Here is a 118,686-nt window from a genome sequence, read left to right as displayed (position 1 = left end):
CACAGGACTCCTGTGGGGTCATGAGTTTGAGTTACACACTGGGTGCAGAGATCACTTAAAAATAAAATGTATTTTTTAGTTTTATTTATTTGGGGCATCTGGTAGCTCAGTTGGCTAAGCGGCCAACTTCGGTTCAGGTCATGATCTCACGGTTCGTGAGTTCAAGCCCCGTGTTGGGCTCTGTGCTTTTAGCACATAAATAATAAACATAAATAAGTGTTTATTTATTTTTGAGAGAGACAGACAGAGAGAGAGCGCGCAAGCCGGGGGAGGGCAAAGAGAGGGGAACAGAGGATCCGAAGCCAGCTCCGTGCTAACAGCAGCAAGTCCCACGTGGGGCTCGAACTCACAAACCGTGAGATCATGACCTGAGCCGAAGTCGGATGCTTAACCGACTGAGCCACTCAGATGCCCCAAAAGTGTAATTTAAAAACACACACACACACACACACACAAAACAGGGGCGCCTGAGTGGCTCAGTCATTAAAGCATCCGACTTCAGCTCAGGTCATGATGTCACGGTTCGTGAGTTCAAGCCCCACATCAGGCTCTGTGCTGACAGCTCAGAGCCTGGAGCCTGCTTCAGATTCTCTCTCTCTGCCCCTCCCCTGCTCACACTCTGTCTCTCTCTCTCTCTCTCTCAAAAATAAATAAACATTAAGAAAATTAAACCAAAACAAAAAACAGAGGTGCTACTGGATACCCTCAAATGGGGACAGGAATGTTTCCCTTTGCAGACCTGTTGGGGACGGAGGCACTGAAAGGGTACCCCCCAGAGCCTGGCCCATAGTTAGTGACCACCAAGTAGCAATGGCTATTCTCCCATCACCCTTGCCTGGTCTCTGGAGATCTCGGTCCACACGGTCACAGCCCTCACTGGCCCAGAGACCTTGGGATGTCAGGACTCAGCAATTCCTGCAAAATGCACAAGTTGGGGTTGGAGGTCTCAGGTAGCTGCATATACAAATCACATGTGAAGCAGTGTAGTGATGGGTAGTAAGCAGTTAGGAGCTTGGGCTTTGGAATCAGACCTATCTGAATTTGGATCTTGGCTCTCCCGCTTCTTAGCTCTGTGATCTTGAGCAAGTCACGTAATCTTTCTGTACCTTGGGTTTTCTCCTGAGGAGACAGAGAAAACCATTCCTTCCAGGTGGTTCTGAAAGCTGGGCGGCGGTGGGGGGCGGGCAGATAATGCATGAAAAATGCATAACACAGGGTTACAATTCCTCAGTAGAGAATCAGCGTATTAACAGCTGTATTAACAGCTCGTGGCAAGTGAAATGCACATATGCTCATCTTCCTGTACCCGGAAGCAGTCCCCTGGACAAGACGGGGGAAGTGGGCCTCTTCATTCCCTTCCTCCCCTGAGATGGGCTTCTGCGGTTCCTGCTTCGGCTGCCTGAATCGGGGCCTGCCTCTCCATCTCCTTACTCAGATGTGTTCACTGATCCTTCACACCAGAAGGGCACGACTGAGACTCAGTTATAGTCCCTTGGCTGGGTGGGGCGGGGTGGACTAGAGGCCACGGTCAGCCTCTGGGCTATGTGCCTCACCTCCATCATCTGTTCAGTCCACTCGACAAATGGACTTCATTTGAACCCAGGTAACCTGGCTCCAGGCAGCTTTACTGACCGGGCCCAGTGTGTAGGGAAAACGTTTGAAAACCAAGGGAGGGGAGAGGGGCACCCGGCGGGGGAGGGGGCTCAGTCAGGGTAAGCATCTGACTCTTGATTTCAGCTCAGGTCATGATCTCATGGCGTATGGGTTCGAGCTCCACATCGGGCTCCACGCTGACCGTGTGGAGCCTGCTTGGGATTCTCTCTCTCCCTCTCTCTCTCTCTCTCTGCCCCTCCCCAGCTTGCTCTCTCTCAAAAACAAACTTAAAAAACCAAAGAGGAGCAAACCGGGCCACATTATAGCCACATAAATTCCCCTCCTCTCAGGCCCCAAGCCTATGTCCACTTGGGCCATGCAGGGCCCAGCTTCCCAGAGCTGGCTGTGATAACATCGTCTGGGTCTTAATCCCCTCCTGGTCTGGGGGCCTGGGCTGGCACTGTCTGGGCTGGTTGGTTCCCACGGTCCGACCATTGCTTAGCAAATCAGCACGGGCTCCATGGAGGGGGCCAGAGGCTCAGCAGGCTGGGAAGGCCCCTCTTTGGCCCTGGCCTTGAAGGTCAGAGCCCCTTCTGTGGGCAGAGAGGAGGAAATCCTGGTGTCCGTCCCTTTGGGGGTCCCCGAGGTTGCCCCAGGCCCTTGGCTGCTTGCCAAGGCTGAGCCCCTATTCAAACACCTCACTGATCCCATCCCCCTGCTTGAGCCCGCACCCCCACTGGGAGCCCCCACCCTTGGCTTCATCTTTCTTAGCACCCCCAGTTCCTGAGACCCCTTCTTCCCCCCAGCTGGCCTCCCTACTTCTCTCTTAGCCAAGGTGGGTTTACTGTGAGTGTAGGCCTCTCCGTGGTAGGAGCCCCTGTGAGGGTTGCTGGGAGTTACAGAGTGTTCTAGGAAGGGAGGTAGCCAGGTCACACTCAGGAAGCATTTTCCATTCAGTGCCCTTGGCACACCGCCCAGGGAGATGTCAGAAGAAGGCACCCAAGTCTCCAGGCCTCCAGCAATTTGTTATGCTTTCTCTTTATCATTCTGTCACTACCCACTTCAATGCAAATTTTGTATTCTTTTTCCTAAAGGGGGCCCTTAACATTGGACTGGCCCTGCCTTACTCCTTACAACCCATCTCCACCCTGATGGCCAGACCATCTCGCTAGAGCAGGATGTGATCCTCACGAGCCCCCCCTCGCTGCTCCCCACCCAGCCCCTCCGGGGCTCCTGCTGCTTCCAGGGAGGAAAATGCCAAGCCCTCCCGTGACCCTGGGCCATCTGGCCACAGCCAGCCTCGGCGACCCACCGCATCTCCCACTGCTGTGCCCCTCGCGCCCTCTGCTCAGCCATGGGGGGGGGCGGGGAACCTTTCTTTAGTCCCTCAGGCATCTCAGGACATGGGCTGCCGGACCACGCCCCCCCCCCCCCCCCCCCCATTCAGGACTCAGTGTCAACAGCTCCTTGTCGGTTAGGCCTCCCTGAGCCCACATCACACACATCATAACACCTGGCCTTCCCGTCAACGCCAACCGCACCTGCGTGAAGGGCCCTGCTCTGCCCCAGATGCCTCCCATCTCACTCACCCAGTTCTTCAGGCCGAGAAGCCGAGAGCCCTGGATTCTTCTCATTCTATCAAACCCACGTCTAATTGATCAGGAAGTCCTATGGACTCTTCGAAATACATCCATGTGCAACCACTTCTGACTACCTCCACGGCTACCATTTTGGTTCAAGCCCTGGGTTCTTGCCAGGGTTAGTATCATCTCACCTGGGTAATTTCACATGCTTCCAAACTGGCTTGTTTCTGTGCTATTCTACAAACAGCAAGGGGAGGAGTCCTTTAAAAATGTCAGTCACGTGGGGCCCCCCCCGGGTGGCTCAGTCGGTTGAGTGGCCAACTTGGGCTCAGGTCGTGATCTCACAGTCCGTGAGTTCGAGCCCCGCGTCAAGCTCTGTGCTGACAGCTCGGAGCCTGGATCCTGCTTTGGATTCTGTGTTTCCCTCTCTCTCTGCCCCTCCCCTGCCTGTGCTCTGTCTCTCTCTCTCAAAAAATTTAAAAATTTTTAAATAAATTTAAATAAATAAATTTTAAAAAATTAAATAAATCTAAATAAATTAAAAAAAAATTTTTAAACCCAAAACACTGGGCTACAAAAAGACTGTGACTTCTGTCCTGCATGTCTTTTTTCTCTCTCTCTCTGTCCCTTACTGGCTTGCTCTGAGGGACACCAGCTCCCCTGTTGGGAGCTGTCTATGGGGAGGCCCGCATGGCGAGGAACGAAGGGAGACCCCTGGCCAACAGCCAGAGAGGAGCTGAGACTCTCAGCCCGGTAGCCTGTGAGAAACTGAATCCTGTCAACAGCCACGTGAGTGGGCTTGGAAGTGGACCCTACCCCGGTCAAGCCTCACGATGTCACCGGAGCCTCGGCCCACGTCTTGACTGCGGTCTGTGAGGAGACCCTGAGCCAGAGGCCCCAGCCAGCCTGTGGGACCCAACCCACAAAAAAGCGCGAGACAGTGAGTGTCTATTGTTTTAAGCTGCTAACTTTTGGGGCCGCTTGTAACACAGCTGTGGATCACAAATACACTCACCTTCGCTTGTCCCAGTCTCCCGCCGACAGAGTGACTTACCCAGCTGTACTTTTCCTTGTGGCACAGGTACTACAGGCCAGAGCCTGGCCCCATGCAGATGTTCAATAATTCCTTGTGAATGAGTGACTAGGGTAAGGCATGCAGGATGCCCAAAGGGACAATGCCACAGCTCAGAAGGGGCAAAGTGGGAGTTCAGGAGGGGGGAGGCCGGTTCACCCCAATCCAAGCGGCCCTGGAGGCTACTACCCCCTTCTAGCAGAGACTGGGGGCCCCGGTCTCCCTCCTCTTCGGAAGGATGCTGGTCGGAGCCCAGGATTCGAACTCTCATGGTCTCGGAGAGAAGTCCCAGCTTCATACCCCATTCCAGACCATACCTTCTGGATTTCCTCTGCTCTTTGGACTTCAGGCCTCTTTTCCTTTGTTTGGGATGGAGATTTGCTAAACGCCTCACTTGGAGTGATCTAATTTTTATACCCTTGTCAGACTTTTTCATAAAAATAATTTAATAGATAAGAAAAGAATCCTAGTCCAACCCACGTGGCCCATTTTTTTTGTTTGGAAATGGTCCCTGTGTCCATAAAAAGGAAAGGACTGCCAAATCCAATCCCCTCCCAGCCCTGTCCCCACCGGGTCCCAGGCTGTGCTAGGGGCCAAGAGGCCAGAGAACCTTCCAGCAAAAACATCAGGCCCGAGTTGGAACCTGGTGCCCATTCTGGGTCTGGCAAGGGCTGGCTGGGTGCCCAACTAACTGAGCCATTTCCTCCCAGACTGGGACAAGTTTCCTGCCCAGAGGGAACTGAACGCACTCCCAGGCAGAGGGGGGCTGGGTCCTGGATTGGGGGAGGGGCAGCCACCAGCATTTCCCCCACCTCAGCTACTTTGGGGCTGAGAGGCCCATCTGGGGGTAAGGTGGCAGAGAGCAAAGGGTCAGGGATTAGGCTTGGACTGTCAGTTGGGTGGCCATTTCTGGAGGAATGAGCTGAAACCACCCTGTCCAGGCTTGGGGCCAGCCTGCCCCATGTCCCAGGTGTGTCCCAGGGTGGGGAGCGGAGAATCCTACGCCAGACTCTGTCCTGAGGCAGTAGCCTTTGGGTGACCATGGTGGCCTTTGCTGAGAAGCAGGGCTTGCCAGAACCTGGAATCCTCCAAGAATCTTCTCCCCTCACCTCCTCCCTGACGTCTCCTCCACCCCTCCTAGACAATCTGACCCTCACAACCCCCAGGAGGCCTGGAAGCTGGGAGTCTCCTTTGCCCTGTGGGGCCCCTCCTGGGAAAGGGCCCTGAGCTGGGCCTTCAGTCCCTGTGGAAACTGCCCTGTGGGCTGGATGCTCGGGCCAGGGTAACATGGCTGTGATGGAGCATCAGATTACCCTGCTCACAAGGTGGCTGCAACCATATTCCAGAACCTTCCAGGAATGGGGCTGCCATATTTTATGTGCACCTCGGTTGGTTTCCATGGCCCCAGTTCTTCCAACAAGAGGGGGGTAGCAGGAGGCATGCAAAGCACTTGAGCTCTGGGAGTCAGGCCACCTGGATTCAAATCCTGACTTAGCCACCAACTAGCTCAGTGACCTTGAGCAAGTTACATAACCTCTCTGAGCCTGTTTCTGAATCTGTAAAAAGGGATAACAGCACCTGCCTCTTGAGGCTGATGTCAGAACCAAACGAGATCATAAAAGTGCTTGGCATAGTGCTTGGCACATGGTCAGCACCCCACACGTGGCAATTTTTCTTCTGACGGGCTCAGAGAGTGGCAGTGAAGCCCCCAAGGACACACAGCAAGTAAGCAGAGGAGCTGGTACCCAACCTTTTCCCAGATAGTCTGTTGCCTCCCCGGGCTGGGCCCTGCAGGGAATACGAGGCTGAACGAAGCTGAAATGTCAAGGATCGTCACGGTCTTAGCCGAGCCTCCCTTTAGCTGGTTCTCAGCCTAGGATGGGACGGAAGGTGGGCACCATCCACCCGCGACCGCAGGTGGGTGCTTGACCACGCGTCCAGGCTAGACCACATCCCCATGGCTTCCTCAGCCACCTCAGTACTGAACTCCCCAACACCAGGGGACCCAGCCGGCATGTATCCCTGGGGCCCGCCCCAGCCAGAGGAGCTGTGTGGCCTCAGAAAAGCCTCTTTCCCTCTCTGTGTGTTCATGATTCTTTAATTTTTTTTTTTTAACGTTTTATTTATTTTTGAGACAGAGAGAGACAGAGCATGAACGGGGGAGGGGTAAAGAGAGAGGGAGACACAGAATCGGAAGCAGGCTCCAGGCTCCGAGCCATCAGCCCAGAGCCCGACGCGGGGCTCGAACTCACGGACCGCGAGATCGTGACCTGAGCTGAAGTCGGCCGCTTAACCGACTGAGCCACCCAGGTGCCCCTGTGTGTTCATGATTCTAACGCAGGTTGAGAAAATCATCTTTATTGTTGTTCGTGGAGAGGGCGAGGGAGGCCAGTAAAGGAGAAGCCATTCTGAGAACGCAATTCTCCCCCATTCCCCCAACCCCCCCCCCACCGGGAAGGCAGGTTTGAGGGCGCTGCATCCGTTCTCTGTCCTGAGAAAAATAGGGGTTCGCTCAGTGGCCTCCAAGTGCCCCCTTCTGAGAGCTCTAGCCCCGAGCCCTCTTCTCCCTCCCAAGAGCCCCAGTGCCCACCTTGAACTCCAAGTGGGGGGCAGGGCTGGCAGTCCTGGGGTCAAGACCTCCAGATGAGCCTGGGTGGGCCCGAGACAGACTCCCAAGTCCTTGCTAAGGCAGGTCAGGAGGGGGCTGTCCCCTGGGGCTGGCCAGGTGCTGAGGGCTGGGGCGGGGGCTGCCTTGGAGCTGACACTGAAGGCCTCTGGGATGGAAACTCCTGGGGGAAGGTGGGGAGGAAAGGAAGGACACAACTCAGCTCCCCCATCCTCTGGTGGGGGAGCTTCAGGCCCTGCTTCCCACGCAGGGGTCAAAGCTAACACCAGGGGAAAGAGGGGATTTCAGCTCCTTCTGCCCCCACCCCGAGAGAGGTCACCCCAGCCCTTCTTGAACTCGGGCCTGTGGAGGCTCCTCGGGCTGTCTGGAGCGGGGCTTCCGTGTCTGGGGGACCCACGCGGTGAAGCGCCCACCTGTATCTGGCAAAGGTCCAGCAGGGTACGGACGCTCGTCAGGCACCAGAGCTCGCCCAGCAGGGACATAAGGACACCCAGGAGGTCCAGCCAGCTGCCCACGGTCAGCAGCAGCACGAAGAGGCCGCCCATGCGCACCAGCACCGTCTGGACCTGGCTCTGCAGGCCGGGGTTCTGCCGCTGCTCCTCTGGGGGGGCAGGGCACCTGTCACCACCTGCCCGCCCTACCTGAGGTCCGGCCTGGGACGGGGCCTGGACTCCCGGCTGCCCCCGACCTTCCTCAGTGTGAGCCTTCCCCTCCCCTTGCAGCCCCCTGCCTCCCTCCTCCCTCACCCCCACTCTCTGAGCACCTGGCTGGCACCAGGCACTTCTTCCTAACCAGGCCTCGCTGTCTACCCCCGAGCCTGCCCGCTGCTGCGCTCTGCCTGCAGTCAGGGGAGGGAGGGGGGGCACGCCAGCTCCAAGCTGCAGGCGCCGTCCTGCCTCCACTGCCACCTCTAATCGGTCGGGAAGCCCCGGGGACTCTTTCTGCTAAGTAGAGCCCCACCCGAACCCACCTCCCCACTCCCACTGCCCCACCCAGTCCCAGCTCCCGGCTTCTGTTCTTGACCTTGTGGGTCAAGCGTCTACTCCATGTCCACTCGGCAGCTAGTGACCTTCTAAACACAGGAACGGGACGTCCTGCCTGATCTGAGCCGTGTCCTCGTTTCTTACTACTCCCCAGCATGCCAGACTCACTCCCACCTCAGGGCCTTTGCACCCGCTGCTCTCTGCCTGACTGCCCTTCCCTGTCCCGCCACCTCGACCCCGTCTCCGCCCTGCAGCCAGGCGGTTCTTCCCATAGCCCACATCTGGCCAGGTCGCTCTCCCCTGCTGAAAGCCGTGCAGGGGCTTCTCCTCAGACCGCCTGCACTGGGTTGATGAGGGCTCTCCGTCAGGCCCCCCCATCAGCCTGGCCAGTCTCAACCCCTCCCCATTCCCTTGCCCCGGTCGGACAGTGGGACGTGAACGCCCAGTGAATCAGCGGCCGCCCAGGACCCCGCCTGTGGCCCTTACCCTGCATGTAGATGACGAGCAGCGTGTAGCAGATGACGAGCGGCGTCCAGAAACGCACGGCGTCTGACGTGGTCAGGAAGTCCCGGTTGATAAGGGCCACGGCTGCCAGGTCACCCACGGCAAAGGCCACGGCCAGGGCGCGGGCCAGCAGCCGGGGGAGGGCATGAGCGCCGGCCAGCAGCCCCAGGCAGACCCCGCAGTACTGCTGGCTGCTGTGCAGCTCGTAGAGCTGGTAGATGTGGCGGCAGAGGCGCCTGGCGCCCGTGCGAAGCAGCGTGGCCAGCCAGAGGCCCAGCAGCAGGTTCAGGGTGCGGTGCGGGGCGTCCTCCTGCAGGAAGCTCAGGCCGCAGGTCAGCCCGCAGCCCAGCGCGTACTGGCACAGCAGGTGCAGCCGCAGCCTCTCGGTGCCCTGGGAGCCCTGGGCGGGGGAGGGGGGGGGGAGAAAGGGGGCCGCGATGCTGGGGGCTCAGGCTGCCTCTCACCTGAGGTGGGGGGGCCAAGGGGCTGTGAAGGTGCAGAGGCTCCATTCTGTAGGAATCTGGAGCCGGAAGGAACCTTGGGGATCATTCCCAAAGAAGGAATATTCCCTGGGGTGCCCGGGTGGCTCCGTCAGTTAAGCGTCTGACTCTTGATTTTGGCTGTCATGATCTCATGGTTCGTGAGATTGAGGCCCGCATTGGGATCTGCGCTGACAGCATGGAGCCTGCTTGGGATTCTCTCTCTCTCTCTCTCTCTCTCTCTCTCTCTCTCCTCTCTCTCTCTCAAAATAAATAAATAAACTTAAAAAAAAAAAAAGCAGGGATATTGCCTTCAAGGTCAAGCCCTACCTACTGGGATCATTTCTTGCTGCTTAATTTCAGTCACGATTGTCCCTTGGGCCCCATGTGCTTGCTGAAGGTTTGTGGCTCAGAGCCTTGAAGACCTGGGTTCAGAGCCTGACTCCGCTTCTTGCTGGTTGTTGACCTGCGACAAGTCAGTTACCCTCTCTGAGCCTTAGTTTCCCCGTCCGTGAAATGGAGATCACAGCGAAGCTCTACCCGCCTCTGACTGTGTGGATACGTGAGATGATACGCACTCAGAGGATCCGGCACGGGGCCTGGCACACGGGGAGCTCGGTGTCCAGGAGCTCGCTAGGAGCAGGGACTGCACTGGCGATCACAACCCCAGGGGGCAATCTGCACCCTCCGGTCTCGGTCTTACAGAAAGGAGGTGGTGAGGAGACAGGGGGGTCTGGGGTGAAAATCAGGGCCCGGGTTCGGGTAATGACACCCCCCCCCTCCCACCTCAGGGAGCCTTACCTTGCCCAGGGAGAGCAGTGTGGAGATAGCCCGGAGGGAGAACTCAAGCACCACCAGGGCGGCCACCCGGGCCCCCACGACGGTCAGGATCAGGGCCAGCCCTGCCAGGTGCACGGTCTCCAGCGAGGCCCACGGGGCCTGCAGCTGGTGCTTTTCCAGCCGCCGCTCAGGGTTGCTGTGGGGCAGAATGGACGTGGGCAGGGCCAGAACCACCAGCCTCGGCCTGGGCAGTGGTCCCCGTGCCCCCAGACGTGCTCACTGGGGATAGGGTTCCCTTCCCTCCGGCCCTGCCCTCACAGGCCGGAGACAGCTCGGGGTGGGGGGGGCCCAGGAGTGGGCTGGGTCGGCAGGCACTCACTTGGCGCAGTTCACAAAGAAGTAGACCTTCAGGAGGCTGTTCAGGACGGAGACTCCGCTGGCCCCGATGAGGCCTGAGGGGCAGGAGGGAGGGCAGGCGGTTTGGAGGGTTAGAGGTGGTGGGAGACCCACGTGGTGGGGGGTGGGGGCGGGGGGGGGTCCACCCTGCAGCTGCCCAGAGCTGCCGGAGGGGGCGGGGCTGCACGGGACAGGGAGGTGGTGCTCACCTTGCAGGACAGAGTCTAGGAGGCTGGAGCCCCACTGGAGGGAGGGGAGGCCGGGGAGCCAGGAGGGCAGGGAGAACATGGCCGCTGCCGGGATCAGCCCCCGCCTCTGGCCAGGTCTGCTCCAGAGAGACCAAAGTCACGGGGCAAAGGTGTCAGTGGAGGGAGGGGAGGGGCAGGGAGGGATCAGAAGCTCAAGGGAGGGAAGGGGAGGGGAGGGGAGGCAGGGATACCTTCAGGGCCCCAGGGTTACTGGCCTCGGGAGCCTACTGCTGTCCAGGGGCTCCGCCTTTGGGCGGCATGAAACCAGCACTGATCTCTGGCCTCTGTCTCTGCTCAAGGTGGGTGCCCGTTTTTCTCACCCTACCTTAGGCCTTGCCCCACAGGGCCTTCCTGAAGCCCCAGGCCTTATCTGTTGCCCCCCATAGCTTTGCATCTGGGCTCTGCCCCCTCAGCCCCAGTTCTGGAAGGTGGTCCGTACCCCCCACAACCTGAGGTTGAGATACAGTTCTGGGCCCCCCCTCTCCTTCCGCCACTGGGCAGCCTGCCTCGACGATCCTCCCCGTGTCCACTAGGTGGCAGGCCTCAGTTGGGTTGGAAGCTGCCGAGGGTGCGGCAAATCCGGATCCTCCTTCCCCAGACCGAGGAGGGAGCCAAGGGGTGGGGGGTGGTGTCACGGGTGGGGGAGACCGAGGCTTCAGCAGAAGAGAGTCGTGGAAGTAAACAAAATAGAAAACTTTATTGGTTTGGAGTGTGTGGTGGGGTACCCCCGGGGAACAGCAGACATGGGGGACGGCAGGGTAGGTGGTTTAGGCTCTGCTTGGGCTGGGGCCAGTCCTATCCCTTCCAGGGACTCGGTGTCATTCTCTGAAGCACAAAGGTCAGCGTGGGCCTTAGGAACACACACACTGGGAGGAGTGTGGCTGCAGCCTGGGGAAAGGGCCCAGGGTGAGGACACCTAGCTCTGCTACTCACGTTGAGCCAGTCCCCTCCCCGCCCTGGGCCTTAGCCTCCTCATCTGAAGAATGGGCATGTCCAGAGACCCCTTTCAGAACGGTCATGAGGATTTGTCTGGACGCCCACAGTGCCGGGCACCTAGGAAGCCCTCAGTAAAAGCTTCTAGTTGGTGTTATAGGCTGCATTATGTCCCCCCCACCCACATTCATATATTGAAGTTCTAACCCCCTATATGTGACTAATTGGAGATGGGGTCTCTAAAGAGGTAATTAAGTTAAAATGAGGACATTAGGGTCGGTGCTAATCCAACACGACTGGGGGCCTTATAAGAAGAGATTAGGACACAGACACAGAAGGAAGACCATGTGAGGACCCGGGGGGAAGATGGCCGTCCACATGCCAGGGGGGAGAGAGAGGGGGGAGAGAGAGAGAGAGAGAGAGAGGCCTCAGAAGAAACCAACCCCGCTGATGCCTGGATGTCTGACTTCCAGCCTCCAAGCTGTGAGACAATATCTGTTGTTTAAACCATCTTGTCGGAGGTCCACTATGGCCTCATGGTGCCTCACAGTGACTGTCGGGGGCCCTCCAGCCCTCACGGTCCTGGCTCTTGCCAGGGACACCAGCCTGCGTCGTAACTTCCAGTCCTCTTTCTGCCACTTCAGAGCTGTGTGGCTTTGGTCAAAGCACTTCCCTTTTCTGAGTTCTCAGCTTCCTCTTGGTAAAAGAGGGTTTTACCGTCTCACGCTGTTTGAGGACTAAGCAAGCTGATGCATGTAAGCGACCCAGCTCAAGGTGATGGCCATGCCCCGGAGCAGCGATTATCATAATGAGTAAGGCTCTGGGATAAGGTAACCCAGTACAGAGGGGGAAGAGAATTTGCTGGAGAACAAAGTGGCTGGCCATCCAGAACAAATGCTCTGGCCTGAGGGGGGCCGTGGGTCTGGGGGGGACCAGCGCTGTCCACACTCTCCTCCGACCTGTGGCAGGGTCTAGGCCAGTGGTCTGCTCTGAGCCGGCCATTCCCAGCTGGAGCGGGCCATTGCTTCCTGCCGAGCGCCAGGCTGTGTCGGGAAATGGGGGTGAGGGGTGCCCCCTAGGTGCCCTGGTGCAGGCCCCGCCCAGCCAGTTTCCGGAGCTCATCCCAGAAGAGCATGCTGAGGATTGTGTGGGGGCCCAGGCGCAGGTAGGCTGGGCCCAGACCCTTGTAGAGTGCCAGGGGGCCCTCCTGCCGCCAGATCTTCACCAGGCAGTCGGCGAGGCCACCATACAGCTGGCCCTGGAGACAGACACGGGGCAGATGTCACTACAGGGAACGTGGCGCCCTGGCTGGCACAACCAGGGGTGTCTGTGTGTAGGGGCTACTGTGGCACATCAGTAGAGAGACTCTCCCCAAGCTGGGCAAATTCTAGAAAGGTGGCCCTGTAGGCTGTGAAATGTAAGAAGCCTCTTCGTCCAGGCAGCCACAGCCCCATGCCTGGGGGCTGAACTTTGGCTAATGGCACACAGGTGGATTTCAGCGGCCTGTGGAGGGCACCTCTGTGCTGAGCGCAGCCTGCACCGGTGTATGCGAGGGCCCGTGTGCGTGAGGCCATGGGGTCAGGCCTGGATTCTGATTCGGGCTCCTCCACGTATCAGCCGGGCGACCGCACACACAAGTCATCAGATCTCTCTGAGCGTCAGTTTCCTCATCAGGAAGATGGAGGTGATTGTGAGGATGGAATAAAACCCAGAGGTGAAAATGCTTAGCCCATGCCTGGGACATAGGTGCTCAGCAAACAAGGCAAATTGATGCGTCTTCATGCATGTCACGTGTCTGCGTGTCTCTGGCTGTGTGTGTGTGTGTGTGTTGGAGGGTGCTCTCCAGCTTCCCACTGGCCCCCCACCCCCCCGCACCAGCCCCTGCTCACTTTGCCAGTTCCGTCCACGGGCTGATTGTATAGCCGCGTGCTGACCACGTCGAAGGGGGTCATGACTGCGGCCACGGCGACGCTACTGATCATGCCTCCAGCCAAAGCCACCAGCCAGCTGTCCTCCGGGAGCCACTGTGGGGTGGTACAGGTTCTGACGCCTGCAGGTGCCCTCCCCCCACCCGCAGGGTACCCACCCTCCCCTCCCAGCGTGTGGGCGCTGGGAGACCTAGGGGAAGGGGAACAGACCGGGCGCCTCCAGCCACCTCCCACCCCAGCTCCGTCACAGCTACAGGGCTCACTGCTGGCCCCCACTCCTGCTGGGCACAAGGGCCGGGACATGACCCTAAGGGCAGAGCCAGGGTCCTCAGCTGTCTTCAGGGGCCCTGTCTGTCACCTCCCCGTTGGCTTCCCTAGGTGGGGGTCCAGCTGGAGATGTTAGGGAGTGATGAGGGCCCAGAGGGGGAGAAAGGAGGCAGGCAGCCCTTACTTTGGGGTGTCTGTGGGTGGGCACAGGTGTCCCTGGCTCCTCACCTGTTGTTTCTGCACCCAGGCCTTGGCAGAGGCAAAGGTGGCCAGCTGGGCTGCGGAGCCGACCATGACCCTGGGCACGGCCCCACCCACGCCCCGCCATAGTCCTGCCAGGCCTTGCTGCCGCCAGATGGTCTCCAAGGCCCCCAGAACACTCTGCGGGGAGAAGACGCCACATCATGGGCAGCCTGCCGGCCCAGGAGCCCATCCGGCCCAGGGAGCTCTGGGGAGTGACGGTTCCTACCTGGTGATGGTGCTGGTGCCCCACAGCCATCGCGGCCACCGTCTGGGCCTGCAGCTGTGTTTTGACCTGTGACAGCAGACGTGAGAGAGGGCCTGGACGAGCGCGCCCCGACATCCAGAGCGCCACGAGCCCACCCCCACAGCTGAGGGGGCGTGTGGGATAGGGTCGGGGGCGAGGCTCTGAAGTTAGCCTGAGTTTGCATCCTGGTGTGACCGGAGCAAGTTACTTAACCCCCTCCACTCACGCCTGACAAGCTGTTCTGAGGACTAAGCGGAAGACGACGGTACAACATCCAGCCGGGGACGCGGGGGCCTCGCTTATTTTTCACTCGCACGGGCTGCACGGGAAGATGGGTGGCCACACCGGGGTGGAGCCAGCACACGTCCTGCCACCCTCTGCCCCCTCCTCTGGCTCAGGCCTGGTGGGGCAGGGACCCCAGGAGGATGAGGATCAGGACCAGGCTCTGGGGCTTTGAGCCAAGGGGCAGATTCCAATCCCAGGCAGGGATGTTCCCCGCCCAGCAGGCCCCACCCGGCCGTCCAGGTCGGTCCCGCGGGGCCAGCCTGGGAGGCTACAGAGTCCCCGGGCGAGCTGGGTCACGGGGTGATGGAGGATGGAGAAAAGGCACTCACCAAGTAAGCAGGGCTCCCCACGAAGGCTCCCAGTGCCCCAGCCACGGCGCCTGCGACCACGGTGCCACCAGGCTGCTGGGTGAGGCCAGCCTGGCACGCCAGGCTGTAGCAGTAGAAGCGGACGCCATTCATGAGGCCCTGGTAAAGGAGGCCGGCGGCCAGCCCCTTCTGCAGGCCACACATCCCATCTGCACGGATCACCGCCGCCACCGAGGCAAAAAAGCCCCTGTAGGGCCGCGGGTAGGTGCCCCGGGCCCGCAGCTCCCCCTGCAGCTGCAGCCGCGTCTTCACCACCTCTAGGGGGTTAGTGAAGACACAGGCCAGGCAACAGGCCGAGGCGCCTAGCACCAGGTCCACAGCGGGGGCAACCGTCTCCCTGGCCTCTGTTCCTGAGGCCCGTTGCGCCCCGGGCAGGGACATGGGCACAGGCCCTGGGGTGGCGGAGCTTACGCTGTCTGCACCCCCGCAGGGCCTCCCGGCTGGGGATCAAGGGGGTCTGGGGCCATGTCTGGAGGGCAGACGTCCAGGTCAGACAGGCCCGGTGGCCCCTGGTCTATCCTGGGAGTCCACCTGCTCTGCTGAGCCGCTGGGGCTGTTGGAGCCCGGGACACGCCCCTGCTGGCTCTGACCAATCCCAGCTGTCTCTGTTCTCCACACCTCCCGGCAGGGGTGGGCCTGGACCCTGGGATCTGGGGAAAAGGTCACCTGGGGCAGGAGGGAGATTGGGGGCGGGGAGAAGGTGTCAATCAGCTGAGACACCTCCTCCTGTTTTTCTTACCCTCCTGCCCTCCCTGTGGCGCTGGGGCGAAGGGCTGGTGCCCCTGCCCCGCCTCTGGTTTAGCCAGTCCTGCTGCAGCTCGGAGCCCTGGGCATAGAGCAACTGCCCCGGGGAGGCTCCTGAAACCGTGCCCAGGCAACGCACTGACTGCCCACAACCACCCTGCCACCGTCCTTGTGGCTTCTCCGTTCCCGGCCTCAGTCTTCCAGTCTGGTTCCCACAGTCTATGGTCCCACTGAGAGCAGAGGTGGAGAAGGGCTTCTCGAACCCTGTGGAACTGTTTTTGAACCCCGGGCTCTGCTACCATGTGTGACTCTGGGCAAGTCACTTTCTTTCTCTTAGCGACGGTCTGTTTCTAAAACGGGGATATCAGCACCTACTTCAGAGGTGTGTGGAGAACATGCCTGGTGCAGGGCTCCACCCAGAAGATGCACACACCCCCCCCTCCACTGCCCCGTCCCCCGCTCTGGCTCCTTCCTCCCCATCCTTTGCCTCCCAAGATTCCAGGGCCCTGGGGCCGCTTTGTCTCAAGGAGTGGCCTGTGGCTTCGGTCATTCACCCTATGAAGACTTGCCCCCTAGTCCTGTCCCTCCTCCTGGTGGGAACCTCTTCTGGACTTATAGGTTTCTGGAGAGGCCCTGGTATAGAAATGGCCCTTTGTCTTTGTTTTTTGGGTTTTTTTTGCTTTTTTTCAGAGAGAGAGAATGAATCTTAGGCAGGCTCCACGCCTAGCCCACTACTGTACCTTGAGATCGTGACCTGAGCCAAAATCAAGAGTCGGCTGCTTAACTGACTGAGCCACCCGGGCGCCCATACGTGGCCCTTTGTGAGAAGGGACTTCACACCCCTGGGAATGGCTGTCAGGCGCTAGGTTGCTCGGTCTGGCCTCCACCTTGGCCTCTGCCCCCGGGCAGTTCTCTCCCGCCACGGCCACCCCACATCAGCCAAGTTCCAAACAGAACCAGAGGCCGAGCCACCCTGCCTGCAAGCCCACCTCTAGGCCTCCACGCCCACCTTTCCCAGCTGCCGCTCCTTTCCCCCCAGGTACGAAGCCCTGGAAGAGGCAGCGCTGAGGGCTTTGGGGCCCCAGATCACTTCCCCCCAACCCCCGGCCTGGGCCTGGCAGGCTTGGCACCCTCTGGCCTGCGCCCAGCGGTCTGGGGACAGCTTGGACACTCTCGGGTTTATCCCATATGGCCGGCACTCGCCCCCAGAGCTGGGGAGGCTGGGAAGGCTGGCCCCAGAGACAAGTCCCGGGACTGGAGGGGTAGCTGCCGCTCCCCTGGCCACTGCAGGAAATACAACAGAGAGCAAAGGTCAGGCCAAGAAACCCTCAGGGCCTAAGCTCCAGAGAGCTCCATGGGGGGGCAGGGGGCGACTGGGTTCTCGGTGTCAGCACAGAGCAGCTGATGGCAGAGAATTATGGAATGAATGAAGAATGAATGGCCAAGGGGCTTCAGAGGGGGGCTGGAGATGCCCCTCCTCCATCCTGGTCATAAAGGGCCAGTGACAAGTCTTGGCAATATAACGTGTCTATTTTATTTAAAAAAAAAAAAAAAAAAAAAAAGAAAAGAAACAACAAACAAAACCCAGACCATCTGACCCCTTCCCCCGGCGGGCCCTTGATAAAACTCTCCAGAAGGGCCCGGATCCAGCCAAGCAGGGGATGGTCAGGAGGCACCCACGGGGACGCCAGGCTGGTGGGCTCCATTCCTCTCGGAGCCCTCCTCCCTCCCCTTTGCTCCCTGCAAATGGAAACAGCCTGCCTCCTGGGTCCTCCTGGGTCCTCCCGGGTCCTCCCGGGTCCTCCGGCCGCTGCGGTTTGGGGAGAGACAGGGGCAGGGGGCCGTGGACATGCGGGGCCGCTGGGCAGCCAGGGAGGGCCGGCCCGGCCCCTGCCCCCCGCTGTGGGCCCTGGCGAGGCAGGCAGCAGTGTGCCGGGGGCCAGAGATAGCGAGGAGGAAACATGCACCGAGACCTTAGTGCCCGGCCTCCCTGCACAGCCGGCTGAACGTTCAAAAATGAACAAGGATGGCCGGGTTTCTGCCCAGACCTCTCACTCGGGAGAGGAAGAGGGGACTGCTGCCTTCTCGGTCCTTCTGCTCCCCTCAAAGCGGATACTATTCTCACTGCCGTCCTGAAGAGACGCAGATACATCCGGATGTGCCACGTACACAGAGCCCATAGGGCTCAGACCCTCCGCCCCAGCAGCACTCTCCGGGCACCACTGGCCAGGCAGGATGCCCAGGGGTGTGCGGAGCACCCATTCTGGATCCCTGGGAGGGGAGAGACCCCGTCTCAGGCCCCGGTCGGTGGTTCTGTCCCCCAGGGTGGGAGTGGGCTGTGGAACAGGGGTGGAAGCCAGGCCCCAAGCGGCATGATGCCCCAGCGGGCCACTGCGTGTGCTGCTCTGCTCGCCTTTCTTGGCCCGCGGGGGGTGGGGGTGGGGGGGCCGGCCAGCTCCGCCTCAGCACCAGGGGTCCCGGGAGGCTCTGCCCCGGCACAGGCTGTCGCTCCGCTGCCAGGCGCTGTGGATGAGGCTCAGGGCATCCTCGAACTTCTTGCTGGAGGCTTCCTGGGTGGCCTTGTGGGGGAGGTCCACCTGTGCAGGGGCAGAGAGGGGGTCTGTGAGGGCTTCGGCCCAGGACCCCGCTCTCCTGGGGCTCCACGGGAGCCCTGGAGACCCTCGGCACCACGGGACCAAGAAGGGGCAGCATGTCCCAGGTTCTGCTTCTGGCTGTGGCCTCGGATGCGCTGGAGGGCGGAGTCTTGCCCTTTTGGTCCTAAATGTTCCGGGCTGTCCCAGAGCTGCTGGTACAGCGCCGTCCCCGGGCCCCTGCCTCCTGCCTCTGTGCCACACAGGAAGGACTCCTCTCCCCGGGGCAGCGGCTCCACTCCTCGGGGCCCCGGGTGGCTCGGTACCTGGTAGATGGTTTTCCACCCGGAGCTCAGCGCAGACAGGAATCGGTCCAGTTCAGATGTGCAGCTCAAGTAGATGACCCAGGGGGGCAGAGCCTGCTGGCTGTCCTGGGAAAACTCCTGGGGAGGGCGGGTCCCCAGGTGAGCAGAAGCGGCCCTCCTTCCGCAGGGCCTGCCTCCACTGCCCCCGGGCGCAGCTCACCAGGACACAGTACTCCTTGCCGGGTTCCGTGGAGACGGCACTGATGTCGGCCAGCCTGGCTGTGCCCAGGGAGCGGAAGAAGCTGGTCTGGCAGTCCTCGTGGCAGGTGAAGAGGCGGTCATCGGTAATCACCAGGCAGCAGGGGATGCAGGGGCTGGGGGTCACCCCCTGGGGGATGACCTGAAGGGCATCGGCAGAGGGGAGAGGCAAGCTGGAGCTCTCCGGGGGTCGATGGCACCAGACCTGCCCCCTCCAGGGGCCCAGCCAGCCCTTGGGCTCCCCCTGCGCCAGAGGTCAGGCGGGTTCCACCCAAGTCGGAAGTGGAGGTGGGGACAGGGGTGACAGTGGGAGCGTCCGGCCCACAGGCGGCCCTGAGCCCGAGGACCCGCTCCCGGGCTGTCCCCTGGAGGTCCCCGTCTTCGTCCTCATGGGCCTCTCTGTGAGTGCGTGTGGGTCTGGGGAAGGGACACCGGAGGGGGCTGGACGGGGTCGGGAGGCCAGACGAGCGGCGCAGGCCGGAGGCGCTCACCCCTTTGGACACGGCCTGGCAGAGCTGCTGCATCCAGCCGGCCATCTCGGCCTCGCTGTCCGCGCTCAGCTCCAGGCAGGGCCGGTCGGCGAGGATGACCTGGAAGGCGTGGGGCCGATCCGTGGTGTTGGCTCTCCGACAGCCACCGCACTGCTCCCCCCTGGGCCAGAGGAGGAGGGGTGAAAGGGGAGCAAGGAGGCAGGGGTGGCGTCGGACACGGGTGCGCCTGCACCCACGGTCCCGGGGGCTGGAGGCCACCGGAAGGTGCTATGGACCCCTTCGGCTCTCAGGAGAGACTTAAAGCTGCCAGGCGGGCCCGGCCCTTTCCGAGTGACAACTTCTGCAAGGGGAACTGCCAGAATTGCCAAGATCCTTCTAGATATTTCAACCTGGCCAGGCAAGGGGTGAGAATCCGCTCTTAGCTCTGGCCCTCTTGGCATCAGGGCACATTCATTCCCGTTGCCTCTGTGGGCCCCAGGTTTTCTCCAAGCACCTGTGCGTCCATCTTCCATCAGGTCAGGAGCTTCCCGGGAGAGGGACCGCCTCCCCTGCCCGGACAGACCCTCCTGGCAAGGAGTTCCTCTTGCTCCCCTGACAGGACGATGCCCAGCCTCCCCTTGCTTGGGGTCCTATAGCCTCAGGGCTCAGCAGACCCCAGGGCAGCGGTCAGGGCTGCTGGATGGGGTGGGGCTGAGTGGGGGCAGGCCGAACTGATTGACACAAGGGGGTGGGGTGTCAGCTCGAGCCAGGGAGAACAGGAGCCCCGGGGTCCCAGGCTCGGCCAGAGCCGCCACCTGCGGGCAGCACCGCCAGGCCTCACGCCTGCCCAGCCCCCCATCGCTAGGACACTCACCCCATGTTCACAGAGAGCAGAGGGGTGACATCTGTGCGGTCGGGATACTGGTAGAGGATCCCGTTGCTGCAGGGGCACAACATGGCAGGGGTGAGGCCCGTCCCAAGAACCGAAGGCCAGGTGGGGCCCAGATCCCGGGGGGGCCTGCAACTGGGGCCTTAAGCCCCAGAGGCCAAGGGGCCTGCCCTCTGCGGAAGGGAAGGTGAAGAGAGAACTGCAGAGGCTCGGGAGGGCGTGCTGTCCCTTCAGCAGACCTGGGGATGGCGAAAACCTTGGCAGCAGCCCTGCCCGGACCCCCACCTGATGTGCCCCAGGATCCTCGGGCCCCAGAGACGGCCGCTTTACACAGAAGCTCTCGCAGCCCGGAGGGGGTCTGCTCCAAAACCCTTGTGGGGGTGGAAAGAGGCCCCCGTGGGCTTCTCTCCCCAGTGGCCGGCCCAAGGGAGACCCCTACTGAGGGCCCAACAAGCCCCAGGTCGAGCCCGGGGCCAGAGCTGTGGGAGCCCCCACCTGAGGACCACGAAGCAAGTCTTCCAGTGCTCTTTGCCCAAGTAGGAGGTGCCCGCCTTGTAATGCAGCATGCCTTCTTTGGTGATGGCGCCCTCAGGGGGTGAGCAGTGGCAGGGCACTGGACCCAGGGACTCATCCAGGGGGTCCTCCCAGTGCACAAGCCCGTAGAAGCGCACGGTGACAGCGGTGGCCTGCGTGGGGGGAGGGGGCAGCAGACAGAGTGGTGAGGTCTGGGTCGGGCTCACCAGCGGCCCAGCACCAGGAATGGCGGCTGAGAAAGCAAAGCCGTGCCCCAAGTGGGGTGGGGGACAGGACCCGAGGGTAGGAGAGCCCCTCCCAGGTGGGTGATGGAGAGGTCCTAAAGATGTCCTTTTGCGTCGCCTGGCCCCTAACACCACAATACCTCCCCTGCACTCCCGGCTCTACCTCACACTTAGATTCCTGGGCCACGAATTTGGCCAGTGCCAGCTTCTCCATGGTGGCATCAGTCAGGATGCTGGGATAAGGTGGCTCCCGGCAGCCTTTGATCATGGCGGACTTCAAAGAAGCCAAGAAGAACCTATACAAGGGAGTGGGGTTTGCTGTCAGAGGCCTGGGGCACCTCCACCCTTCAACTGGACGGGATCCTGGCCTGGAGGGGTCCCAGGAACTTTGGGGAGGGACCCGGCCGGAAGCAGAGCTCAGGGCAGCAGGTGGGGCGATGATGCACTGGTCGGTTGCCATCAGCTGTGACCTGGAAGAGGCCTAACCGTTCCCCGTGGCCGAGGTGCCTGGGGTCTGACGGTGAGGCAGGACCAGATGAAGGGATGCTGCAGAACGGGTGGGACCCGGGTGCCCGTCACTATCCGATCTTATCATGTGTACTTTCTGTATGAAAGCACAAGGGCCAGCAGTGGGGCTCGGGTGTCCTTCCTGGTGGGTGACTCATACCAGCCCCCTTCCTCTCCGCAGGCCACGCAGGGTCTGAGGTCACTTGAACTGACGACGGAGCCAGTCAGTGTGTGTACCTTTCCCTGCAGGTGCCGGAGGGAACACATCTGCTCCGCACTGGTTTGTGTCCCACTTCTCCCCCTCCTGCCCCAAGGGTGGGGAGACCAGGCCAGGACCTCCAGTCCTGCAGGAACGGGGAGGTGGGGGATTGGCCGGGGGGGGGGGGGAGCGTCACTCACTCAGCCAGGGCCACGTCAGCCGTGTCCAGCAGAAACTGCTTCCTGCGGTTGGTGCACACCAGCTTCACCGTCTGCTGGTCGAGGCCCACCTGCCAGAAACGATACCTTCACATGCACAAGGGGCTTGGCTGCTGCCCGGCGGAAGAGGCAGCCACGGCCAGACAGAGGGCCGGCTGGGGAGGGAGGAGGCAGACCCTGGCATCGCCACAAGGTAAAGCCCCAGAGGCCTGGGACCCAGGGCGTGAGTCAGGGAGGGGAGGGATGGTCAGAAATACGGTGGACAAAGAGGCGTCCTCAGACTCGGTTCTCATCCCCAGCATCATGTGGTGAAGCCCCCGGGAGAGGAGCTGACGCCCAGCCCTGGGGGCGGAGGGGTCGAGGCAGGGACGTGCCTCGCTCTGAGCTCCCAAGGTGGGTGGCCAGAGGAGCCCCGTCCTATGCAGTTGGCCTACGCCAACTGCAGATCCCGCACTCACCGACACATAGTCAAGTTCATTGTAAGAAACGGCCTCTTCCACCAGGTATGGCTTCTCCGCGGCCCCTGAGAGAGGAGACCCCAATGCCTGTAACTCTCAGTGGCCTCTTTTCCCTCCCTCTGCCCCCTTTTCTAAGACTGGCCCCTCTCTCAGCAAGGACCCGTCCTTGTCCTGCGACCTGAGATGACAGAGTAGGACAGTGACACGGGGTGCTCGTGGCGGGCAGGCCCCCGGGCTCGTCTTGGGGCGGAGTGGAGTGTTTTCGCCACCACACACCAGGCAGCCGAGAGCCAGGGGCGGGGGGCACAGAGGGAGGGAGGGTGGTCAGTGTCGTCCTCGACCCGCTCTCAGCAGCTGCCCTGGCCTAGCCCGGGGACGGCGGGCACCTTTCCGGAGCAGGTAGACATAGCAGTCTGTGAGCAGCACGTACAGCAGCTGCAGGGTGCCCTCCATGTGCCCGGTGCTCATCCGGATCATCTGAGGGGCCGAGACAGGGGACGGTCAGGCACCCTGGCTCCCGCCCCCGGCCCGGGCCAGCGCGCTTTTGCCCCTGGCCCCTGAGCTCCTGGGACTTACTTTGAAGAGCTGCTCTTCGTTTTCTCGAAACACGTGGATCATCAGCAGGAGTAAGTGATTGTTATCTACCCTGTGAGAGGGACAAGCGTGGGGAGGGTGAAGGCCAGGAGGGGGGGTGGGAGGGAGACACAGGCACGCGGCGGCACCGTTGTCGCGGCTCTGCTCCTGACCAAGAGCCAGAGCGAGGGAGGGGAGACGTGCGCCCCGTCCCAGCCCCCAGCCCAGGCTAGTTCCTCCGGGGGTTCTGCTTGGTTCATTGGGAGGACGACGCCCACTGTCCCCTGCTTTGCAGGCCGGGGGCGTCTCACGGCAGCCGCGCCGAGAGCCTTGCTCACCTGAACTCTGCCGAGTGGGTCATCTCAGAAGGGCTCCCCTGCCCCTCATCCACCCCCGAGTCCTCAGCGCTGCTCAGACACGGGCTGGGCTGGTCTCGCTTGAGCTGGCAGAGAGCCTCGTGGGTCCCGGGCTCTGCTTCGGGCACAGGTCCGTCACCCGCAGGGGGCAACTGCGTCTCCAGTCCCCGGGTCTCTGGCTCCCGGGCCTCCCCCGGGGTGTCCTCTAGGGGCCCAGGTGCCTGTCCCTCTCTTCTTCCTCCTCCCTCTTCTTGGCCAGCAGCCGCAGGGCCACCAGGAACATGCAGCGGTTGGCCAGGCCCTGCAGGGTCATGGTTGCTGCCACTTGATGTAAGAGCGCTTGGACTCTCGACGGTAAAGCGGTAGAAGTCCATTGGGGCTGGAAGCCCCTCACTAAAGTCGCAAAATGGCGGCTTCTCCGGGGCATCCCCGGGAGAGCCGGTCCGAAAGGACTGGTCTGGGGACCGGACGTGGGAGCGCCAGGCGCTGGGGTCCAGCTGCCCGTTGAGCTGGTCAATGACCTTACTCAGGGGCTGCCCCAAGCGCTCCATGGAGGTGTCCTTCATTTCGGGGATGAGCAGACCCATCTGGCCCGGCTCCGGGAGCTCGCTGCTCTCGGCTGTGCCGCTGGGCCCCTCTCCCTCCCCCTGGGGGGAAGTGAAGGTAGCGTCCGGTGAGGCCCGCCCAAGGCCTGGGCTGCTGACGAGGCTGTCACCATCGCCCCGCCTGGCACAGCTGTCCTGGCTGGAGGAGGGGTGAAGCGGACTAGCTTCCTCATCCGATCTGGTCTTCTTCTTCTTGCCGGTTTTCTTCTTCTTGGTGACCCTGGGACGGTAGCGATGGGGAGAGATTTACCATCTGGGTGCCACTGAGCTGGGGAATTAGGTGGGCTGGGTCAAAAGAGGTGATTCTGGGCGTGTGACCTCTGAGGGCACCGCCAAGCTTCCATGGTCCTGGGCAGTGCTGGCTGGGAGGCCCTAGGCCAGGGGCACAGAGCAGCTCAGGCCCTGAGGGACGCCCTGCTGTTGGCAGAGACAGGGACCAGAGGAACCCCTGGGCAGGTCCCACGAATTCTAGCCGATGACACAAATGAGCTAGCTGTGTTCTGGGGGGACAAAACAGGCCACGGTCGGTCAGAGCGATGGCGCCTCCCTTCAGCCCTCCCCTTAGGATGTGGCCGGTGGACCCTGGACGGACCTCACTTCCCATTAGGTGTCACTGTGGATAATTCAACCAAAAGTGGACTTAAAGTCTTTTGGGCTCAAACCCCTTGGTTGCAAATTGGCTGGGACGGGCGTGGCAAGGCGACCCCAGGTCTGAACCCATGAAGCCAGTCAGGACTCGAACCACCCTGCAGAGGGGGACCCCTGACTCCAGTCACTGGGGAGCAAGGCCGGCAAGCCCCGGGGGTAGGACACGCACATCTTCTCACCCAGGGCTGAGAGCCTCAGGGCGGGAGCCAGGGGCAGTCGGGAGCCCAATCCGTCAGCACTTCCTCCCTTCTAGGTAGGCCCCTGGCGATGGATGGAGACCCTTTTCTTTCAAGGAGCCATGCTGAACTACAATCGGTACAGACCTCAGAAACTGTACAGCGACACCCAAGGACCCCCTGGGGAAGAATTCCAGTCTGAAGGGACTTTGTGGCCCTGGATGAACCTGACAAATGCCCCCCAGCCAGGCGTGGCCCCAGGTGCCAGCCACGGTCATGGCCTGTGCCACACTGTCTTCCGGGCTCGGGCCCTCTGTTTCTTCTTGCTCACAGAACTGCGGGAGAACCGCTCAGTCTCCAGGCAGATGCCCATGTGCCCCCCCAGGGGGCGAGCGTGGTCCAGTCTAGGAGGATGGACGTCAGGATCATCCAACTGCTCTCGGGGCCCCTCCCCACCGACCTGATGACCTCCAGCTCCGTGCAGGCGTCTGGCAGGTCAAGAGTGCGGGGCTCCCCCTTCTCCTGGGACGTGGTGTGCACGGGGGTGGTGTCGGAGGAGGACACGGTCTCTGCCTGGTCCTCACTGAAAGGGTTGTGGCGCTGGGTGGGACTCTTGGCGGAGGCCTTGCTGCTGGTCGGGTCTGAAGCGGTAGAGCGGGGCCCGCTGACAGTGTCTGTGAGGTCTCCATCTGGGAGAACGGGGAACAGGAGACAGCCCGTCAGACAGCATCTGGGGCCCCCGGGCCCCCAAGGCATGCCTTATCCCATGAGGGAGGTGGGTGAGTTCCTCCCAGGGAAATCTGACCGGGGTGGCCCTGCTTTAAGATTTGAAGCCCCAGAGCAACAGGACCAGGGATCTGGGCTTGAAGAGCGACTTGGAGGGACACCACCACCACCTGCACTGGGAACCCTCAAGAGCTCGTAGCAATCTGGCCGAGTGCGAGTTAAGAGCCCCGAGGTTAAACAGCCTCCAGGCTGAAGCCCCTTAGGACAGTGACCTCGATGCCTCAAGAGGAAATGAGCCACAGACCTCTCAGGTTAACCTCAGAGCCTTCCGACGGAGAGTGCCAGAGGGGCACTGGGGAGCCCCTTCAGCACCAAACGCCACCGGCAGGGCTGAGATACCCAAAGTCCTCTGAAGGGTGCCCACCCCGGAGGCAGATAAAACGCAACAATGGCAGAGAGAATAGAGGGAGAGACTGGGAATCAGAGAAAATGAGGGGTGCAGAGTGGGGGCAGGGGCTGAGGGCAGGACAGGGAGCCCAGAGAGTGAGGAGCGTGGGGGAAGGGCAGAAGACGGACCCAGAGCACAGGAGGCAGGACGAGAGACCAGATCAGGGCGACGAGAAGATGCCAAGGGGAGAAGAAAGGTGTGCCGAGTGGCTGCCCCCCAAGAGCTGCCTCATGGGCTCTTCGGTGGCCGCTTCTCTCCCTGGCATCCTATCTGCTCACTCCTGGAGCGGGGGGTGAGGGGAAGGGGGGGCAGGACCAGGCGCCCCTTGAAGGTGAGAGCTGGGAACTCAGTTTCACTCAGCTTGCCTACTGGTCCTTTCTGGGTGGGTCACCCTGACCCTTGGCTCCACCCTGGGGAGAAGGCGGGGAGGGGAGGGAGGCTGACTCTCCAGAGAGGGGCTGGTTTAACGGCTCCCCCTGCCCCCAACCATCCACCCCAGGTACTGGAACGGGCGTGCCTAAAGCACACGGGGCACTTATCTGGTGTGAGATGGGAGCTGCCCCAGCAGAGGACTGAGGCCCTACTGGCGGAAGAGCCTGGGTGACAGCTAATGGCACGGGACAGGGGACGTTCACGCCCCATTTGCCAGCTTACACACGTCTCGTTGGCCATTATCTGTCCAGAAGAGACACAGTAAACACGCTTCCCGTCCTCAGCCTCATCTGGAAGGGCCCGACCTGCTGTCGGCTGCCTAGTGGGTCTTGGAAACTGCTGGGCAGCTGTCTGCTGATGTAGTACATCAGCCAGTTTTTTAAAAAGTACAGCGTCTCTTCATGGGAGGACAAAAGCGGGGCCGAAAGCAATCGCCAGCCCTGCCAGAAAAACACTAGCAACACACGAGATTTGCTGCTCACGTCCCGGGACCCCAGAGCCTTCGTTCTCAGGTGCAGCAAACCTCGCCCTTTGGTCTCAAAGAAGGATCCCGCAAGGCCAGACATTCTTGCTCCAGCCCCCAGAGACCTGCGGCTGTCTGTGGGAGCAGCTGAGGGGCGAGTGAGCAGGCCACGGGACGTGCTGGGTGTCAAGGCTGGACGCTGGGGGGGCCCACCAGTTCTGGAAGTGAGCTGAGGACCATGGAAGGCCGCCCCAACCCCCACTCCAGGGCCCAGAGTTTGGAGCCGCCCCCGAATCCTGCTCCCCTCCACGTGGAAGGAGGCAAAGCTTCCCAGGTGAGCTACCAGAGGAGCCTCAGGAACTCAGGAGGTCACGGGGTGGGGTGGGGGGTGGATTAAGGTCACCCGGCCCCCCGAGCCCAGCCCGGCCCCGCCCGAGCAAGCAGTGCCACCGGGGCTGTTAGCTCTCAGGCCACAGGGAGCTCTCCAGGGCTGCGGAGGAAGGTCAGGCCCTGCTTGTCAAGTGACTGCAACAGGCAGCAAGGAGCTGGGTCGGGAGGGGGTTAGTGGTTAGAATCAGAGGGAGAGAGAAAAAAAAAAAAAAAAAAACCAATGCCCAGCATGTGCACTGCAAGAAGAGAGGTTGAGAGGGTAAATGATGTTACGATGGAATTCTGGATTTCGGGCTGATCTTAACTAACTACCCCGTGGCACTCTTCAGTGCTACACTCACAGCCAGATGACCTAATTAATTTTCCCTCATGCCGTGTCTTATTTCCCTCAAACTAAGCTATTTCATGCTCACGTTACTTGGGAAAAGATCATCCGTCATGGGTTACTCAGAGATCACGGCACTAATAGCAAAGGGGCCGGCTCTGGAGCAGCGGAGAGAGACGCACATCTCTGCCTCCTGCCCAGGATGAGCAGTCAACACCCCCGCCTGGGCCAGCCCCTGGCGGAAGGGGCCCACAGGGTGAGTGGTTCTTTAACAAGGAGGGAGCGGGGGTAGCTATGGCCTCAGATCTAGAGGAAGCATTAACCCTCTCAGAAACGTGCCTTGAGTAATCGTGAGAACGTGGGGTGGAGCTCTATGGACTTTCGGAAGCCCAGAAAGCTTCCGAGTCACGGGCAGGAGAATGCCCAAGTGTCGTTGCCGCTTAGTGGACAGGTGGGAGGGCGGGCACATTCTCTCTTAACCTGCCTTAAAACTTCAGAGAGAATCTCCCTGTGGGAAGTTTCGGCAGTGCCTGGGCAATTTCGCTCATTCGGTCCTCAGTCTCTTTCCACCGTGCCAGAGAGGAGGCCGTCAAGAACGGACTGGAGGAACCGAGTCCTCTGCCTTTCCTGCTCGATGCTTCTGACCCAGGAGCACATCTGACCTGAAGGAGCTTACGGTCCACAGGTTCAACCCACGCTTTCCAGAACAAGTCCCCGCGCGCTGGGTCGGGCCACTGGCACCCCCGCGAGGTGGCAGTCCCCTGCGCACGTCCGGCGCTTCGACCGGCAAGGGAATCGGGACGGGAGATCGCTTGGCGACCCCACGCGGCCACCGCGTGAAGGCGGGAGTCCTGCGCTGGGAGATGGGATTTGCCTAGGTCAAGTTCTCCTCCTGCAGAATTCCATCTATCAGAAGACCAAACTTGGCTTTATTATGATCACTGACATTATTACAAATAATGAGCTGATTTCGAATCATGCAGCAAGCTTGGCATGGAAACGTAGCGAAACGGGAAAAGAGGGTGACAGCGGACTCTGTCCCACCTTCCCAGTCTGTGCTGGGTACAGACGGCACTGCTGGAAACACATCTCCAAAATCATAATCTATAAAAACGAGGGACAAAACCGAAGATTAGAAACGGGCAGTGGCAGGACAGGGAGGGCAGGGGCAACGGGGCGGGCGACACGGGGAGAAAACGAGAGAGGAAAAAGCTACACTTTCTACCTTTCATCGAACAGCTTTGGGGAACTCTTATATGCTTCTCAGCTCGGACACTGGCCCAGAAGCTCTGAGCAGCTAGAAAGACCTCTGGGGACAATCCTTTCCAACCCCAGCACCTGGTTCTGGGACGTGGGCTCCCCCGTACCTAACCTTCTTTTCTATCCCCTGCCTTTCTTCCCTCTGAACCGAGCAGCGGGTGGCAGGTGGGCTCGAGGGGACGCGTCCGCCGTGGACGGCCCAGCTGCTCCCTCGGGGCCTGGCCCCTGGCTTCTCCGAGACAGCCCGTGAGCGCAACCCAAGGACACTGCGCTGCGGCCTTCCGCTTGTACAAGGAGTCGTGCTGACGACAAGTCTGAAAGTATTGCCCTCATGGGCCCTCGGCTCATTGCACAAGCAGACACGGAGGAAGAGGGCCAGGACCTCAATGCTAATGCAGTTCTAGGGGCTGAACTTGTGCTCGGGGTCCCCTTCCCTGGAGCTGAGGCAGGTGCAGCCAAGGAAGAGCTCTGGTTTCCCACACAGGACGAAGGTGGGAGGAACGGCCAGTTTTACAAACGAACACAGGGGGTCTGAGGTTTGAAAGAAAGTGGGCTGTTCCAGTAAGTTGTTGGATCAAGAAAACAAAGCAACCTACAGACGTGACGACAGTCTTTTCCAGTCTCGGGTGCAGTGGGGGCCATCAGCCCTAACATGCTAGCAAGTGCGGGAGGGGCTCCTGAGAAACGGGGGTCAAGTTTCCCTGAACTTCGGACCCGTCTGGCTCTCTCGTCTCCATCCAGGGGTTGCTCCGCCTCTGTCTGCCTAGAACCAGGGCAGCGCGACCTCCCCAGGCAGGCGGCCCTCGCCCCTGCAATGGCAGGGAGAGTTTCCGGGTCACGCAGCTAATCCCTCCTCACGTAGAAAACCGCCCCAGGCGTGTGGCACTGGCCTTCTGGAAAAGAGTCTGACATTCCCATGATCTCACGCTGGCTTTTTGTGCCCACAATCAGTGTTTCAGCCGCCGCGGAGACACTGAGAAAACGAAGATCTGGGAAATGGTGGGCCCTGTCGAACTTCAAATCTCCCCCATCGGACCGCGAGGAGCCCGGAAAGACGCCAGCCAGCCAGGCACCAGCAGTGTCAGCGCAGAGGCCTGGCTCCCGGCCGCCCGGGGCGCTTACCCTCGCTGGATGGGGCAATGGCGCTGTCATCCCACTCCAGGTTGGTGGAGGTGACGGAGTTGAAGGAGTTGAGGGACAGGCTGTCCGAACCTTGCACGGAGCTGGGGAGGCGGTCTTCGAAGTCCAGCAGGTACTGAGGTTTGTAGTAGTCAGGCATGTAGGGGGCCAAGTCCAAGTAAGGGGCGTCCTGAGACGAGAGTGCAGAGGGCAGGCTCGGCTGCGGGAGGCCTTGGGCGGCCGTGCGCAGACCTGCCCCCGCCAGGCCTCCGCTGCTGGTTTCCCTTTGGGAGAGCAGTGGGCCTAAGGCTCTAAATTCAGAAATTAGCCGCTAAAAGGAGCGATGTGAATGGCTGTGGCTCATACAGCGATGGACTCGAGGCCAACGGAGATGACAGAACCCTACTCTGCCTGTCGACCCCTCCTTGACCTCTGCGACCATGAGAGTCGCTCCCGTTTCCTCCAGTTTCGCCTACTTTTCAGTAGGCAGCCTGTGCTGCTGGTGCGGGGGCCTGGCGGGGTGACTGGACTGGGACAGGGCAGCTGCCCGCTGATGAGCCAAGTCCAGAGCCGCTTTGGGCCCTCCTCAGCCCCTCCTGGGCCAGCGTCCTGTTTCTCCAGTGGGTGACCGTGAGGGAGGCTGGGAAGCAAGGAGCCGAGGACCCTTCTAGGATCCCAAGAGGCACAGGGGTGAACGTGCCTGGTCTTTCTCAAACACGCTGTAAACATGACAGAGGGTATTTTAGCACTAAATACTCCAGGCGATGTGGGGACAGACAGGCAGGAAGGGGTCACCTGAACGAGGAGTTCTGGCTTAGATAGGCCAAGATAGAATCACCTACTCGGTTCCACTGTTCTGACCCTGAACCCTCCCGTCCCTGAACACCAAACATGTGGCTCAGGCTCAGTCACACCCCACAGGTCCCCTGAGAGGAAACCAGAAAAGCAAAACGGTATGCCCACCCTGCCCACCCCGCTGCCCCCACAGGCAGCAAGAGCCAAGGGGTCTCACCAGATCCAAGTCGAATCGAATGAACTCCAGCCCAGACACCAAGGTCAGGAAGAGAGTCAGGTGATCGTGGCTGCAGACCAGGGCATTCCTGTGAGACACGAGGAGGGACGATGGTTACCAGCTTGGCCGTATCTCCCCGGCAAGCCGGCTGTGTTGAAATTTGACATGTGACATCCCCAATCCCTGGAGGGCACCCAGCTTGGGGCAGCCTTCACCCGCCCCTTTCCAGCATATTCTCCTACTGGGTTTAGAGCCACACAGCACTTTCCTGCCAGTGTCTTCAGCTATGGGGCCTGCGGCACACGGCTCCTCTAGCTCTCTGCAGCTGCTCTATGTGGTTAAGCATTCTAGTAAGGTCTGAGGCCGGGGTGGAGGATCGGGCAGAGGCAGAGCACCACATTGCTACACAGGAGCCCGGGGGGGACGCCCGCCCAGACTCCCGGCAAAGGCATCACAGGCAAGGCGCTGAGGCCTCTTCGGCCACCGTTGACGTGGCCCCAGCACGCAATGCCAGGCTAGGCCTCTGACGTGGCACGCCATGGTGTCTGCGTGTGACACGAGTCTTTGGGACAAGGTTCAAGGGGAGCTCCGGGGCCACGGGAGACAGACTGTTCCGGACACTCACTTGACGTAGTATTTGTGCAGCAGACCCAGGTTCTCCTGGAACAGCCGCAGGTAGCTCTCCAGAGAGTTCTCGTTGAGCGCCAGGTACAGCCAGGCCCTGCCTGCAAACACACGGCAGGAGTAACCAGAAGGAAGGTCTGTCAGGGTGCTGGCTCTTCTGGCCCAGGGCGGGAGGGAAGGAAAGGAAGAGTAGCTGAGGGCACCCAGCACTCAGAGAGCCTCCTGTCTTGCTGCAGGGCCGTGACCCCTGACACGGGCCGGCTCCTGGTCAGACCCTAGCTGGCGGCGGGGCAGGGAGACCTGAGAAAGAGCGCAGGTCACACGGTCCAGACGGGTTGAGAAGTATCAGCACTGTGCACCAGCCCTGGCGGCTAACGCCAGCTCAGGGAGAGAAGCGAGGCTCCCCGTTCCGGGCTGGGGCTCCAGAGGAGTCCGGTTGTCCTCAGCACCTCACTGTCCTTCCCCCCAGTCCGTGACGCCCCCAACTAACTGTCGCACGCAGGGCGCCAGCAGCGGAACGCCCCTCTGCCCCTGGGCGCCACGGGGGAATCAGCCTCCCGGGGCTGACCCTGAGGCCACACCTTCGCCCCGGGCCACCCACCACGGGGAGGACGGGCGGTGGGCCCTTCCCAGCATCCCCCTGGGCCTACTCACTGCGCCCCAGGTTGGTGGCCACGTGCTGCAGCACCTCGATCTGTTTGATGGCCTCTCTCCGGGTGAAATGCACCACGAGCACCCAGTAGCCAGATGAGAGGTCTTGCAGTCTGAGAAAACAGGACAGGAGCTGCCATGACCCGAATGAGCTGGGGGCCGAAAGCAACAGGGTCCCGGCTCCCGGCTCCCAGCTCCCAGCGGGGGCCCAGGGCAACCACCACGCCTTCACGCAGGGTCTCATTTGCTGCTAATTCTTTCCACAACCATTCACGCCCGCAAGGAGGTGATTTACGGGGGCAATTACAGACAGCCTGCGGCCCGAGGCAAATCTCTTTCTGCCAAGAGAGGGAAGAAATACAGGGCAGAGGAGGGGAAGGACTTCTCTCTGGAGGCTCCCGGGTGCCCTGCGGTCCGTCTCCTCCGGAAAGGACCCCCAGCTCACCCATACAGCAGGGCGTGGTCCAAGTGCTCGCACAGGCGCTGCAGGACCTTGTCGTGGTTCCGGATGGCAGGCGTCTCGTCCTCGCAGGCGGCAAAGTAGCTCTGCAACTGACAGGTGAACAGAGCGGCCCGGAGTGAGAAACAGATAAAGAGGGGGCTGCAGCAGAGGGCAAAGGGAACCAGTCCCAGGGCACCTGGCTGGCTCGGTGGGTAGAGCGAGCGATGCGTGATCTCGGCGTTGTGGGTTCGAGCCCCACGTTGGGTTTGCAGACCACTTAAAACTAAAATCTTAAAAGAGGGGCGCCTGGGTGGCTCAGTCGGTGGAGCGTCCGACTCTTGATTTCGGCTCAGGTCCTGATCTCAGGGTTTGTGAGCTCGAGCCCTGAGTGGGCTCTGTGCTGATTCTGTCTCTCTGTGCCCCTCCCCGACTCACGCTCACTCTCTCTCTCGCAAGATAAATATTTTTAAAAAATAACAAAAGAAAAAAACAAGTCCAGTGATGTATCCGTGGTGACCAAGAGACAAGTCTACCTCGAACCGCCTGCACCGGCTGCTTACCCGGCATCCAGAGGGCAAAGGCTGTAATCCTCGGGGCCCAGTCCCAAGAGGTCCTCAGCTAGTGCTTTGCACAATGCCAGCTGGATGCTGGGAGGGGTCCACAGCCTGGGTGTAGGTCTCACGTGGTACCAGGCTTCGAGTCAGGGCCACAGCGCCACACCACTCCAGGGGCCCTATGTGCAGCCTTATCTATATAAACGCCACCCACTCCCGGAGTTGTGTGACACGGTGGCCCTTCTCTGGTGGCCTCCTTGCTGGAGGCTGACCTGGGACACAGATTTGCCCGAGGAGACAGACTAGGTTGGATACGGGTCGGGGTATCATGTCAAGCCCTGCTCCAAGAAGGACACCTGTTTCCGGGCTGGCGGGTGGGGGCAGGCGGGGAGACGAACCACAGCAGTAACCAAAGGCCAACGAAGGGGAGGGAGGCTCTCTCGGCCAAGAAAGCCCCGATCCTTGAACTGGATCCTCTGAAACCACCGTGAGGAGGCAAGGAAAGCCCTAGGAGACAGGGCTTTCCACCAACTTTGTTCTAGCCATAGAACATACTCTGGTCTGCTGTTGCCCTTCTGATGGCCAGACAGGGGGGCGGGGGGTGGGGGTGCAGACACACAAAAAGAACACTCATCTCAGGTTTGGGCCCTTGGCACTGGACAAACGTGTTCTCAAGTGTTTTCTGGACGCAGTGGTAGAGACAGCAGCAGCAGCAGCAAGAGACATCAACCACACCAAGGAGCACGCGCTCTTGGCGAGAAGCCAACCATTCAGCACCCACAACAAAAATAGCCTCTCTTTCCTGTGGCCCAGCGTGAGTCCAGCGGCCCTGCTGGCCCGGGATAGACCCCAGTCCTGTGGGGCCACCCTCTCTCCTGAGAGACAGGCACCACAGTCCCGGGAGGAAGGTTTCCAGAACTGAACGGAAAAGGGCGGTGAGCTTGTGCAAGCTGCCCAGTTCCCTCCCAGCAACGGCTGGGGCTTGCCTTGCTCACTTCAGGACAGGGAACCGTACCGGACTCCAGACTTTCCTTTTTCTTTCTTTTTTTCAACACCCGAGCAAATCTGAGATCAGAGAGTCTTTGACAGATGTTAGAGCTGGCAGGATCTTTCGAGATCTAGTGAACTCCCTTACCGAGGACGCAAAATGAACGTTTATTCATTTTCTTGATTATAAGAGTAGCCACACTGGGGCGCCTGGGTGGCTTAGTGGGTTGAGCATCCGACTTCGGCTCAGGTCATGATCTTATGGTTCGTAAGGTCGAGCCCGGCGTCAGGCTCTGTGCTGACAGCTCAGATCCCAGAGCTTGCTTCAGATTCTGTCTCCCTCTCTCTCTGCTCCTCCCTTCCTTGTGCTGTCTCCTCCGTCTCAAAACTAAATAAACATTAAAAAAAAAAAAAAAAACTAAAAAAAGAAAAGTAGCCACACCTACCATAACACTCAAGAGACGTGGAAAAGCTTTAACATTTTTTGTTTATTTTTATCTCTTTATTTATTTTTAATGTTTTATTTATTTTTGAGAGAGACAGACAGAGCGTGAGAGGGGTTGGGGCAGAGAGAGAGGGAGACACAGAATCCGAAGCAGGCTCCAGGCTCCGAGATGTCAGCACAGAGCCTGACGAGGGGCTCGAACTCACCAACCGTGAGATCATGACCTGGGCCGAAGTCGGATGCTTAACCGACTGAGCCACCCAGGCGTCCCTGTTTTGTTTATTTTTAAACAGAGAAGGTGGTTGAAACCAGCGGAGGTTAAGACCCTCACTGTGATTTTTAGCTAAGGGAGGGAGCCAGAGCTGGAACGCAGACTCCCTTTTCAGGTCAAGAGACTTTTGAAACAATTATTCCGAAAACAACACTGGCTCACCATAAAAATCCCAGCAACACGGAGTGTGTATGAAGTATAAAGACCACCTGGGCCCCCGTTCCCCACTGTCAACAGCTTGCGCGTGTGTCCTCCCAGCATGCCGCCTGCATACACAGACTTGAGAATTAAGAGAGCGAAAGAGGGTCATGCTACACTCATTGTTCCGAAACGTGCTTTTTCTCAACAATGTACGAAGCATCTATCTGCGCATCATTCCATATAGAGCGGCTGCGTTTTTCCAGAGCCACCCTGCATTCTGAAAGAGGACGCTGTTAGCTAAATGGCTGCTGTCTCCCGTTCTCTGATGCCACATGTGACGTGCATCTGTGGATCCCTGGATCCGTGCATGTGAGCACCCGTGGATCTCTGTGTGGCTATTTCTGTGCGGTGTGTGCTCACAGCCGAACTGCAGACCTTTTAAAACGCTCGACTGGGGGCACCTGGGTGGCTCAGTCAGTTAAGCTGCCGACTTCAGCTCAGGTCATGATCTCACAGTCTGTGAGTTCGAGCCCCGCGTCGGGCTCTGTGCTGTCTCTGTGCATGTCTCTCTCCCCCGTTCATGCTCTGTCTCTCTCTGTCTCAAAAATAAACGTTAAAAAAAAAAAAATTAAAAAAAATAAAACGCTCGACTGATGTGTGCTCTCACCGTGCGGGCTAACCCTGGATACAATTAGTCTAATTCTTGCCAGTCCAACTGCTGAAAGACAGTACCTAATTGTTGTTTTGGGTTTTTTTTTTTTTTGAAGTTTTTTTTTAAGCAATCTCTATGCCCAACGTGGGGCTGGAATTCACAAGCCCGAGGTCAAGAGTCGTGCACTCCTCCGACTGAGCCGGCCAGCCGCCCGGGTACCTGGCTTGCTCTAAATTGGATTTCTTCCCACACTAGTGCAGCTGACCACCCTTATTAGCCGTTCCCCATCCGCATTTCTTCTCCTATTTGAGCCACCTATTTGAACCGCTGCTCAATCTTGTCTGCTTCTCTTTTTCCTGCTGGTCTGTTGCAGTTCTCTGCCGGTGAACGATTTAGTCCTGTGTGTTGCTTTGAATTATTATTTTTGCCCAGGGTCAAATGACCTTTAAATTTTGCTTATGGTGGGTTTTTTTATCCTATTGAGAAACTTTTATATTTTACGGAGCCAACTCGGTCAATCTTTTTCTTGACCGTCTCCCGTTTTTCCCAGTCTAGTATTACAAAAGTATTTTTATCCTTTTATAGTTTTGGTTTCTTCTTCTTCTTTCTTTTCTTTTCTTTTTATTATTATTTTTTTAATGTTTAAACCTTTACTTTATACGTGGCATGAGGTAAGAACTGAGCCTTATTACTTTCTGGATGGAAAACTCATTTTCCACATTATTAGTGGTCCCATCCTGATTTGGGCTTTCATATGCCACCTTTCTAGATTATTTTAACTGGGCCATTGCCTGCCCCTGGGCCAGTCTCCGATTTCAGTTTATTTATTTTGAGGGAGAAAGAGAGTAAGGGAGGGACAGAGAGCCAGGGAGAGAGAGAATCCCAAGCGGACTCTGCACTGTCAGTGCAGAGCCCAAAGCGGGGCTTGAACTCACAAACTGTGAGATCGTGACCTGAGCCGAAATCCAGACTCGGACGCTTAACCAGCCACTCAGGCGCCCCCAGTCTCTGATTTTTAGTTATTTTCACTTTGTTTGTCATTTTGATATGGGCAGAACAAATCCACCCCAGCCCCTGACTATTCTTTTCCAAAACTGTTTTGACTATTCTGGCACATTCGTTTAGATTCAAATTTCAACTCAACGACCTTTGGGGCTTGGAGTAGAATTATACTGAATCTTGGGATTATCGGGGGGGGCGGGGGGGAGACGGTATCTTTGCGACACTAAGTCTTGCCATCTGGGGCCGTGGAACTTTCCCCCAGTCATTCAGGTCTCCTCCTACACCCTCTGGTAAGTGTCAGAGCTTTGGTTAGGTGAGTCTCGCACATTTACTGCCAAGTGGGTTACACACACACACATATATTATGAGTTAGGCAACATTCTGCCAACCGGGAAACAACTTCTACAGGAAGTACAACAGAAAGGGCGCGTAACGCGGCGCTGAAGGGTGGGCGCTCTGGGCAGGAAGCAGGGGTCCGAAGCTTGGCTCTGCTGCTATGGAGCGGCAAACTGCTTGGCAAACTGCTCGACCGTCTAAACTCTCATTTTTTTCCTCTGGGTGGCTCAGTGGGTTAAGCGTCCGACTTCGGCTCAGGTCATGATCTCACCGCTCGTGGGTTCGAGCCCCGCCTCAGGCTCTATGCTGACAGCCCGGAGCCTGGAGCCTCCCTCGGATTCTGGGTCTCCCCCTCTCTCTGCTCCTCCCCTGCTCGTGCTCTCTCTCTCTCTCTCTCAAAAATAAACGTTAAAAAAAATTTTTTTAAACTCTCTTTTTCTCATCTGTAAAATGGGAGAGAGCTGAGCTGTTCCCTATAGCAGCTGCTAGCTCCATGGGACTACATTGAATTAGTTAAAATTAGACACAAGTAACAATTCAGTTCTTCAGTGACACTGGCCACATTTCACACGCTCAACAGCCCGTGCGCGCGGTCAGGGGTTACTGACAGTGCAGGTACAGAACATTTGCCTCCTTGCAAAAGTTCCATCGGGGACGGTGCTAGTTTGGAGGATTGAATGATACAAAGCATGCAAAGAGCTTACCATCCACAGATCCTGGTAAGTAGCAACTGCTCGGTAAACATGAGCCACTCTTATTAAGAGCAATGAACCCGTATTCTTAAACCCGTAACAAACCGCTCAGCTAAACCTAACAGCAGGTACAAATGAGACACAATGAAGCGCTCTGCGCTCCAGAACTACCATTTCCTTCACTGGTTCACCAGCAGGGGGTTCCGAAGCCTACCCTTTAACCACTCTTTTTGTTCTTGTCTTGTTAACGTTTTATTTATTTTTGAGCGAGAGGGCACAAGGTGGGGAGGGGCAGAGAGAGACGGAGACGGAGGGTCCAAAGAGGGCTCCGCGCTGATAGCCGTGAGCCCGACGTGGGGCTCGGACTCAACGAACCGCGAGATCGTGACCTGAGCCGAAGTCGGGCACTCAACCGACTGAGCCACCCAGGTGTCCCTTAACCGCTCTTTTCACAGCATCTTTTGCAGCAGGTTAATAAAGATGTCCCGTGATCTCAGGGGACAAGGTGTTCTCGAATCGACGCTGCAGCCCAGCATGGTTCCTGAGAGGAGCAGGAAGAAAGGGAGAGTCTATGAACCAGTGACGGGAGGACTTTAGGAGCTGTGCCCACAGCTTGACCTCATGCTTTGGGAGTTGGTCAGCAAAGCACGACGCGAAGGTAAACGGCGGAGGTGTTCTCCCTTCACCGTGGAGAGGTCGCAGCCGGTAGCCGCTCACTACGCCGGTAACATCAGCAGGCTCTGGAAGAGCTGGGGAGTGGGAGGGGAGCAAACATCACACAAACAAGGGCGCTAGGGCAACAGAATTTAGGGAATGAGGATAAGGAACACAAGTCAGCCTGGAAGCACAGTCACCAACTGTGTTCCAAACTACTCTTCGGTTCCATGCAATACACCTGCTGCTGGGACTGATGCGGCTCTGTTCAGAGCCACCGTTTACTGAGCGTGCTTATTACGTGCACTAGGAAGGGGAGGGGGTGGATGTCCAGGGGCAGACAACTGGGATTGGAATGTGGGTTCTGCTACTCACTCACTGTGTGACCTTGGGCAAGTGACTTCCCCTCTCTAAAACTCAGTGTCCTCCAGAGCAGATGAACATAAGGGAAGCAAAAATAATCCAAAAACAGGGAGGGGGACAAAACAGAAGAGACTCATAAATACGGAGAACAAACAGAGGGTTCCTGGAGGGCTTGTGGGAGGAGGGATGGGCTAAATGGGGAAGGGGCACTAAGGAATCTACTCCTGAAATCACTGTTGCACTATATGCGAACTAATTTGGATGTAAATTGAACAAATAAATTTTTTTTTTCAAATTAAAAACTCAGTGTCCTCATCTGTGAAATGGACTTAGTGATCCTCCCTATAGGTTGCTGTAGGGGTTTAGATAATATGGACGCTGTCTTTATCAAAGTGACGATGACATACTTTACAAACACTATTTAATTTAGTCATTACAGCGGCTCCATAAAGTAGGTCACAGAGCTAGTCAGTGGCAGAGCCAGACTCTCGATCCAGGTCTTTCCATCTACCCTGGGCTCAAGATCCCTGAATGAATAATGTATATAAAATGTTATGCTCTGATCTAATATGCTGCAGGAGAATGCAAGAAAGAGAAACGCGGTCTCTCGTTTTCAAGCCACAGAACTAAAAAGCCACAGAACTAAAAAGCAATTCTTCTTGGAAGATGAACCACGGAGAAAAGGCAGGGCAGCATGTTTAAGAAGAAAGCTTGCCTATTCTTCTCGCCATCGTTTTGCCCCACACCGGCATCTCCCCAGGAGTGAGGAAGTGTATCATTTGGCTAACCCGCCACCGTTGCCCCGGGTGGAAATGAGAAAGGGTCGGGTTCGAGATCTATTGTGAAGGCGGTGCCCCAAGGATTTACTGATGGATTAGATACGGGGTATGAGAGAAAGGAAGGTGCCAGGATGATTCTAAGGGTTTTGGTCTGAGCAACTGAATGGCGACGCCGTTTCCAGGTCAGGTGGAACAGTGCTGTGGACATGGTAAGCTCGAAGCACCTATCAGATATCTAGGTGGTGATGTCAAGGAGACAGGTGTATAAATGGGTCTGGAGCTCAGGGAGTGGTATTTCAAGCCGTGGGATGGACGAGGTCACCCTGGGAGTGCAGGAGGACCAGCACTGAGCACTGAGCCCGGGCCCTCCAATGGGAGACCAGGGGTTCTCGCCCAACCTGCACAACAAAACCACTAGGGGAAGGCAGGTGAATCCTAATGTCCAGGCGCCTTCCCAGATCAATTAAAGCAGAAACTCTGGAGGTGGAGCCCAGGAACCAGTATTTTTAAAACGCTCCCCAGGTTATTCTAATGCCCAGCCCGGGCTGAGGGGCACTGCTTTAGACTGAGAAGGTACAGCCAATGAGGCAGGTCGAAAATCTGGACAGTGTGCGCTCCAGAAGCCAAGCGAAGAAAGTTTCCAAAGGGAGGGAATGATCCCTTCATCAGGGTCATAGTCCCACAAAAAGGGAGGTGCTGGGAAACCCAGCGAAGGCAATATGAGAGAAGGGATGGGGACAAAAGCCCGAGAGAAGTCGTCCAGGAGAGGTCAAGTTTATTTGGATCCCGTTTCCGGCAAAGGAGGCATTTTTAAAATGACATTGATGAGGCAATTAGAGCTTAAAAACTTCATAGTTATTTGATGATATTATGGAAAAATTATTAAAACTTTTAAGGTGTGATAGCGGTATCAGGTTATGTGAGAAAAGAATCCTTACCTTTGAGCAATGTTTACTGAAAAATTTACGGATGTCTGGATCAGGCAGGGCGCCTGGGTGGCTCAGTAAGTTGAGTGTCTGACTCTCGGCTTTGGCTCAGGTCATGATCTCACCATTCGTGAGATCGAGCCCCACGCCGGGCTTTGCACTGAGAGTGCGGAGCCTGCGTGGGATTCTCTCTCTCTGCCCCTCCTCTGCTCGTCGCGTGCTCTCTCTCAAAGTAAATAAAAATAAACAAAAATAACAGAGGAGTACGCTGTCACAAAATAGCCCATGGGATGGTAAGCGCTTTCCATGGACTTCAGTATACCATACTGCCTAGTCTGGGTTCGAAGAAAGAGAGAGGGGAAGAGAAAGGAGGAAGGGAGGGAGGAGAGGAGACAATAATACAGAAAACTCCTTTGACCGGTTTTGCCGAAAGAGTGGCAAAGAAATGGAGGTGGAGTAAAGGAGTCGAGGCCTTGAACAGGAAAGACAGGATGGCACCCACCACCCCAGGGGAGGGTGGTGCTGATGGGAAGCCAGACGCAGTGGGCAGGTGTGCTTGAAGGTGGCAGGACCAACCGTTCCCATCAAAGGGGAACATCAAAACTAAGCAAGGTCAGCTGAGAACGAAGAGAGGGACTAAGATTTAAAGTAATTTTTTTAAAGCCACGGTCTCCCTAAAGTCCTTTAAGTCAGGCATGTTCCCAGACCACGCCCTGGATTCCCTGCTTCTGATTCTGGAGGTGTGCGCAGGCCCGGGGAGCGCTGGGCTCAGCCCAGCCACTCTCTCAAAGCCAGGATACGGTGCTCCCTGCGGAGCACCCTGGGAAGACCGGCCATCACGAGACCGTGCCAGACCCCGTGGCTGCTGGGAAATGTGGGTGGCACACTCCAGCAGGCCGAGAAATGCCTGACTCGGGGCATTTTAATTCGGGTTAGTCCCACTCCCTGCTCTGCGTGGCAGCCGGCTTTCTTTGTCTCCTCGCTCTCTTATAGACACACAACTGAGAAACAATTTCTAGTTCTGTGGTTGGCACCAAGAAACCCTTCCAGAACTGGTTCCTAATAGGTTAACTCAAAGGTAGCCATGAAAGATTACAAATGACCAAAGGAAAATAAGACGGTTACAGGTGCCTTTCTCTCTCTGTCAGTCCGCACCAAGGTGGCCGAGATGCCCCGGAGCAAACAGATGGGAGGTCTGGAATCTAACTGCTACCTACTCACAGGCTGTACGGGGCAGGGCAGCGGGAGGGCTGGGGGAGGGTCCCCCATCCCCTATTTACAGAGCTGGATAAGAATCCCTGCCCCAACAAGGGTAGGAGAGTCCACAAGGTGGGACAGACACAGGGCTGTGAACGTGTCTTTGGGAACTGCCTGACCATGCGGGGCTCCCTGCCGGGCCTGCTCCCTCCCTGCTTAGCACACAGAGCACAGGAGAATCTGGTTCCTCTGCTCCCCAGGCAACAGCAGCCGCCCTGTGGGCTCCATGGAGACCAGGTATATTTAGACCACAGAATGTTTAGAACAGCCTCGGCAGTCCAGGAGGTGGAGATCCAAAAGCAGGAAAATCCCACGGAGCGAAGCGTGGACGGATACCTGACTTCAACTCACCTCTTTTATAAATGAAATCCATGATGGCCCTGGTTACATGAGCTCGACTCAAACTCTGAGCCCCCTGAGCTGCAGGGCCACCTGATCCCCGAGCTGCCTCTCACCTGATGCTGTTGCGGGTGCGCTTTGGGCGAGGGACGAGTCTTAAGGAAAACGAGAGGGCACTGCCTGCCTCGCCTTTGGAATTCTATTTACAGTGTGACCACTGCCGGGTCAAAGTGGCCCTGTGGCCCTCTCAGACACCGGCTCTTCTTTCCAAGGCAGAAACTCAGAGGAAAGGCCGAGGTCAAGCCATGTGCTACCGCTTATTACCCACCTTTGGTGTTGGGGTGCCCCTAAGCCTTGATGCCTGAACTCCCCCGGGAGAGGGACCCCACGAGGGTTCATCCCCAGCAGAGACCACTGAAGAAGAGGTGGTGGGGTTAGAACCACCCAATGCCCCCCCCGGGGAGTCCCACGCTGGTCTCGCATGAGCATTTTGCACTGGCTGCAGGCACAGACTCATGGATTTGAAGAGAAGGCTCATCCTGCATTCCCTCAAAAATAAACCAGCAAACACGCAAACAAGGCAGGCAAACTGGAGTCTTGTAAGTCTCAGCAAAACTTCTTAAGAATAATAATGCCCGATCCAAGGAATGGAAGGCCAGGGCCGACAGCTTCTCTGTGCGGAATCTCCACTGGAGTCTAAGGCAAGGCTGGTCCTGGCCAGGCTGAAGAATTTTGGAACCCAAGGGTGCAAGCACCCGTAGAAATCACCTGGTTACACGGCAGAGTTTCCTGGGGGCTTCCATGGTTGGGGGGGGGGGGGTGCTGGTCCGAGGGAGGCTGTCAGTGAATCAAAGTTTGACTACCATACACGCGGAAGATCAGAAGAATCGTCTCTCAGCCAGAATCCTCATTCTGTCGGCAGGGAGATCGGGGCCCAGGGAGGCGAAGACACTTCCTGCCCCTCCAGGCCAGGTGAGCTCAGACATCCCGCTAGTAGCTGTTCCTGGAGCCCCTTCTGCTTCCCTCCCACCTGAGGATAAAGCGACTCTCGGGAGTACCTGCCCTAACCGTCTGGAAGCGCTCATCCCAATGTCCTACTGAGGAAGGCAGGGCAGTAAGGGGCCCGGGGCCATTCCCAGGGCTCTGCAGAATGGGAGTTAGGGGTCTGGGGACAACGTCAGGAAGGTCTTAAGTGCCTCCCTCCTAGACAACATGAGTGTGTGAACAGAGGCTCTGGCCCTCCGCGTGTTGAACACTCCACCAACCCCAGGCAACCGCAGAGCTTCTGATTCACTCTCCTGATTTGAAAATCCCTAACCTGAGATCCCACCCCACCTTAGCCTGAAAACTACTTCATTCCCAATGACCGTCAGTTACAATTAGATTATAGAACCAGAGAACCGGCAAATGCTACGTAAGGAGCCAGAGATCCTGCAGTTCAGAAATGATCAGCCTGATTTCTTGGGGGGCATGAGAAACACTGTCCTTCTGCCAATGCCCCTGCCCAGGAAGAGCTTGTGCCCGGGCTGGGTGCCATCCTAGGACTGACTGGCCCCACACGGAGGGTCACCACGAAGGGTGTGCTGTTTGTTTGCCGCAAGCGTGCACTGTTTCTTGAGCAAGATGAGTGAAATCAATGCTTCTTAACCATTTATTTGCTACTAAATACGCCCAATTATACCGCTTCCTTTCCCACTACCCAAGTCGCTGCTCATTAGCCCCTTTGCTGGAGAGTTGGCGAGCTCTCTGCTTTATTGGCAGCTCATGGAAAGATATGCAGGGGGGAAAAGCTAAAAAAAGCAGGTACTTGAATTCTGCGGATTCCTTTTTTTTTTTTTACTGCTTTCTTTGGGGTGTTGAAACAGTGAACAGAAGGCGACTGGCCTTGTTAGGCACAGATCTTTTGGGTAATTTGATGAAATATGGTTTCCAAAAGAAGGTAAATGCTTCTCTTTCCTAGGGGAGGAGTGTCCGAGCCCCCAGGTACTATAATTGTTCTGCCTCTCAACACCGCACCGGGCGCGACTGCTTGTGGCGGGTGGGACTGAGGACTCCTTTCAAAGTAGGGACCGAAATGGGAGGAGTCTCTGCTAAGAGGTCGCTAGGCAAACACCACTAGAAGCCAACCAATGGCCAGAAAGATCACGCGGCACACACTTTGACCACTGGGATGGAGCTGGGGACCTGTGTTCTCAGGGCTCCACGGTCGGGCCAGGGTCGTCAGGACACTGACGTGTGGCACACTGGCAGGAAGAAGGGAGTTTCTCAAAGCCTCCGTTCAGTTAGTCTTTCAAAGCCTGGGGGCGCCCCCTGGCCCTGCATTCATCTTTCACTTCCCCTTTCCTCTGCTGTACCTGCAACACGACCTCACGAACGCGTCCCTCACCCGACAGCCATTTTGTGGCTACGGAAAATGGCACCAAGTCACTGTCGAAATCAAAACACGAGGTTTTGAGGACACTGGGGGGACCTGTGCCTCCATCCCATGGTCCGTGCAATACAGTCAGAGACGAGGGGCTGGAAACGTCAATACAGGGTCAAGAGGGATGACAACAACTCCATGGACGACAAATCTGTAATGACTATTAAAGGGCAGCCATTGTGATTTGTTGACTGGCTGTCTTCTCTTCTACAGTGGCAGCCCCAGGGAGCAGGGGTTTGGTGGGTTCTCGTCACTGCCGGATCCTAGTGACTGGAAGAGCACCCAGCACGTCACGGTCACTCAGCAATTATTTGTTCAACGGACACGTGCTCTTAAGGAGGACTGAGAGGGTGGCTTGATCATCTGTTATAGTTTCAAGACAGACATCATGGGGATGGAAAAGGCCCAGAGAAACGAAAAGAGCAACAGCCAGAAACATGGTTCGAACCCAGCTCTGCTCTTTATGAGCCTCACAAGCCTGGCAAGTTCCTTCTCTACGCCTCATCTCCCACAGGTATGAGATAGGGCCCGTGGCCTATCCTGCAAGTTTGTCGTCAGCCTGACTGAGGAAATGCGTGTAATGGGCAGGTGCTGAAGAAACTCAATGGAGGGACTCCTCTGGGATCATTACCCCGCTGCCTCCTATACACTTGGGCATTTCGTGCCTCGGCAGTCTGTGACACCCAAAATAAAGAACCCGGGGAGAAAGCGTGAACAGAGGTTGACTACTTACTTAAGTCTGGAGATTTTTGTGGATTTCAAGTCTACGTTAGTCCCTTTCTCGTTCTCATAGGTTACCAGGTTTCTCAGAATCTGTGAGTCCCAACTCTTTAAGACAGCGAATCATGGGAGAGAAGTGTTTCTAGGAAACTAATACTTCCTTATGTATTTCTTTTTTTTTTTAATTTTTTTTAACATTTATTTTTGAGAGAAAGAGACAGAGCATGAGGGGGAGAGGGACAGAGAGAGAGGGAGACACAGAATCTGAAGCAGGCTCCAGGTTCTGAGCTGTCAGCACAGAGCCCGACGCGGGGCTCAAACTCACAAACCGTGAGGTCATGACCTGAGCTGAAGTCAGACGCTCAACCGACTGAGCCCCTCAGGCACCCCACCTTATGTATTTCTATAATGCTTGTAAAGCATTCAAGAAAAGGGGGGAAAGATACATTACAAACACACAAAATAGGGAAGAATGGGTACGTGTCAGGGCCAGCTGCTCTGCTAGCAAGACAGAGCGGGCATCCTCGGGACCCTGGATAACCACAATAACCAATAGACCAACGACATGAGCTTTCAGACAGGGGACTGAGCTCCAGACAAAGGGACTCTCCCACAAATGGTCCTTGTCCTCCTGCCTCCAGGGGAAGTTCTAGGATGTTCACACCTTAAGCGCGCAGCAGTAAGCTACAGGGCTGGAAAGGAAAGTTCCCCCAAACCAACCGGCCCCGCTGCCTCGTTCAGACTCCCACGGAGGAGAGCCAGGGGCCCGGACACGGCTGCTCTACACTGCTAGGTACTTCCAGGTCCCAACCTCAGACACCTGCTTCGTGGTTTCTCAGCAAGCCCTCCCCCACCACCCCGGAGAAGAGCCCCATTGCTTTCCTCGGACCTAAGAGCACCGCCAGCTTCAGTGGCATCATCCTCCTGCCATGGTGGCGAATCCTGATGCTCGAGGTGAGCACCAAGGACTCGAGGGGGAGATCGACCCACCCCAGAGCCCCACGGTACCTACAAGTGGCAGCCTTTTTCCTGCAGCATCCATGCTCCAAATACTGCCCCTTGCCTTCCACGTTCAAACCTGTCTTGACCGCTCCACGTTGGTTTTCAGACCAAACGTTTCTGCTGGCTAGCAGCAGATTTTCAGTTTTGCTGGCAATTTCTCGTCACACTGGGCTCCAGCTGGATGAGCTCCGAGGGGGACCCGCAGGAGTCACCACCCCTCCAGCTGAACTCCAGAGTGTTAGCCGTACCACAGAGTGACAACACAGCCACTGCTGTAGCCCCCAACTCAACAGGGGGCCGGCTGCTGCCACATGGCCACCTGGCTTCTGTCCAACCCCGGGTGCAGGTGAGTTTCTGCCCGGCCTCCAATCATCCAACGGGGCTTTCAGTCTGGATGGGCCTCACGCTAGAGCCAAGAGCTAAGAGCCAAGAGCCAAAAGCCACGGAGAAAGAGAGGGCCCGGGGTGTTCTTTGATGGGATGGAGAGACCCACAATGTCACAAGACTTCAAACAGAAACCTAATGTTAGAGACGCATTTTGTAGAAGGAAAACCATATCTTAAAACTGAAAAGACAAAAAAAAACAATTAAAAGAAAGGGGCAAGGGGGCGCCTGGCTGGCTCAGTCAAAAGACCATGCAACTCTTGATCTTGGGGTGGTGAGTTCGAGCCCCGTGTTGGGTGTAGAGATTACTCAAATAAAAAAAAAATAAAAAACACTGGATGGGCAGGGCTCAGAAAAGGCCGTCCCAGCATCTAGTGCTGGGTGTGGGTGGGGTCACTCAAAGGGTCGGGAGCATGCTTCTGTGGTTCCTGCTTGGGGGCCTGCGGGTCCCTCCCTGGATAGCCTCCGTCCTGGGAGAGAGGAAAGGAGCCCAGAACAGCTACTGCCAACATCAGGACACACGCAGGGGAAGAGGCAGGAGAAGCAGCCCGACCCCGAGCACTTCAGTTTATAAAATGTGTGTGTGGATACTATTTTATTTGGATCTCTGCCCCAGCGACTCGGGTCACTGGGGATTTTCAGAACGCTTCAGATTTTTTTTTTTTAATTTTTTTTTTTTCAACATTTATTTATTTTTGGGACAGAGAGAGACAGAGCATGAACGGGGGTGGGGCAGAGAGAGAGGGAGACACAGAATCGGAAACAGGCTCCAGGCTCTGAGCCATCAGCCCAGAGCCTGACGCGGGGCTCGAACTCCTGGACCGCGAGACCGTGACCTGGCTGAAGTCGGATGCTCAACCGACTGCGCCACCCAGGCGCCCCAGAACGCTTCAGATTTTTAAACTCTTAAGAGTTTTTCCACGAAGCCTGAGAGAACAAAACTATTGATTGAAACCCAATGGTCAGTATACCTCCCACATGTATCTACACACAAGGACCTCTCTAGAAATCAGCTGCCCTAGCTAATTTTTAACGTGCTGGCACATCTAACCCATTTGAAGGGTGGGGAAACTGGGGAGAAAAAGCCCACCACCCTCACCAGCCTTTCAGCTGCACCCGGGCTAGGCCCCGGGCTGGGAGACCCCTGCTCGCGGTGCCTGGCCAGAAACACAACCTCACTCGGGACCTAAACCGGAGGGACAGCGTGTGTGCCCAAACTGAGGTGGGCGGGAGACCTATGTTGTCCCAGATGAGGGAAAGTTGGGATGACCCAGGAGTGTTCATTCCCTGGAAGGTTACTTTATTAAAGTCCATTTATTCACCCTGTTTAAGGAAAGCAGAATTGAGGCTGAGGAGACAGAGAACGGGGGGCACTTACTTTTTATTTTACATATTTCTGAGCTCTTTGTGTGTTTTAAAAGTTTATTTAGTTTGAGAGAGAGTGCAAGCAGGGGAAGCGCAGAGAGAGCGAGAGAATCCCAAGCAGGCTCTGTGCTCTCAGTGCAGGGCCCCACATGGGGCTCGATCCCACGAACCGTTAAGATCATGACCTGAGCTGAAATCCAGATGCTTAACCAACTGAGCCACCCAGGGACCCCTCTTTTTGTGCTTATTAAAAACAACTGTTCGGGGCGCCTGGGTGGCGCAGTCGGTTAGGCGTCCGACTTCAGCCAGGTCACGGTCTCGCGGTCTGGGAGTTCGAGCCCCGCGTCGGGCTCTGGGCTGATGGCTCGGAGCCTGGAGCCTGTTTCCGATTCTGTGTCTCCCTCTCTCTCTGCCCCTCCCCCGTTCATGCTCTGTCTCTCTCTGTCCCAAAAATAAAAAACGTTGAAAAAAAATTAAAAAAAAAACAACTGTTCATTTTCTTAGAATGCTCTCTCATTCTCTAACCCTAGTCAGTGTCCCTTATTGGATGCGACATCACCTCCTTAGGTCAGTCTTCTCCGGTCACCTCCTCTATGGCAAATTCCACTGCCAATTCTGTATCCTGCCTAATGCCTTCAGACCACTAATCACGACCTGGAATCCTCTTTGCAATGGTTTGTCTATTGAACCATCAACTTGCCTCTCTCCCAGAAGTATCCACTCCATGGATCTTATCTGCCTTGCTCCCTGCTACCCTCCTAGGGCCTGGGACCCTGGGGACTTCTGGGGGACACCCAGTAAATATTTTTGAAAAACCAAATACATGGACACATGTTGGGATCTACGAATGTCCATACTGATTCCACGGGCCTGGTGTAACACACAGAAACACAGTTATAATCGAGATTTGATTAACTGTAGGACCGGTCCCACCGATTTCTCCAAAAGCGACCCCTAGCCTACCCTGAGGAAGGCTTTCTACGTGCGCACGCACGCACGCAGCCTGCTTTGGCAAATAAAGGTTTATCGAGTTACTCTCATATACGGACGGATTGTCTGTGGTTGCTCTTGAGCTACAAGGGCAGCGCTGAGTAGTTGCAACAAAGACCACGTGGGCTGAAAATATTTACTACCTGGCATTTTATGAAAAAGTTTGACACACCCCGGGCGGGAAGAAACAGAGAAGCGTAGTCCGAGACACTGGCTGCAAATCCCACGGGAGCGAACTGCAGCGTTCACATAGACACCTGCTAGTGGTAAGGGTAGCTAGTATTTTAGGGAGGCCTTGTCATGAGCCACGTATTGTGCTCAGTGATTGAAGTGTATTATCTCCTGTGATTCAATTCTCACGACAACACTCTGGGGGAGTCCTGACTGCTGAGGCTCCTGGAGGTCTGATAATTTGCCAGGGTCAAGGAGGTCAGTGCCAAAGCCAGAACTCAAACCCAGACCAACCAACGCACAGACTGTTGGGGGACAGAGGCTGCTTCTTACTCACGCTGCACATGTATGCATCAGACACTCAGGCTTCTCAAAAACAAAAAACTCTCATGGAAACCACTGCCTTCCCTCCCCTGGAGTAGATGCTATCTAGTAGAACCACATGCCAATTCAAAATGCCAACTCTGTCTTTGACTCGGACATCTCTCCATTAACGAATCAGCAACTGCAGGCTTTATTATCTGCACCGGGGATGTTTCTGCCTTCTCTCCCTTTCCAGAACACGTGGAGCTTGCTTTTCATTGTTACTATTTTCCTTTAACTGCGCCGTTAAACTCTGGAATTCTCTCTAACCCCCAGAAACCCTGCCTTCATATCAAAACACAGGTTCGCCTGGATCCAGGCGGGATAACAGCTATGTCACTGTCAGTATGACAGTGCATATTCTTGACCACGAAACCTAGGTGTCAGAAGAACTGAGCTCAACAACACTGCTTGGGGCCAGTGGCTACACCTGGAGGTGTAGTTTCTGGGAGAGGAACAAGGGCGGGGGGGGGGGGGGCTTCTGGATGATGGTTATGCTCTGTTTCTCAATCTAGGTGTTGGATATGTGGATATGTTCATGTTGTGTGAACTCATTCAGCTGCACCCTTAGGAGTGTAAGTATATGCTATTTTCTGTAGCTATGCTCTATTTTGATAAAAAGTTCTACAATGCCCTCTGCAAACATAATAATACACAACGGATCTTTTTTGCAGAAATACACATCTCATTTGCTTCATGCAACATCCTTATAAAAGGATCAGCAAGCCCATTTTGCGGGACCTTTGGGAGGTGCTGAGGTCACGAGCCCTCACGCAGGGGATTAATGCCCTAATAACAGAGACCCAGCTCCCTTCGGCTTCCCCCACGTGGGGACACAGGGAGAAGTGAGCACCCCGCAATCGGAAGGGGGCCCTCACCAGAACGCAGCCACGTTTTCAGGCTTCCAGCATCCGGAACTGTGACAAAGAAATGTCTGTCGTTTATAAGCCACCCAGTCTATGGTAATTTGCTATGGCAGCCCAAACAGGCTAAGACAGCTTACTAAGACTGGCTTGAGCGCCCTGCTAACCACTCTGTAGATACGCTCTCATTCTATAGATATTCTCTTCACAACAACCCTAACTTTATCCCTGCTTTATAGATGAGAAAAATGAGGCATGGAGAGGTCAAGGAACGTACCTAAGGTTAGACGGTTACTCATAGGCAGGCCAGGGGTTCAGCCCAGACAGCCCCACTCCAGAACCCACGTTCTTAACTGTGATGCTAGTCACGCCTTTGGTTGGCTTTCCAGTTTCTAGTGTGGGTCTTCCACCTTCGGGCATGCGTCGCGGCTCAATAAAACGCTCTTGTCCAACGCGTACAGGAACAAGAATCTCAACAAGTGCACCCACCTCCTTCATGGACGGCAGCCTGATTCACAGAGTGAATCTCCATGCCACACACATGACAGGGTCCATGCCGGCCCCCTTTCTACCCAGGACTTCCCCATTCGTTTGTTGGAAATCCAGAGACCGAGCGCTTGGCCCACCAGAAGCCACAGAGGCCCAGATTAGGTTAGAAACCCCAAAGGTCGGGGCGCCGGGTGGCCCAGTTGGTTGAGCTTCCGGCTTCCGCTCAGGTCACGATCTCCCGGTCTGTGAGTCGGAGCCCCGTGTCGGGGCTCTGTGCTGACAGCTCGGAGCCTGGAGCCTGCTTTGGATTCTGTATCACCCTCTCTCTCTGACCCTCCCCCGTTCATGCTCTGTCTCTCAAATAAATAAACATTAAAAAAAAAAAAAAAAAAAAGAAACCCCAAAGGTCTTCCTTTGTCTTCCATGACGAAAGATCTATCGCTTTTTAATAAAGTATTTGCTTACCCCGCACTCTTTGAGTAAGCGAAAACTATACCCCGACTGCATTAGCAAAGCTCGGGCAAAGTAAATATAACTCCTGTTGGATGTCTGCAATGTTCCTTTCAGTTGTGCTTTTAGAGGAACATTTCAGGGAGAGCACTTTGAATTCACTTTTCTTTTAAGCCACATCGATCTCCATGAAAGGTAAAATTGCTTACCTATGTTACTTTTGAGGAATTTAAGTGTCCTGTAATGGGGGGGGCTATTTAAATACAATCGTTGATTTCATCAATTGTCTTCATTTTGGTTTGTTGAACTAAAATAATCTGATGAACGAACCTTTCCTCCCTCCAACCCCCCAAATCATTCCTCGTTTCCGAGACTATCAGGTGAGCCAGGAACTCAAATTAGGGGGGAAAAAAATCCAACCACCTTCTTCGAATGACTGTCAATTCAGGTTTGGTGTTAAGAGGACAGGACCCTGCTGACTTCCTCACACAGGCAGTGACATAGGCTTCCTAAGTAGTATTTTTTCCTACGGGCAGCCTGGGCAGCGATGTCTACCGCACGGAGCCCCCACGCAGCAGGGTGCCCGTGCGTGCCACCAAGTTCCGCGGGTCACCCTCCAAACCGCAATCCCCTGGCACTTGGGGTCCTCGGGCCCAACCCTGAAACGAGCCTCTTCGCACTGCCATCCTTGAGCAAGACGAGGCAAGGAACTTCCCAGGACCGGAGGCAACGTCGCCCTGAACCCAGAACCGGGAGGAGGGGAGGCTGCTTATGCCCGGCCGCCGCGCCCCGAGGTGCCAGCCCCGGGAGGCCCCGCAGACCTGCGCTGCGGGGCGGCGTGGGGGGGTGGGGGAGGAGGGGGACCGGCGTGTCGCGGCCCCGCGGAGTGACGCAGGGAGGGCCCCCTCGGCCGGTGGCAGCTCTGGGGGATGCTGACCTCAACTTTGTTCTTTAAAAATAGCTGGGAGGCCGCGGCGCTCACGTGAGCGGCCCCCGCTTCCCCGGCACCCGCCCGGGGCTCCCGGCGGCTCCCGGGGTCGCACAGGGGGCAGGGCGGTGTCCCCGAGCCCCCGGGGACAGGACGGACACCCCCCCCCGGCCCCGCGGAGGGGGGAGGGGAGCAGGGGGCGCCGGGTGGGGTCGGGGCGTGGGGCTGGGGGTGGCGGCGGGGGGTCGGCCGGGCCGCGGGGAGCGGGCCGCGCTCACCTTCTTCACCGACAGCGAGATGTTCTCCAGGATCCGGTCCTTCACCTCCCGCGGCTCCATGGCGCCGCCGCCCCCGCCGCCGCCGCCGCCCCGCCGCCGCCGCTTCCCGCGCCGGGGGCCCGGGGCCGCCGCCAACCGCTGCCGCCGGCCGTGCGGGGGCTCCGTCGTGCCGGCCGCGGGGCCCGGCGCCCGCCGCCCGGCCCTCGCCTCGCCCGGCCCCTCGCTCCGCCGCGGCCAGGCGGCTCCGGAGCGCGGCCGGCGGGGAAGAGGCCGCGGGCTGTGCGCGGCGGCGGCGGCGGCGACGGCGGCGGCGGCGGCAGGAACTGATGTCAGGCGGGGCGGCGCCAAGGCCGGCGGCCGGGCTGGGGCGCCCGCGCCCGGAGACCCGCCGGACCCCGCGTCCGCGTCCCCGGGCCCGCAGCCCCTCCGGCCGGGGTCGCCCGGGACCCCCGCAGACCCCGGGCCCCCGCGCCCCGGCCCTTGTCGGCTCACAGCCCCTCGGGCCAGGGTCCGCGGGAGCCCCTTAACCCCGGGGACCCCCGGGTCCCCGCAGACCTTGGGCCCCCCGCCCTGCCCTTGCCGGCCCACGGACCCAGGTCTCCCGGCCCTCCCCAGCGACCCCGAGCCCCTCCACCCCCTCCGGCCGGGGCCCGCGGAGCCCCCCACAGATCTCGGGGATCCGGACAAGCCGCCCCCGCCGGCCAGCGACATCCCTCAGCCCACAGACCCCACCTGGACCCTCTCTTTCCTCGGCCCAGAGGCCCCTGCCATGCCTGGGGTCGTGAGACCCCCTCCCCCTCGCCCCCCCCTCACTCCAGAGACCCAGGGCCCCTGGCTTCCGGCAGCCTGGAGACCCGGGCACCCCCACCTCGACCTACCCAGAGATCCCCCCCACCCACCCTCTGGCCCTCTCTGGCTGCCCTGGCCCTCACCCGCCCCTAGAAGCCAGTCCGTCTCCTCAGTTCCCCACCCTCACGCCCAGTCCTAAATTTTAAGGCCATTTCAGGTCCCGGGTGCTCCTCCCCACCAACAAAACACACCCTCCGCACTTCCCCTTCTGTCCCAACACCCACTCTGATTCTTACCCACAGCCCATTGATTGCTACCCATATCCCAGCTCTCCTTCGGTGGGGTCACATACCCTGGGGGCCCCAACTGCCTCCGCCCTGAAACCCACCCTAACAATTCCCCTCATCCCCCCAATTCCCCATCTCTTAAAGCCACCCACACTTAGAGTTCTCAGTCTCCTACCTGGCTCACTTAGCTCATTTGGTCTCCAAATAAACATACCCTGATGCATCCATTAGTCCCGCCTTTTCATTCTTTTCATTTCTTTTTTTTTTAAGTCAACATATTGGGGCACCTGGTTGACGTTCCACTCTTGATTTCCGCTCGGGTCACGATCCCAGGCTCGTGGATCATGCCCGGTGTCCGGCTCCATGCTGAGCTTGCAGCCTGCTTGGGATTGTCTGTCTTCCTCTCCCTCTGCCCCTCTTCCCTGCTTGTGCTCGCTCGCTCTCTCTCTTTCTCTCGAACAAAAAAAGTCAATCTATATCCTTTTTTGTCTCACTTTATGAAACTGAGATATAATTGACAAATAACATTAGTTTCAGGTCTACAACATAATGATTTGATATTTGTATGTTGTGGAATGATCAGCACCCTCTTTATTTGAAGACACCCCAATTCTCAACTTCAGCTCCCTATATTTTCCCTCTTTGTCCGGGCATACCTTTCTCAGCCTCCCAAACCTGGTCTCCCCAGCACAGATGCAAAGCACTGATTCTACAGCTTATCCTAAATGGACCCCTCCCCATACACAACCAAAAGTTCCCTCTCCATCCCTCAGTTTCCCCAGGAGAGATCCAAGATGGTGGTAGTTATGTTTTTGTTGTTGCCTTTTTGTTTTTTGTTTTAGTATTTCATTCTTTTTTCCATTTTTTAACGTTTTTATTTATTTTTGAGAGACAGAGACAGAGAACGAGCAGGGGAGGGACAGAGAGAGAGGGAGACACAGAATCTGAAGCAGGCTCCAGGTTCTACGCTATCAGCACAGAACCCGACACGGGGCTCGAGCTCACGAACTGTGAGATCATGACCCGAGCCATAGCCAGTCACCTAACCGACTGAGCCACCCAGGCACCCCTTTAATGTTTTATTTTTAAGTCATCTCTACCCCCAACGTGGTGCTTGAACTTACAACCCCAAGATCAACAGTCTCATGGTCCACCAACCTAGCCAGCCAGGAGCCCATTGATTTTTCTGTCACTGAATAAGGGGACATAATTACATGTCAAGAAAATGAAAGAGAACTACTTGAGAAACTGCATTCTATTACCACTTCAGGATCTAGGTCAAGAGTTCTTCATACTAATGACGATGATGACGATGAGTAATGAGTACTGACTACGTGCCATGCGCTGAACTAAGTGCTTTACCTACATTCGTCTCCTGTATTCTCACACAACAACCCCTGTACAGATGATGGGAACCGTTCGCATCCTGAGTCAAAGTGCCCTTTACATTTCTTCGTACTGTTCTAGCAGGTGGTCCTGTAGGGGCTTGGTCTACCCCTTTAGGAAAAGAAGTCAATCTCTCGGCTGAAGGCATTTCTTATTAGCCCTGAGCTCAGAAAAACAGGCGAGAACAGTCTCCGTGGAGCTGAGCTCAGATAGAATGTCAGGTGGAGAAGACGTTACAGTTGCTGGGCAGGTAGAGAAAAGGCTGAGAACAGAGGACTCATTACTTTGAATGAAGAAAGAAACAGTCATGTGTCCAAATGTGTTGGTGGCAAGTAGGAGGGAAACTGCTTGAATGACCAGGCTAATAACCTTGGGGTGAGCTCCCGACCAGATCCAACTCTGGCTCATGAGAATCCACTGAGCCCAGAGTGGAACCAGTTAACTTTGTGATTCTCCCCTGCTGTTAAATAATAAGACGTCTTCTGGGCAGCAGCATCTGCTGGACGCCACCTTCCTATAAATGGCTACTCGCAGCTTGGGCATGGCTGCGTGATGGCTTCCACGGATGTGTTTATTGCTTGGCTATATACCTGTGATGGCATTTCTGCCATGTTGTTTACATCTTCATACTTTGGGGGATGGTCACATTCAACTTCTTACAACATTCGTTAGAAACTTACCGAAGGTCTGCATGGGTAAGCGGGTGGGAGAAGAGAGGCACATTTCAGTCTTACAAGACTTCTTGCAGGAACAGGAAGGGGCCGAGGGCGTGTTCACGCGCAGATAATTGCCCCAGGCCCAGAACTCGAATATGGAATTCACCCTTGCCTGTCAAAAACAAGGCAACTCAGGGGCGCCTGGGTGGCTCAGTCGGTTAAGCGTCCGACTTCGGCTCAGGTCATGATCTCACGGTTCGTGGGTTCGAGCCCCGCATCGGGCTCTGGGCTGACTGCTCGGAGCCTGGAGCCTGTTTCGGATTCTGTATCTCCCTCTCTCTCTGCCCCTCCCCCTCTCTGTCTCAAAAATAAATAAACATTAAAAAAATTTAAAAAAAACAACAACAAGGCAACTCAGGGGGCACCTGGCTTGCTCAAAAGGTACAGCATGTGACTCTTGATCTTGAGGTTGTGAGTTCGAGCCCCCTGTTGGGTGTAGAGATTATCTAAAGAAAAAACCAGGAGCGCCTGGGTGGCTCAGTTGGTTAAGCATCTGACTTCAGCTCAGGTGATGATCTTGTGGTTCGTGAGTTCGAGCCCCAGCTCAGGCTCTCTGCTGTCAGCACGGAGCCCATTTGGGATCCTCTGTCTCCCTCTCTCTCTCTTCCCCTCCCTACCCCTCACTACCTCTCTAAAAAAGAACTAAACATTAAAAAAAAAAACTCAGAAAAAAAAATTAAATACCCCAGGATGCCTATCAATCTTGTTATAGGGAGTCATTGAAGCTCCTTCATTTATTGCACAAGACTGCTGATCATGTGGAAAGTGCATGAGACTCTGAGGCATGAGGAGTTGAGACGCTCAGTTGACTCATGCTAAGGCCTCGGGCAAATCACTCCGTCTTAGTTTCCAAATCAGTGTCACAGGAAAGATGACTTTCTTCTTCTTCTTCTTTTAAATATCGTCCTGACCTCCCAACTGCACAATCCATCAGGCGAGGGATGAAGTTGGGAAAGAAGGCACATCACAGAAAGCCCACAGACTTGGCCACCAGCTCGTCTTTACTCTTCTTTCCAAAGATGTGCGCTGCCTCAGAGAGGAAAAAGATAGGAAAAAAGTCTGGCAGCTTTATCCTGCCACATCCTTGAAAGGTCATTGGACTGGATCATTTACAAAAGGTTTTTTTTTAATGTTTATTTATTTTTGAGAGACAGAGAGCGTGAGGGGGGTTGGGGCAGAGAGAGAGAGAGGGACACAGAATCCGAAGCAGGCTCCAGGCTCTGAGCTGTCAGCACAGAGCCCAACACGGGGCTCAAACTCACGGACCACACCACGAGATCATCACCCGAGCTGAAGTCAGAAGCTTAACCAACAGAGCCACCCAGGTGCCCCATTGGACTGGCTCATTTAAAACAAACAAACAGGGACACGTGGGTGGCTCAGTTAAGTGTCTAACTTTGATTTCAGCTCAGGTCAAGATCTCACAGTTCATGCCCTGGAACCCCGCCTCAGGCTCTGGGCTGACAACACGGAGCCTGCTAGGTATTCTGTCTCCCTCTCTCTCTGCCCCTCCCCTGCTTGCTCTCTCTAAGAATTTTTTTTTTTTTTAAAGCAGGGGTGGGCAGGGGGATGGATGGGTTAAATGGGTGATGGGTATTAAGGAGGGCATTTGTGATGAACACTGGGTGTTGTTTGGAAGCGCTGAATCATCAAACTCTACACCTGAAATAAATATTACACTGGAATGTGAACTAACTGGAATGTGTTTTATTTATTTATTTATTTATTTATTTATTTATTTATTGAGAGAGAGAGAGAGAGAGAGAGAGAGAGAGAGCCAGAGCGTGAGCAGGGGAGGGGCAGAGAGAGAGGGAGACACAGAATCCAAAGCAGACTCCAGGCTCCGAGCTGTCAGCCCAGAGCCCGAGGTGGGGCTCGAACTCACGAACCATGAGATCATGACCTGAGCCAAAGCTGGACGCTAAGCCGACAGAACCACCCAGGAGCCCCCAAACTAAGTGGAATTTAGATAAAAACTTGGTGGGGGGGAAGATGGAGGGTGGTTTAAGTGACTATTTCCTCCCTGGCTCCTCAACTCAAGGCAAATATATTCGTGTTTCTAGAGGAGGGAGTAAATATTTCCTTGGTCATCAGGCTTGTGAAGCTGAGTCCCTGAGAGGGGAGATTGGAGGGGCTGGGGGTACATCACAGCAAGCCTCAGGTTCCTATGCTTTAACTCTGGCACCCACAAGTGCAGACGATCTAGAGATCTAGGACTGGGTAAAAAAGCAGGGGAGGGGCAGAGAGAGAGGGAAAGAGAGAATTCCAAGCAGGCTCCAAGCTGTCAGTGCAGAGCCTGAAGTGGGACTCAGTTTCACAAACCATGAAATCATGACCCGAGCCAAAATAAAGAGTTGGATGCTCACCCCCAGGTGCCCCTAAAGATTTCATTTTTAAGTCATTTCCACATCCATGTGGGGCTCAAATTCACAACCCTAAGATCAAGAGTTGCAGGTCCCACCAACTGAGCCAGCCAGGTGTGCCCAGGTGATTTTATTTGAAAATGTTGAACATCCAGGGGACCTGGCTGGCTCAGTTGTGAGAGCGTGTGACTCTTGATTTGGAGGCTGTGTGTTTGAGCTCCATGTTGGGTGTGGAGATTGCTAAAAATAATAATAATCTATTTTTTTTTAATGTCGAGGGGCACCTGGGTGGCTCAGTCGGTTGAGTGACCAACTCTCAATTTCGGCTCAGGTCATGGTCCCAGGGGCGTGGGCTTGAACCCTGTGTCGGACTCTATGCTGAGCAGGGAGCCTGCCTGAGATTCTCTTGCTCCTTCAGCCCTACTCCCCTACTTACCCTCTCTCTCTAAAATAAATTTTTTTTAATTAAAAAATTTTAGGGGCGCCTGGGTGGCTCAGTCGGTTAAGCGTCCGACTTCAGCTAGGTCACGATCTCGCGGTCCGTGAGTTCGAGCCCCGCGTCAGGCTCTGGGCTGATGACTCGGAGCCTGGAGCCTGTTTCCGATTCTGTGTCTCCCTCTCTCTCTGCCCCTCCCCCGTTCATGCTCTGTCTCTCTCTGTCCCAAAAATAAATAAAAACGTTGAAAAAAAAATTAAAAAAAAAAATTTTTTTAAATGTTGAACATCCAGTTCCTTCCTCATCACTGTCCAGTCAGCAAGACAGTTTGGTGAAAATTGGGAAGTCATTCCACCTCCTAGTTTATTTTTTTTTAAGTTTGTTTATTTTTGAGAGAGAGAGAGAGAGAGAGAGAGAGCGAGCAGGGGAGGGGCAGAAAGAGGGGAAGAGAGAGGATCCCTGACGGTGCAGAGCCCCATGTGGGGCTTGATCTCCCGAATCTTGAGATCGTGACGTGAGCCGAAATCAACAATTGGACGCTTAACCAGCTGAGTCGCCCGGCCGCCCCAACTTCCCAACTTCAACGCCTCCATATCTTCATGTCACGGCATCTGGAAGGACATCCGGACTCTTCTCTGGCCTCCAAGGTCACAGCTGATTGGTCCAGCCTCTCTCCCTGACTCATCTCCCAAGCCCTCGGCTGGTGCGCGCCGGGACCTGTGCCAGCCCTTGTGCCGTCCTAGTGCGTTCACACCTGAGGACCTGTGCAGGGATGCTCTTCCCCAGTGTGGCAGAGGCCGCCCAGCTATTCGCCAAAATCCGCTCTCTCCACAGTGACAGCGTCGTAGCCAGGCCCAGGGCCAGATTACGTCCTCCTCTGTAGTGGGCACAGCTATCCCATCAAGTTCTCTCTAACGGAACATGAATAGAAATAAAGTGATCGACTTCTCGGCTGGGCTTCTGAGCAAGGAGTACTCCTTCTCCGTGCTGTTTCTTCTTCCACCAGGTAAGATGAAGCACAGAGGAGGTCACACTTATGAGATGTAAAGAGCATGGTTCCGGGGTGCCTGGGTGGTTCAGTCGGTTAAGAGTCCGACTTCGGCTCGGGTCATGATCTCGCGGTTCGTGGGTTAGAGCCCCGCGTCGGGCTCTGGACTGACAGCTCAGGGCCTGGAGCCCGCTTCGGATCCTGTGTCTCCCTCTCTCTCTGCCCCTCCCCTGCTCATGCTCTGTCTCTCTCTGTGTGTCAAAAATGAGTAAACATTAAAAATAATTTAAAAAAAAATAAAAATAATTTTTTTAATAAAAAAATTTTTTTTACAGTTCATTTATTTTTGATACAGTCAGAGCGCAAGTCAGGGAGGGGCAGAGAGAGAGGGAGACACAGGATCCGAAGCGGGCTCCAGGCTCTGAGCCGTCAGCACAGAGCCCGACGCGGGGCTCGAACCCACGAGCCGAGAGATCATGACCCGAGCCGAAGTCGGACGCTCAACCAAATGAGCCACCCAGGCGCCCCTAAATTTTTTTTTTTTACATATAATAAATGTTAGCTTCTCAGAAGACCTTTCTCCTTGATTATTCAACACTAAGGAGTCTCTAGTCCCTTCCAACATAGAAATCTACTCAATTTTTGTTGTAGGGTTTATTACTACCTGTCATGTTCTTATTGGCGTCACTCCTCAAAGACACTGCTATGGTATAAGCTCCCTGGGACTCTATGTCTTTGCTCAGTTCATGCGATGATGTATTCACAGCATCAACTCTGTGTCTGGCACATGATACTCAATGTTTGTTGAATTAATGTCTTCTGCTTAATTTTTTAAAGTTATTTATTTTATTGTGACAGAGATTGAGCACGAGTGAGTGAGGGGCAGAGAGAGAAAGGGAGAGAGAGAATCCGGGCTTAAGCTCACCCAACGCGGGGCTCAACCTCACGAACCGCGAGATCGTGACCCGAGCCAAAGCCAGATGCTTAACTGACTGAGCCACCCAGGCGCCCCACCTTCTGCTTAATTTTTAATCCAATAGGGATGCAAAAAACGTTTGTAGCTGGCCGTAGGAATAAAAGGATGGAAGAGAAGTGGGACCCAACATAAAGTCACTTCTCTTTACACCTGATTTGGGCTTTTCCATTCTAGGAAGGTAAAGGATGGGACAGTATAGTCAAAGCCTACACAACCATCAGCTGAGGGGTGCTGTTTGCCTATGTCCCAGATTAGTTGTCTATGTGGGTATGATAAAAAGTACTGCTTCAGGGCATCTGGCCGGCCCAGTCTGAAAAGCATTCGATTCTTGATCTCGGGATCATGAGTTCAAGCCCCACACTGGGTGTAGAGATTACTTAAAAAAAAAAAAAAAAAAAAAAAAAAAGTCCTCTTTCAAAATCTGTGCTAAACTCAAACTCAGCAGTCATCCTAGGCTAGAATTCCTAAGCCTGCAAACTGACCTCGGTGGCCTGGCCCAGTTTCAGGCCCAGTTCTGCTATGTCACTCCACTTACGGGACAGCCCCTCGGGGCCTTTGAGATGAGAAATCGCAGCAGCATGATGGCGCCCATGGACTTACTATCCGCTCTGCATCAGGCACCGCTCTAGGCACTGGGGATACAGCGGTGAGAAGGACAGGCATCAATCCCTACCCTCCCGCAGTTTCTTTCTGACGGAGAGAAAGGAAGTAGACAAGAAGCGAAATGCAAGGATGTTAGGCTGTGGTTAGTGCCTCGGAGAAGAAAGGGAAATGACACGGAAGGGGGTGGGTGGGTGGCTTCAATTTCAGATCAGGTAGCCAGAGAAGGCCTTTGCGGAGGTGAGAGTTGCGGAAAGACCTGAAGGAAGTGAGAGAAAAAGCCACGAAGGTGTCGGAGGAAAGAGCATTCCAGACTGAGACAGCAAATCCAAAGGCTCGAGGGCGAGAAAGAGCTCAAGGAATAGGGAGGTCAGGGTGGCTCAGAAGACGAGTGAGGAGGGGAAGGAGGCAGGAGAGGAGGGTGGAGAGGTGGGTAGGAGGCCTTGGAGACATCGTAAGGACTTTCAGCTTTTATCCGAGTGGGAAGGGGCCCCACTGAAGGGTTTTAAGGAGAGGTGCGGGCTGGCTGTTGTGTTAAGGAAGAACAGAATGCAGGTGGACAGGAAGACCCACTGGGGTAACCCAGGCGAGAGGTGAGGGGTCCTGGGACCGGGGTTCTAGAAACGATGGGATTTTGAATATGTTTTTTTCGGATGGATTGGATGTAGGTTGAGAAAGAAGAGCCAAGGTTTTGGAGTGAGCAACCGGAAGGATGATGTTGCCATTGACTTCTCGGGGAAAACGGAGAGGAGCAGGTGTGGGGTGTGGGTGGAGTATTTCCAGCACAGGGCTCTGTGATTTCAGATACCTGGAGTCTAAAAGGGAAAATGTCGGCTTTTAGTAACTCCCTAGGAGGAACCAAACCACTCTCTCTTTTTTTTTTTAATTTTTAAAAAATGTTTTCTTTATTTTTGAGACAGAGACAGAGTGTGAGCGGGTGAGGGGCAGAGAGAGAGGGAGACACAGAATCAGAAGCAGGCTCCAGGCTCCGAGCTGTCAGCACAGACCCCGATGCGGGGCTCGAACTCCCCAACTGTGAGATCACGACCTGAGCTGAAGTCAGACACCCAACCGACCGAGCCACCCAACTACCCCGTTTTTTGTTTTCATAAAGATGTAGTGAATTCCCCTTTCTCTGTGCCAAGGACCCATAATTCTTTCTGCTAGTAACTAATTATGTCTCACATTTTGTATCACTCTATAACCATTTTCAAATGGTTATCAAAAGATTGAGATCTGAAGAATGGCAACATAATTCTTACCTCCAACTAGAAGTAGCCTTTGCTGTCATCATTCTTATTAGACAGGCAAGGATGGTCACAGGATAAGGGAGGGGATTTGTCTAAGCTCCTCCCTATATATACCAGCTGGTCCAGGTCCATTGAAATCTTCTCAAGACCCCACAATACAAACCATAGACAAAGCAATGACTCCACATTGGCCAACCCCTCAAAGGTGTTTCCAAGTTACTCACTAATCTCAAAATCATTAATCTTATGTTACTTTAACATTTTTTTGTAAAAAATTAAACATACGGCATTTACAAGCTTTAGGATAGAAAAGAGATCGTCCTGCAACCCTCAACAAGTAATTGACTCTCAGTAGTTCAGAATGAGGGGTCTCAATTTGTGAATATGTAATTGGGAGTCAAGGCGAGACTCTGTCCCCTGAGCAGACATTAGAAGGTGGATATTCTTTCCGAGACAAAAACTGGGCTAGTTAATCTCTTATCGCGCACAGAGCTAGTCTAGGTTTCCGTCTCTTTCAGCTAGGTGTGGCCAGTTACGTGGTTTTCATCGATTGTGTGTAGGGAGGGACAGGTACCATTTCCAGGTCTGGCCTGTAAAAACCACTTGAGCTCGACTCTCTCTTCTATCATCTTCCAATTGAATGTAGACCAGGGCAACCTTGGAAGCAGGGCGAAAATGGCAGAGATGCTGAAAGCCTGTTTCCTGAATGACAGTGTGAAGAGCCCTCCTGCCTCCACTGACTTGGATGTTAGTTAAGGAGAAACAAGGTTCTATTGTGTTAAGCTACTTACATTTGGGTTATGTTACAGCGGTTAGCCTATCCTGATACAGAAATTGGTACTGAAATGGGATAGTCACCATAAAAACCCAAAAGACCCTGTCTTGGTGGTCAGGAAGCAAACTGATGTAGGGAGGCTAGAAAAATAGGAGACCTTTAAAATTCAGTGGCAAAACATCTACTGAAACTCTCCTGTGGCAGCTTGGATGGGTGACTACATTAACTACATAGCCCGAAGTTCAGGTCTACGAGGAAGGGTTGAAAACTCATGTTTGTGTGTTGATTTTTACACTATGAGAAAGACCAAAGTTTCGGAAAGAACTGGCTTGTCGCAAGCCGAACTGGAAAGGAATAGAGCTAAGAACTTTGGGGCCTTGAATGCAAGGTTGTATAAGGAAATGAAGTCATGCTTGAGGACTGTGTACACGAAAGAACTCTTGAGTGTGGTTACTGGTAACGGAGGATTGACTGGAGCAGATAATCAGAAGGCCACTGTGACGGAGGACATTGTTTTGCCAAAGAAACCACAAATCCGGAGTTCAAAAGCCACAGCCTCTCTTCCAAGCCTTCAGACCAACCCCCAGTGCTCTAGACTTTTGCCAACAGTAAGCTAAGAGAGCTGTGTAGCTCCCAAGGAAGGTAGAGACCTAGCACCTGCTTCCGATGGGACCCTGGACAACGGATACGGGAGTTCCTTGGAGTTTTAAGCAGAGGAGTTTCCCCAACCCCTTCACAAGGGTTGCACTTCCTGTTCTCTGTTCTGTTAAGGGATTTGCTAATGCGGTTTATTCTGTCCCTGCACCCCAAGGTGCAGGAGCAAGATAACTTATCTCAAGTTCAGTTTGCTAAACAATAAAAAGCCACAATCAAGACCTGAAGGAGGGCAGGGGATCACAGGGGATTCTGGACTGAAGTCAGCTGAGTACCTGGATAGTATATGGAGCCATCTCCTTGGGGGGTGTTAGGTAGTGGTTGAAACACTGCTAGATGACCCTAACTGTACTCGTCGCGTTGGGCACGTAAGTAGATTGTATTTCACAGCCTCCCTTGCGCTTTGGTATGGCCGTCTGGACACCAAGCCAGGGAAACGGATACAGGAGTGATTGCACCACTTCCAGGCCTGGTAGAGAAACTTCCACGAACAACCCTCATTCTCTTCTCCCGTCAGTGGATGCTGATATCCAAGGTAATCTTGGAAGTCATATGTTGAAGAGGTCAGAACCCTGGCAGCCTAGGACCCTGCATGACGGATTGCGTGGGGCAGAGCCACATCTGGCTCTTGGAACCGCCCAACTTCTGGTAACTGCATTTCGCATTCTCAAATTCCTTACGTGACACAATGAATAATACTAGCTAACACCTAATGAGCACTTAGTAGGTGCCAGGTACTGTTCTGAAAAGTATTAACTCATTTAATCCCGACAACCACCCAGAAGGTCCCCATTTTACAGATGAGGAAACAGAGGCACAGAAAGGTTAGGAAACTTACCGGAAGTCACATAGCCAGTAAGTGCCAGAGCAGCCTGGCTCTAGAGGCTAATCTAACCACGACACCCTACCACAGCGTTATGTCTGTTCCAGTGCATCAGCTGCCCACACAGGCACAAATGCACGGTCTCTGACATGCGCAGATAGCCGTGCCCCTGTAGTGGTCATCTGGAAGTTAACTTTAATGGCTTGGGCATAACCCATTTCTTCTGAGGTACAGGCAGCTGGCTCACAAATCACGGTGCCCGGGTACAAGTTGTTCAAAGGGGCAGGGAGACAGATCAGGACTCAAGTAACCATCTCAACTTAAAAGAAACTGATCAAACAAGAGTCTTATGATAAAAACTTTATTGTCTTATTAAATATCAAATGTTTTACACATCACTTTTTCTTCAGAAAGTTCCTATTAAAAAAAGAAAAATAAAGTGTTTTGATTATTCAGGGCTGACTTAACATTTCAGTATGTGACAAAAACTCAAACCCAAATGCATCTAGTTCACTCAGCTGCAGACAGGTCCTATGTCCAGCCCCGAAACCAAGGGCACAGTGCAGCCAACTGTGGGATTCCTGAGTTTGGTTCCCTTAAGTTCTGAGTTTCCCAACTCTCAAAACCAAAGCGCTATGGAGTGACTAAGCTATTGGCAAGCCTATTTTGCCAATCTGCCTAGCTTTTTAAAGATGCAGTAGTCTCAAAGCTTAAAGAAAAGTCAGAAAAGCAATACGTGAGCAATTGCAAGAACAAATAAAAGGGTTAGAGAAGGGTTTCTATTTGCTAAGATTTGCCAAGTGTGGCTACAAAACTGGTAAACAAAGCTTCCTTGAGAGCAAAGGCCATTAGCTCAACTTGCCATGAAGACGGGACTTTGAGTAACAATGAGCATAATCAATTTTCGCTGTACGTGCACGGTGAGAAAAGCAAGTATGACCAGTATGTTGAACTGCTCTGAGTGCATCACCAGAACTATCTGAAAAGGGTGACGGAGAGAACAGAGAATGGGATATAATCCTTCAGAGAGAAAGGTCCCAGATAGGGGGCATAAACTCAGAAAGCTGTGGGGCCTGCAGGGAAAGAAAACTGTCTGGTCAGCATCAGGTCATCTCAGGCTGAAGGAATCTGGAAGCCAAATGGCTCATCTGACTGCCTCTGGTAGGAGATTAGGAGAGGTCTACCTTCCTCTAAACCACAGACGCACTCAGTCAACGTTGCATATAGAGCAAACTCCTGGTAAACAAAATCATTTCCCACCAGACACGGATTTTCCCAGGGAAAAATAAGCCAGCATGCCCCTTCCCCAAGTCGGCTAATGAGAACCTTCGTATGGTACATATTTAGAGAAATATAGTTCTGTAAAAATTCTAATTTTGTATTCTACACCCCCACCCCACGTCTTCGATAATCTGCCTAACTTTTTAAGGTAAAAGAAACATTCTCTAACTCCTACACCCTTGAGCCATTTTTTCTGTAGAGTTTGTTCCTTAACATTGTGCCCTGAAACTTACCAGCTACATCCCCCTCACCTTTTACAGCCCCCCAGAGGATCTAAATTACCAATCACCAATAAATATCCGATGAACTTGGGAGTTTTCTAATTGTAAGCCTCAGAAGTCACTAGCAGTCAGGCTGTATGCCTCGGGACTACAACATACGTGGTGACATTTTAAAGAATGGGTTAAAGAATTTTCTTTCGATGGAGCGATCCTGCTGAGAGATTTGGTAGAGCCTCGAATCCTCTTGTGAGTAATTCTGCCCACCACCCAGTCCCAGAACTATCGCTTGCTACATTTTCTGCTCTAGGTTCTCATTTCCACATTTTGCACTCAGCTGTTTTAAAGCAGCAAATGCCACAGAATCCTCTAGGTCCCGTGGGACCAGATGGTCAGTATTCCAGAGCAGCCATGCTCAAGGTGGGGGGCGGGCAGGGAGAGGATACCCCGGCACACTCCACATTTGTACCCTGCGTGGAAGGATGCCCTGATGGGAGGGAAAGCTCACGGTCACGGCTACATATTTGGGATCTCTCCCGTTTACTTGGACTTCTACCCTGCCCACCCCACCCCAGCAGCATAAATTACTTGCAAATAATTTATACTGATTTCTTCAAGTATTCCTATAAATATTTGAACATTTTTTGTGGGTTTCTGATTCCATAAAAAAAAATTAAAAAAAAAAAACATTTTAGAGCAGTTTTAAGCTCTAAATAAGCATCGAATTCCATTTTGAGCCTTATTTTCCCACTCTCTGAATTTGAACCAAATCATTCTAGTATGACTTTTATTTATTTATTTATTTATTTCAACGTTTGTTTATTTTTGGGACAGAGAGAGACAGAGCATGAACGGGGGAGGGGCAGAGAGAGAGGGAGACACAGAATCGGAAACAGGCTCCAGGCTCTGAGCCATCAGCCCAGAGCCTGACGTGGGGCTCGAACTCCCGGACCGCGAGATCGTGACCTGGCTGAAGTCAGACGCTTAACCGACTGCACCACCCAGGCGCCCCCTAGTATGACTTTTAAAATAAAACCATGCTAATAGGCAAAAGCAGATCCTTCTCCTAAAGCTAAAATTTGCTTCATGTCTCCTTACTAGACAAAGCTTCATGAGGACAGGCTTCTAATCTGATTTAGTCACCCCTGTGTTCTCAGTACTCACCAGTACCCGGCACACAGGCACTTAATGTTTGAATCAATCGATTTTTTTTTTTTTAAGTAAACTCTACCCCAACATGGGGCTGGAACTCACGACCCCGAGATCAAGAGTCACATTGCCCCACCGACTGAATCAGATAGGTGCCCCATGAATCAATGAATTCTTAATCAAAGACTCATACTGTATAGCCCTCAAGAGTACCAGATTTTCTCAAACTTTTTCTGTGTCTTAACCACCACAATACTGATAGTGCAATGAAGAAAAATCTAATAAACATCTGGAAACCATTTTCTGGTACTCCCAATGCAAAAAAGCCCTATTGGAATTTTTCCGTCTAGGGAAATCTAATGATTTTGGTGCAGGATAATTCTGAATCGAAGGTGAGTCTTAGGACCACTCCATGCACGCCCTCTATTTCTAGGAAGGCCATTTTCAAACTTTCTCCCTGGTATTTCCACTTTCACTCCCCACCAAAATGTGATGCCTCTGCTACTTGGAGAAACTAAGGCACAAGAGAAAATCAAGTACTTCAAAGGTTTACCCCTAAAATCTTAACTCAATGAACTCCTAGGAACACCTCACTAACACTGAGGGACCTCTAAATACAGAGCTTGAGCCATGAACTTTCATTTCCACAGTTCTTAAGGACACGCTTTAAATTTACTTGGTCTTTGAGGAATTGGCGTTTTTAATTCTTCCAGGAAAAAAGCTATTTTATGGAACTCCTAAAATGTTAACATTCATCTTCTAGGAAGGGAAACTCTTGATAACGGTTTCTTTCTGACTCAGCCACAGACTATACTAAGTAACCAAATTCAAAGGAGAAATTTGGCTTTTTGGTATTTGTGCTAGAGATCGGAAGAATGCATAATCTAGTTAGCTTCTCTTAGGATATGTTACCGGTGATAACAAGTTTGAAATACACAGCAGTTCAATTATGCTGCCTGCTCTCACTGCAGGTGGCAAACAGGTAGGAAAAGGAAATCAGACGCACTGCAACTTTCCTGGCTGGTTACCGGCAAGGCTGTTTTTATATACATGGTGGGATAAAAGCCACCGTATGTGGAGGATATATCTGTAAATAGAAAAATTGCTTGCTTTTCATTCTATGTAAAATTAACTGTAGGCTATTTGTCAATCACACATGTATATATACATATGAGCTGATGGTTACACCAATGAAGTTTTTATGGCTTTTACTAGAGAGAGAAAGCTGTGCTAAGGGAAGAACAGGCAGATTCCAGTTTTAACTGGTTATCAAAATTGGTGACACAAAGTCTCATGTGTCTTTCCATTTTTATGCAACCCTCTTGCTAGAGAAATGCTTTGGACAAAAAAAAAAAAAAAAAAACCACACGGGCTGTGTCTTCCTTTAGTACATATGGAGACAAGGAACGCTGGGAGGTTTCACAGGCTCCAAGGCAGACCAGTTTTAACACCCACCCACCATCTATCCCATTCTCTTTGCCAAGCCACTGGTAATCTTTAGATGTTAATGCCTAAAGCCCAAACTGAGGGATGAAGGCTGCCGGCTGGGGCCCGGGGGGCCTACACAGGTACAAGTGGAAATCCTTCTTCCCAGCTTCAGTGGGCAAAATCTACAGCTGTGTTAGGCACAGCTGTCTGGTCACCAAGCACATTCCTACCCATGGAAATCAACTGAAGGTAAACCGCAGAAGTCCTCCAGGAAGGACAACCTTCTCCTCTCTCTGGTGAGTAAACAGAGACCACCCTTGGAGGGGAGCACGGACCACAGAACCGTCCGTTACCGGTTACGGCAAAGAAGCTATCCAGTAAGGTGGCCCGTTACTGTTGATGGCTGGCCAGGATCAGTTCTGTTGGCAACCAGAGGAGTTCACAATGATTTTACCTCATTTTTAGAGAAGTTAATCTCGAGTCTCTGCACTTTTAGTAAAACTGACAAAATTCACTAGTGTCGTGTTCCTTAATTCCCTTTGTGTTTTAAGAACTGCGTGATTTAAGATTATTCAAAATCCTAATAATGTCAGCGACTTTACGTTCATACGAATGACGGGACAGGAAAATAAAGTTTTAAAGATCCAAAGCAATTATACACTGAAAAATAAATGATGGAAGAGGACAAGGCTATCTGGCAAGAGGGTTCAGCTCATTCATTCAAGGTACTCCTAAGGAGAATACATGTACAACTACAGGCCTATTCGATTTTCTCCTAAAAATAAATATACATAACGTAAAAAGCTATTGTAATCAAACCTTTTCCACGCTGATATTCTGTATTCTACCTAGGATGGATTCCCAGATCTCCGCACTGTGAAAATTCAGTGGCCAGGCCGCTGAGCAGTGCGCCACTGCTCAGAAAGACTAGGAGGCCCGTCTTCACCCAGAAGGCCTCTTGGGAGGAGTCTGTTGTCACTGATAACTTCCCCCACCTCACACCCACCCCACTTTATAACCCTAAAGATTTATTAGCTTAGAATAAATTCCCAGTTACCACCCGTAAAGCAAATACGGGGGCCACTGCATTGCTACTGGATTTTGCTTCCCTCATAGCACCAACTACTTAATTATGGTCGCAGCTCTAAGAGTCGGTTGACAGAAATCCTACACGCAGTCTCCTAGTGCATCTTACGTCTTTGGTGTGGGGCAGGCAAAAGGGTCTGCAGCATGTGATTGTCTCAAAGAACATCTTAAAGACAACCTGGCTGACCTGCTGTTCGGAGCGCCCTCGTGAAAACGGTAAACCGCAACTCCTTCTGCCAACCATCTCCCAACTTCGGAGGATCATGATGAATCTATGTGACTTTCCGCCACATCACTGAAGACTCACAACATACATACAAACGTCACAGCAAAAAGAAAAGACGACGGAATAGGACAGAAGAGAAAGGTCTCTAAGTGCCCCCAAATGAAAATGTCAAAAACTCCTGAGAGATGAGCCTCCGTTTTGATTGTGCTCAATGACTTGAATTTTGAAAGAAAGAATAAGCTTGCAAAGAGAGTAAGACTTCACACAAAATCATTTAACACTAAGTTCACGAATCACCCTTTCGAAGCATCTGTTTCAAACACATTGCAAACTCTAGCTTGGAATCAGGAGTCATTCTCAAAATTCTTTTCAATAAAACCAAGATTTCAGATTCCTGCTGGGTACGTAAGATAATTTATTTTCTGGGAAAAACTACCTAAAATCTATCCAGTAGGATTATTGCACAGTGGGGCCCACAGGACAATGATTTCCAAGGGCTAGTCCTCATATAAAAAAAGGCCACAATAAATACATCTATATACTATGCCCCACTCTACCTTGACACGGTAAACACAAATGTGACGCCGCCTGCTTTAAAAAAGAAACTCCTGAGGAAAGAAAGGGATGGAAATCTCTACCAAGGCCACTTGAGTCAGAAACTGCCATTACTATTTCCATTGCCGTAAAGGCCACTCACCAAACAGGCTGACCATTCCAAGCACCAAGATGAACCAGCGACAAGGTTATCACACTTCACGATATCTCACTCCGATCGCAGCTCACACTGAGCATTGGAAGCACTTCCCAGTAGATGAGCTTAGAAAGGAAATGAACTGCAGGCAAATCAACCCCTTAGCAGAAGTTCATTGTTGGTCACTAAGGGTTGAGGTGAGATCAGTAAGATGCTCGCAAACCCACTCTCTAGTAAATTCCAGCGTTTAGGCCATTATTTTTCACTCCCGGTCCCTGAAACATCACCAAACATTTGCAAACAGAACTACACGCTTTTCCCTTTTCTATCTGGGTAGCACCACGTCCCATTCTGATGTTGATTCCCCCCCCACCCCAAAATACTTGGCAATCCATGCAGCAGCCTGTCGCGCACAGAGCAGCCCAAGTTTTAAATCCTCCCAACTCGCCCCATAAAACTGCCAAACCCTAACCACACAAATAAAAACATACCACTCTGGGAGAGATCACTCAATTATTCTTCAACTTCCTCTTATAACTGATGCACCACCAATACGCAGAGCACTAAGTGTAATTCCAGACACCACACCACGTGATCAAGTTTGTAAATGGACCATTGAGCCAACAAGCCATACCCTGCCTACAGCGCAGACACAGCCAAAGTGGGAAGGTGACCTGCTTTCAGCTGCATGGGGGGCAGGGTTTCTCACGGCTTCTGCTTTTTAAAGCACTCACTCTCATTCTAAAATGGTATGCTATACACAAAACCATCAATTTTATTCCAGAATACATCATCTTGATAATAAAAAGCTTTTGTATGCACATACTGCCAATACATTTAAAAGGCCCAAATTTTAACAAATAGAATAGACAAATTCATCAGACAAGAGATAAGTTACTTTGGCCGAAAAAAATCTTTAAAAAAAATCTGGCTCAACATTCTGCTTGCAGGTTTCTACATATACTGTGTACGTGGTGAGTGAAAGAGAGAGAGACAGAGAGAGAGAGAGAGAGAGTGTGTGTGTGCGTGTTGTGTGTCTATAGCTTTTTTTTTTTTTTTTTAAGGGAATGGAGGATGGTTTAGCCCACTTTTCCTTGGTTATGTAGGAACTACAATGTTCTTTGCGAGCAAGACAAGAAGTGCAAGGTCTGCATTTCCACCAACTCGATGCAAAGCCCCAAGAGCTTCCTGCAAAGTGAAGCCGGCACGGAGAATCCGGTCAATGTCTGCAGCAGGAAAAATCAGTGGTGGAAGAATGGAGGGACTTGATGATGGGTGGCTGGTGGGCGGTTCAAAGTCAACAAGTGGCCCTGCAGCTTCAGGACAGACATCCTGTCGTGTCTCAGGCCTGTCTGTCACCGGACTCTGTGCGCCCTGACCCAGATCTTCAACCAACGTGAAATTGGACCAGGACTTCGTTTGCTCAGAAGTGGGACTGACGCCATCCTCCTCACCTGCTGAAAGTTTGGGTGAGATTTCTACACCTAAGGTGCAGTGTAATTGATTAGACGTTTTTGCTGAGGCTAGAGCGTCAGAACTGCTCTTGTTCTCGGATTCCCTAGACTCGGGGACACTTTCCTTATCAGTTACTAGGCCATCACCTGGATCCCTGACATTAATATTTTCTACATCTTCTACTCCAGCACCATTTGAAGTGTCTGTTAACTTTTCTGCCCTCACCGATACACTTATGGTCTGATGAAAGGAGACTTGTGAACGCTCTTCGTTCTGGGTAACCAGAACATGCTCACTTTGGGTCCATCTTTCAGAAAGGTCCTTCACACCTGTTTGGCCCTCAGTTACCATTTCCGATTGACAGAGAACTTCTTCAGATGTATTTTCTGAAGCTGGTTTACTACTAATGACCAAAAGTTCATGGAGTTCCTTCAAGGCTGCTGTTAGAGATGAGCAGGATTCCTCTGCTGACTCCACAGAAGGCTGACAACTGCCACAGAGACTTAAAGACGGGGAGCAATCCCCATCTTCTTTATTTGTTCCAGACATTTCAACGTTATTGTCTGGGAGTTGTAAATCCTGAGTGCAAATTGAATTACTCAAAATTTCAGATGAAGGGTTACATTTTGATGTTTCTACTTCCATCAGGGGATTATCTAAGGTGAGATCGGGTGCACCGATGTTCTTGACATTGGCATTCTGACCATCCGCTGAGTTAGGCACAGCCACTAGGGACTCTTCAACTGTATCCACTTCCATGAGTGTTTCTGAATGGGGGCAGCCAAAGCATCCTGAAGGTAGAATATTTTCCTCTGTACCTGGAAGGTCCACATTCTGCTGTAGCCTGTCTTCTTTCACTGTAGCTTCTAAATCAACACTTCTTTGTGGATTCTGTTGCCTTTCTCCAAGAAGTTCAAAGTCCTCTGTGTTACAGAGATGTTCCTGTTCTTGGTCACATAGAGCATTCTGTTGTACAACCTCATGCTGTTCATTCCCTGGTTCTTTGTGCTGCTGAAGGCCATTCCCTTGACTCGGGTTCTGACTTTCTGGATGCCAACCCTTTTCACCTAGAAACCCCGGTGGTTCTTGCACACTAGTAGTCGTGACAGATAAACTAGCTTGCTGTCTTGTGTGGAGAGGAGATCTGAGGCCCTGGGTGCTTCTTTCAGCAGATTTCGCCATATTCTCTGCAACAATGGCTTCTTCGGATGAATTCTGCAGAGGCATGGCTGGAGCGCTGTCTGCTGAAGAAGCACAATCAGAAAGATCCTGTGGAGGAAGATGTTCTTTCTTTTCAGAGGTTATCTGGAATTCAGCGGAAGCCTTCAAAGCCTTTAGAGCTTTAGGTTCAATGCTGTCAGGGTCACTGGGCTCGATAGGGCAGCCTGAAGCAGAGACAGAGTGAGCAAGACTCATAGGATTACCAATCTCAGGACTCTGTCCTGAAGGATGGGCTGGATGGTTAAATCCATCTGAAGTTGGTAAGGATGACATTCCCAGTGAGGTAGTTTCTTTACCACTTTTCTCTACATGGAACAAAAGGGAAAGGCAAAGAGATTAATTGGCAGGTTACAAAGGCCAATCGCTTCTCAGATGATACACATCTCAACAGGACAGAACAAAATCAGGTCCTTAAACTTGGGTTTGTCTTAAACTGATACTTATACGAGAACCATTCTCGCTGGGGTAGACAATTCAACATCACAGCATCAGAATAAGAGATAGGCACGTTCTTAACAAAACATGTACACTGTAATTCAGTATTTTTCTTTAAGTACCATTAATAAACATCCACATAATGGCTGCGTTAGTGCTCAAGACTGAAGGACATTCATGTATCTTTGTTCTCCGTGGGTCCGACCCTCTTAGAAGAGTTTCTCCGAGTGTGTTCTATCACTTGCCCTGAAATCCTGTTTGCTAAGCATGCACACTCTGGGGCACCATCGCTGGGAGTAAACCCATGGGTCTGCACTTTCAAAAAGCTCCTCGGGTGGTTCTGAAGCATGTTATAGATTTTGAGGATCTCTGCACTAGAGCGATTCTCACATCAATGCACTTTTAGCGTTTCAAACGACAAGACTAAAACCAGTTATATCTGGAACAGAGTGGGAATTATAAAGAGAAAGGAGAATATGCTCGGGATTCTCTAGGAGACAGAGAAACAAATATTCTATTTAATTCATTTCTATCCAAACTCCCATGATCCAAATCATGAGATAGCTGTCTGAGCAAGGACTCAAAGCACAAAAATAAAGGTAAAGAGCAAACAGATTAGATCCAAATGCGGCAACCTTAGAAAGGTTTATCAGTTACTTTATCACATTAACATAGTACAACTAAGTGAGGACACTGAAGTCTTTTAGGGCAGGGAAAGGGGGTGGGGTCCTGGCAGCAAAGGCGGATGGTTCGTAACAGTTTTCAGACAGGCAATGACCATTTAGACTCAATACAACTGACTGGGCACTCAAGGGTGGCAGGCTCAAACACCACCTCACGAAGCCATTAAACGTCAATTCCAACTCTCCTTTTGCCACCGATACGAACACTGACCTCTATGCAGTGACTAGAAGATTGTTAATTAAACGCCAACGGGTGGCAGCAAAAACTACTTCACGATACAATCTCTCAGGGCAGATGCTTCTCAGACTCAAATGCTTCGTGTTGACTGCCATCCATTGTGGGGGGCTTGATCTTAAGTCAGGAAGCAATCCAGATTCAAATGGCTCTAAATCATTCTAATCCAACACCGGTTAACAGCACGATGAGATAAAGCACTGACTCTGTTGGGAAGTTACTGACTTCTGGTGAAACAATATAGTTTAGAGGTCAACAGGAAAACAGCATTTGCTTCAGTGTAAATTATATCCATTAGTGTCTAGAAACACAGTTATTAGTTTTATTTATCAATCTCTAAGGCCGACTCTGAAAGAGGTTCAGTTGTGAGTTAATGAGAACAGAAAAGATGCATCACAGTGAAATATCCAAGTTAAGTAGCACGGGGCATGTGATGATGGCCTTCAGGCACTGGCACGCCAGTTACAATCACTGTGTCAGGTCAAGGAGAACGTGGCCTCAGTGTGTGTTTTGTGCTAAGAAAGCAGCACACAGTCCTCCAAGGGCTGAGACTTCACTGGCCTAAGTGCTGACCGTAGGGGACAGGCTCAGTACTACAGGAGAGGAGAAGGGGATGAGAACAATGGATATTAAGAATAATTAAACTGTGCCTACTTTTACCCCATCTTTCTAAGGAAAAAGAAAAAAACGAAGAAATTAAGTGCCAGGTATCTAATCACAACCAGCCTGCAACCCCGTATGACGCCCGAGGCTGGGAGTTGCCTTTTTTCCTCTTGATAAATCAGCCAGTAAACTCAGGCTGCCGTCTCCCAAATTTACACTCCAGGGAGATGGGAACAGAGTGTCTCCCGGGGAGACTCTGCGAGGCCAGGGAGAGAAGAGTCAAGTCTTAACTCCCGTTTCAGGGAGAATGAAACCTCAGCGCTGCCCACGTTATTGAACCTGTGCCCCCAGACAAGTTTACCTGGCCGAAGCCTCGATTTCGTCTTCAGCGGAATGAAAATTTCTTTCGGGTAGAAGTGCCCTCCTACCACTCTAGGCAGTTGTGTGCAGGGATATGAAAAAGGAACTTCCAGTTTTCCAGAAGAAACAGGCTCATGAGACCCCTAACGGTGTAGTTACCTTCAACAACAACATGCTGTGGGGCTGATATTCTTGATTTGCTCTATTCACAATGGCCAGATGGACCTGGCTTTTCCTGGGATCTCCCTCCCCTCCTTGGACTGTTCCACAACAGTTGATGAAAGTATGAATAGGAAACTATACTTCGATGTGTATGCGTGCCAACGTACGGATGTATATACAGGCTGGTTGTAACCAGATCAGACGAGGTGACACGGATGGCAGAAGCTAAGTTCCAAAACTGCGGCGGACACAGAGACTTTCAGAGCACAGACGATAACCGGATGGAAGGCTGAACGTGGCGTCTATAAATACCTGGTCTGGGGCCCACTCCAGCTGCAGCACACACACACTACATGCATCATGGCTTCTGACGCTCTGTTTGAATTAGGAAACAGACAAGCAAACTTGGGTTAACAACGCAAACCACACAGCATGCAGGGTTATTGTCTCCATTCCTCTGCCGTCTTTATAATCAGGAGCTGGTCGAGTCAAAGTTGGGGAACGCTTCTGTAGTCTGGTTGGTTTAATTCTCTCACAATACATAGAACAACGTGTCAACTTCAACAGATCTTCAATAGAACTTGGAAAGGAATTCATCTCACACACCCACACACATGGAACTCATGGGCAGACGTGTGAGACAGGTGGAAACAGCAGACCCATGGATGGGATTACAAGCTATGGCAATCTTCAAGGTGAGCGAACACTTGTGACAGTCACTTTCCCAATTTCTTTCTCAGTTGACATTTATTTTTGGGAGAAAAACAAATGAAACTGGATCGTCCTGGCTTAACTTCTCTTCTAGTCAGTGTTTAGAAAACGTATCAGATATAGCTCCTGTCCTGACTTATTTTTCTGCTGACAGAAAAGATAAAAGATACTATGGTATAAGGTATCCACCAAAGGAACAGTTTTTGGCAAAAATACTTTCACCTACTATGTCCAGAGTTTTGATTTTGAAGATACTGGGAAGTCAGCGTTCCAAACAAGGCAGACCTGATGTCGAATTCATTCACTATTTAAATATTGGAAAAATTAGCACAAGCCATGTATCGTCACTAAAAAAATATCATCCTCTGGGCAAAAAACCCACTTCCTTTTAATCCTTTTCTGAAAACTATTTTTATTTTTTTATCTTATTTTTTTATGTTTTTAAAGTAATCTCTACGCCCAACGAAGGGCTAGACTCTGGACCCCGAGATTAGGAGCTGCACGCTCTGCGAACTAAGCCACCCAGGAGCCCCTCCTTGTAATCGTTTGAATTGCCACGTTCTGTTCACTATGCCTGAAAACACCTGTGGTTTCTATTTTCATCTCCTTAACTTTTTATTACGAGAAGGTAATTACCCGAAGAGGGTTACTGTTAGTAGGTTAGAAAGCATTGCTATCATCAGCCAGTGCTTCTCAAATAAAAACACCACATTGTAGGGGGGAAATAGACATTTCACAAGATGGTAATACATCCTCATTTTATTAATACCCAGAATAATGACTCAACTGACAAGTTACTAAAAACAGGTAAAACCTTCTAAGTGGGTATGTCAAACTCAGTCAAGCTTGCCTTGCAGGGAAGCTTAAAACTATTAATTCCACGGCTGTTCAGAATATTCCCCTTCCTACAACCAAGGCTGTATTTTGTACGTAAAACTCAAAGGTGCCAAAAGGTGTCAAGGAGCAGACTATGAACACAGCCAGCTTGGAAAAGGCTATCCGCTACCCACGCCCATTTTAACTTAAAGAGGCTCAGGGCTCCCCCTTGGGTGCTCTCCATAAAAACACTGGCAAAATCTGGCTGCCTTTTTCTTTTTTTTAATAAGCTCCTATCTTTTATGTCTTTAGGAGAAAGCTATTCCCTGAACTTGTAGCTCTAATACATTTTACTGTATCAGAAAACACAACATGTGGTATTAGTCACTGATGAATACAGCTCAAGACTTGAAAATAACCCCAACTTAAAAGTTAATTCTCTTCAGTTTCTAGAAAATGCATCCCACAGTCACGGTTTTAGAACAGATGGGGAAAACGATCACATGGAGGTAGGATCTCATCGAGAATGTGTCCTTCCATCTTACCCAAGAAAACTTGGCTGGGTCTTTAGACTTCAACCAAGACAACTGAGACTCACAAAGAAGTGAATGAGGAATCCCCGTGTCAGGGGTTTGCAGACGGTTCTAATTTGGCCCAAGAACACACTATGCAATCTCATTAATAGCATAAACCCTGTATTCTGATTAGTGTTCAATTATGCTCCTCATTGTTGGTTCCTCTGTCTCTGGTAGCAGCGCTTTCAGTAGATATTAATTAAAAAGGTCAGGACTGCTTAGTCAGGACGACAGTGCTATCCTTCAAAGGAAGCGGGCCTAAGAAAAGGAAAATAAATGTTCAGGGAAACCGCAGAACTAAAAGGAAATGTCTGCTTACTGCAAGAATTTGTGTTAGGAAAAAGGAAACAAGATTTTTTAGGAAGCCTACCAAAATGCGCTTAAGCAAATAACTGCCCAAGGTACCTAGCACACAGCAATGGATCTGTTGAAACACCGAGTTTTTCTTTACCGTATTGAGAGAGGACAGGGAACACATCCGTGACAGCACGATGACATGGATTAAGAACTGAAAAGGTCCCCAAACCCTCTCAAGCTCCAACCTCCCCGGCTCACTGACAACAATGAGCAAGTTATCCCAGAGCATGGCCACTGCAAATACCTGCATCCTCTACGGATTTCTGAAGAGCTTCTGCTAATTCTTGGTCTGCAATCTCTTCTGGCCGCACATCCTCTCGCCCCGCCCCATACGCCAATCGGGCACACTCTGGTAACTCTCCCTCAGGCAGGAAGGTGGTCTGTGAGCCTGTCGTGCCGATCACGAGCACATTTTTCTTGAGGTCGATGGAACACTTAGAAGGAAGAAACCAAAGACGGATGATAGCGGATAAAACACCATGCAGAAAAGTTATCCTGAATTTAAATATTTAAGTTTTATTTAAGTATTTTTTAAATGTTCGTTTATTTTTTAGAGAGAAAGAGAGTGAGCGAGTGAGCAGGAGAGGGGCAGAGAGGGACAGAGAGAGACAGACAGAATCCGAAACAGGCTCCAGGTTCTGAGCTGTCGGCACAGAGCTTGATGCAGGGCTCAAACTCACAACCAGGAGATCATGACCTGAGCTGGTCGGGTCAGAAGCTCAAAAGACTGAGCCACACAGGTGCCCCTAATATTTAAGTATTTTTTAAAACATTTAAAGTTTATAGCAGAATCAAAAAAAAAAAGCTTACAGGAGAATCATCTTTATATGATGTAGTTTTATACATATTTGTCCAACCCAACCTCTGTTCATTTCTGAATTTAAATGTAATACACGTCCACTGGACAAAATTGGGGAAAATGCCAAGCATAATCAGCAGCCCCACTTTTTAGAAATACAGAGATGATTTTTTCTTAAAAAATGAGACATACCACTTATACACTCACATTACTATTTACATTGTGCTTACTGCACAAAGTACCAATCATCTCAAAAGTGGCATATGGGCAAGGCAATCTTTATTTTTTTTTCTTCTTATTTTTTTTTAATACAGAGAGACAGAGACACCAACTCTGAAGAAAGCTCCAGGCTCTGAGCCGTCAGCACAGAACGCACGAACTGTGAGATCACGACCTGAGCTGAAGTTGGACGCTTAACCAACGGAGCCACGCAGGCACCCCAAGGCAATCTTTATTTCGTACTTATAACTACCCTCCTTTTCTGTGTATTTTTCTAATTATTTAACATAGGACAGTACACACGTATATGTTTTCTATCTGTAAAGCTGAAGACTACTGGTCGATATCATGACTAAAAAATGGGGAGAGAGTGACAAGTTATTAAATTAGGTTTTATTAATACATGCATTCACTCACCCCTTCTACTTAAAATTCTGCACCTTGATTAGAACATTAATGCAATATATGTTTTATAGGATTTCGGTATTAGAACGAGTATTAATAACATGGGGATACCTGGGTGGCTCAGTCCGTTAAACAGCCCGATTCTTGATTTCAGTTCAGGTCATGATCTCATGGTTCATGAGATGAAGCCCTGAGTTGTGCTCTGCACTGACAGTGTGGAGCCTACTTAGGATTCTCTCTCCCTCTCTGCCCTTTCCCGCTCCTGCTCTCTTTCTCTCTCTCTCAAAATAAATAAACATTAAAAAAAAACCAAAACAGTATTAGTGACATAAAAATATTGTCTAGATATGGGGGTTCCTGGGTGGCTCAGTCGGTTGGGCGCCCAACTTCGGCTCAGGTCATGATCTCACGGTCCGTGTGTTCAAGGCCCGTGTCAGGCTCTGTGCTGACAGCTCAGAGCCTGGAGTCTGCTTCAGATTCTGTGTTTCCTTCTCTCTCTGTCCCTCCCCCACTCACGCTCTGTCTCTATCAAAAAATGAATAAATGTTAAAAAAAATTTTTTTTTTTTTAAATATTGCCTAGATACAAAACCTTGCTGGGAAAATTTTATCACCCAGTGGACACTAATTGCTTCTTCAATCAGAAGAGTTTATCTTTAAACAAATTATTAGATTTCAGAGTGGAAATACAAATATTGTAAATGAACACAGTTACAACTCATTCTCCCCATACTAAGCAAACATTTCCGCTGTCCGCATCTTATCTACACCTTCTTCTTTAAGCACTGACAAGCTGTGAAGGATTTACTAAACTTATACTAGCAATAAAATCATCATGTGTTTTCTAGATCCCGCTACAAACCCATCAAAACTTACCTGAGTTCTAATCAGAAACTAAAAGTAACACAAGAGAACCAAGTTGCCCATTATACTCTCAAACAGATGGCGGGATTTAACAGATTCAGAGAGATTTCACAAGAAGAGATTCTATTTCTACTGATAAATCGTTTCTTTCTTTTTTTTTTTTTTTAAATTTTTTTTTTCAACGTTTATTTATTTTTGGGACAGAGAGAGACAGAGCATGAACGGGGGAGGGGCAGAGAGAGAGGGAGACACAGAATCGGAAACAGGCTCCAGGCTCTGAGCCATCAGCCCTGAGCCTGACGCGGGGCTCGAACTCACGGACCGCGAGATCGTGACCTGGCTGAAGTCGGACGCTTAACCGACTGCGCCACCCAGGCACCCCACTGATAAATCGTTTCAAACCATGTATGATGACATCCTTAATTAGGGACCTTTCCAAGTCTCAAAAGCCATGTTTTCTCAGTTTTCTAGTATATATAACCAAGAGAAATGATACAATCATACCCACGTAACATACAAAACGTCAGTGCAGAAAGATAGTGAAGCACTTGATTACCTGATGCCGTTTCAGCATGTCCAGTCCCAGAAGCATGTCCATAGGCTGTTCCTCAAGGATAGAGAAAGAGCACGCCAGGAAATCTCCTTCAATTTGAACCTGAGCTAAAGCATATTAAGAGAAGGGATTGCGGATTTTTGCTTCAAAAGCCTCATGCAATCTTTGGAAAGATTGCATTCTGTGCCTTGCTTCTTGCAATCAGTCAAAGCCAAGGCAAAGCATGAAACAAGTGAGTTAAGTATGAAAATCCAGTGAACCCAATGACCAGTTTAAAAGTCAATGAAGGGGGCACCTGGGTGGCTCAGTCGGTTGAGTGTCCGGCATCAGCTCAGGTCACAATCTCCTAGTTCATGGGTTCGAGCCCCGCGTCGGGCTCTGTGCTGACAGCTTAGAACCTGGAGCCTGTTTCACATTCTGTGTCTGTCTCTCTCTCTCTCTCTGCCTCTCCCCCACTTGTGCTCTGTCTCTCAAAAATAAGTGAATACATGTAAGAAAAATAAAAAATAAATTAAGCAGAATAAAACAAACACCTATGCATTTATTTCCCTGGTTAGGAAACACAAAACTCAGAGGTTCCTTATGTTCTACTGCTCATAGCTTCGTGTCTTCTCCACCCCTCCCGACTATCCTGGCTTTTGTATCAATCATTCTTAGCTTTTTAAATGATTCTTACGAGTCTTGTATGATTTTTTTTTAATTTTTCTTTAACATTTATTCATTTTTGAGAGTGAGAGAGACAGAGCATCAGTGGGGGAAGGGCAGAGAGAGAGGGAGACACAGAATCTGAAGCAGGCTCCAGGCTCTGAGCTGTCAGCACAGAGCCCAACATGGAGCTTGAACTCATGGACTGCGAGATTGTGACCTGAGCTGAAGTTAGACCTTAACCAATTGAGTCACCCAGGTGCCCCGAGTCTTGTATGATTTTTAAAAAAATCTTCTTAATGTTTATTTTTGAGAGAGAGACAGAGCATGAGTGGGGGGAAGGGCAGAGAGAGCCAGAGACACAGAATCCAAAGCAGGCTTCAGGCTCCGAGCTGTCAGCACAGTGCCCGACACGGGGCTCGAACTCATGGACTGTGAGATCATGACCTCAGCTGAAGTCGGACGCTTAACCAACTGAGTCACCCAGGCGCCCTGAGTCCTGTACGATTTAAAAAAAAAAATTTTTAATGTTTATTTTTGAGAGAGAGACAGAGCATGAGCGGGGGAAGGGCAGAGAGAGCCGGAGACACAGAATCCAAAGCAGGCTTCAGGCTCTGAGCTGTCAGCACAGAGCCCTATGTGGGGCTTGAACTCATGAACTACGAGATCATGACCTGAGCCAAAGTAAGACACTTAACCGACAGAGCCACAGGTGCCCCCAGTCTTGTATGATTTCTAAGTGACATACTATTTAGTTTTGTGTTTTTGAATTACCACTCACTAATCTTTTACTCAAGTATTTTGAGGGGTGCCTGGGTAACTTAGTTGGTTAAGTGTCCGACATCGGATCATGATCTTGCGTTTCCTGAGTTCGAGCCCCACATCAGGCTCTGTGCTGACAGCTCAGAACCAGGAGCCTGCTTCAGATTCTGGGTCTCCCTGTCTCTCTCTGCCCCTTTCCCCCCCTCAAAAATAAACATTAAAAAAAGTTAATTAAAAAAATAAAAAATAGAAGTATTTTGAGATCGATCCCTGCACATGTAACTATTTCTTTCATTTTTAATTATCCTTTAGGGCACCTGGGTGGATAAGCTGGTTAAGCGTCTGACTCTGGACTTTGGCTCAGGTTATCATCTCGCTGTTCATGAGTTTGAGCCCCGCATCGGGGCTCTGTGGTAACTGGGGTGGGCCTGCTTGGGATTCTCTGTCTTTCTCTCTCAAAAACAAACTTAGGGGTGCCTGGGTGGCTCAGTCGGTTAACCATCTGACTCTTGGTTTCTACTCAGGTCATGATCTCACAGTTCATGGATTTGAGCCCCGAATCAGGCTCTACTCTCTCCCTCTCCCCCTCCCCTGCTTATGCTCTCTCTCTCAAAATAGATAAATAAAACTTAAAAAAAAAAAAAAAATCCCTAGTGTACTGTAATGTCTAATATACCACAACTGATTTATTCTACTGCTCTGGGACTTTCTGGGTCACTTCCAATTTCTGTGGTCATAAGCAATGCTGCCCCGAGTATTCTCCTGGTGTGTATTCAGTTTCTCTAATGGTATATATACCACAGAAAACAGAATTACAGGGTTCTAGGGAATATTAGGTTCAACTTTAGGGGGATGTTGAATTATTTTCCAAAATGTCTCTAGCAGTGTATCAGAGTTCCTACTGCTCCACATTCTCACCAACAATTAGTATTACTAGATTGAAAACCTTACTAAATTTCCCTGACTAATAATGAGTAACTTTTCATGTATTTCTTAACCATTTGGGTTTCCTATTCAATAGTGCCTGTTCTATTGCTTCTGTAATTCTTTTTTAACATTTATTCATTTTTTTGAGAGACAGACACAGTGTGAGTAGGGGAGGGACAGAGAGAGGAGACACAGAATCTGAAGCAGGCTCCAGGCTCTGAGCTGTCAGCACAGAGCCCAATGTGGGGCTTGAACTCATGGAGCATGAGATCATGACCTGAGCTGCAGTCAAACGCTTATCTGACTGAGCTATCCGGTGCCCCCCACTGCTGTAATTTTTTAAAAATGCCTATTTATTTTTGAGAGAGAGAGAGAGAGAGAGCGCGCATAAGCAAGGGAGGGGCAGAAAGAGAGAGAGAGAGAGAGAGAGAGGAGGAGGGGGAGACACATAATCTGAAGCAGGCTCCAGGATCTGAGCTGTCAGCCCAGTGCCCGAGGCGGGGCTCAAATCCACAAACTTTGAGATCATGACTCAAGCTGAAGTTGGACCCTCAACCAACTGAGCCACTGGTGCCCCTATAATTTTTTTTTTTTTTTATAATTAATGTTTATTTTTGAGAGAGAGAGAGAGAGAGAGACAGAGCACAATTCGAGAAGGGGGGCAGAGAAAGAGGGAGACACAGAATCCAAAGCAGGCTCCAGGCTCTGAGCTGTCAGCAGGGCTCAAACTCATGAACCATGAGATCATGACCTGAACCCAAGTTGGACACTGGGCCACTCAGGTACCCCTGTAATTTTTAAAAATTTTTTAATGTTTATTTATTTTTGAGAGAGAGACATACGCAGAGTATGAGCAGGGGAAGAGCAGAGAGAGAGACACACACAGAGTCCGAAGCAGGCTCCAGGCTCCATGCTGACAGCTCAGAGCCAGACGTGGAGCTCGAATCCACAATCCCCCGAGATCATGACCTGAGCCGAAGTCGGACACTCAACCTAGCCACCCAAGTGCATCGCTCCTGTAGTTTTTTTATAGCATCTCACTGAATTGAAGGACGGACACGTGCATACACACACACTGTATATATTCTGAAAACGAATCCTTTATTGGTCACTGTTATAAAAACTCTTTCCTAGTTTGCATTTGTTCACATCCTTTATGATGTCTTTTGATAAAAAATTCTTAATCGTAATGTGGCCCAATCTACCAAATAATCTCCTTCTTAACTTGAAGGAACTCTTTTTCTGCATGCGAGATACTCTCCTGTATTTTCTTCTAAAAGCTCTGATACCGCTTTTAACATCTAGGTCTGTAACCCACGCCGAACTGACATTTGTGTGTGATGGGAGGCAGGGTCCGTTTTCCAATTCATTTTTTCCACAGGGACACCCAGCTGGCCTCGCATCATTTCCTGAAACCTTCCCTCCGCTCTGTAAGATGTCCTCTGTCATTTATCAAGGTTCACGTAAGCACAGGTCTGTTTCTGTTTTAGTCCTTTGGTCCTGACATCTAGAAGGGGAAGCCATTCCAGAGTTATCTTGCCTATTCCTACAACAAAGGGCTGATTTTAAATGAGCACATCAGGTCTCACAAAAAACCTACTGAGATCTCGATGGTACCACAATGAGTGCTGCTGATGAATGTGGGAGAATCCTCACCTTTGACACACTGAGTCTTCCTACCCATGACACAGCTCTCCTTTATTCAGATTTCCCTTATGATCATAGGTTTTCGGCCTGCTGTCGTAGCCAAGCTGCAAAATGCTACGACCTGTCCATCCACAAGGAAGGACGCGAGGGACTGAGACTTACTTTGCCTCATCCTAGGATCTTCCTACCTAAAACCATGGAAAAATCAAACCCAGACTCTGAAGCAAACCAGGCTGTGGTATTACAGTCCTACTGTGTGTAGGAAAGTACGTGGCAGTAACGTATTTAAACTACCCTAATTCTATATAAATCGATAAAAGAAACAAAAGACTCTAATAAACAGACAACTATATTACAAAACAAAAAAGAGAAAAATGGGTAGAAATGATCACTTGCGATGAGAGAAGAGCAACTTACAATAAAAAAAAAAACCACACTTTTTAAATCTGTAAATTAAGGGACTAAAAATTAGTAATACTTGATTGTCGAAGGACATTAAGATGAATACTGACGAAGTGCTGGAAAAGCCATTTTGGTGCAAATTAGAAATACATCAAGAGGCTTTAGGTGTTCATAACCTTTGACTCAGTAGTTTCATTGACAGGAATCTTTAGTAAGGAAAAAAAAATTAAAACGTGCACCCAAAAAACCCCACAAAACTCTACTGCCATATTACAGTAACAAAATATTGGGGGAAAAAATTTATCCTAAAAGTTGACCACTAAACCCATATAAGAGAATCCCATGCATCTGCATGGTGCTTATGAAAATTATAGTAACACTGAGAACGTGTTATTTTTTTTTAAAACAGAGTATGCAATTCTATACATTATACGACCACCTTTTACAAGAATAAAATGCAAGGGAAAAGGGTCAGAAGGAGATTACTTGGTGCTTGAGTCTCAAAGGGATTTAAGGAATTAAGAAAAAAAAATTTTTGGTTACAAAGGAAGGACTGAGCACATGTATTTATCTCCATTTACTCCTGAAAAATTACAAGTTTATCTTTTTTAAGGTACAAATCACTAAGGGCAAAAAATAAATATAAATAAATAAATGAATGAATAATTTAAAAAACACACACAGAAGAGACAACTGAAACGTAATTTTGGAACAGAAAGCAGAGGACAGTGAGGAAAACTGGGAAGCAAGCCAATTAACATCACAGAACCCCCAAGCGTTTCATGAACAAGTACCTCTGCAGGCAGGGGTAGAGGTTGAGTCCAAAGTCGCAAGACTGGGTGAAGGTCTATGTAGGAGGCACAGTTAGACCTTGGGGTTCCCTCTTGACCTCTGCTCAGCCAGGTGACTATCTCCTTTCCCCCCAACAACAGACTAGAGGTTTATTTTCTCAAGAGAGTGAAACAGAGGTGCACATGGAGAAAGACAAAGACACAAGAACCTGACTGAATCCCAGGGGGATTAAGTTTAAGTTTACTGAGCCTCTAGCCCTTTCCCCCCTTCCAACTTCCAGATCACCAAATATCGCCAAGGCTGCCTACCCAAGTAATGTTCCAAACAGCCTTTTGGTGTCCCAGTCTTCACTATGAGCAGATGTCAAGGACCACCAGATATCTGAGAAAACCATCAAACAAATACAAAATGTAACAGAAAGGCTGGAAGGCAATGTTGAGGAAATCCCACAAACACCCACCACACCCAGGACACATGAAAGAAAGAAACGGGAAAGAAAGGAAACTACAGGACAAGTCTGGGATAGGACGTTATCCCACCGAGTAACAAACGTCCTGGGGGCGGGGGAGAGGAAGTGAAAGGTACCCCTTGCGGTGGATGAAGACAGATCTACACCCAAGTGCATCACTGTGAATTTGAAATTCCACAACACTGAGGTCAAAGAAGATTCTATAAGCTCCAGAAATGGAAAAGAAACCTTTCAAACACAGGATCAAGAACTGAGACAGCAGCCAGCTTCTCCGCAGCAACACTGACAAAAACTGTGGAAAACAAAGTGACTTCCCACTTAGCCAGACTGGTAGAATATAGGAAAACAACAACAATGACAAATTCTGATATTTAAGGACTCAGTTTCCTCCCTTATATTCTTTCTCTGGAAGCTACCCTCCAATAAACTGAGGAGCAAAATTACAAAGAGCAAGCCAGAGGATTCACATAATCCATCTAAAAGCAAGAGGAAAGCAGCCTTTGGGACCCAGTCAAGAGAGATCCTAAAACAACAGCTGTGAAGCAGCTCTACAGCACTGGTCCAGTCTCTAGAAGAATCTGCAACAGGATGAACTGTATAAAGGAGATTTACACAACTAGGTAAGTGTTTGGGGACTGAGGAACACTTAGAATACCAGATGACCAAAAGAAGACAATTACTAATTGTAAGACAAACAACACAAAGAGAAAAGCAATCATCTTCAATTAGGTGGCTCAGCTCTCCACAGTATTTACGTGTCAGTGACAGCACGACAAACATGTTATTTTGAAATATGGAGGGGAGCACCACAAGAAATGAGCTAACAGGGGCACCTGGGTGGCTCGGTCGGTTAAGCGTCTGACTTCGGCTCAGGTCATGATCTCACGGTCCGTGAGTTCGAGCCCCGCGTCAGGCTCTGTGCTGACAGCTCAGAGCCTGGAGCCTGTTTCGGATTCTGTGTCTCCCTCTCTCTCTGCCCCTCTCCTGTTCATGCTCTGTCTCTCTGTGTCTCAAAAATAAATAAACGTTAAAAAAAAATTTAAAAAAAAAAAAAGAAATGAGCTAACATAGTTGAAGGCGGTCTCGAAGGAGCCGGAAAATAGAAGTACATGGGGACTGATTTCTTGTAACAAATTAAAACACGTACACGTGTAACTCTGACAGAACACAGGATTTAACACTTCTGGGGATCAGGCTTGCCGGATCAGGTATGCCTACACAAAACAAATTTTGAAACACCCACTACCCTGAAAAGGCTCCCACAGTGCCTTTTACTCACCTAGATGTACCCTTCCAATGATCTTCTGCGTGCCCACTCCTTTGGCAATCCCTGCCCACCGACGGTCCACCAGCCTCATTATATTACACCTTTCTGCACAAGCTTGGCTCATAATAGTCATCTGGGCACCTGGAAGCAGAGGGAAACATCAGATAATAAAAATGAAATCCACGTTTGTGGGCAGATTAAAAACTGCAGCCTGAGGACAAGGCAGAAAGCAAGTAGTCCCCCAGGCTTTTGTCTGTGTACGATTATTCACACCTGGGTTAGTCTAGCCCTCAGCCAGTCCACGCTGGTATCTGAAACACAGCGTAGAAACCTGATAGTGACGGAAAGAATATTTTGTTTGAATGTCTCGTTAAATTTGTTTCATGTGATGCTGTTTTAAAACGTTACCAACAGAAAGCAAAACTACCCGGAGAGGACTTCCAGAAAGTCAAACCACATCTACAGATGGAAATGTGTTAAGTGCTTAGTTAAGCACTCCTATACACTCAGGTCAATCTTCATCAAGTATCTCTAAACATCTTATCAGATTATTTTTATTCCAATGTTGGGACTTTATAATTTACCATGTAAAACCCACCATCTCTCAAAAAAAAAAAAAAAAATTAAATCTGAACTCCCCATCTCTGCTCCAACAATCACACTCTGTTTCCTTTCAGGAAGAAGGCATTTAGGGTCTTTTCTCTCCTGGTTACGTGTATTCACCCACACAGCTGGAGCAGGCCCGCACAGGACACAGACACATCTCTGTTTTCACCTACAGCCCTAATCTCTCTCACAGATTCTGGTCTACATGCCCGGGTGCTCAACATTTCCATCTCAAAGCCAACAGGGCTATAAAGCTCTTTTCTCCCCCAGTAATTCTCACTTTGGATTTCTCTCTTTACCAAGGGAATTACTTTCTTACAACATAAAACTTAACACTGTTCACTTGTGACTCCTCTTTTTAAAAAAAATTTTTTTTTTAACGTTTATTTATTTTTGAGACAGAGAGAGACAGAGCATGAATGGGGGAGGGCCAGAGAGAGAGGGAGACACAGAATCGGAAGCAGGCTCCAGGCTCTGAGCCATCAGCCCAGAGCCCGATGTGGGGCTCGAACTCACGGACCACGAGATCGTGACCTGAGCTGCAGTCAAACGCTTAACTGACTGAGCCACCCAGGCGCCCCGTGACTCCTCTTTTTTAATTTTTTTCTTTTAATGTTAATTTGTTTTTGAGAGAGAGTGAGCATGAGCAGGGGAGGGGCAGAGAGAGGGGGAGACACAGAATCCGAAGCAGGCTACAGGATCTGAGCCGTCAGCACAGAGCCCGACGCAGGGCTTGAACCCACGAACTGCAAGTTCATAACCTGAACTAAAGTCGGATGCTCAACTGACTGAGCCGCCCAGACAGCCCCCGTGACGACTCTTCCTTTAGCCTTCCCCTCGCTCTCTTTTTTTTATTTTTAAAGTTTTTATTATTTTTTTTTAATGTTTATTTCTTTTTGAGAGAGGGAAAGAGACAGAACACAAGCAGGGGACGGGCAGAGAGAGAGGGAGACACAGAATCGGAAGCAGGCTCCAGGCTCTGAGCTGTCAGCGCAGAGCCTGACACGGGGCTCGAACCCACGAGCCATGAGATCATGACCCGAGCTAAAGTCGGGCGCTCAGCCGACTGAGCCACCCAGGCGTCTCAGCCTTCTCCCCATTCTCAAACTCTGCTCCAACCCTGTGAGTAAGTTTTATGCAATTTCTATTTCTGACCTTCCTTCTTCTAACTATAGCAATCGGCCTAGCTCACACCCTATTCCCCTTGCTAATGGACAACTTCTCTGGTTTCCAAACCACTCTATGGATGCATAATTTTTATAAAGCAAGGAAATAGTCCTGCCCCTGAGCGGTACAGAATTCTCCAGATCTGTAACTATCTTTGGTCTTCCTCAAATAATCGTCTTCTTCAGACCACTTATTCCTCTGCTCACAAATCCTCCATGGCTTCTACTCTTTAATAAGATTAGCCTCCAGCTCCACTGTCACAGCTTCACAACCTACCTCATCCTGGCCAAACTACTTCCTGCTGCAACAGACTGAGTATCTGTGTCCCTGCAAAGTTCCTATGTTAAAACCTGACCCTCAACATGATGGGATTAGGAGGTGGGGTCTTTGGGAGGTGATTAGGTCACGAAGGTGAAAGTCTCAGGAATGGGCTGAGTGCCCCTGCACAGGAGACCTCGGACAGCTCCCTCCCCCTTCCTGCCACGTGAGGGCACAGCCAGAAGAGAACATCTGTGAACGAGGAAGCAGGTCAGCAGACGCTGGACCTGCCTGCATCTTCACGGTGGATTTCCCAGCCTCCAGAACTACGAGAAATAAATCTGTGTTGTTTATAAGCCCCCCAGTTGACAGTATTTTTATAGTAGCCCAAACAGACTCAAATATCAGACTTCTACTCTGACTGTTCAAAACCCTCCAATTTGACAGGAGGAAATTGTTCCCTTTGCCTCTTACTCGCGCTGACCCTCCTGCAGAGCGCCCCCTGCCTTCACTTTCTCTGATTTCCACTTACACTTTAAGACCAAGCTCAAAACTGTCCTTACCCAGTGAGTTTTCCTCTCCTTCAGTTCCAACACTCCCTGTTCGCATTACTCATTAGCCACCTTACACTTCATGGACACTGAAAGCTCTTGGCACTAGAGGAAAGTTAGATTCAAGAAGGCCCAGCAGGGGCGCCTGGGTGGCGCAGTCGGTTAAGCGTCCGACTTCAGCCAGGTCACGATCTCGCGGTCCGTGAGTTCGAGCCCCGCGTCGGGCTCTGGGCTGATGGCTCAGAGCCTGGAGCCTGTTTCCGATTCTGTGTCTCCCTCTCTCTCTGCCCCTCGCCCGTTCATGCTCTGTCTCTCTCTGTCCCAAAAATAAATAAACGCTGAAAAAAAAAAAAAAAAAAAAAAAAAGAAGGCCCAGCAAAAGTGAAGGAAGAGAAAACTGGAGAAGGCAACTTTCCTCTTTTCTTCCCCTCTCCTCACTCTACCCCACAGAAGCTATTTACTGATGTAAAGTAAGCAAGCCCGACACGAGAAGGGTCCCTTTCACCGCTCCCCTGCCTTCTCTCAAGCCTCGGCTTGAAGCCCCATCCTCTTGCTCATGGAGACAGCTCAGTTCAAAGCCATGCCTGAGCACCCCAGTCGTGGTGCGAATGTGGTCTCGATGTGTACCCAACACGCATCGGATTCTTGCTGTTGTGGAATCTGCCATCAAACAGATCTGGGGCTGGACCCACAGCCTGCTCCTCGTGACCCTGTCTACCTGAAGAGGGACACCACCTCTCAACGTCTAAGCCCCCCTACCTACAAAATAGGGTTAATAGTCAAACACAGCTCACAGGGATTTCCTGAGGACTAACTGAAATTAAGATGATTTATATTAAGCACCTAATATGTTGCCTGGCATACAATAGAGGCTCAATAAATGTTGAGTGTGGTTAATATTAGAGTCTCTTGGGTATTTGTCTCTCTCACTCACAGGAGCCCCATTAGGCTACAGTTAGTGAGTCTTAACTCCCACTCAGCACAAGTGCCCTGCCTACAGCATTCAACAGACATTTTTAAACCGAATAATCGGCAAATTTGCTTCTCCCAAGAATGTATGCATCTCAAGGTACAAAGTTTTTTTTTTTAAGTAGGCATCATGTTCAGTGTGGAGCCCAATGTCTGGCTTGAACTCACAACCCTGAGATCAAACCCTGAGCTGACATCAAGAGCTGGACATTTAACCGACTGAGCCACCCAGGTGCCCCCTCAAGATACAAACTCTTAATGACAACTGAAACCTAGCATGTGCTCAAATAATTGTGGATGGACAAACGGAGGAAAGTATCACTTGAGCAGAGGCTTCTGCTACTCTAGGAATTCATCCTATCTTACAGCCTGAGGGAACTGCACAGAATGAAGACACATAAGACCACTCAGCCACACCCGCACGGTGCTCTGCGCGATCTTACTGGGAAACAGAGCTATTACGGTGAGAAAAGGTGCCAGCTGGTACGGGGCTTATCTGAATCCTCAAGTGGGAAACTCCCTGTCTCCTGACCTGGCTGTTAAGTTCTTTAAGGCCGAGAGCCCCGACACACACGCTCCCCCTCCTCGTCGTCCTGGCAAAGCGCTGGTGCACAGACCGTGCTGAAATATCTGTCTGACCTACACTCCATGCAGCCGCTTCTTACAGCTCCTTCTGCTGAACCCATTTACTCCCAAATTTCCCACAGAGATATCCGAAAAACTCAGGATGCCAAATAAGGGGAGGTAGGAAGTTAAAGGAGATCCTGCGAAAGACAAAACCAGTTAAGAAATGATTACGGGTGCCTGGCTGGCTCAATCAGTAAAGCGTGCGACCCTTGATCTCAGGGTTGTGAGTTCAAGTGCCACGTTTTGGGGCATAGTTTACTTACTTAAAAAAAAAAAAAAAAGAGAGATTACAAAAATAAACCTGTGACAACAGACACACACAAAGCTTGGCAAGTGACATAACCCCCGGGCTGGTCAGGTGGCAGCCTGGAGGACTACTGCCATCTTTACCAGGGTTAAAGCAGAGTCTCCCCTTCTCCCTGTGTCAGGTCAGAATGTTGGACAGATAGACAAAGACAGAGACGTCACCTGAGTCAACAAAGGCTTTCACAGGATGTCCATTGACTTTGCAGTTAATATAAAGCATCACTACTTGGCCAAAACTTTCAGGAGCCTCTTCCATAGCTATTGTCATGTTTTCTTCGATGTTCTGTTGCCTGCAACAAACCAAGTAGAGCGAAATCATCATCTGTTTCAGAAGTCACAGTATTAAACACAGACGGGGCTTTCTCTTCCATGAGTGTGGCAGACGCAGAGACACAGATCTTTGTGAAGACCCTGATGGGCGAGACCGCCACCCTTGAGGTTGAGCCCAGTGACACCAGTGAGAATGTCTAGGCTACAATCTGAGACCAGGAGGGCATCTCGCCTGAGCAGCAGCTTCTGATTTCTGTGGGCAAACAGCTGGAGGATGGCTACAATACCCAGGAAGAGTCCGCCCGGTGCTTGGTGCTTGGTGCTTGGCCGGGGGTGGCACCCTCCAGCCTTCCCTCCGCCAGCCGGCCCAGAAATACAACTGCAACAAGATACCTGCCGTGAGAGCTCTGCTCGCCTGCACCCCTGCGCTGCCAACTGCCACAAGAAGTGTGGTCACAGCAATGACCTGCACCCCCAAGAGGAAGGTCAGATAAGGCCCTTCCAGCGGCTCTTTGCCTGCGGGACGGCCCCCTGCCCGAACCCCAGAGCCTGTGTGCCTCAATGAAGTCTCCCTTTCACTGACTGAAAAAAAGAAACCACACACCAGATGTGTCCGTATCTTTTGCCCCTATTATAGCAGCTGAGCCCTGGAAGTGGACATTGGCACTCTCCCCTGCAGCAGGTGAGGTAGTGAGATACAGCTGGCAGAAAATCTAAAGGCACACAAATTACTTTCACGTCAAACAGTTCTGCACCCTTTACAAGCTCAGATGCGGGAAACTGAATCTCGAGAGAGTAAGAGTCAAAATCTTTTAATTCTGTAGAATGTCAGAATCTCGTGAATGCTTCCGTTTTCACGGGGATTTACTGGGTATCTGGGTATGCGTCCTATGTCCAGTGCGTTAAAGATGGTTGGCAAACGTAAAACACAGAGGTTTCAACTGTCCTGCTGCACCCACTGCTTCACCTCCAAGACTGGGTTTTCTACCTGTAAACGAGGGGGTGGACTCCTACTCCAGGACTGCTAAGAGGGATACGGCCATCTACGACACGATGTTAACAAAAGAGCAGATGCTGGGAAAATGCACACACCTCTTTAGCTACCTGTCTATCACTTGGAAAACCACACACACACACACACACACACACACACACCCACAGTTCACTTGGTCCAGCAAACCATTTCTTCAAACATTAGACAGATTCTAATTCTTAAACGAGAAAGGGATGTAAAAGGGAGTTCCAGCTTACTTCTACATCTCCTGTCTCCGTTCCCAACCTCCTTTTAAAAACATCACCAAACACTACCAACATTAATGGAAACGAAGGCAGGCGCTGGGCAACGTACCCGAAGACTGAGATACTAACAGAACAGGGCCCAAGATTGGGGAGAAATTATAACCGCAGGCGAGGGGCTAGCACATTACAGGCCGCCACCTGTGAACTTCTACGGGAGTGCAGCCACACCACTCAGTTCCATCCTGTGGGGTCATCTATGGTCGCTCTGATACGGCGCTGGTGGACGGGAGTGCTGGTGGCAGAGACAGCACGGCCTGCAAACCCTACGATCTTCACGGTCCGGCTCTCTGTGGACGAAGTTGGCGGAGCCCTGTTCTAAACTGCAGTGCCTGTCCTTTTCGCGGTAATACTCCACCTCAAATGAACTGCTGGCTTTAGGAGTCATTCTGTAAAATGCATGAAACTTCTCAGAAAGTCCAAGGCACCCTCATTTAATTTAGTTGGGGAAACATGCGAGCTATTATACTCCAACGTATACATACGCTGAGGAATCGCTGGTGCAACATACCAAATAAAACTTCAAAAGGCACTTGACAGAACTACACAGCGTTTCTCTTTTGTCACATTATTAAATTTAGAGATGAACTAAAATTAGTTGTGTATTCCTGACCTTGCGTTGACTCCAACCAAGATAAATTTCAGCAAAAAATCTTCTGAGATAATACCAGTCGCTTTGGCTATTCTGGGCTCCGTACGTATGTAGAGTCTCTTCAGAGGCACAAGGTCTTCTTGAAAAGACTGTACGCGTTATCCCATTTCCTTAACCTCCCCGGGCCCCCCTCGAGCTACACAAATATGCCTCATCTCATGGCTACTCTGCCAACAGTGCAGGGTCAGAGTTCGGCTACGATACCCTCCCTCCCACCCACCACTCCTGCTTCTGGATGGAACACATCTATTTTGTTTTTTTTTTTAGAGAGCGAGCGAGCACGCAAGACCACACGCACGACTTGTGGATTCTCATTTCTCTCTCATCACTCTACGGGAGAGACTTTACATCTCTTACTTGAGACATTTCTGGTCCATAATCCTTCACTTGAGAAAGAGAGAGACAGAGAAAGTGTGGCCACAGGGGGGAGGGCAAAGTAGGGGCAGGGAGAGAGGGAGGGTGGGAGAAGGAGAGAAGAAAGAGAGATGAAGGAGAGAAGAAAGAGAAAAAGAGAGAGAGAGAGAGAGAGAGAGAGAGACAGACTGTCCCAAGCAGGCTCTGTGCTCAGCATGGAGACTGACACAGGGCTCAATCCCATGACCCTGGGATCATGACCTGAGCTGAAATCAAGAGTCGGACATTCAACTGAGTGAGCCCCTGAACACATCTATTCTTGAGAATTATGTCAGGTTCCCTTACAACTGCAATGTGGTCAAGTTCAGAGAACACAAATTTCTTCCTATTTCTCTGGGTAGATTTACTTAGTGAGATGTTTTTGGGTTTTTTTTTCCCCCAAAATATTCATATACTAATATACTGACGCAATTAATGGGGACACTTAATCAACAAGAACACAAGTGAATGGCTAAGGGCTAGCAACTGATTCCGGCATACAATTTAAATGTCCCTGATTTCAAATGTAGTCAGAGAAATAAAAGATAAAATAACCATTATCTGACTTCTAAGCTGACAGTATAATGTAATGACCAAGTCAGGCTTCATTCAAGTAACCAAAGATTATGACAAAGAACACAGTTCTTCTTAGCTATGCAGTGGTTCCCCCTTATCTGCAAGGGATACATTCCATGACCCCCAGCAGATGCCTGAAAACACAGACAGTACTGAACCCTATACATACTATGTTTTCTTCTATATATACACACCTATGATAAAGCTTAATTTATCAGTGAGGCCCAGTAAGAGATAAGCAACAGTAATAAAACAGAACAATACTCTGTGGCAAATGTTATGTGAACGTGGTCTCTCTCAAAATACCTTACTGTACTGTACTCACCCTTCTTGTGATGATGGGAGATGCTAAAATGCCCACGTAATAAGATGAACTGAGGCGAATGACACAGGCCTTGTGACACTGTTGGGCTACTACTGACCTTCTGATGTACCTGCTCCTGGACTGCAATTAACCACGGGTAAGGTGAGGGACTACTGTGCCAAAGCCTTCACCGTTCGCAACAAACACGACATGGGGGTGGGGGGCAGCTGTGCTTTCATTCTAACGGACTGACCACTGACCAGCATCGTTCTTGTGACTCACGATGTGACTGAGGTTGGCATTAGCATCATTATACCTGCTCTGGCCCCACCTCTTATGATGCTGATCCATCTGGCTGACTGGGGAACAGAGCACAAGCCATCTGCATTTTTAAAGCTTCCTGTGTGATGCTACCTTAGCCCCAGGTGCGAGCCACAGCATTAGGGAAACTGGAGCTGGAAATGTGTCTGGCAGTCTGTTTATCCACGGAGGCCAGCTCAAGAACTGCAGAAGGAAAACAGACCCAGGACTACAAGGGCCCATCCGTACAGGGCTCTCTAATCCAATCATGCTCAAGCCTGGGTTTAATTAGGGCTTGTGTATTATGTGTAAGGATTGAGATTCCAATCAGCCTGTACAGACAGCCTAACAGTCTCACCGAACTGGAGCTTGTGCGCAGTCCTGGGGTCATCGACCCCAGGTTGATGGGCTTGCTCTAATGATGCACCGCAGGCTAGTCCGGGAGTCTTCATTAAAGTCCCCAAGGTAGGTACCCGTACTTTGTAATGTTAAATGCACACATGAGAACGGAAGAGGAGAGTGACCGAAAAGGCTGAAATTACTATCTCACATACAAAACAAGGACGCTGCCTCAAAGTAGATGCCCGACTGATACCAGGTCACCTGTCACATTTGGGAAATCTGGATTCTCTAAAGCTTGCTCTTTAGGTAAAGGGTCATTACCTTATATCTTCCTCTATTTTGGCCTGAGCTTCAAGATCAAAAGGGTCGGCAGAAAAGAGACGAATCCTTTCTTGCTCTCTCCGGGCTCGGTCCTGTTGCTGTCCCTCCAGGACCCTAGAAAATTTCTCTACAAAAACAACAAGGGGGACATCTTGAGTACCACGCTATTTCCATTCTCTGTTAGTACTTTTCCAGATCAAATCGTTTCTCAAAATACAACTATAAAAGATGCAGAAAGGATGCCTAAGAATTATTTTAAATGGGCAATTACACTTACTTGCTATTTCTGAGGCAAGACTACGTCCCCTAAATTCAGTGTCAAGAAATAAAGTATTTTCAAAAGTCATCTATTCCGGTAAGAAATTATCCGTCACACTGTTTCTACTCAGAGGTAACAGCATTTCAATTTAAATCAGCAGAAACAGCCATCTGTGTGGCAGATGAGTGACCCCACTCCTCTCCTCCCCGCTGCCCCCATTAACCTATTACGCAGAACTAAAACAGAGCGCGACCACAGGGCACGGAGTCGGTGGTGCCGTCGCAGCCCTGCGTGGGGACAGAGGGCAGCCACACCTGCAGCGGCACAGCACAAGGCGTGGGCATGACGAATCACCGTGTTGTGCCCCCGCGACTCTACCGCCAACACCGCGTGTCAGCTACGCTTCGATGAGAGACGACAAGACCCACAGGGCACTACAGCCCCGCTTTTCCTGCCACTCCCTTGAGAAGACCCCCTGCCTTAGACCAGGGACGTTACATGCAAACTACTGTCAGTCCACCTACAGGACCTCGTGAGTAACAGGCAGGAAAATGAGCAAAGAGAAAATACCGCTTGCTATAAAATGTAGGTCACAAGAACCACCTTAGTCTCGCTGTTTCTTAAATGAGGGTGTATTTAAATGTATCAAGTTCTACGTGCCACCATCACGGTCTTTGGCGATTAGATATGTTGCGGAAGAAATTAAAGACACCAAGATAACGGTCGTATGAGCTATCAATACACACAACACGAAGGAATCTAAACCACATTAAGCTGACAAAAGAAGCCCGACATGAGAAGGGACATACTGTGTGATTCCATTAACCCGGAGACTGAAAACACGGTTATCAGAACGGCAGTAGCCCATAAGGGGCGGAAACTGACCAGCAGAGGACATACTGGAATTCGGGAGCGAGAAAATATTCTATCATCTTGACTAGGGTGGCGGCTCCAGGACTTTGCCAAAACTCAATGAACTGTATACTTAAAACCTGCGCATTTCTGTTAGGTAATCATTACCTCAGTTTAAAAAAGGGTCAGCTGAACAATGAGCTATTGAGCATCTGTTACGCTTTAAAATGTAATCAGCACAGTTGCATAAACCCAGGAGTAAAACTGGAGAAATTTACAGAGAAAAACTTGATTCATCGAGCTGACTAAAAACAAACATTCTGCTTAACTCAAGAATGGCTCAAACACAGCAACAAGCTATTGGCGACAACCGACTATCGTTAATCTTGGGGTGGGTGAGAGTCAGAGGGCTCCGTTTTGCCATACGGGCTGATGGCACCGGACAGGTTTTCTGTCCCTAAGAGCATTTCACCCGGCCTCAGCTGGCTTACTGGTGCTCTCTTCAACTGAGGCTCCCACCGAACAGGTTAGAATACCAGTCCCTAGGTTATGCGCCGTGAAAGTAATTTGGGGCAACAAAAAACCGTCAGTGGAGGAGGCTGCTCGAGCTGGATTTCAGAACTCTGTGCTGTTGCAAAATTGGATCCCGACCGCCACTCAACTCCGCCTCTGGCATCAGCATCACTTTACCTCTCGGAGAGCAACTGGGCTGCTCGAGAGATCACGTGACCTGGCGGGCTGAACACCCCCGTTGCTGGAGTTTCTCCAAATCTGCCGCGACACCACTACTTCCCCTCAGGTCCGCTCGCCAGTCTTCCACGTCGATAAGCTTACCAAGGTCTCCACTGAGCAGAGCGTCCGCCAGGGGTGGATTGCGCTCCTTTAGCAAGGACAGCTCGTGCGGGTTGGCCAGCAACATGTCTCGGAGCAAGGCTGGATTGTCCAAGCCCTGAGGAGATGAAGCTATGTCTCCGGGAGATGAGTGGGACTGCTGTGCTCCTGGTGGCCGGCGCTGCCGGGAGCCTGACGTGCCAGGCACGGCTATGCTACGGAAGTCTATGCGGGGCAAGTCTGTTGGGGAAAATCGGTTCAGAGTTTACTTCCAGTGACACACAAGAAGGGCACAGCGGAACACTTGCTGGTGAACGGTATACGGTAAATGGTAATTGCAGACGTCTGACCTTTCCTCCGCGCTCTCTCACGCTGACTGAATATAAACACTGCAGTCTGAGTGAACCCACAACCAAGAACAGAAAAGGGGTGCAGTCAATGGTAATGACCCTGGATTTTTGGCTTCTACGATATCCCAGAAGACATAACAAGCTTTTACTTACTTGTATTTTTTTTAACGTGTATTTATTTTTGAGAGATAGAGACAGAGCATGAGCGGAGGAGGGGCAGAGAGGGAGACACAGAATCCGACGCAGGCTCCAGGCTCCGGGCCGTCAGCCGAGCCCAACGCGGGGCTCGAACCCACGAACCGCGAGACCGTGACCTGAGCTGAAGTCGAACGCTTCACTGACTGAGCCACCCAGGAGCCCCTACTTATTTGTATTTTTTAAAAATTAGGGGCGCCTGGGTGGCGCAGTCGGTGAAGCGTCCCGACTTCAGCCAGGTCACGATCTCGCGGTCCGTGAGTTCGAGCCCTGCGTCGGGCTCTGGGCTGATGGCTCAGGGCCTGGAGCCTGTTTCCGATTCTGTGTCTCCCTCTCTCTCTGCCCCTCCCCCGTTCATGCTCTGTCTCTCTCTGTCCCAAAAATAAATAAACGTTGAAAAAAAAAATTAAAAAAAAAAAAATTAAAGCTAGTCTTAATAAACATAACCACATAAATCTGGATGTGATTCTTGAGAAAAATCCTAGTTTGTTTTGACATTTCTCAAAGGGCCCAGACACCTGGGGTAAAGAATACTATACAAACCAAGTGAACTGCATAAATTTCAGATGTAAAATTCTACAAGTCTCTGCTAAACATACTGGTTCTTGGAACTTACACTTTCATCTGGCACCATGGCTAACGCCTCTCACACCCCCGGGGAGCTAGCAGGTGTAATCGTTTCACAGGAGAGACCAACAGAAGAAAAGGAACTTGCTCAGGTTTTCGGTGCTGAGGTCACCAAAAGATAGAACAGATTTGGAGGCTACAACTCCTGGGTTCCATAATCCAGGCTGAGCTGACCTTATTAAAATGAAAGGAAAATAAAAGGGAGCCTTACACAAAGGACCCACGTATTATAGGATTCCATTTCTATGAAATGTCCAGAATAGGAAAATACAGACACAGAAAGTAGACTGACGGTTGCCTAGGGCTAGAAGGCTTGGAGGCAGATGGGGAGTGACTGCTAATGGGTCCAGTTTCTTTAGAAGGTGATAAAAATGTGCTACGATTGATTGTAGTGATGGCTGCACAACTGGGAACAGACTAAAAATGAACTGCACCCCTTACATGAGTGAATTGTATGGTATACGAATGATATCTCAACAAAATGGTTACTTAGAAAAGGAGCTTTACCTTTAAAAAAAAAAAGGTAGAGCAGAGACAGAATTAGGGGCTAGAACTGAGCGAATGTGTATCTCCTCAATCCCAAAAATGTGCCTGATGGTCACTCCTGTTTCAAGTTGAGGCTATCCTGAAGCTGTTGGGAAATCAACTAGAAGGGAATCCTTTTTTTTTTTTTTTCCTTAATGCTTATTTACTTTTGAGAGAGAGAGAGAGAGAGAGAGAGAGAGAGAAAGAGAGAGAGAGAGCGCGTGCACAAGCGGGAGAGGGGCAGAGAGGGAGACACAGAATCCGAAGCAGGTGCCAGGCTCTGAGCTGTCAGCACAGAGCCCGATGCGGGGCTCGAACCCATGACCTGTGAGATCATGACCTGAGCTGAAGCCGGTTGCTTAACCGACTGAGCCACCCAGGCGCCCCTAGAAGAAGGGAATCCTTAAACTCAAGTATCATTCTGCCTCTTTAGCATGGGTTCAACTAGCCACTTCCTTCCAACAAACCTCAGCTGGCAGCTTGTGTGTGTGTGTGTGTGTGTGTGTGTGTGTGTATACACACATGCGCATGAGGGAGTTAATCCATACCAACCAGCAACACATATATGGGTGGACCTTCTCTGCAGGGTAAGCAATTTTTATCTTTAACCATGGTAACACTTATCTTGAGAGTCCATTCGCTTCAGAGTAATTCTGAAAAACTTGTTTACCTGAACGACTAGATCTGCTCCCTTCCCCCACAGACTGGCTCTCTTGTCCACATGCGACAGTACAGGAAAAAAAAAAAAAAAAAAACAACCAGCAATTCTCCAGAACTAACAATTTCACCAAATTAACCAAAGGAAGATTTGTTTTGGTTTTTTTTTGACTGACATGTTCAAGTCACAACTCTTTCTAAAGTTTAACAGTAGACCCAAGGGACTAATGTAATCCCTATCTGGGAGGAACAGTGCTTGACGGTCTCTTACAGCCCCAGTTTCGGGCTGAATGGATGCACTGTGTTCTAAGCTGGCATGTGTCATCATCACCCAGACACTCATCAGCTGGAACCACAAACTTTAAACCCACTGACCTAGAGACTAAACAGTATTTAAGAAATCTACCTGAAGACGGCAGGGAATGGAAAACACTATTACATTTCATTCAAGGGTTCCACATCAGAACCCTGGCCACTTTTTGTAGATCGTGAACCCCTCTGAGTATCCAAAGAAAGCTACTAACCCTCTCCCTATCAAATGCACACATGCTCTCAGCCATGCAACTGTGAGTATTTATTTCAGGGACACAGAAACGTTCTAGATCCCAAAGCACAGATTCCAGACTATAAACCCCTATTCCTGATAGAACACCGAGACAGGTAAGTTTCCTTTCACATGATTAACACGGCTGGTGGGCAAGGAGCAGAATCTGGTGGTCCGGCTGCCTAATGTTCATAAAGCTCAGTACAATGGGAAAAGTACCACGTTTTAGTTCCCATGCCTTCACTTATTAGCTATGTAACACTGAAGACGTCACTTAAAACTGGAGCTTTGTCTAATAAGGATAACACATTATAAAGAGGAATCTCCTCCCCTACAACCGTGATCCTGTGCAATGTGCATGCAGGTGCCTGGCTGACTGTAAAATGTTCCACACAGGCCCGCTAGCTGAGGGCCAGACACGAAGCAGCAAAAGTCAGTCAGGAATAACAGGCATAGATGGCCTCTTAAGTCCTTCCCCAGGATACAGTTCTCATCGATCACAACAGAAGCGAACATTTATCGAGGGCATGCTGAAGGCTGCGCTATTCTCACAGCTAAGAAAACGGCCATAGGGAAGTCAACCCAGCCAAGGATACAGAGCAACCAAGGGGCAGAGTCTGTACCCCGGAGTCTGAACCCGAAGCTAGTCCACAGCTCTGACCCACTGCATTATGCTGTCTCCTGATGCCTGTGTCAGGGATGTCTTACTTGGGAACTGCACTGGAGGTCGAGGGTCTGCATTCTCCTTCTGTCGTAAAATCACGACATCCCCATCTTTCAAGCCGTAGGAAGCCAGCGATCTGTGGTTGTCTGTGAGGGGTCTTTCAGCATAGACGATCTACAACCAGAAAAGAGTTCACCATATGAAGCACTGAGAAATAACATGGAACAAAGCAGGAAGACTACGTACAGTGTCCCTTTTCACCAGATGTCAGTCCCAGCCTGCTCAAAACCCTCCAATGGTTTCCCATCACACCTGGAATAAAAGCCTAAATCCTTCCCGTTACCTGCTAGGTCCAACAATTTGGTCCCTGGCTCCCCCTCTGACTTCATTTCATACCGTAATTGCTGCTCCCTAAATAATGGGATCAATTTCCCCCTTGGGACTGTTTCACTTGCTCTTCTCTCTACCTGAAGAATGTTCTTTCGCCAGCTATTTCTTTTTTAAGTAAGCTCTATGCCTAACATGGGGCCTGAACTCAGGATCAAGAATTACGTGCTCTACCAACTGAGCCAGCCAGACGTCCTCCCAGCCACTCTTTATTAAGGTCTCTGATCAAATATAACCTTTCCAGAGCCCTTCACTAATCACCCTATTTAAAAACCCTCTCATATTAAGTATCTATTTCTTTTTACTGTTTATTTTTGAGAAACAGAGCAAGGGGGGGGGGGGCGGAGAGGGAGAAAGAGAGAAAGAGAGAGACAGGGAAAGGGAGGGAGGGAGGGAGGAAGGGAGGGAGGGAGACAGAGACACAGAATTTGAAGCAGGCTCCAGGCTCTGAGCTGTCGGCACACAGCCCCACACGGGGCTTGAACTCACAAGCCATGAGATCATGACCTGAGCCAAAGTTGGACGCTTAACCGACTGAGCCACCCAGGAGCTCCTTAAATATCTGTTTCTTTATTGTCTTTCTGTTCCACTAAAATGGAAGCTACCTGAGGACAGGAATTTGTTTTGTTTGCGTAGCTCAAATGTCTTTTTTTTTTTTTTTCTTGTGACAAGAACTTTTAACATTTACTCTCTTAGCAACTTTCCAGTATGGGATACAGTCTTGTCAATTACAGACACCAAGCTGCATATGACATCCCAATGTATCCATTTTTCAATGATCTTGCACGCTGGCAAGTCTAAAAGTTTTCCAAATACTGCCTGTTCTGCATTCTTCCTTCTCTTCTACTGGATCAGGGATGTACTACTAACAAAAACATTTTTTGATGTGCAATCAAACACTGAAAAAATCTGAGAGCATAAGAGCAGGTGAAACACTGTGCTGTAGGAAAAAAACGGAGAAAGGGCATACTATAGTTTAACCACAAAGGAACATAAAACCTATCCTGCACCATTACATACTGCAGAGGGGTATTCAGAATAAACTCAGGCTTTGAAAGGTTTTCTTTCAAAAGATTTGCTGTGCACCAGGCCACGTGCAAGCTGAGGAACCTGAGTCCCGTCCTGGCTCTGACAGTGGCCGCGTCCCTCCGCTGGTCCTGGCTTCACATTTCCGTTTGTCAAGCAAGCAGTTGGGGCTAGATAATCGCTACAGCTGTCCCTTCCAGGTCGGTCTGCTACACTACCATTTTACAGTGCTTCCTCACATGTCCTCACAGCTCTTGCAGGGAGACTGCCTGACACGCAACCTGAAAAATACAGATTTCTGCTGGGAAAAATGATCTGTCATATCTGCTCTCAGAATCTCCACTGACATGAGAAATAGAACCAACAGGAAACCGAATTTCCAAAGCCAAATACTTCTGGGGGTGCACAAAAAAATGGACTCAGAGCTCATAGGGCCGATTACACTTCCTAAGTTCTATACAGTATTAGAAAACGTATCGTTGGTTCTTACCCTCAACCTGCAAAGTTAAAACATGTTCCAGCAGTCCACTGGACTGTCACTGCATCGATCCACTCACACTCTGCTATTCTCCCTCATGTAACCACATATCGCGTGGCGAAAGTACAACAGAATCAACACAGACTGTTTGCAATACAACCCGCGAGCCGCATGGTAACTTGTGGAATTGTTGCGAAAACTACCATAAATCAGAAGGGACAAGTGTCCCAGCTGAGGTGTGCACCCAGCAAGAGGAGGCATGGCAACAGAAATGCCACGCAGGCGGCTCTCACAAGGTGGCCTCAACACAGCGCAGCCGCCTTACAACAAAGGTACTGGGTGGTCCACGGCCCGCTCCTTAATTTTCCAGGTTCAGAAACTCAACCATCAGTACGTGCAGAGATACAATCGGTTGACACATTTTAACTGTACTTACAGAAGCACATTTATCTACAACAGGGAATCAAACGCAGAGCATCAAAATGCTCCTATCCGGCAGCAGACTTGTCTTCAAGCTGGCAATGCTAACCTGGAGGGGCCATATGAAGACACGGCAGACACAACCACGGCTTGCACTTGTATCGGAACGGGTTCCCACGGTCTCCCGCCTCATCCTACGCCCTCTCATTTCTAGGTGGGCATTATTCGTCCCATGTTGCAGACAGGGAAACAGAGTGCGGTGACCTGAGACTACACAGCTTTTAAGAAGAGAACTAGGGCAGCTCTTTCTGCCCCCAGGTCCGAGCCCTGTGCTTTGATAAAACCACCCATTTTGTACCAAAAAATAAAGAAAGAAAAAAAATAAGAAAATAAAAAAAGGAAAAAGAATAGAACTAGGACTGGAACACCTGCCTGACTCCAAGAGCGGGAGATCTTCCCTAAGGACCACATACAACTTCCCCAAACCGAAGTCCAATGCGGCCAGCTCAATTAGCTGGTGACCTGAACAAGAGCTAGTAAGCCGTCTGTCACCACTGAGGGCCTATGCTCACCAGGGGAACCAAAACCCTGTGCACCACTCAGCGTATCAATGTGCCCTGAACAGGAGGAAGGACCACTGGCGGCTCCTCACTCAGGACTTCCACGTAAATAAAAACTCCACGATGTTCAGTGGACATAGTCTTTCCTCAGCAGACGCTGTAAATTTTTTTTTTTTTTTCTTTAAATAAAGACAGCCTGGGGGCTCCTGAGTGGCTCAGTCAGTTAAGTGTCCAACTTCGGCTCCGGTCATGATCTCGGGGTTGGTAAGTTCGAGCCCCCACGTCAGGCTCTGTGCTGACCGCCCAGACTGGAGCCTGCTTCGGATTCTGTGTTTCTCTCTCTCTCTCTCTCTGCCCCTCCTCTGCTCGTGTTCTGTCTCTCTCTCTCTCTCCCCCCAAAATAAATAAACATTAAAAAAAAAAAAAAAACTTTTTAAAATAAAGACAGCCTGATGTAACAATAAAAGTTTAAGATCCTGGTAATAACTACCACCAAACACATACATGGCATGTGGAACACTGCTATCTTGCCCCATTTCCTAAAAATACTAGACTGAAGAATGTGGGTGAGGAGCAAAACATTCTTCACTCTGACAAAGCAGCAGGCGTATTCCATTTTAGTCCAAGGACGCAAATGAAATAAACAAAAGCTTAGCTGAAATTATAACTGCCACAAAGAACCGACTTCTTTTTGTTAAAACAGGCTTAAGAGTCTAAGAAAGACGATTATTGTATAGCTAAAGTCCTATAAGAAATCTGAATGAGTTTCCAGCTCAACAAGAGTGTACCATCAGACCAATGGTTTCACATTTCCACCAGTCAAAACAAAGAGTTTCGGTAAGGCATTGGTGATGCTTTCCACCATAATATCCAACTCAAAGGCCACAAAGCTAAAAATTCTGGTTTTGCCAGTTATGAGGACACACAACAGGACAATTTACACATCTACAAGTCTCAAGCTGCGAAACTGGCACACTGCTAGCACTTACTCCAGAGGCAGCACCCTAGAGACCAAATTCTAAGCTTAATTGACATTTAACAATAGACTAAAACAACTCCAAGACCAACAACTCCATCACTAAGCATGAGGTCAAATGCCTTCTAGTCTTCAATCAACAGAAATCGTAACAATACGTTTCTAGCAGTAAGGACCATCAACTGGCCACAGAATATTTGGACTCACATCTGAATGACTCCCTAATACTATCTATCATTAATTGAAAACCTACTATGTGCCAAGTGATCTACATATACATCTCATGCCACAGCTTGACTTTTCCAACCCTTCTGGAAAACAATATGGCAACAGTTACTAAAAGCCTTTCAAAAGACCTGGCAATTCCATAGCTAAGAATACATCCTGAGAAAACAATCAGAAATGAGGACGAAGCCTTAAATACAGATATCCATGGAAATGTTACTAATAACTGCTTCCGATTCCCCCAATTCAAATGCCCAGCAATAGGCAAATTTTTAAATAAACTGCGGTACATCTGTATTACATGCCCATTAAAATTATAAATTTGAAGAACTTGAAATGTCAGGGAAAAATGCTGACAATGTAGCTTTGACTGAACAAAGAAAGTTGAAACTGTTGGTACAGTTCAGGGCATCAGGTTTAAAAGTTACATTGTAACCAAAGAAAAGGAAGAAAGCTTAGGAAAAAAGATACACTAAGAAGTAAACTGCAGTTGTTTCCGGGGTGATATGATAATAACTTTTTCTCTCTACCTTTTCCTATAAGGTACAAATTCTCTAAAATGAATATGCAGTATTTATCAGAAAAAAAAACTCACGAAAATTACCTGCAAAAATAAGTATGTCAAAACCAGCTACAATAGAAAATTTCAGTTTCCACTGCTTTAAAATAGTGTTTTACAAACGACAAATCACGCTGTGTACAGAGCTGCTTTCCCAGGATCATACAGTTACTGCTATTACTTGGCATTTACACACGCCTTTTGAGAGTCCTTACACATTCTGCACACGTTTTTACCACATGCCACCTACAGGGGTAAATTATAATGATGTTTCAAAAATACAAAGACATTAATTTAAAGTGAAGCTAAGTTCTGATAATTCTTTGAAGTCTGCCCAGCCAAGTTCTGCATCAAAGCATCAAACAGAGCCATGACCGGCTTCCAAGCCCACACTTGTATTAAGAGATGGAACATGCCCAGCTTTAATCACATGTACAAGTAGAGATAGTTTCTATTCTAAATTTGTTATCATCACATTATAACTACTATAATCAGACTAGAGCTGTTAAAAAGTAACGTCTTTTCCAAGTGCATACTTATGCACGACTGATGCTGATGTGAAAGTGTGAATTCTAAACCAGTGATCCCCAATGTGGGGCAGGCATGCGAAACAGTTCTTTAAAGATGTGGGAACAGAAAAATATTAGAATTTTCATTTCCATTCATTTTAGTTCATCCTTCCTTAAACGCTATCCTATGGTTGTTTATAATGGACATAAGGTTATTACTTCACTCATTGATGTTTACGGTTATTCTATACATATGTGCGCATATATACGATGCATATAACATTAGTTCATGTTTATAATTTATTATATGTATCGCAAAGATGTTCCAAAACACTGTACGCAAAGGGAAACCTGACTGAAAAAGTTTGGAGATCCGTGGTTTGGACACACCGTGACAGGAAGGAACAGCCAGGAACCTTTAAAAAAAAAAAAAAAAGAAAGAAAGAAAGAAAAAGGAAAGAAGAAAAGAAAAAGAAGAAACTCCCTTTAGAAATGGAGGTGAAGGAACGAGGACAGAGAAGGTAAACAAGAATGAGCAGAGCAAGCAGGAGGACTAGAAGGGGAAGAGGAGTAACACGGGAGAACCTGGGCGGTGAAGCCGTGGGACTGGGGGCCTCAAGTAAGCGATGTATTTGTAGGTAAAACTATAATGATGTTTACCGTTATGATCTGGCGAACGGAAATGACTCAAGTGTGTGTCTAGGGTGGATCCTGTTCCTGCCTCATGGGCAAGGCAAGCAACTGAAAAGACAACCGACCACCAGACATCTTAAAATAGATACTGTGTTAGGTTACAATGGAGCCAACGGAACAAACTTGAAACAGGGGAGCTGTTTACAGCTGGGTAATGCAGGCTTCACAGAAGTTGGAGCCCAGGCTTCCATATGCTAATTTGGCTTGGGAGGAAGTAAATGCCCAAATGGTGACCTAATGAATAAGAAAGAATTTGTGGAGTTAGCCTAACTGTCCAATTAGTGAGGTACTCCTAACATCCTGAGCAAACAGAGGACTGTGCCTGCCTGGACCATACAACGAACGGTCTTTTCCATCGGTCTCTTCCTTTAAATTTGTTACAGCCCGTCTCAAAAAGGGCAGGAAGAGAGGCAATGCCACTTTTCATCTTCTCCCAAGCCCAAATAACGATGAGACCAACTTACATTTTCATTTTGTATTCCCCCCGCCAGCTGGTGATTATAACCAGGGTAACAGAACCGGAGGGTAGCGAGCAATTGAAAATGCCACCTTCAAAAATTTCAGAATTGTGTTTACTTCCCTACTTAAACTGTCCTTCCCTAGTTTTTCACGTGAGGGATTCATGGGCAGGAACTGGCTCCTCAGTTTTTAGAAAACATTTGCAAAAAAATTCCTTTTACCGATTTCTTTGTAGCTTCTGCAGCTTCAGTCTGCGTATGTGACACTTTGCATCCTGAAACCTATTCTTTCTTGATATTCAGCTTTATGCCAAGGTTCTCAAGTTCACATCGTGTAAAGGAATCATACTCACTTCTGAACAAAATATTGACGCATCTGTTTATCACAATAAAGGGCAGAACACGCTGCAGTTGGGCAATAGTTTTTGGAAGTATTTCATAACTGCAGTACAAAATCAGGGTTTACATTCTGGGGCCCTGGAGGACTTCTATAATTTTCTCAACGTTTAGACCATGTCCTCCACGGTCTACTTATCAAGTCGAGATTTAAATGTTTTCCTGTAAAGGCCAGAGTTATCGTCACCGATTCTGTTTGGTGGCAGCTCAGGGCATTCTGAGAATAAATTATGTTGCTCCTTTCAAATAAATGTAAGAGCAGCTGAATTTCCTTCCAGCATGGTAGGGAAATGAAACAAGCAAGCAAATCACACTGAGAAGATACCAGGCCATTTTTACGAAAATATCCTCATAAAGCTCTGAACTTTGAACCCACCCAAACTCTCAATTGTGGCCTGAAATAAAGAAGGATTCTGGCCTACTACCAGCGAAGAAACCAGAGAAACAAACAGCTTGAAATGAACGAATAACTACCTTTTTTTTTTTTTTTTTTTTTTAGAGAATTTAATCAGAAATGCCATGCGGTAGGGAAAAAGGTACACGGCATTTCCAAATGCCTCAAAACAAGGTAATGCAAGTCTCAAACTTTTTCCTTCACTAGGAGTGCAGATCTCTACATTTAAAGGTAAATTACGGCTGCTTAAGCAGGAGCTCTGTCCAGAACACCAGACGAACACCAACCTACCCCAGCGATCCAAACTGGTATTTCTGGTTGGGGAAGTAGAATGTATGAACTCTTGCAGACCTGGAGCTGCTTCTTAGGTCCACAACACCCCCAACTCGGGATTATTAGGGGAGAAGGGGCCAAAGAGCCAGAAGGTGGGAAGGGCCGCCCAACAGTCCACGCGCCCCTCGGGCTGCAGTGGGTGCGTCTGCGGTCAGGTTCTCCGCTCCCTCCCATGGCACCCCACCCCACGCTCGGAGTGTGTGGGGGCAGCTACCGATCCCAGCTCCCTCCCGGACGCGGGGGCGAGCTGGGAGAGGCCATCCTGCTCCCCCACCCCCAATTCCCCACCAGCAGCAAAGGGAGGGCGTGAGACCCCAAGGCAGGAGGGTCAGCCCTGGAGAGAGACCCCGCTCGCTGCCCGGCGTACCTGGCTCTCGGCTGCGGGGATGCCGGACTCGAGCTCGCACAGCGCGCGGAAGTTGTGCAGCTCGAAGTCGGCGTCGACCTGGAGGGAAAAGGTCACCTCGGAGAGGTCCCTCCGCACACAGTACACGGTGAGCAGCATGGCCCGGGCCCGACCCAGCTCGGCTCGGCCCGGCCTCGGCGCTGGGCTGCGGGGCGGCGGCGGGGCCTGGCTGGTGCTGCGGGCGGACGGCGCGGGCTGCTCGCTCGCCCGCTTGCTCCTTCCCTCCCTCACACACGCTCAGTGACTCACTCCCTCCCGCCCTCACTACCAAGCACGGCCGCCGCCACCCGCCTGCGACTCCGTCTGCCTGCCTGCCGGCCTGCCTCCCACCGCTGCCGCCAAGCGCGCCAGCCGCCCGGCGCCCCGCCCCGCCGCAACGCGGCTGCCGTAAAGCCCGCCTGGCCCTCTCGGCCGTCGCGACGCGGCGAAGGGGCGGGCCGGGAAGAGGGAGGCGGGCAGCTGGGAGAGGATTGGAGGGGCTGGGGGAGAGGGAGGGAGGAGGCAGGGCGAGAAAAGGAGAGAGAAGGAAAGGAGCGAGGAGAATCAAAAATGCACCAACTGAGGGAGTTAATAGCTGAAGTCTGTGGCGGACTCCACAATCTCCTTCATCCGGCAGGCATTTGTGAAGCGCCCTCCAGGTGGATACAAAAAATGCGTAAAAAGATAGGTCTTTCTTGGCCCATAAGAACTCTCAGCTCGGTATAGGCGACTGACAACTAAGCAGAGAGTTCTAAAATGTGTTCTACGAAGCAGATATTGAGGCCCAGAGAGCTTAACCCACTTCTTGTGCTAATGATTGAGGGTTTAAAACCAAAATCATAACCCTGCCTAGTCTATATAGAACCGGGCTTACTCTGACCCCTGACCCCTGACCCCTTCCTGCGCTCTGCCCTCCCAGCCACGTTGGGATTTTCAGTTCCTCCAAGGCTCCATTCCTCTGCCTTGTAAAGCGTTCCCTCTACTTGGTCTGTCTCCTTCCTACACCTGACAATATCGGGCACGGCTTAGACTCCACCCCACGAAGTATTTTCTCCTGTCATGGCCTGTTTCGGGCCGCCTAGCTGATGAGTGGATAGAGGCCCAGAACGTGAGGCTTCCAGAAAACCAAAACGGGTGCATGAGCGGCACCTCCCTGCTTACCACCCGCCTCTTCCCTATCCATGGAGTAGGGAGCCCTCTTCTATTATAACAGGAGGGAAGGAGGAAGCAGGATGGCTGCGGAGGCAGGTAAGTAGGTAGGTTGGCTGGCGAGAAAGTCAATGACCGGCTGGAGACTTTTCTCTCTGGGGGAGGGAAGGTCATCTCTGGAGGAGCAGGGGGCTGAGAAGAGTGGGTGTATGGGCTACACAAAACCTGGCTGTCAGCGACGTAAGCAAAGAAAGGTCTATTTTTCTCCCAGGATAGGAAGCCTGGAGGTAGACAGCCGCATCTGTTCAGTGACTCAGTGATCCCGGGGCCTGTATTTCTGTAAATCTTTTGGCCTTTCCCTGAGAGTCACAACATGGCTGGCTGCCTCCACGCCATGCCTCGTTTTCTTGTTCGAGGCAAGAGCTTGCCCAGAAGTCCTGCGGCGGGTTTCTGATTACATCTCGCTGGCCAGAACTGTGCCACGCAGACGCCCCCAAGGCTAGGAAAGTGAGTGTTTAGTTTTCCTCACCTCTTTAAAGGACATGGGCAGGAGAAAAAGGTTTTGGCAACGGGTGTTGGGTGAAACCTGCATATAGTGCCTGCTACGGCAGAGAAGATTTGAAATAACCGTTGCAAATTGAAGCAAGTTGAACAGAGAAGTCACGCAGAATTGCCAGGTGGTGTCGAGGATGCAGCTGACGTTGGAATCATGAATTGATGAATTTTTGTTACATGATTTTTCTAGTGGTGCTCAGGTGCCCATGGTGACAGAGTTTATTTTCCAAAGATGGCCAAGGCAACATCTTATACGTATACACCTTATATGTTCTTCCTACGATGTGTCCATAACATTCCTTCTATGAGGAGATGGGGTGTATGTCCTTCCATGTATTTTTATGTTATTTTATCTTTTTTAGAGAGAGGGCAAGATTTGGGTAGAGAGAGAGGGAGAGAGAGAATCTCAAGCAGGCCTCACACCCAGTGCAGAGCTCAGTGTGGGGTGATATGGGAAACAAAGGCAAGAAGGAAATGGCAGATAAAAATGAAATTTCCCTATAACCTGCAGCCCATTAACAAATACTTGAGCTCCCTACTGTCTTAGTGTTAATGCTTTGCTGGAGGGTTAAACAACCTTAGCTTGACAATAACTTGGCCTCCAGTATCCTGTGACTCTTCTTTAGCATATGAAAATCTCTTTGAAAAGTTCCCCTTGACACTACCTCTCCCAACTCCCAAGTATATAACAAGTTTCTCATGGTCCCCGGGGCAGCACTTCCTGCCCATGGGTCCTGTCTCTATGCTTTAATAAAATCACCTTTTTGCACCAAAGACGTCTTCAAGAATTGTTTCTTGGCCATGGGCTCCAGACCCCCACAAGCCCCCCATCACCCCAAAACTTTATCACTTCCAATCACTAACCCTGCCCCCCACTGCAAGTGTGACCACTTCCCTGACTTCTAACAGCACAGACTCATGAGTCTTGTGTCTGCCTTCTTTCACTCAACAGCAAGTGTCTTGCTCATATCACTGCATGTAATTATAGCTTGTATATCCCCATTGCTGTATAATGTTTTGTTGTGTGAATATACCACAATTCATCCATTTTGTGGCTGATGGGCATTTGAATAGATACATTTTTTTTTTCTTGAACCATTTTGAATTTTGGTGTCCCAAACTTGCAGTCTAAAAAGTCCTAACATAAGGGGCACCTGGGTTGAGCGTCCAACTTTGGCTCAGTTCGTGATCTTGCAGTTCGTGAGTTCGAGCCCCACATCGGGCTTGCTGCTGTCAGCCTGTCAGCACAGAGCCTGCTTCGGATCCTCTGTCCCCCCACCCCCCCCCCCGCCCCTTCCCTGCTTGCGCTCTCTCATAAAAAAATAAAAAATAAAAAGTCCTAACGTAAAATAAATAAATAAGTAAATACATAGTCCCAATGCAAGCCAACATCTGCATCCAGGGTACACACACCACTAAACAGTTCTGAAACTCCCCAACTTGCAGATTCTGCTCATTAATTGTTAGAAGATAGCTTAAGTTACCCATACACTCATTCAACATGTTTTGAGCACCTACTGTGTGCAAAAGTATCATTTAAGACAGAGGGATTCAAAGTCTAACTGGATGGATCAGGTTCCTGCCTCATGGACAGCACATTCTAGTGGAGGTGACAGACAACACACATGAATAAATAAACACAAAAAGCACAGACTTTATAGAAGAAATAAACAGGGTGATGTCATAGGGAGCAACTTAAGGATGGAAATATGGTGTGAGGGGCGCCTGGGTGGCTCAGTCAGTTAAGCACCCGACTTCGGCTCAGGTCATGATCTCACATTCTATGAGTTCCAGCCGCGCGTCCGGCTCTGTGCTGACAGCTCAGAGTCTGGAGCCTGCTTTGGATTCTGTGTCTCCCTCTCCCTCTCTGCCCCTCCCCTGCTCACACTCTGTCTTTCTCCCTCTTAAAAAGAAATAAACATAAAAAAATAAAAAAAAAAAGAGTTCATGCTGTCCAGAAATAAACCCTCACATTTATGGTCAATTAATTTTCAACAAGAGTGCCAAGATAATAGAATGGGAAAAAGAATAGCCTCTTCAACAAACGGGACAACTAGAACTCCACATGTGAAAAAATGAAGGTGGACCCCTACCTTCCGCTACATACAAAACTAAAAATGGATCTCAGACTTCCATGAAGGAGCTAAAACTATGAAACTCTTGGAAGAAAGTACAACAGTGAATCTTTGTAACCTTGGATTAGGCAAAGCCTTCTTAGATAGGACACCAAAAGGTGCCAGGAAAGAAAAAACAGATTAATTGGACCTTATCAAAATTAGAAACTTTTCAGAGGACACTACTGAGAAAGTGAAAAGACCATCACAGGAGATAATATTTGCAAATCATATATTTCATAAAGGACTTACATCTAAAATATGTAAAGAACTCTTACAGCTCGGTAATAAAAAGGCAAACAAGTTTTAAAAAATGTTTTAAATATTTTGGGGGGGGGGGGCGCCTGGGTGGCTCAGTCGGTTGAACGTCCAACTTCAGCTCAGGTCATGATCTCGCGGTCTGGGAGTTCGAGCCCCGCGTCAGGCTCTGGGCTGACGGCTCGGAGCCTGAACCTGTTTCGGATTCTGTGTCTCCCTCTCTCTCTGCCCCTCCCCTGCTCATGCTCTGTCTCTCTGTCTCAAAAATAAATAAACATTAAAAAAAATTGAAGAAAAAAATAAAGGCTTCTTTAAAAAATAAAAAAATATTTGGGGGGGGGGGGTGAAGGGGCAGAGAGAGAGGGAGACACAGAGTCTAAGACAGTCTCCAGGCTCCAAGCTGTCAGCACAGAGCCTAATGTGGGGCTTGAACTCACGAACTGCAAGATTGTGACTTGAGCCGAAGTCGGACACGCCACCGACTGAGTCACCCAGGTACCCCTAAAACAATTTTTTTAATGTGCAAAGAAAGGATCTGAAAAGACATTTCTCCAAAGAAGATATACAAATAGCCAATGTGAAAAGATGCTCAACATCATTAGCTATCAGAAAAATGCAAATCAAAACCATAACAAGATACCATTTCACATCCATGAGGATGGCTACAATCAACACGACAGATATGACAAGTTGTGATGAGGATGTGGAGAAATTAGAACTCTTAAATTAGAATTGTTAATTGTTAATATTTATTTTTGTTTTTATTTTTTAAGTTACATCCAAGTTAGTTAGCATATAGTGCAACAATGAGTTCAGGAGTAGATTCCTTAGTGCCCCTGACCCATTTAGCCCATCCCCCCTCCCACAACCCCTCCAGCAACCCTCTGTTTGTTCTCCACATTTATGAGTCTCTGCTGTTTTGTCCCCCTCCCTGTTTTTAGATTATTTTTGTTTCCCTTACCTTATGTTCATCTGTTTTGTCTCTTAAAGTCTTCATATGAGTGAAGCCATAGGACATTTGTCTTTCTCTGACTCATTTCACTTAGCATAATACCCGCCAGTTCCATCCACATAGTTGCAAATGGCAAGATTTCATTCTTTTGACTGCCAAGTAATACTCCGTTGTATATATATACCATATCTTCTTTAACCATTCATCCATCGATGGACATTTAGGCTCTTTCCATACTTTGGCTATTGTTGATAGTGCTGCTGTAAACATTGGGATGCATGTGTCCCTTTGAAACAGCACACCTGTATCCCATGGATAAATGCCTAGTAGTGCAATTGCTGGGTCGTAGGGTAGTTCTATTTTTAGTTTTTGAGGAACCTCCATCCTGTTTTCCAGAGTGGCTGCACCAGCTCGCATTCCCATTGTGTTTTTTTATTTTAGCCATTCTAACAAGTGTGAGGTGATATCTCATTGTAGTTTTCATTTGCATTTCCCCAATAATGAGTGATGCTGAGCATCTTTTCCTGTGTCTTGTTGGCCATCTGCATGTTTTCTTTGGAGAAATGTCTGTTCATGTCTTCTGCCCATTTTTTTTAAAGTATTTTTTTTTAAGTTCACTTATTTATTTAGAGAGAGAGAGACAGAGCACACAAGCGAGGAAGGGGCAAAGAGAGAATCCCAAACAGGCTCTACACTGCCAGCACAGAGCCCAATGCGGGGCTTGAACCATGAACCATGAGATCACGACCTGAGCCAAAGTCAAGAACCAGACGCTTAACCAACTGAGCCATCCAGACGCCCCTCTTCTGTCCATTTTTTAATTTGTTTTTTGGGTGTTGAGCTGTATCAGTTCTTTATATATTTTGGACACTAACCCTTTATTGGATATGTCATTTGCAAATACCTTCTCCCATTCAGTAGGTTGCCTGTTGGTTTTGTTGATTGTTTCCTTTGCAAGTGCAGACACTTTTTATTTCGAGGTAGTCCCAATAGTTTATTTTTGCTTTTATTTCCCTTGCCTCAGGAGACCTATCTTGAAAAATGTTGCTGTGGCCAATGTCAGAAAAAATATTGTTCTCTCTTCGAGGATTTTTACAGGTTCAGTCTCACATTTAGGTCCTTGATCCATTTTGAGTTTATTTTTGTGTATGGTGAAAGAAAGTGGTCCAATTTCATTCTTTTCCATGTCGCCATCCAGTTTTTCCAATACCATTTGTTGAAGAGACTGTCTGTTTCCCATTGTATATTCATTCCTCCTTTGTCAAAGATTAATTGGCCATACAATGGTGGGGTTATTTCTGTGTTTTCTATTCTGTTCCATTGGTCTATGTGTCTATTTGAATGCCGGTACCATACACTTTGGATTCCTTGAGGTTTGTAATATAACTTGAAGTCTGGAATTGTGGCACTTCCAGTTTTGTTTTTCTTTTTCAAGATTGCTTTGGCTATTCGGGGTCTTCTGTGGTTCCATACAAATTTTAGAATTTTTGTTCTAGTTTTGTAAAAGATGCTATTGATGTTTTGATAGGAATTGCATTAAGTCTGTAGATTACTTTGGGTAGTGTAGACATTTTAATAACATTTCTTCTTCCAACCCATGAGCATGGGATGCCTTTCCGTATCTTTGGGTGTCACCTTTTTTTTTTTTTTAATTTTTAAAAATGTTTTTATTTATTTTTGAGAGACAGAGCATGAGCAGGGGAGGGTCAGAGGGAGAGGGAGACACAGAATCGGAAGCAGGCTCCAGACTCTGAGCTGTCACACAGAGCCCGACACGGGGCTCAAATCTGTAAACCACGAGATGGTGACCTGAGCCGAAGTCCGATGCTCAACCGACTGAGCCACCCAGATGCCCCACTTTGTATCCTCTTGAATTTCCTTCATCAGTGTTTTATAGTTTTCAGACTACAGGCTTTTCACCTCTTTGGTTACATCTATTCCTAGACATTTTATTGGTTTTGGTGTAATTGTAAATGTGATTGTTTTCTTTTTTGGTTTTTTTTTTTCAATTTAATTAAAAGAATTTTTTTTGAGAGAGAGAAGGAGAGTGCAAGCAGAGGAGAGGGGTAGAGGGAGAGAGAGAGAGAGGGAGAGAGAGAATCTCAAGCAGGCTCTATGCCCGATGTGGGGCTTGATCCCACAACCTTAGCCTCATGACCTGAGCTGAAATCAAGAGTCAGATGCCCAACAGACTGAGCCACCCAGGCACCCAATATGATTGTTTTCTCAATTCCGCTTAAGAAAAAAATTTTTACTTTAGAGGGGTGTTGGATAGGGGGGAGGAGAGAGGGGGAGACAGAGAAAGAGAAGGAGAGAGAGAGAGACAGAGGTTGATTTTCAAGCAGGGTCCACACACAGCACAGAGTCCAATGCAGGGCTCAATCACGTGACCCTGGGGTCATGACCTGAGTCGAAATCAAGAGTCACTCAACTGACTAAGCCACCTAAGTGCCCCCTTAATTTCCCTTTCTGCTGCTTCATTACTAGTGTATAGGAACGTAACAGATTTCTGTACATTTTGTATCCTGTGACTTTATTGAATTCATTTATTAGTTCCAACAGTTTTTTGTTGGAGTCTTTAGGGTTTTCTATATACAGTGTCATGTCATCTGCAGAGAGTGACAGTCTTCTTCCTTATGAGTTTGGATGCCTTTTATTTCTTTATGTTGTCTAACTGCTGTAGCTACGACTGCCAGTACTATGTTCAATAAAAGTGGCAAGCGTGGGGGCACTTGGCTGGTTCAGTCGGTGGAGTTTACGACTCTTGACTGATCTCAGGGTCATGAGTTCCAGCCCCATGTTGGGTGTAGAGAATGAATGAATGAATGAATGAATGAATGAATAAGTAAGTCTATTTTTTTTAAGTGAGTGACAGTGAACATCCTTGTCTTGTTCCTGACCTTAGGGGAAAAGCTCTTGGTTTTTCACCACTGAGGATGATGTTGGCTATGGGTTTTTCATATAAAGCCTTTATTATATTGAGGTATGGGCCTCACCCCTTTTGGACTCTGCTCAACTGCTTCTTGAGATCTGGTTCAGAGTGTGGATTCCTACCTCTCTCTCATCACTCTATGAGATAGACCTTGCATTTCTATTACTTGTGACCACAAATGGCTTGAGACATTTCCAGGTATTAAAAAAATTTTTTTTAATTTTCTTTTTGAGAGAGAGAGAAAGAGAGGGAGCGGGAGAGAGGGCAGAGGGAGGGAAACAGAATCTCAAGCAGGCTCCGGGCTCAGCACAAAGCCCGATGTGGGACTTGCTCCTATGACCCTGAGATCATGACCTGAGCTGAAATTAAGACTTGGACACTCAACTGACCGAGCCACTCGGGCGCCCCTGTGATCTGTAATTCTACGTCAGGATGGGGTGGGGCGGACCTCAAGAGAAAGCCTAGACAAACAGGGTTACCCTTGATTCCCACGTATCAATGAGTGCTGTGTGTCAAGAATCTTGCAAATGACTGCTACCCTTTCCTGAATGCTAACGTTGTGCCACACATTCTTCTGAGCACTTTGTGTTACCGAGTCATGTGATCGTCACAAAAGTCCTGTGAGATGTGACGTCCATTCTACAGATGAACCGCCTGAGGTGTAATGAGGAGTCAGTCTCCTGCCCAAGGACCTACAAGTAGTGAATGGCAGCTCTGGGATTCCAACCAGGCCATCTGACTCAAGTCCATAGTCTTAACCACTACTCTACGTTGCTACACTGACAACCTCATTTTATTCTTCTAAAAATTCTCAGAGGTAGGAGCTACAGGTTTCCCCTGTGATCTGAAAGTAGGTGGTTCCTCTGAAGCCTCTTGTAAATCGAGATGGTGTAAAATGAAGAAGGGATTAGCATTTCATGAAATTGAAAATCCTCTGCAGCTTTCTCTTGGTTACTGAAAATAAGTAACTAACGTAACGTAGGTCTTTTGTAAAACTC

The 118,686-nt window shown here is 50.9% G+C and overlaps 4 protein-coding genes, 1 long non-coding RNA gene and 1 pseudogene across 9 annotated transcripts; 2 read left to right on the top strand and 4 right to left on the bottom strand.

Annotated features, from left to right (window-relative positions):
* The first annotated feature begins 3,765 nt into the window (after positions 1–3,765).
* On the top strand, positions 3,766–8,225 carry LOC122479972. The gene is made up of 2 exons (XR_006296495.1): positions 3,766–4,116; positions 7,303–8,225. It is a non-coding gene; the product is annotated as an uncharacterized LOC122479972 (long non-coding RNA).
* TMEM82 (transmembrane protein 82) lies at positions 6,591–10,630 on the bottom strand. The gene is made up of 6 exons (XM_043573837.1): positions 10,226–10,630; positions 10,000–10,072; positions 9,642–9,816; positions 8,344–8,761; positions 7,288–7,475; positions 6,591–7,037 (listed from the first exon to the last, which is right to left on the bottom strand). Exons 1-6 carry the CDS (start codon positions 10,302–10,304, stop codon positions 6,942–6,944), a joined length of 1,029 nt encoding a protein of 342 aa, XP_043429772.1. The 5' UTR covers positions 10,305–10,630; the 3' UTR covers positions 6,591–6,941.
* A 312-nt stretch (positions 10,631–10,942) lies between these two features.
* On the bottom strand, positions 10,943–15,117 carry SLC25A34 (solute carrier family 25 member 34). Its single transcript, XM_043573838.1, has 5 exons — positions 14,494–15,117; positions 13,862–13,927; positions 13,621–13,773; positions 13,087–13,221; positions 10,943–12,455 (listed from the first exon to the last, which is right to left on the bottom strand). Exons 1-5 carry the CDS (start codon positions 14,911–14,913, stop codon positions 12,273–12,275), a joined length of 957 nt encoding a protein of 318 aa, XP_043429773.1. The 5' UTR covers positions 14,914–15,117; the 3' UTR covers positions 10,943–12,272.
* Positions 15,118–16,824: 1,707 nt separating this feature from the next.
* Positions 16,825–52,728, bottom strand: PLEKHM2 (pleckstrin homology and RUN domain containing M2). 2 transcript variants are annotated; one of them, XM_043573835.1, is made up of 20 exons: positions 52,003–52,728; positions 32,183–32,289; positions 31,741–31,850; positions 31,088–31,187; positions 30,463–30,550; positions 29,454–29,640; positions 28,116–28,175; positions 24,748–24,976; positions 22,841–23,683; positions 22,506–22,575; positions 22,316–22,406; positions 21,930–21,994; positions 21,454–21,542; positions 20,711–20,843; positions 20,285–20,475; positions 19,775–19,840; positions 18,922–19,081; positions 18,393–18,572; positions 18,194–18,310; positions 16,825–17,873 (listed from the first exon to the last, which is right to left on the bottom strand). In XM_043573835.1, the coding sequence occupies exons 1-20, from the start codon at positions 52,711–52,713 to the stop codon at positions 17,739–17,741; spliced, it is 3,732 nt and encodes a 1,243-aa protein (XP_043429770.1). In that variant the 5' UTR covers positions 52,714–52,728; the 3' UTR covers positions 16,825–17,738. The 2 variants fall into 2 exon arrangements, with proteins under 2 accessions (XP_043429770.1, XP_043429771.1); XM_043573836.1 differs by lacking the exon at positions 28,116–28,175.
* Positions 52,729–70,874: 18,146 nt separating this feature from the next.
* Positions 70,875–110,085, bottom strand: LOC122479967 (protein DDI1 homolog 2). Of its 4 annotated transcripts, none has more exons than XM_043573831.1 (9): positions 109,711–110,085; positions 101,974–102,103; positions 98,371–98,607; positions 96,426–96,552; positions 92,134–92,261; positions 87,500–87,628; positions 80,580–80,683; positions 77,982–78,171; positions 70,875–73,105 (listed from the first exon to the last, which is right to left on the bottom strand). In XM_043573831.1, exons 1-9 carry the CDS (start codon positions 109,846–109,848, stop codon positions 71,223–71,225), a joined length of 3,066 nt encoding a protein of 1,021 aa, XP_043429766.1. In that variant the 5' UTR covers positions 109,849–110,085; the 3' UTR covers positions 70,875–71,222. The 4 variants fall into 4 exon arrangements, with proteins under 4 accessions (XP_043429766.1, XP_043429767.1, XP_043429768.1 ...); XM_043573834.1 differs by lacking the exon at positions 70,875–73,105 and adding an exon at positions 74,130–75,653 and having other exon boundaries at positions 109,711–110,048; XM_043573832.1 differs by lacking the exon at positions 98,371–98,607 and having other exon boundaries at positions 109,711–110,047.
* Positions 92,323–92,806, top strand: LOC122479754 (annotated as a pseudogene).
* Positions 110,086–118,686: the final 8,601 nt, after the last annotated feature.

Source organism: Prionailurus bengalensis, chromosome C1, assembly GCF_016509475.1.
Source record: "Prionailurus bengalensis isolate Pbe53 chromosome C1, Fcat_Pben_1.1_paternal_pri, whole genome shotgun sequence".
In the NCBI taxonomy this organism is placed as follows: domain Eukaryota; kingdom Metazoa; phylum Chordata; class Mammalia; order Carnivora; family Felidae; genus Prionailurus; species Prionailurus bengalensis.
This window is presented reverse-complemented; position numbering and strand designations above follow the sequence as displayed.

Bases quoted from the DNA above. Each gene is read 5' to 3' on its own strand.
- PLEKHM2 (XM_043573835.1), bottom strand. From the start codon at position 52,713: ATGTCGCTGGCCGGCGGGGGCGGCTTGTCCGGATCCCCGAGATCTGTG. The intron at 23,684-24,747 runs GTCGGTGGGGAG...CTACCGTCCCAG, and splicing joins ACGGAGCTGGAGGTCATCAG to GGTCACCAAGAAGAAGAAAA. The intron at 18,311-18,392 runs GTGAGCTGCGCC...CGCCCTCCCCAG, and splicing joins GCAAGGAGTACTGTGTCCTG to GAGTTTTCCCAGGACAGCCA.
- TMEM82 (XM_043573837.1), bottom strand. From the start codon at position 10,304: ATGTTCTCCCTGCCCTCCTGGCTCCCCGGCCTCCCCTCCCTCCAGTGG. The intron at 8,762-9,641 runs GTAAGGCTCCCT...TCCCCCGCCCAG, and splicing joins CACTGCTCTCCCTGGGCAAG to GGCTCCCAGGGCACCGAGAG. The intron at 7,038-7,287 runs GTGGGCGCTTCA...ACCTTCCCCCAG, and splicing joins TGGACCTTTGCCAGATACAG to GAGTTTCCATCCCAGAGGCC.
- LOC122479967 (XM_043573831.1), bottom strand. From the start codon at position 109,848: ATGCTGCTCACCGTGTACTGTGTGCGGAGGGACCTCTCCGAGGTGACC. The intron at 98,608-101,973 runs GTAAGACATCCC...TTTCCCCAACAG, and splicing joins ACCTCCAGTGCAGTTCCCAA to ACTTGCCCCGCATAGACTTC. The intron at 87,629-92,133 runs GTGACGTCTCTG...CTCTGCTTCCAG, and splicing joins GAAAGCCTTTGTTGACTCAG to GTGCCCAGATGACTATTATG.
- SLC25A34 (XM_043573838.1), bottom strand. From the start codon at position 14,913: ATGTCCCTGCCCGGGGCGCAACGGGCCTCAGGAACAGAGGCCAGGGAG. The intron at 13,928-14,493 runs GTGAGTGCCTTT...CTGCTGTCACAG, and splicing joins TGGGGAGCCCTGCTTACTTG to GTCAAAACACAGCTGCAGGC. The intron at 12,456-13,086 runs GTGAGCAGGGGC...GTCTGTCTCCAG, and splicing joins CCGTGGACGGAACTGGCAAA to GGCCAGCTGTATGGTGGCCT.